Source organism: Triplophysa dalaica, chromosome 21 (genome assembly GCF_015846415.1).
Source record: "Triplophysa dalaica isolate WHDGS20190420 chromosome 21, ASM1584641v1, whole genome shotgun sequence".
Classification (NCBI taxonomy): Eukaryota; Metazoa; Chordata; class Actinopteri; order Cypriniformes; family Nemacheilidae; genus Triplophysa; species Triplophysa dalaica.
In genome coordinates, this window is record NC_079562.1 from 8596491 (window position 1) to 8718932 (window position 122442).

Below are 122442 nucleotides of genomic sequence, written 5' to 3' on the forward strand. Positions count from 1 at the left end.
CCATCTAGTATGACACTACAATGCCATGTCATGGCACAACCACACATACACACATGTGAAACACAATGAAAAAATGTCTTTTAATGTTCTTTTGTAACTTTTCTCCTAAAATTCGAAATATTCCATCGTCCTCCTCCATTCATGTATCCAATCAGCAGAGCCTTCCTTTCACATCTCCAGGCAAAGGGATAATTAGCATTTAGATAAGGAGTACTCCAGGATGGTCCAGACAGCGGCTGGCCTGCTCTCGAAATCTCCTCATACCCTTGGGAAACCGAATCAGTGGCAGCAGTCACAGTGTGGGCACTGCCACTCCTCACTGAAGGCTGGCACCTGGCCGTGGTCCTCTAGGGGCTGTCTGTCATCTCTGGTAAAGAGACAACGTGCCCCCAGCTGTATATGTACATATGCTTGGTGTGTATGCATGACTTGAGCAGAGACAGAGAGGCTTGATCGGAGCTCCTTGTGGGCTGCTTGTCAGACTGCAATATTCTATAAACACGTGGTCAGGACAGTAAAAATGTTCTGTTGAAAAATAAGGCTTATTAGTTCAGATTGAAACATACAGGATTGACATGAAAACACAAGGGTTTTAGTCGGTTTCCCGTTAAATCGTTTCCTCTTGAATCATCCAGCATGCTATATTTCATAACATCCCACAAAACACATCTGGGTGGTGCATGCAAGCTTGCCAAACTGAGAGCTGTTTATCGCTGCCGTCTGGGAACAACAGAGAGAAAACAAAAAGCTCAGACCAGTTTCAGCATCTTTATCTTCTGAATGTGTCAGGCCTGGGAATTGAGGATGTGCACTTTGGCAGTCCTTATGCCATCTGCCTGCTGGTCATATTGTGACGGTCCAGTCTGCAGTATGTGACGTGAAATAGAGTCAGCGCACACCTGCGACAAGACAACTGGGATATGCAGTGAAACTAAGATGATTATCACCAGTTGCAAATGTGTCATTTATATTTATCATAAGACTTTTATTCTACCAAGACACTATTGGCTCACAGTTCTTGAGCATGTTCACCGGTATTAACAAGGCACAGGGTTTTGATATTTTGAGGTGGGATATTGAATTGTGCTCTCAGATCTCAGTTTGGCAAGCTTGCGTGCAACACCCAGATGTGTATTGTGGGATGTTATAAAATATAGCATGCTGGATGATTCAAGAGCAAAAGATTTAAAAGCAAACCGACTACAACACTTGTGTATTCATGTCAAGAGTGTGTGTTTCAATCTGATCTAATAAGCCGTATTTTTCAACAGAACATTTTTACTGTCCTGGCCACATGTTTATAGACTATTGCAGTCTGACAAGCAGCCCACCAGGAGCTCCGATCAAGCCTCTCTGTCTCTGCTCACGTGAATTCAACATAAACTCACACTGAGATTTATGTATTACCATTCATATTAATCTAAAAAGTGCATAAAAATATTTTTGTGAATTTTGCTTGTTTTATAATTCAATTCAATTTTATTGACATAACACTTTTCACAATGTGCATTGTTCCAAAGCCGCTTTAAACCGCTTTGCATGTTGTTTACAGAACAAGCAAGATCATTCTAGTAAACATAATAAATTCAGTCTGCCGGTGGTTTATTTAGCATATTTTGCATTAAGTGAAAGCTTGTCTGAAAAGATGTGTCCTCAATCTAGAGTTAAATTTGGTGTGTCTGACCCTGGAATAGTATCGGGAAGGCTGATCCAGAGTTTAAGTGCCACATATGAGAAAGCTCGTCCCCCTTTGGTGGATTTAGTTATTCTAGGTGTTATCAAAAGTCCAGAGTTTTGAGATTTTAGAGAGCGTGATGGGTTGTAATGTGATAGAAGCTCTGTTGGGCTAAAGTGTTTAGGGCTTTATGAGTGATTAAAAGAACTTTAAAGTCAATACATTACTTAATGGGTAGTGAAGCCAGTGAAGGAATGATAACATTGCGGTTATGTGATCGTATTTTCTGGAACTGGTTAGAACTCTGGCAGCAGCATTCTGAACTAACTGTAGTTTGGTTATTGACGATGCAGGACAACCACTAAGTAGAGCATTTCAGAACTCAAGTCTTGAGGTCACAAATGCATGAATAAGATTCAACACATAGAATATTTCGTAATTTGACAACATTTCAAACGTGGAAGAATTAGGTTATTGTGACATTTGAGATGTGATTTCCAAATGACAGGTAGTTTTCCCATACAACGCCTAGCAAACATGCTACCTTTATTTAATAATAATTTATAAAAATGACTTACAATTTTTTTATAAACATGCAAATAATTTGTTAAAATGACCATCTAAATATTCAAATATATTCACAAAATTCAGAGTTAAGACCGTTGAAGCACAATATACTTCAATAACCAAATGCACACTTACATTTCTTTAAAATCCAGAAGATTAAGAAGATTTTTCTCATCCAAATCTTCTGTAGAGAGTTCTGGATGGATTGCATAATTAGCCATGCAAACTCAATGAATCTCTGTCATGTGAAGCAGCGTGTGCAGATGGTTGCATATGTAATTTGAATCTGATTAATTCTTATATCTTGACATGCGTATTGAAGATGTAATAATATTCTGACATGAAAACAGGGCGGATCAGTGATGGCCACAGGTGGAGTGAACCCACAACAGATGAGCCACCATAGATTCAGTAAGCCACACCCCTCAGCTCTTATCACAGTGGATGAATCCCATGTGGCATGACCCATTAAACCCCATTATCTAGATAGAGAGAATATGAGAGAGCAGAACCATTGATTTGTCAAAGGGGAGGGAGGAGAGATAGGTATCATCTCTAATCTGCTGGCAGATCTTCACGGGGAGGATGACATTTTTGGAGGTCCTCAGAAGCACAGAGGTGACATTGCTTTGTCGTATGACAGCCGCTTTGTGTCCAGCTGATGTCCATTTTCCAAGCAAACATCGACTTTGGCCGAGCCAGACTTACTTTTCAGGTCTCAACCACTGAAGAGAAGACTTATAAATGTAATGAGATGAGCGTCCCTTTAGCCACGAGCTCTCCAGATGAAATTAATGTGAAATATCTATGAACCGAGTATGCGGAGGAGATCTGACAGTGTCTGAATCAGAGAAAAATAATCTATCTGCATAATGATGAGCGAGATTGACAAAACTGCAGAATTCACTTGTTTTTTTACATGGCAGCCAAAAAGTTGACAAAAGTGAAGGAGGAATTTTTTAATCATACTTGTTTTTACTACTTTGGTCTCTTGCATCTCAGAAAGGAAAATTTTATCAAGCTGATGAAGCCGATGCTGAAACAGTTTTAGATTCATCAGGTAGTTCAACATTTCACCAGAAATACTTTCTATAGGTCACGGTGTGACAGTCCATCAAGTTTCCCGTTTATATTACTACATGTTACACACTGTATATTGGAGTTAAGACAGACAACTTTGAGAAATTTTCTGTAATATTTTTAGAGAGAGGGACATTTAGTGGGGGAGAGAAAACTGTAGAATTATAAAAATAACAATTACTAACCAATGATAATAAAAATAATCATAATCATTATTGTTTAGAGTCACTTCAAATTCCAGTGCCTGGTAGCTATAGCCTATATAAAATATATATATATTTAAAACAATATAATAAAAAATGATTTTGCTTCTTCATTAAAATCATGTTTTTCTTCAGATATGACAGCAGACAGTGAGGTATTTATTTTCTGCCTTTCCCGAGTTTTGCAAGGGGATTAATTTTTGTAACATTATCACCACATTTTGATCAAATCTGGAAAATGAATTTCAAATAATACTAATAATACTAATAAGGATTTAAAGTGAATTAAGACATAAAATACATACAACAAATATGGTTCAGATCAGATGACTCAATTATCTCTCCAGACATCAAATTTAATGAAATGCGTATGTGAAAGATTAATACCTCAGACTATCAGGACCCTTCATTCATTTTTAATCATATATGTATTTATTTTACACCCCTCCCTTCTGAATGGTGTGATTAGTTACTACTATACGCTCAGTGGTGATGGCACTACGGTTGGGGGGGTTGGGTTTAGGGTCGTTGACATGTAAGCTAATTGACTTCTACTGGCATTCACCCATTATGCCAGCTGGGGTACTTTACTCTGCGTTCATGTGGCCTCAGGGAACAGAAACCCCCTCCTTCAACTTCCTTCACAGAAGATTCATGGATGGATACATGGAAAGACAGACTGAAGAATAAAAAATTGGGCAAAAGAAGGGTTTGGATGTTTGCACGTTTTGTGCCAGGAGCATACTGGTATACTTCAGTCTGGTCAGTTGCCTTAAGTGACATGAATTATTGAGAGCTTGCTGAGTGATGGAAGCAATAGCTTTTAAGCACAAAAGGCAGCCTGACGTTATGCCCTGACCCATTTGATAAATGAACAGTAATAAGATTACTCACCGACGCTTTTTGTTTTTCCTCCCTGATTAATGTTCAATGGGTGACAAATGTCACGTGCCCTTGATTCATTGTCGAAAGGTAGAAAGATGCATTTATCTCAACTCAGTATTCCTGGCATGTCTGGCACTCAGCAAATTCTTCTTATTTTTTATCTTTTTAGTCAAACGTTTGGTTTATGTAAAAATAAAAACTATTATTATTTTTTGTGGTTTTGTGGTGTGCCACACAACATGGTCAATGAGAAAAAATATTCACAATGCAACTGCCACATTCTTAGAAATTTAATTTGTGTATTCATGTATTAAAAAAAGTTTGCAGCCCTTCAACCAAACAAAATTATAAGTAGAAAATAATACAACATATTCTTTATACTTAAATATACTTAAGTGTACATATCGCTGGAGTCCTTATAGTATTTCTTTTCCTTCTTTTATTTTTTATTCTTCTTTTATTTTTGGCCAAATATCATTATTATAAGTGTCATTAAGAGAAAAGCTTTTTTCCCATTTCATGAAAAACAGCATAATTGGACATCCATGTTTACAAAAGAACAGCAACGATATATGTTAATAATTAAGTTTTTATACAGTTTAAAAAAAATCGATGAATTTGTGAATCATACACGAAGCTGTAATATGTGATCTAAACTAATCTTGCATTGCGCATTCATGCCAGTATCAATCGTATTTTTGTATTTTTCCAAAATGTTTCTGTTATAAGGGTATCACATCATTGAGTTACTGTATATATAGTGGATATATTTGAAATGACATACATACAAAACAAACAAGCACACAAAAGGAGAGATTTAATTTAGTGGACAGGAAAATGAGCGATTGCTCACAGGGCTTTCAGAGAGATTGGACATGTGACAGGTCATGGAGACTGGAGCAGATGTTCTCTGACAACTGCATGTCCATCAGTGAGGATCAATATTGGCCATGTATTTGAGAGGAACAGAAGGAAAGGTTGGTGAGCAAGTCATGTTTTATACCCCTTTCTAATAATATAGATGACACACACCACCTCTTATGGGATTACTTTTCCCTCCTGTACTCCCTGGGTATCAGCTTTAGGTCTCTGTAGAAAAGTAGAGATAACTCCACAGTGCCTACATGACCCTTTCTTAATTTCTTTGATATAACATTCTTGTCAGAAAGGCTGAGATGACATTTCCTCATGCATTTGAGGAGTCAGCCGCCTGGACAGTTTAAAAGAAAACATCATTCGGTGACTGGAGTGTATATTGTGCTGTATGATGTCATTGGAGTTGTTAGAGGTTTTGACTGATTTCTGATGCTCACAGCTTGTTTGGAATGTACAGCACAAACATATAATCACAGTATAATCATCTATAGTCAGACTTGTTTCATTGATATGTATAGATTTACTATCAATTGCAATAGGCGTTTATTTTTAAAATGCAGTTTTTAATTACCAAAAATGTTATTACTTTTGGTTAAGTTCTTATTTTTTCAACCATATTAGTTCAACAACAATCATGGCACAAAAGTGAAATTGAAAGATTTAGTTATTTAAATCTTTGTGAAGACTTTGCAAGAAAGCAAAGATTTGGGGTTTATTATTAGCAAGTTAAAAAACAACCATTAAATAAAACATCATTTATTATTATTAAAACTTTTTGTATGTGTGAAGCTTTGACAATAAAATATAATTGTATGTACTTTTTGCGTTATTTAATAAATGTATTACAGTAGCCTATAAACAATTTAAAATATATTATATTGTAACGGTCAGATTGAAATCTTGTATCTGGGTAGCTTATATGACAGATTTATATGGCCATTTGTCCTATGGTGTGACGGCCATCCATCCATCCATTTTCTACCGCTTATCCGAACTACCTCGGGTCACGGGGAGCCTGCGCCTATCTCAGGAGTCTTTGGGCATCAAGGCAGGATACACCCTGGATGGAGTGCCAACCCATCGCAGGGCACACACATTCACTCATTCACTCACGCACTCACACCCTACGGACAATTTTTCCAGAGATGCCAATCAACCTACCATGCATGTCTTTGGACCAGGGGAGGAAACCGGAGTACCCGGAGGAAACCCCTGAGGCACGGGGAGAACATGCAAACTCCACACACACAAGTCGGAAGCGGGAATCGAACCTCCAACCCTGGAGGTGTGAGGCGAACGTGCTAACCACTAAGCCACCGTGCCCCCCGTGTGACGGCCAAATGAAGAAAAAATAATAATAATGAAGATACATATTTCTATATTTTTATGATAAATTTATTAACAATATAAAATAATTTAGTATGAACAGTTGTTTCCTAGATTTTGCTATAACACCATAGGACACATGCACTATTTATTCTTCATTTTTTATATATATTTTTTTTAAGTCATTACTATTGGTCACCCCTCATGTTTGTTTGTGGGTTTTGCAAATATTTAACAAAAAAAGTATTCAAACGAGCTTGTCAACTTTGACAACACTGTTTTTTATATATATAGTGGCAGTTTTTGACAAACTAGGTTTAAGTCCAACAGCAACAATATTTTAATTTATTTGGCAGATGCATCAAAGTGCCATGCATTATTGTAGCAACCAGTTTACAAGTGTGCCCCAGTATATATATATACCATATACAGCAGCTGAGCTATAGCCAGCCACAGTTTTATTCAGAGCTCAATAATTGTGTTATATTTTCCTCCATCACATCTGATGCACTGACATCATTATTTGCTACCTTGAGGGACGTGTGCTGGTTTAGCTGTCAGCAAAGCTTTGCAGGTGGTCTCAGTACCTCCTCTGGCTTTCCGCCAGTGAGCAAAGAGGTGAGAAATAAATGCCAGGCCTGCACATGGGACCAGACAGCATTGCTGCTCTCAGCTTTGAAGGTTGCCGTGAGACATAGTGGAACACTGGTGGCTAGCATTACAACTTCCTGTCCTAAATACTTTTTTTCAACGACAGAAGCTTAGACAAGCAGCTTATGAGTTAGAAAAACACAATTACTGACACTCTGAACCTAAAATCTGAAGTCCAACAAAAACCTACAACATGATATTCACTCATGCATTTACAGTAGGAGCAGATTTTCTTCACACAGTCTTCAAGATGGTCTACTGTGCAATATGTGATTTTATTGCTCTTATAAAGCAGAGAACTAATGTTTGCAGTTTATAAAGAGGACAGTCATGACTCATGTCCAATGTGAATTATGGTTCTCCGACAGATAATAATCAATATACACAAATGGGTTTAGCGACCATTAAAGTAGATAAGTGCAATGCTATGTAAGTAAGTGTTAAGCATAGTGTTGCACATCTTCTATATGGAGATCCCAATGACATGTCAAGTTCAATTCACATGATTCATAATATATTTGTATCTTTCATGCAGGGCTGTAAACTTCATTTAGTTGGATATGCGTGTTCAAACAATATTGCTTCTATTACATTTAATGTCCTGCACTGAATATCACATGGTTGCATTTATGCAACAATAGTCATGAATATTCATTCAGTCTGAAAACGAGGTTTCCATTCTGATTCAAGCATTTTAATTCAATTTCATTGTTTTGTATTTCAATTAAGGTCAGTTCCAAATCTCTCTAGAGCTTTGCACCCAATGCCACAGCAATACCATTTGTGCTTGGCAAAATGAGTAAAAATAGACACGGAGGACCATCAATCAGGTTTTTGGCTACGAAATTGCCTATGAAGTCCAGACCCATAATGGAGAGAAAAATAAATTAGGGAGTGGCTGCGTAGAAGCACTCTGAAAGATTAAATATGGTTGGAGGTTCGGGACAGGTTGCATTGTGACACCGGGCATTAGTTGATGTCACAGGAACATCTGTCTGTGTTTATCCTGATTTTCCCTTAATTGAGACGTGTACAATTCTTTGAAAACTTCCTTAGATTCTGTGATTTAAGATCCGATTATTTTGTTTGTTTACTGAAACTAGTAGTGGTGAGGTTGCAAATGGAGACCAATGGCTCACTCCACCCCTCCTATTCGAAGCACTATTGTGACTCACACAGGACAAAGATGTCGTCATGTTTTCGTTTCTTTCCCATGGATATAACGTATTTACTAAACACGCTCTGTAGAGCAGTTTGTTCGTTTAGGGCTACTGTAGAACAACATGGCGAATTCCATGTTAGGGGACCAGTGGTGTATGTAGATAGAAATAACTCATTTCAAGGTAATACAAACATAACGCTTCATTATGTAAGGTCTTTATACACCTCTGAAGACATAGTTATGTACAGTATCTCACAGAAGTGAGTACACCCCTCACATTTTTGTAAATATTTTATTATATCTTTTCACTGAAGAAATGAAACTTTGCTACAATGTACAGTAGTGAGTATACAGCTTGTGTAACAGTGTAAATATGCTGTCACCTCAAAATAACTAAACACACAGCCATTAATGTCTAAACGGCTGGCAACAAAAGTGATTACACCCTTCAGTGAAAATGTCCAAATTGGGCCCAATTAGCCATTTTCCCTCCGCGTTGTCATGGGATTCTTTAGAGTTACAAAGTCTCAGGTGTGAATGGGGAAAAGGTCTGTTAAATTTGGTGTTATCGCTCGACCTGGAAGTCCAACATGTCACCTCATGGCAAAGAACTCTCTGAGGATCTGAAAAAAAGAATTGTTGGTTTACATAAAGATGAGCTAAGCTATAAGAAGATTGCCAAAACCTTGAAACTGAGCTGCAGCATGCTGGCCAAGACCATACAGCAGTTTAACAGGTTCCACTCAGAACATGCCTCGCCATGGTCGACCAAAGAAGTTGAGTGCACATGCTCAGCTCATATCCAGAGGTTGTTTTTGGGAAATAGACCTATGAGTTCAGCCAGCATTGCTGCAGAGATTGAATGGTTGGGGGTCAGCCTTTCAGTGATCAGACCATTAATTCCAACATGATAACTACCCCAAAAGAAGCTGAGGGTAAAAGTGAATGACTGGCCAAGCATGTCTCCAGAGCTAAACCCTATTGAGCATCTGTGGGACATCCTCAAACGGAAGGTGGAGGACTGCAAGGTCTCTAACATCCACCAGCTGTGTGATGTCGTCATGGAGTGGAAGAGGACTCCAGTGGCAACCTGGGAAGCTCTGGTGACCTCCATGCCAATGAGGGTTAAGGGAGTGCTGGAAAATAATGGTGGCCACACAAAATATTGACACTTTGGGCCCAATTTGGACATTTTGATTTAGGGGTGTACTTACTTCTGTCTCCAGCGGTTTAAACATTAATGGCTGTATGTTGAGTTAATTTGAGAACATTATATTTACACTGTCATAGGAACTCTTTATATTGTAGTAAAGTGTCATTTCTTCAGTGTTATTTTAATATTTACAAAAATCTGAGGGGTGTACACTTCTGTGAGATACTATTTATTATATTGCATTTCTGTCCATAGGTCCACCAAAAAATGACACACTGTACCTTTAAATTAAAGCGCCTGTGATTGACACATGTGCCTACACTGCTGTCAGCTTAAACACTGCATTAACTAACAAAGCTGTTCCCGGTACCTAACAACAGACTTCATTAAACCCAATTTGGCTTTAATGTTGTACAACTCTTTCCCATTAATCATTGGAGAATGTAGTTTGTCAATGGCACCTACATTAAGAGACTACCCTAACTCCATTTATTTTTAAAAGTAATTACAGAATCCTATCTAGTACTGAAGACACCGGGTGGTTTTTAGCATAGGCTATGGATATTTTATCTAATGGTGTCTGTGGGAGATATATGTGACAGGTGTTGAAAAGGCCTCAGACGGCGGAAGGCAGAGTGCATTAATATTTACCAGTCCCAGAGGGGTCAAGGCAAAATGTATTCAATTCTACTAAATAAAATATGGATGTTGTGCACTTTTTCCCGGGTCCACAACAGATTTATCGTCAGAGGGTCGTTATTAATTTCACCTCAAGCTTTTTTGCACATCCTGCCATGCGAGTTAAGGAGTGAAGTCTTATCGGCCACATTAAGCTGTGCAGGTCATTATGAACACCCGGAAGTGGGAAAATCGATGGGAAGAACTACATTTGCATTGTGTTGATCCAACCTGTGCATCGAGGGTCAAGCACTTTACTTTCTGTCAGAGTGATAAACAGAGATCGAATTTGAAATGTATATATTGATGTCTTTTATAAAGTGTAAAGCCTGATCGATTATGAATAACAAATTTTACAAGTACTTTACTCATCCTCATGTTATTGCAAACCTGTATACTTACTTTCTTCTGCAGAACACAAATGAAGATCTTTTGAAGAATGTTAAGCAAGCAATATTGGCCCCCATTGACTGCCATTGAATGGACAGAAAACCACTGAGGAATTTCTCAAAATATCTTCTTTTGTATTTCACAGAAGATATGAGGTTGAATAAATGATAACACAATTTTCAATTTTTGGGCAAACATACATTTAGTGTTTCGCAAACACAAAATATAATTTGAAGACAGCAGGTAACCGAACAGCCCTGGACCCCATTCACTTATGTTGCATGGACACAAAACAAAAGCAAGTCAACGGGGGCCATTTAGAAACGTTTTTCAAAATATCTTATTTTGTGTTCTCTGGAAAAAAAGAAACATGTTTGAAATGAAAAGAGGGGATAGTACTTTTTGGGTGTACTATCCTTACAAGACATTAATGTTAAAGGTGTCATGATCTGTGCTTGTTTCTTGTTTTATACTGTATATGAGGTCTACTTATGACGTTCATGTGGTTTTTACATAAAAAAACATCAAAATCAATAGGTAAGAGGGTATTTTCTACACAGGTTTTGAGGCCAGTTCTACAAACGCTTGGTTTTATTGAAGACTTTATAAGTAAACGCTCACTGCTATGATTGGATAGCAGTTTGCATAGTTGGAGCTTTCAGTGAATATGGTTGGAGACGTAATGTTAGGTTACACATTAGCACCATTCACAGTTTTCGCACAGCATCAGTATTATCTGGAGACCTCCTGTGATTTATAAATGATCTCCCCACATCAGTATTTTTGATGTGACGCAATCGCACAGCATGATTTTACTCAAATTTACTCACTTATTTCCCGGATGTGATGGCAACGGTTTGCGTATAGTTTGTATATCCTATAGTTGTATTGCGTTTAATGATATATGACCATACCTGTCTGCATTTGAGACCCGTTATCGCCAACCGTAAAAAGATCACCGTGGGAGTCAAATGTTACAAGAGTTTCCATGATAGATAAATAAACGGGAGACTTCCGGTAACTTATGGATATCACCCAGCACCCGAAATAATACCAAAACACTTCAAACAGCCTCCAATATTCGCAAACGGTGGATAATACCTTGAAAAAATAAATCAAATCACAGAGATAGCCATTGCACAGGCTTAAGATCACAGAAAACCTCTGCAAGTATTACAAATGACTAGAGGTCCCCATGTAATAGTAATCTTGTGCGATAGTGCTCAGGGTGCATCAAGCGATCTCTAACAAAACATAGTGACGCATAGTACAAAAATGTTTTAATCACATAAGATTGGTGCACCATTTCTAACGGATCCAATATTCACGACACAGCACTGCTTTTCAATTTGAGTCATTCCGCAAATCCAGTGTCGATCTCTCTGCCTTGTTCGCGAGGGAATCCTATGAGAAATGAAACAAACAAACGTTTCATGTTTTTCCCACATGAGCTGGAACGTCTTTAAAAATAAACTTTAACCAGGCATGACTAATGTCTGAATCCGAAGGAAGGTTATGCAGCGACTGTATTCTTCCACAACCAGGGGTGGCACAATATTTAGCGACCTTTAACGGCATGTTTGTTTATTGCTTGCTCGCTCTATCTAGTTCTGCGTCACTTCGGAATTGTCATTTGCGAACCAGTGGGCGGGGCTAGAGAAGTAGTCGTTGATATTTTTCTATGGAGGCGGTGTTCAACCTATCAATTTCGTCATAGATAAGTGCATTCCAGAACCTGGCGGTCGCTTGGCCGGGTGTCAATAACAAATGTAATCTCAGTAACAAGATTTCTAACACTTAAATGATGTTCGCGTGAATACGATTCCCTCTTATATAACAAAAGCTTGGGTTAAAATTGTGATTTTAATTCATCAGTCCTTTAAGTTTGAAAGTTTGCAAACCAAATTCAACAATATTTGGCTGTTGAAATGGGAGAACTTGTATATTGAAGCACAAAAGGAATAATCAGAGGCAATGACAGATCATAAATTCATCTTGTCATAAATTCATACATTGTGAACCAAATGACTGGCCATTTCCTTCTAGCCAGATTTAAATAAGTATACTTTTAACCTGCATGATAAGCCATTTATAAACCTACCCTGGTGGACAGCTGGTTAAAAATGACTATATTATAATAATAACAACCATCATTCAAGTGTGTATTGTTCGGTAGTATTTGAAAAGTGAAATGTGACAGTTGTTGTATTGTCATTCGTGTTGTATTGTGACTACTGTTGATAATGCATGTTGCCATTTATTGAGCTCACAAATAATACAACATCAGAAGAAAAACAGAATATATAGTTGATACTTCAGCAGTTCGACAATTTGTGAAGATGTTAAAAGTAGTAGTTGTAGGCGTTTAAGCCTTTAGGTTCACACCATCTTCAAAATGGCCAAAGTCTGTTATCAGTGCATGTACAGTAAGTTACTACTTGAACTGCATAATTTGGTACCTATTGTGCAGAAAACAGAGCGTCAAAAGGCAAATAAGGAGAGTATTGCTTTGAGGTATTGGAAAAACAAAAATAACTGAAGGGGTCCACAGTGTGGTCCAAGGAATCTCATAAACACATTTGTTTTTAATCTGAAAGCATTGTACTTGACATCACACCTCTATCAGGATGTTAGGACCTGATGTTCAATCCTTTTCAAAGAGCAGTCCCATGATCTGCTGGGCCTAGATGTGTCAGAGGCGAAAGGCATTATGGGAGACTGGTGCAATAATACATGAACAGGAAAAGACAAACCATTTCTTCTGTGTAACACAGTTCAAAAGTACAAAAAGCTTGTTTTATCCTCGGTAGGTGGAATGCTACAATGGTACAATTCTACAGCATTTGCTATTTACATCATCACTATGTGCCTGCCAGGTGCTTGAAATCAGGAGGTTAGTGACAAACCTGGATCGTTTTAAAGAGGTTAATTATGTCACCTACATGACCCAACAAAAATGTCATGACACAAAAATCATTAAAATATCAATTAAAGACCCCAAATCCATTTGGCTAAACCCAAATTCAAACCCATGCATGGAGTCTCAATTTGGGATGCACCAAAAGCATTTTTTTATTATTAATCATTATTATAGAATCAGATACTTACTGTAGTACAGTAAAACCGTAAAAACCAAACCAAATGAATATTTACATAGATGATTACAATAATGAGGCCTTATGTGAGAAAAATAAATACACATTATCTTCGTTCTTGTTATGTAAATTACATTAAATAAATTCTAATATATGAACACAACAGCAGTGATACAACAATAGTAATACTAAAAAGAGCAGCACAAATGACAAATAAGACATAGCCCCTTTAATGATGACATTACATTTCATTATTTTACATGATCTCTGAAGTATTCCTACTTTACACAGAGACGCTTTTACAATGTTCTAAAATCATAGCTGGGTCATTCATTCACATTAGCTATTACAACTGAATGTACAGTCATCAATAAATTATTAATATATTAGTCCCTATTATTTCCATAAATAATATAAATATAAAGTGGGATCCAAAAGATTGGGACGGCTACGGAAAACACTTCCATTCTGATTCATTTCCAATTTAAATATAATTTAAATTATATTGATTTAAAATGGAATATGAGACAAAAGGTTAAATGAAAAATGTACACATTTTTTTAATCATATTGTATATTGTATTGTATGATAACACCGTGTCTACACTCGTCAAGAGACAATAGAATGCATCAGAACAAGCCGTGTGTGGCGTCGCATCGACCCACGTCCGGTGTAGACAAGGTGTAATGCATGTTATCCCAGAAATGATACCGAATGCATTTCACCAATTTGTATGTGATGCACAGGGCACAGTTTTAAACATTTCTTAACGTAATTTCTTTGCTTTATGCACTAAACTTTTCCTTGTATTTGTTTTCTCTGACTTTTGGATCCCATTGTGAAGGCCTCTGAAAGAAAGGGACTGAAAAATTCTGCAGCACGGCAGAAAACTTAATGATAGCACTTTGAGACCACAAAATAACTGAGAACAAACTGTGAGTGGCACAAAACGTCTCCTTCACGCTCTAAAAAAGGCAACGCAATACTGGACGAAGGACTTCTTTGTCCTTCATCTTTTCTCAGCGAAGATTCTGAGAAAGGAACTGATGGGCTATCACCTGTTATTTCAGGTCAAATGCTCAGTCCGGATGATGACTGTTCAGTCATTAATGTCTGCCTCAAACAGCCTCTCACCCCACTAATGTATTGATGCACCCCAAATGGTTTTCGACTCCTTGGACAATCTTATACTGTAACCAAGATCTTAACCAACATGGTGAAAAAAACAAATGTGACCATTTTTCATCATCATCCTAATTCTCCTTTGAAGACTATATAAAGCAAGTTTTATAAACAAAATGACTATATCATTGCGTGTTTATTAAGAGATTTGACTCTTATTAGAAACTTTCCATTGTCCTTTGCGCTAAAATACTACCATGCTTGAAAATAATGTATTTTTATCGTCATTTACAAGTGGTGCCATCTAAACCTCAGCCTATAAATATTGGTGGCCTTTTATAGTTGCAGCCAGTGAAAATATATAAACAACGCTTCAATGGCAATTGAAAGCATGATATCAGTCCAGTCGCATACGCAGGAATATAGCTTTTTTTGCAAAGTCAACATAAAAAAGGAAACATGAGACGTCCGATTTCAACCCAAAAGCAATGTGATAATACATAGTGCATAGCTTTGTATAGCACAGCAACCTGTGCCAGCACTGTATAGACAATTCATGTGTTTGGACGCATCTATCAGCTGTGAAAAAAACATTCACTGCGGAAATATCAATATGATAAACGTATTTGCTTCTGCAGTTGGGTCGAACCACACTTGATATGTGACAGAACCGGTGCTTGTGTTTCCATTTCTTTGATGCTAGCTACAGTAAATAGAAGGGAGGGGCAGATTTGAAACTTTGAAAAAAAGTTGAGCATAAGCCACACGAAATGCTTGTAAGTTCCACGTTTCAACCCCGTTGCCCTAAAGGCACACGTAAAGTTTGTGTGTGTGTGGGGGGGTGGGCACGGGGACACAGGTGATTCTCACAGATCCTCATATGGTTTCCAAAGACCACCTGTCTCACCTGTGTTTCTCTTCTTAACTTCCCCATACTTTGTTTAGGATCATGCACTCCAGTGCTTTGAATATGAATACTTTTTCATAACTCTCTCTGTATATATATTATTTTAGTGCGTAGTGGCACCCTCCGGCCTGCTGGTGGTGCCGTCTCCGGCTCAAGGTGCTATGCCAGAGAGTAGATGGCATTAACGGGTGACGTGGCCTCTGAGCTTTCGTTTCCCTCCGTTTCCTCTTTGTCCTTCTTAACTGTGTATTGGCCAATGAAGGAGCCGTCCTCATTGAACTGACCGTCCCCTCCTTCACCATAATCTACCAGACTGTCATCGCTCTCCTTCACGTTCCCATCCAGAGAGGTCTGGCTGCCCTGCAGAGGCTTGTTGTCCTCGTCACTGCTGTTGGACGGAAGAGAAAACGAGAGTTACACTTTGAACATTGTTGGAAAATAATAGGGGCCGTGAACTGAGAGGACTTCAAATTTGAAAGGTTGAAATTCTCTTGTCTCCTTCAAGGTCATCTGTGATTTTTGGGCGTCAGAATGAAGAAGAAACCCGGCTAAAAATACCAAGCGTCAAATTCAGACATTCTGCATCTAACTTTAATGAGAAGATTTCCAAAGTTGTAGTTGACAGTTTTGTGCAACCAAAATCCTATCTCAACCACACTGTGAAAAACATCACACACATACTTTTGAGAAAAGAAGTCGTAACAACTTTATGACAAAAACCCCCAACAAACTCTTCTAACACTCTTAATATTCTATACATCTTGCTGCGTCTACAAATAAACAGTAAGAAATAACAGGTACATATTTCAGTTCCTGTGCTTTGCATATCAAAAACATGCCTCTGGCTTTCAAACAGACCTCTGTTGGAGGGTAAAACAATCATGCATGAGGAATGTTGGGTCCTATAACAACTAAGGGGCACCAGGCAAAGCAGAAAACAAAAAAGCAATGCAACAGATCTTAAAAATCTTTATTACCCAATGGAGACCCATCTTTGTTTTATATTATATTGTAAATAATCTACTTAAGCCCCTCACAAAATATGGTTTAAATCCGGGCAACATGCTATTATCCATTTCTGGCATCATAAAAATGCTTTTATCAAGCTCATATATAAGCACTTCTGCGCAATAAAATCATGTCGGTGAAACATAAATAGTATTATAGCATCAGGTGGCACGGTCGTCTGCATGCACCATATGTTACGTCAGTTTATTTATCAGTAGGGTCAATAAGGAACATTCAATGAACCTCATTTCCTTATTGGCACGCACACGCCACTGTTTTCCAAGAAGGCCAAGAGAATCCTTTTTGATTTAATCGATCAATCAATCCTCACAATCAATATTACCATCTTTAAACATCTTTAATAAAGGATAAGCAAAGCTATATAGTACCTTCACATAACCCCTGTCGGTATATGTGATGATGTATTTTATTGTGTGGCTAGAATTCTTTATAGTTATGTTTAGTGTAAAATAATGAGTAAATAAATAAGTTATATTACGCAAAAATCTAATGGAATTATGAATCCATTTTAAATGAGAGGGAATGAAAATGAGACTAGGACTGTTTTATAATGTCAATCATTCATTAATACTGTACATATGAATCATTAAAAAAAGAGAAGGACGTTTATTAATCGATTAAGATCAAAAAGGAAAAGCAAATACTTTAGTTGATTGTTAAGATTTCCAAAGCCAGATGAAATGAGTGCCTCTCCTCCATACCTTTCCCTCTCCCTGTCAACAGACCTTCATTGGACCAACAGGAATGGAAAACACCCAAGAATAACAATGGTGAAAGGAGAAAAAGTAAGAAAAAAGATCAAAACATAACATTGTCTCATCAAAGTGGCACTTAAAACTAAAAACAGAAAAAACATTGCATTGAACATCATAACTGGTAAACAGCCCTGAGCGTGTAATCTGTCATTAGCATATTGTTTATTTTCAAGATGAAACATCCTACCGAAAATGATTGAATAAAGATTACTGACAAACCCAAGGGCTTTTATCTGCGGAAGAATCCTCTTGTCTCAGATTGTAAGAAATGCATTTTAGAATATCAAACCTCATGTTAGAATCACTGAACATCTGAACAAAAAATCTTCGACATTGCTAATCACGTTCTAACATGCAAACTTGTATTTCAACTGCGTTTCTCTCACCAAAGTCAAGTCATTTCCATGTTTCATGCAACATATTTGTGCATTTGAGAATGGTTCGCCATCTTTAAATATTGAGCACCGCGATCTTTATTAAACAGCATTTCAAGGGTGTTAAACCTTAACAGAAAGAACCTTCGCTCCTCTACAACTTTTCAACAGTAACACCACAATACTGTATGTTAAAAATGTTCACCATTTGAAACCCTGTTTTAAGCATACTTGACATCTTATTTCAGGTGAAAGCCTTTGTGGTTTCCAATTCACAGGGATGTCTTTTTTATTAACCTTATAAAAGTGTTTTGTCTATGGTGCGTCTTGGCATGACATCAGCACATTGTATACTAAACAGTGCCAATTTTCGAGCGGACGCACAAGTAATAGACAGTAAATGCTAAAATGCTGTGTTTAATGTTCAATCACTTCTTTTTATATATGCATCGTGTCTGGTCAGGACACGATTTGTTCAAGTTTGAGGGACCAAAATGTTTAACACCTTTGAAGAGCTCGATCACTCATCTTTACTTCCTGCCTTGTCATCCACAATGTAACCAATGACATGCTCAGGCTCAGACGATGTGCTAAAACCAAATACCTGTTCTCGTTCCTTATCAACCCAGCCGCCAATTTGAAAGAGGGGGGAACAGAAACGTACAGGAAGATGTTGATCACATCCTTCACATGTTAATGGAGATAGACATTAGTGCTAAAGCGGTGTAAGTGGACAGGGAGGGATAGCATAACTTAGACGTTAGCATTGCTAAGCCAAAGTATTTGATGAAATACTGTATAAGGACTCAAAACACACCATTAAATATAATCACACAGCTGTTATAAACGAATTTGCTGAGTGACACAACGTATGATGTATAGTTTTAAATTAACTGGTAGTTGTAAAATGTGTTAGTGCCATGTTAGATTTACACAGTATTAGGGTCAATCAAAAGCATGAGTTACAGACATGTCAAGTATTAGCTCGGGTACAATCTGAAAGAAACCAAGAAAGAATTGTTGAAACTGTAACTCGCTAAGCTACAAGCTAAAGTAGTAAAATACAGTCAGGCTACCAATTTAGCTCACTGTAAAATAAACTTGCTAAGTAGTTTACTACACTAGTAGCTGACTGCAATTTTTTTGTATTCTTCTTTTTTAACTTTGGTCAAATTAAATATTATTGATCTTGTTTTTTTGTGGTACACAGACACTTGTTAAAGAAAATTTAAAGTTTAGGCCTCATTAAAAATTGGTGTATTTTTCAGACATCGGAGTTGAAAAACATTTTGTTAGAAGTGTCACTATCTCTCTTCACACTTAAATGTAATTTAATGACTGTAGTCCACCCAGACACCTTCTTTGATTCTAAAATATTCAAGGAAAATGGGTTTATGCAACAAAACTTAAAAAGGCACCTAATGCGAACGAAAGATCTGTCACTTCTGTCACACGGTCACACTGCCCTATTAAACACCAACACCAAGAAAAAAGAACATCCAAAAAAAATGTTGTCCTCATTTATTCACCCTCCTGTCAAACCTGTATGACTTTTATCCTTCTGCAGAACAAGAAAGATGATGTTTTGAAGAATGTTGGTAACCGAACAACACCGGGCACCATTAACTTCCATTGTATGGACACAAAACCACTGAGGCATTTTTCAAAATATCTTCTTTTGTGTTCCACAGAAGTAGTTCCACATAGTCATATACAGTTTTTTTAATGACTTGGGTGATGTCTTGTTTTTTTGTTTAGAAACAGGGTGAGGTTTCTTTTTAGAAGACTTTGTGACTCTGGTTTGGGTAGTTGAGGTAGAATTGTAAAGAGAGGTCATATTTACAGGACAGTAGCTGGTGTTGGCAAGGACAGGTTAGTTTTACAAACGTGCACACTGGATAATTTGAACTCCATGGCGACCAAAATGACCTGAGACGTCATTCTGAGCTTAAGGAAACTAACAACATTAGGTAAGATGATAGACATTTTTGTTTTAAATTTCATTCAGGCACGTGGTTGTTTTAGATAGTTATTTAGCATTTGTTTGGTTAGTTGTTATGTTTCCTTAGAATGACAAAGACCCGTTCCCCTCTGCAGGGTAAGAGCTACTTTCGGGACCTGTAACAGGTAAACAAAATAAGCATCGGTACAGCATCATCTAGAGCAAAGACTTACTATCAAGACCTCTTAAAGAAACATTCAAATCATTTCCCCTGAATCCCTTTAGCTGTCTATCATAATTTTGGTAAAAAGAAATGAATACTGCAAACTTACTGATAGTCAAATGATCCATCTTGGTCTTTATGTTCAACAGCATCTAACGGGAGGTCTTTCTTTTCGCTCACTAAAGAAAAACAAACACCAACAGTCAATTGTATACCTGAGGTGCTACTCAGACGCAACACAAGAAATCTTTGCATACAGCAGACAGAATATATTGTACCGTCAACGACAGGATTTTACCTTTGTATTTTCCTCCACGACTCCTCTTGATGAAACAGACGATGAGCAAGATGAGAACCAACAGAGCGACGGCACACATGAGCCCAATAAACCAGCCCTGAGTAGCGATGTCTTCAGACTCCTTGTAGGCTATGAACCAGCAAACAAACACACGGAAGAGAGCGGGAGAAAAAGAAAGAGGTACAAAATAAATGTTTAATGACATTGATGATACACCCAAAAACAACCGTAGCAGAAATCCACTCCTATAGGTGATCTCATATGGATGTACATCAGACGTGTTGTCTACGGTACAATCTGATATCGATTCTCATAGCCAGCGATATGACTCGATTATTATATGACTTGATTCGATACAGGGGTAGCTTGATAGATTTCTTCATGTTAAGATAGTATGTGCCTATTTTGCGCAACCTGTTATACTCGAAATATGTGCATTTAATTAAACTCTGTAAAAATTCTGTATAACAATTTGAACATATTAAAATAATAGAAAAAAACAATGAGGTAAAAATCAAGTCACACATGAAATCAATAGTCTAATGACTGTTTATGTTGACCAAAGTCAATAAGGTCTTTCAGGTTTCGGGGCAAAAATGCGAAACAGGTTTTAATATTCTGAGTGTAAAATCGATACACCACACCATCAGACATTTGATCGATCTATCAATCCATATTGATGTATCATTACACCACTATTATCTCACACATTGAGAACATTTTCTCTTTCTGTTTGATCCATTGCATTAGAAGAACAATAGCTGAACAAATGTAACACCAAATGAGACCCCAATAAATCTCACTGACTTTCAGCAGACGGCACTGTGGAAGTAATCAGACAACCATCCTTCATCAAAAACACATTAGTGGTGAGAACATTGGATCTGGATTTGAATTACCCATCCACACTCTCTGATAACAGCATCAAAGCACAGGACAGTCTATGTTCAGAGTAATCTGATGAAAAAAAAGATCAAGTAAAGCTTTATAATAGATGTGTCTGGTAGCCATTTAAGAAGTTTAGACACTGTTGTCTAGTAACAGTAAGTGTATTTTCAGGTTTACTGAAAACCATAAACAGTAAATCTATCAGTGATGGGAGCAAACCATAAAGGTGGTGGTTTGGATTATTTGGAGCTCTTCCATGTGAGAAAACCCCAAAATGCCATTTATAAGTATGAAGGGTCCTTATCATGTTGAGGATTAATATCTTCTTGAGCATGTTCTTACAGAAAACGCTGTGAGATTTTATCTTGCTCACCACACCTGAGGCACACATTTTGTTAAGGAAAAATGCTGTCTGCTCACGGATCTACAATGAGCGATGACAATATATACAATAGGAGAGTCTTGAAAAATGATTTTACCAAGCATCAAATCTCCACAACACTTACACTTTTATTACACTGTGATTTACAACCCTGCTGAAAAGACCCGGTATTCTCTTAAAATTCTCTTTGTAAAAAATGCTGCTAGAGGACGCATGATCAAAACAACAACAATGCCGTAGCTTGATGAAGGAGAGTGGAATGATGGGATCTGTCTTCAACTCCATCGCCGTTGGCCATCAATCAGACAGGAAATCATGTAGATGAGGTAAAGTTTTATAAATGTTGCAAATAATTGTGGTCCATAAATAAGTATCTGCTGGAAAAAAGCTAGTGGCTTGCTAGACGCTAGACACTACTTCCACATTTGTTCACGACACTGTTGTCATGCGGTTTCTACGCCAGTAAAGGCAGTAAGAAAGGGTAACGCGGATATGATGCCATTGAACGGTGACTGCACAGCCCCGTGTCACTGTTTAGAAAGGCGATTTCTCACGATTCCCAAGTAGTTGGAAACATTTGAGTTATTGGAAGTACTCAGCTGAATAAAACATATAACACTAGCATAGTAGGTTTTGGATATTTTACTTCAAAATTGTTACAAATTGCACCTTTAACTAAGATAACCAGAAAGACTTATTTGGTTAATCAACATCGTTAACAAGACCATGCCATCCTACCGGGGTCACCAACCAGACCGGGACAAAAAAAGCAGAAATGATCCTGCAAATGTATAAGATCTGGTCTGAAAAAGCTGGTCTTTTCAGCAGGGAATGCATTCAGTGTATCTGCACATTCCCTTAATGAAATCCATGACCCTGGCATTGCTGGCACCAGTTACAGAAACCCATAAATCAATAAATAAAAACATGACAAAATGCAGTAGCATTCACGTTGTTGTCGTTTTTTCTAATTCAAATGCTGGAGGCCACGTTGAGCCCTTTTTCTTAGTCCTTCCTTGTGTCTTGGCCACCCCTCACCTGTCTCGAACGTGACATAGTCACTGCTGATGGAGTGGTGCTCGTGGGAATACACCCGCAACCGATACTTGACCCCGTCCAACAGCCCGGACAGCTTAATGGGAGGCCCGCGGTTTACTTGAAAGCTTTTCATTATAGCATTACCTTCTGGAGAGACACAAGAGAGGCGTCCATCAAAGAGAGAGACTGACCCACAGAACAGCTACAGGCCTCTTCCACAAGATAGCGGGTCATGTTTGTTAACCAAGTTCATTTGATGCATCCCTCCAACTCCAAATCTAGGTGAAATCTAGGTGATAGACATCCACAGGCAATGTCGAACAATTCTCAAGAGGCAATTTGTGGAAAGAATATTTCTGAGGAGAAAATGGTGCTGGGGCCAAAATATTAGAAAGTCTTTGCTCAGCACACATCAAAGTCTTGCAGCAGTGTATAAGGGGCATCAAATGCCTCATGACGCCTGTTAAAAGCTTTGATGTTAAGTTGCTCCCTAATGTTTCACACCATTTGCTATAATGAGGCCAAGATTAGAGTGGAGGGAGGTGCACCTTGTCTCAGTTATCCATAGACCTCATTTTATCTCGGAGGAAGCTCAAAAGCAGAGAGACGAACCCCAAGACGTGATGTTCCAATGAGGTTCCATGATGTTCCTAAGACATCATGCATCATGCAACTCATTGGTTGCCATGAGCTTAAGGAAAAGAAATGACTGAATACTCGACATATGCAAAACTTGACCATATGCAGCCTCAGCCATTCAACAATAAAATAAGCAGTAAAGAGTCAAAAGTGTCTGTTTGAAGGGGCAACTGCTTATGTGAACTGAAATTATGAACTGAAATCTACAGGTGAATATGGCATGTACTGTAATATAACCTGGTACTGTATCAGTGTCTCCCTACAAAATTCTAAAAACTGCTAAATCAAGATTCTTTCAGAAAAGTCAAAAAAATTAAGTAAGTTTATGCTTAAAACAACCAAAAATACTGTTTCTACCAATGGTGTAAGAAAAATAACCTTGAATTAAGTTTCATTACATAAAACATAATCAAAGCTTATTTCCATGCACCACCAGTATTTTTGCTTGTTTTAAGCAAAGACTTTCTTTTAATTTTTCTGTTGTGTTTTGATATCTTAGGTCACTGTGCTACTGATTTATGAATTAGTTTTATATTTGTACTAAAAACAAGAAAAAAATGCTAAGTTAGAAATTCATTTATAATTTTTTTTGCAGGGGATCCAATAGTGTGATTCCACAACTCTGTCTCACAATGGAAAAAAACCTAACTTAGTATTGTTTTCCAGTACAAATTAAAAAAATCATAAAAAATAGAAGGTTAAATGACCTAAGACAACAAGACTTGTTTCCCAATTAAATAAACTATAATTATTAATGAAAAAGACTGCAATTATTATCATAAATAAGTTTTTGTCCAAAACCAAAGATATCACCGAGGGGTAAAAACTGTAAGTGTATATTTCCTACCCCATTAGTTTTCCTTGATTTAAGCAAAAATGTAAATAATCTGGATTTTTCTTTTTTGTGCAGTGCAGGAGCTATTAGTATGTGCATTAAAACAACATTAATTCCCAGATTACAAATATGGAGTGAATTACTGCTAATTATAGATGTAGTTGATGACTCTTGAATGTTATTAAATTTTAATGTATCTAATAGATCACCCCCATCTCATTTAGGCTGAGATCACCATGCCACACACACACTGCATGCAACCGCCACAAATTTGACACAACATGATGAGAGAATAGGGAACAGTAAGAAGAGGGAGGAAATGATTCAAGCAATTCCATTTCCACATTTGGTGAGTTTGATTTAACCTTTCACCCAAAGCTACCCTCGATATCCAGCACAGTGCTTCTTAGTGTTAAACAAATGGGTTCACAGCCCATGTGCAAATCTTGAATTAAAACCAGATCCCTGCTGATACAGTTACACAGCTCTGGTGGGGTATTACATCAGCATATACAGTACTCCATGTTTCAAGGTTACTTTGACTCTCCCATGGAGGAGACCTTGAGCATGTAACATTAACCCTGCTATTATCCTCGCTCTCTCTAAAACATTTCCACCCCAGATAAAAAGCCCAAGGGGCGTCAATCAGATATGCCAGGGCTGCCAGCATATGGGATACAAAAATGGTGGCCAATATGAACTATGAGCCAAGCAGCAGTGGGCAGCCAGACAAAGTGTGTTGCTGGGAAGCCAATGGCAAGGGTTGAGGGGTGGAGTGAACAATCGCATCTGATATGCTAAACAGATAGCTCAAGGACAAAAGAGCAAGCAAGAGAGATCGAGCAAGATGGTATATGAGAGAGAGAGAGTTTTGAGTGGGTATGTACACTGTAGTAGAACGCCAGTTGTGTATTGACGACATAAATAGATTTCCATGCGGGTACTAGCTCATACAGTACATGTACATGCACAGGCATAACAAACTTTAGTTTGTACTGAAGGACAGTACCCGACAAATAAAGAAACGTATGATTAAAACCTACCGTCATTTTACGGCTAAACAGAGCACATTGTTTTCACGAAATTATTTCTTGATTATTATTTTTGTCTTGTTTACCAGTATCAATGTCTAACTATGTGAAAAACAAGGTTGACAAGAGAAGTTGAGAAACTGAATTTGAGCCTATTGTTTTTTTTGTTTTAAGGACACACATTTAAATTAAGGAAAATCCGTAATACTTTACATCAAGGTTGTATTTGTTCACATTATTGAATGCATTACCTAACATGAAGTTAAAGTTATCCATATAGTTTTTTCAGCATTTATTAATAACGTTAGTTAAAGCGAAAGTTCACCCAAAAATGAAAATTTGGCCATGATTTACTTACACTCATGTCATTTCAAACCTGTTTGACTTTCTTTCTTCCAAAGAACACAAAAGAAGAGATTTTGAAGAATGTTGCTGGCGCTGTTTGGTTACCAGTTTTATTCGAATTATCTTCTTTTGTGTTTGCAAGAAAGTCTTACAGGTTTGAAATGACATGAGGTTGAGTAAATGATGACAGAATTATCATTGTTGGGTGAACTCTCCCTTCAATGTCAATAGTTCATGGCGCATAAACTAACGTTAAAGGGATATTTCACCCCAAAAGTCAAATTCCACTATGTTTAACACAATGTTTGCCCTCAAAGCATCCTATGTCTATATAATTTTTTATCAGAATAATGAAGACGGAGTTGCTATACCACGTATGCTTGCTCATCCAGGCTTTACAACAGGAGTGGATGGGGATGAGATTTCAATGCTCCAAAAAGTACTCCAACGTTTAATTAAAAAAAGTGTAAGTAAATGCCGAAATGAACATAAGCTAAGATTAATAAATGCCGTAGAAGTATTTGCTATTGTTGGTTCATGTTAGTTAATGTATTATCTCATCTAAACAAGTACAACCTTATTCAAAAGTGCTACCGGAAAATGTTATTTTTTAATCTTTTAAAAAACGCCTTTAAAGGTCTTGCTTCTCAAGTAAATGTTCATTGTTTGAGGGGTTTTTACTGGAAAACGAAACAAAGGCACTGAGCTAAGGGTTTTTGTAGTGAGAACATCACTCTATGAACCAAACTGGATGCAGTTATTACTTTAAGCAAAATTCTCAGAGGCCCAATTAGAGTAAAATGTGCAGATCTTGGTTGTAGACTAATTCAGCCCGCGTCCTCTCTCCCCCTCATAGATTTAGCCGAACCTCTCCCTGTTCCAAGCCACCGGTGAAAAACAGAGCTTCCTAAAGGGAACATGCATGACCGCTGATGACACAAAGCAAACGTATCTCCACATTATGATCCATCAGTGAGTAACAGGCTTACCGCCTCGCTACTTAATGCTTCTAGAATATAAAAATGCTTCAAACATTACAGGGAATCAAAGCAGGGAAATATCATAAACGTAAACCAATTGAAAATAACATTTACGATATCTCCCATTCAAATAAACAGCTCCCTGTAATGTTTGTGAGACAAATGAAGGCCCAAAGAAACGCAGTAGGAGCGAATGATTTGGGTCTCCAGCAGGTGCAGTAAAATCGATGTTATCCCCTTTACCAGCTCTCGGTAGATGCGTCTGGCTCTTATTCTCCGGCGTGTACTCTATCACAAACACGCTGCTGTCAACGGAGAAGTTGTGCTTCCAGCTGACATTAGCATGGTCACTGTTAACCTCCACGGTCACATTCCAGATCTTTACATTCGGGGCTATGCAGAACAGGTGGGAGAGGAGTACACTTTAAAATTTTGCGATGCACAGATTGGTTAGGTTACATATGCTCTCTAAAGTATTGCTTCATGCAAGACATCAAGCTATTCGTAAAGTAAATGTCAGTACTAATTCTGTGTAATCTGACTGTTGTGTGTTTTCTGGGCACAATGTGAACATCAATCACGCCCTTGTCCTAACTGGACGGCTAACTGAGTGAAACATACATAATGCATGTCATGTGAACTATCTGATCTGAACGCTCCTCTGCTGATTTCATCTACTAAGCTGTTTCAGTGCACACTGTGTCGGTATAAGATACCCAGAAGTTTCCAGTCCACAGTTTTGGGAGAAACCGGCCGAACTGAAGCAACTGTAGTCGAAGCTGCAGTTGTAGTTGTGGTTGTTGTGGTAGTGGTAGTGGTTGTTGTAGGTTTAGGTGGAGCAGCAGTTGTAGGGGCAGGTGTGGCTGGTTCTGGGGTAAGTATTTCGGGGACTGGGACAGTGGATAGGGGAGGGGGAGGGGTTTCGAACATCAAGGCATCTGTAAAGTTAACCGCTGAGAGAGGAAGAGAACACACAGAGAAGTTTAGGGGGAGGGGTTCTGGGGTAAGACACCAGAGAGACAAACCATCTGAGAGAATGAGATTCAGATGTTTAATGGAAATCCCACAATTCCCTTTTCAGCAAAAAATGCAGTTCAGAATGGAATACTAGTATACTGCACAGTATACAGCATACTGCATACAATTGTATGTGAAATATGGCTGTCATGATACCAGATGTTCACAACAGTATTATCGATTTCTTAATAATTATATTGTCGCAAAACATACTGTAATATTTATTTTAATAAACAGATAATGCTATCAGGCAAATTCATCTTGTGATTTTGTGTTTTCTCTTCAAGTTAAATTTAAAATATGAGTGAAGAAAGATGTAACTACTGTCGCTCTTAATGAAAATGTATAATTGACAATATGATCATGTTAAGTATTAACTCAGTATTAGTTATCTTCGTTTTTAATATAACAGTTAATAATTGTTATTATATTGTGACATCCCTAATGTGAAACAAATAATTGTAATAGTTTTGTGACATTAACTCTTATTGTGTTGAATGTTTAAATAAATAACAGGATATTGCAAGCAACAATTGTACTCTTAAAACTGTTTTGTGTAAAAAAACAACACAATCTATCCTTAACTGACCACATCTCTGTGTCTAGGTAAAGATAAAGCATTATTTATTTCACACAACATCAACACAAAATGTGTTAAAATTCCATAACACATTTTTTTAACACATCCTTTCTGAAAGTGTGGTAAACACAGATGTCATGCAGTTCAAGGATCCTGAACAGGTTTCAAAATGATCAATTTAAAGTTGACTGTTGTGCGCCACCTTGAGGAAAAACAGTGCATCTACAGGACACTGTGCTACTGTGTTATATTTCTCATCTGCTTAAAAAAACTTAAATCCTAGAACTCTATAACATTTACATCTTATCCATCATGTCTTCATTAACAGAGAATGTGGGAAATCCATTAGAACACACAGTGGATTAAGTTAATAGAATGAGGAAGAGAAAGATTCAAGAACACATGCTGGTAATATTGCACATTTGTTTTATACCATTGAAACATTTCAGCAAACAGCAACCAACTCCACAAACATCCAGTTCACACAAACATCAGTGTATAACCAGTGTCCACAACATGTTTTTCCAAGACAGACACGCAAAAATGAAAGCAATTAAAACCGCAGCCAAAGTTAATCCAGCCAGCCCATATCAAACAGCCCCATAAGGCTTAGTGACAATACGGTTTGCCAGACCAAGACAGGGCCATGCCAAAAGATGTGAATCCTATGCGCGGGGTGTGGTTTCCTGTCAACAAAGCCAATGGCACGTTGCGATCTTACCTGTACTGTATGTGTCCGTTTGATTGACAACAATTGAAAATCCCCACCAAGCAGAATTGAAGGTGACACAGGCAGAAGCAGTGACATGCATTGCCAAAGCAATTATTTGTGATTTGTGGCAAGCTGATTTAACATTTACTCTTGTTCATTCTCAAAGAGTACAGAAGATTCTTTATGTAGCTGTGACTGATCTAGCTCATTTAGTTTTAGGACTCTTCACTTGATATTTGACCTCACATGCTACACAGAACATACATTTTAACCTGGATACTGCATAATTATTTAACTAACACAAAAGTTTCGTATCATACAATATCAATGTTCCACAGATCACACAATTTCTCCTTATTTTTTATAATGTCGAATCTATCAGTTTTTATCTTTGTATTTGCATATAATTTCACACTAATTTGCATTTATTCATTTACGCTCTAATACAGAAAGAATAGATGTCAACAATTTTTTACTTGCAGAAAAAAAACACTTTGATTCATCATATTGTTTCATCATAATATCTTTTCAAATCAATGATGCCAGGAGCATGCTGAGATATGCCAAGCAAGCCATATGACAGGAAGTGATGTCAAGGCCACTGCAGCCATCAGGGATTAGGGGTCAATTTGGTACATGTACATCATATTTTTCTTAAAGCAGAGTTAGACGTTACCTTAACCTTATTTGTGCGTCTCTAAAGGCACAACAGCAACATTTAACCAACATCACAAAACTATTTTCATCTACAATGAGAGCAGATTCAGTGACTTCCCAGAAGTGCAGAAGGTGAAGCCCATCCCTGAAAGCACACAGTGATTTATGAGGGAAGACCAACAAGCAGACAGACGGAGAAACACTTAGGGACAGGCATCAGTAGACAGTGCAGTTCAGCATATTTCAGTGTTTTGCATGTCTTGTAGTGTAGTTTAGCCTTTACACAATAAAACTAAATAAAAACATGATAACATAATAAAACCTGATTGTTTTGGGAACAAACTCTTCATTTAAAAATCTTCAAAATATACATTGCTAGTATGAGTGCTAGTGACTATTCAGAGTTATCAAGTACTTCAGCACTCAACTGCACTGTCGCAAATTGAAGGAAGACAGAGAAAGAAAGAATGTGAGGTAGACAGAGACTGAAGCAGAAACAGAGCAAGTGAGAGACGGTCAGGCAGGTCATCCATTCCCCCATTACCTACAACTGTTGAGTCAGTATCTGGGGTGCCTTCAGTCAACACCACAAGAAACACAGGTGAAGAAGAGAGGAGAGAAGGTCAGAGAAGAAACAGAAGAGATCGAGCCGTTAAGAGAGAAACAGAGTTAAAGACACCACAAAGCATCAGGAAACAACAGTGTCGAATGAGACAGGAGGTATTAGGAAGAGAACAACAGGGATAGCACAGACAACACAGAGAAGACCGACCAATGATTCTGCTCTCAGATTCACTAACAGAAACACAACACAGAACAGTGAAATTTCGGTTTGCTGACCTTCATTTGTGAAAAGTGGCGACTCCATGACATAGACCTCTCCAGCGCCCACCTGTGTACGAGCCGCTAGGTAGAACTTGTATCTTGTGAAACGGTGAGGCAGGTTCATGATGTACTCCGTCACGTTGGGGGGGAAACTCTGGACCATCCTCTCTCCCTCTTGTGTCCCATTTACTGAAGTCGAGCATGCAGAGAAAACAACATTTTGTAACTAATAATGTCATCAATAATTAAATTACATTATAACAACTTTAATAAGATTTATTTTTGCCGTTTGGCCTTTACTGGACAGACAGTGATTTTCGAGAGGACAGGAAGCAAAGTGGATGAGAGAGAGGGAGTGGGGTCGGGGAAAGGACCACGAGCAGGGACCGGCGCCACATGTCAGACCACGAACCACTCGACCATCGGCTCTGAACCGAACTCTTTTGTGCGATGTTCATACAGATGTCCATGTAAATTGACCACGTGTGTAGTTTATCACATTCAGTTTAGACATTATTTGCTTGTCAACTTTGAAACATGTCTGAATTTATTTATTTAATTTTAAAGAGCGACGTCTATATTTTCTGTCCATTGATCTTTATATTTTATAACTGTGGTTTAAAGGACCAGTGTGTTATTTACCACTGAGCTTTCCTGTAGCTCAGTGGTAAGAGCATTGCATTAACAACGCAAGGTTGTGGGTTTGATCCCAGGGGATTGCACATACCTATGTAAAAATGTATAGGATATTGAAATGTAAGATGCTTTGGATAAAAGCGTCGGCCAAAATGCATAAATGCATAATTTTTGGAGGATCTATTGATAGAAATGCAGTAAAATATACATAACCATGTCTTTAGAAGTGTATAAAGATCTTACATAATGAAGCGTTATGATTTTATAACCTTAGAGTGAGCGTTTTCTATCTACATACACCACGAGTCGCCTTAATAGGAATTCACCATGTTGTTTCTACAGTGGTCCTAAATGGACAAACTGCACTAAAGAGGGCGTTTTTTAAATACGTTATCTCCTTCGGCAAAAATGTGACGACATCTTTGTTCCGTGTCATCCACCATACTGCTTTGAGAGGAAGGGGTGAGCGGTGGAGTGAGCCGTTGGTTGCAATTCGCAACCTCACCGCTAACTTAAACAAACTGGACCTTTAAGTGCTTTTAGTGTTCATTGTATACTCTTTTACTATTTTGACGTGTAAGGTGTGCTCACCTGTGTGATACTGAAGCGTGTATCCAATCAGAACCCCATTTGGCTCCAGGGGCTTATCCCACTTCAGGTGGACCACATCTGTGTGCTTCTGAATCTTGAAATACTTTGGGGCGCCCGGCTCTATCAAAAGATTATTTAATGCTTTTAAATACGACATACAAACATCACATATTTGCTATCTGATATGATGAAATGTTGAGCAATGTGGAGAAAACAGATTACAGTGACTCATACCTCCCTCTTTTGTTTCAAACTCCACATGGTTGCTCTGTGGACCCTCAAACTCTCGGTTAGCCACGACCATGTAGGTCTTGTATTTGCTGTAAGGATAGAGTTCAGTGAGGATGCCAGAGGGATGTTCGGCCGTTGTGTAGAAACCTTTGTGCAGCTTTGTCCTGTTCACTTTCAGGCCCTTAATCAGACTGGCCTCCCTCCAGTAGTACAACTGCGGAAAAGAGGAAAGATGCTAGTTAGTTCGGTCATCGGATCAGAAACAAAACATATTAATGACAGTCTGCTCACTTTGTATTCCTTAAACTCTCCGTTCACATTGCTGGGGTCCACGGGGACCCAGTGAACATTTACTTTGGTGCTGTTGATCTTTGACACCCTGAGGTTTGTAGGTGCAGCTGATGGTTCTGAGGACACAAAAAGGATGAGTGCACCTCCAAACGGTACAGATACAATAACAGATGTGTCATTAGATATGAGAAGTTAGTACTTACTGTCTTCGCCAGAATAACCAATGACAACATTAGACGCCGGACTAAGCCCGAAGTCATTGGCGGCTTGTATTTTGATTTCATAAGGAACGTAGGTGTCTATATTATGGATAGTGTGCTTTGTTTTAGTGGTGCTAATGTTCTTCCATTCTTCATCTGTGTTTTCCATTCTCCACCAGAGAACATATCGCATGTTCGGACCGTTTCTCTCTGTGTTCAGCAGGGGCTGTGAAAAGTACAGATTCATAAGGAGTTGAATTCATACAGTATCTGATGTGACTTTGCTTGCGCGATGTAGCTGGATGAATAGCATGCGCCGTCTCTTTTTATTTACCTGCCAAGTGATCTCCATGTTGTTCTTCTTGCTTCCCCATCCTTTAAGACCACTTGGAACCACATCAGGAGCTTGAATAGAACGTTACAGGTCAGTAAATGCATCGACTTCCACTTCCCCCCAATTCCTAATTCCTGACTTAATACTGACCAACTTTAACTATTTAACTAATATGTATCCTATTTATTAAAACTATCTACATTTTTGCATTTGATGGATAATTTTTTCAAAATCAACTTAAGATCCCGTAAGGTATAAATTGTATGACTAAGCGTGTTCACTAGGAATCAAACCCATGGCATTTATAATGCTAATGTAATGCTCTACCAGTTGAAACACAGGAGCAATCATTACTGTCTTCACACCTGAAATTTGTGTGCAGTTATAAGGGCTAACTTACGAGCGCCGCTGGTCTGATAGCGTGAAGAGGGGAGGCTGGGTTGACTCTGACCCACTGCATTGGTGGCTATGACTCTGAACTGGTAGTTGACAAAGGGTGACAGCTGCAGGTTAACTGAGTTCAGGTTGCCATCGTGTAATGACAGGTTCTGCCACTTCCCCGGCTCCCATCTGTCCTCTTCAAACTGGACGAGGAAATCTGCAGATTCAATTCAATTCGATTTTATATAAAGCGCTTTTAACAATGTTGCATTGTTTTTAAGCAGCTTTTCAGGACAAAGAAAAACACAGAAAGAGGTAGAATACAATACAGTACATGGTATTATGGAAAGAGTATGACTATTCTAATAAAGCAATGTTAATGGAATTTACAGAACCGTAAAATAATCTAATATCAGCAGTCAAACGGTGAGCAAGCCAACACGGCACAGTCGTGAGAAACCAAAACTCCAATGATGAATAGATCGAGAAAATCTTGGATGATACCAGTCTCAGCCAGGAGGGCCAGTTCTCCTCTATCGCATCACAGCTGCATTCAGTAAAGTTTGAGTAATAGTAAGAAAATGTTGCAGAGCGTATTCGTTGTGATTTATTACATTTGCATTTGTTTGAAGCTGAATTTTTAGGCATGAATGTAACTGAGAGGTACTAAACTTCAATCTGCTGTCACAGAGAAAAGTGTTACTATGCATTGGAAATACAGTGCAATTCGTCTTTGCTCTTGGTTGGTGATAACATGGGTGAATTCGAATTAAACTAAATTATTTATCATTTTATTACACTGGTTGTGTTTTAATAGTTACATTCAGCTCGCTTCAGGCTTCAGAGCTACGACATCAGCTGCAGAGCTACAACCGATTAGAGATTTGTCAAAGAGGTTTTATTCAGCAGTCAGTCTTACGTGTAACAGGGCTGTTGTTTTCATTTCCAGGCACCCAGGTGAGTCTGACACTGCGAGCTAGAGGATCAGACAGTTCAAGATCCTGAGGGGGGTCGGGTCGACCTGCACAGAGAATGGCATGTTGATCAGTCATGCTTGCTCAAGCTTTAGCTTTTCTTCATTTTAGGGGTAAACAACATTTATAGAGCTTGTTAGATGTATTAATTCAATATTAGAAATAACTGTTCTGGATATGTTACCTGCAGAGGCACTACGATTTGAGGCAGACGAGTTGTCATCCACTATGAGGTAAAGGTCAGAGGTCAAGGGTTAGTGAAGGTATTAGTGAATAAATTAAATACCAGAAGAACGTTACAGCTAAAGGAATAGGTGAGCTTCTATGCAACAGTATAATCTATTTAGAAAACTAGCTTTACTTCAGTTTCGTAACGGCAAGTCAAGAGTAAGTTAAAAGAAAGTTGAAAGGGACAGATTTCTAAGATACAAAAAATATTAGAGCACTATGTTTATGTTTCATATACTGTACTCTGGATATGTGACATACTTCGGTGCCACACGTCTATATCCATTTCGTATTTATTCCTTTGTAAGTTACTAGATATAAGCAACATATAAAATAGCATAGGAGAGATTTATCTTCATTGTTAGTTTTATTAAAATCTTTGCCTTAACATCATGAGGACATATTTAAAATTGTATTTGTTAATTACCCATGTATACTTTTAAACAAATTTCCCCCATGAAGTTAGCTTAAGTTGTGTTTACTTTGTAGTCCTTTACAATTGTTGCTGTCGCGAACATGTCAAAGTAGTGATTACAGATTTTTGGGCATATTCTTTAAATCCACATTTGTGAATGATTGAAGGAAGAAAATGTTAAAAGTGTTTACTTGTAACAGTAAGGCGAGCAGAGGCAGAGTCTTCATCTATCTCAGTTTTGGAAGTGCATGTGTACGTCCCTGAATCCTCTGGATTGATATTGTGAATGGTCATGGATTCATCATTCTTTTTTAACCGGCCCCTAAAACAATAACATGTCAGATATGTTACTAACAGAATGTGCAATTATCTTGCAAAAAACGCTGCTGAATGTGAACATAGATGCTCGTAAGGTCTACAGAGGTAAAAAAGATTGATTTTAATAAATCGTAATGATTTTGTGTATTACAGCCAGCCGAAGCTCAAAGGCTTGTCATCTTTTAGCCATGTGATGGTAATGGGAAGTGACGGATCGTGTTTAACTCGACAGTCAAAGCGAGCTGTGCTTCCACTGGGTCCTGTCACATGCTCTGGGGCCCGAACTATTCTTGTGGGCTCTGAAATAAAGCACATCACACAACAATAATAAAATATAGAGAGATATTTAATAGTAAAGCGGCATTATTGCTATTATTGGTCTGTCTGACTCATACCTTTGACCTCCAGCATCACCTTATTCTCACTCTTGCCCAGAATGTTACCGGCGACGCAGGTGTACGTGCCCTGATCTTCAGGTCGCGCATGTGTGATCTCCAATGTACCATTGTGATACACCTTATACTGTCCACCATCGAGACCGCTGCCATGGCCATTCTTGAACCTAAATACACACACAAACAGTGTTTGTTTGCTTTGTAGCTTGTTTCTGTTAACCAGCATCCCTCTTTAAAATAAAATGATCTTAACCCAAGCTTACCAGCGCAGCACAGGGAACGGGGAGCCAAAGTAAGGGCAGTCAAGGAAAGTCCTGTTGTTCTCGATCACTTTGATAAGTTGGTTCTTCGGGCCTAGCATCCGCGGAACCATGTCTACAAAGACGACAGCGGTAACGTTTTACAAACTCTCTGTCATGTGACCAGTCCAAACTTTTTAATGGTTAACCTCATATCTTACCCAAGATGTTGACGAAGGCGTTGGCCAGTAGGTATCCATGCTCATTAGATGCATTGCATTGGTACACCGCACTGCCACCGATCTGCACCGAATGGAACATGATGGTATCACCCTCCACTTGCTGGTTTGGCAGTCCTAAAGTTGAAGAAGAAGTGAGATTACTGCTTTATGGACGATGAATACCACACAAGTACAAATATGTAAAGTGACTTACCATCTATCGGTCCCCCATTCATTTGCCATTGGATAGTGGGCTTTGGGTTTCCATTTGCACGACAAACCAATCGTCCATTCTCATCAGGGGCAAGCACAAGATTGGTGGGCTTATCCAGCCAAAATGGAGCGGCTAAACAGGGCAAAAGACAAAACATTGAAATAAGACCAAAAAATAGCAGAATTCTCAATAAAACATTTCTCATCGGCTTACCTTTGACCTGTACGTCAACAGAATGTCGAAGGCTGCCCATCTTGTTGCTGGCCATGCAGGTGTAGCTTCCGGAGTCTTCCTCAGACACGTTGAGGATATGTAACGTTTTATTATAGTTACCAAATTTGACCTTTTGTTTGGGAAGATCTCCCCCTCTTTTGAACCAGTTGATGGTAGGAGTTGGGCTGGAGGAAGAGAAAGCTGCACGTTTGAAACATCTCACAAACACATCTTCTCTATAAACTTTCTATGATGGTGTTTTCCAACCTTAACATCTAATATTTTGTGTTTATTTTAGTGAGTATTGCCGGCACTGTTTACTCACACTCCAGCAGCTATACACTCTAGCAGAAGCTCTTCCCCCCGCAGCACCATTTTGGAGCTGGACAAGCCCTTTGGAGACAGAAGTTTGGGTTGCGTTTCTGCCACATTACGTGCTGTAAAAAAGAAGAAGAGATTTAGATGCATCCAGATGGACGTTTTACAAACAAAAATAGAAAATTGCTTCTCTCTATAATTGGTTTAAAATGAATCCAAATGTTTCATTTCAGCAAAGCTAGGACACTGTACATTTTTGTTACTAGAGTTATTTCTGTATTATGAGTTAATAGAGTGTTAGGGTCAAACAAAGATCATTTGAAACCTTTATAAAGTACATAAGCACAAAAAGCAGGACCATATAAGTGTGATAACAGACAGATGGTTAGTTAAAACTCCTGTTATGTGAAGACACAGACGATCCCCTTCCCGAGGTCGACTTCATGAGCGTGGTGGTATTGGTTCTATTGTGATGTATATCTGACGGCGGGATTAGCACTGCCCGCAGCTATTAGCATTGCGAGCGATGCTCTCGGAGAAGGAGTGACAACTGGCTTTGTTGGTTACATGAAGCGGGAGGATTAAGCCCGTGAGCTTAGACTATGAGTCTGCCAGGAACATGTGTTTGATGCCAGGATCACGTGTGTCTGTGGTGACAGCCGTGCCAGGTTCCTGTCCGTGGGACTCCACAATGACCTGGCGAAGAACTTTCAGTCAGGAACCATTATAGCCCTGAACGACTGCCAGGCTGTGATATCAGGCTGTGAATCTATTTCTGATGATATTACATCATGAGGTTATTTGGAAAATTCACTTTATTTATGGTGCTCGTGAAAATATGGCACAAACCAATCCTTAAGGCACTAAAATAGGTTTTGTTTTCATGATCAAATTTAATGCAATTATATTATTTTTATATGAAATCAAATTATTTCACTGTATAATACGATCATGATGAAAACATTTTTTTTTTCTTAAATTTCTTCTTTCTGTACATTCACTGACCCTCAGGCAACAGTTCTGAATACATTTGCATATGGTTATCATTGGTTTAAAATTGCTTAAATATTTATGAACACCTAATCTTTTTTCTTTTCATCTCTCTAATGAGCAAGATGATTAGAATAATGAACTAAATTACTAGAATGTTAGAATCTGAATTATTAGTCCTTCAAAACAACCAGATGCCAAATGATTTTCGTGACTACAACTACAAATATATTAGATAAAAAACCGGCAGACATTTTAGCTGACCTGACTGAAAAACTGAAAAGTAGGAGTTCAATTTCAAAATAGAAATTCTTTCATCATTTACTCACCTTCTTGTCATTTCAAACATGTATGACTTTCTTCCGCAGAACACAAAAGAACATATTTTGAAGAATAATAAAAGCCCCCATTCACTTGCATTGGTTACAATAGAAGTGAATGGAGGACTGTGCTGTTCTGTAACCAACATTTCTCAAAATATCTACTTTTGTGTTCTGCAGAAGAAAGAAAGTCACACAGGTCTGAAATGACAAAAGGGTATGTAAATGATGAAAGAATTTATCTTCCGAAGGCAAACTACTCCTTTAAGCACAAACGTAAAATGTATTGATCATTTAATGATCTACTACTGTTTAATATTGTAAACATCTGTGTTTTGTATACAGTACAAGATGCTCTATCTATGGATTTCCTCTTGTGCATGTGTGTTAGAAACAGCAGCCAAAACTTGGTTATAGTGAGTTAAACTAAAGCATACAGATAACACACTAACTTTGTGTGTTACTCACCACCGTACACATCAGTGGAGTTGACTAAGGTGTCATTATAAGGCTCATCTGTAAACAAATCATCATCTTATCAACCAATAACAAATGTAAAATACTGTACATTAAATTGTAACTGCAAAAACAAATGTTGGGTTTAGCTCTGCAAACGATGTGAAAGAAGAACGTTTGTTACAACATATATTTTACAAGGATGGTCTTGGTCTGCTCCATGAGCACCCTGTGACAAAGACCTATAATGGCAGTCATTGGGGATGATCCATCAAATCATATTGGAAAAAAGCTGATTGAAAGTTTCATAAAACACTCTTAAGGTTAAAACAGTCTGTAAATAAAATATATAAAAGAAAAACGTCAAGAACCACTGAAACACTGTAACACTGCCTCCTACCCACTAGATGGCAACAGTCACATGCACCTTGGAGGACAGCACAGAAATCAGCCATAATTCATATGACATCCAAGTCTGCACTTACTGGTTTGGACTCTGAGGTTGTACGGGTTCTTCTGTTGAATGGTGAAACCGAAGCGAGCGTTACAGCTGTAATCTGTGGTGGCATCTATAGCCAGAACATTGGAGAAGAACAGGTCACCATTCAAGCCCATTGATACTCGCGTGCTCTTTTCTAAAGGCATCATGGCTGTGGAGAGAAAACATAAGATGATCTTAATGGATGTCCAATAGCTGAATGGCATCCCCGCAAAAATATGCTCAAAATGTGCTTACAGAATCGCACAAGTATGGTTAACTTTTGCTGGCCAGAAACAGCAGAAGAAGACAAGATTTTATGCACTTATCAATGTAAAACCTGACACAGCAACATTGGCTAAACATTGATGGATAGCAGAGTTTTCTGATGCGTTTTGGTGATGCTAATGTTGCAAAAATGACACATCAAAGTGTACAATCACATATGATACTGTATGTAGTGACTACACTAGCGTGAATGCCAATTCTGCAATTCTCAAATGACCCGTTTCTGCTCTCTCAGCTTTTTGTCAGGTAGTGCAGATTCGCATGCATGCACTAGCTCAGCACTACTGCAGTAACGGACACTGCCGTGCAGAGGACACCGAGCAAGGCAGGGAGAGATAGCAATGGAGGAAGATAAACGTGTGTGTGAAGGTGAAGTCTGACTGATAGTGTTGCTATGGAGGGTTAATGTCATCACACGAGACACAATCAATCACAGGAAGATAAGAGTAAAACTCACAACTGTCCGTCCAGAAGGTTAAAGGAGGGGGGAGTCCAGGAGGTGGGTTGCAGGGGAGGACGAGCGATGCCCCTTCACGCACAACCACTGGGTCCAGAACTTCCTTTGGCCACAGAGGAGACTCTGAACAATAGAGAAGATTGTTTGAGAATAACAATCACACTCACACATTTTGTCTATGAGAGATAATGCATTGTGTTTGGAAAATACTGTCTACTTCAGTGGTATGTTACAAACTAGGGCTTTCACGATATTCAACTTTCACTACTTGGTTATCGTGGGCAAAACAATTCTTGAAAATAATAGATATAGTGAATTTATAATGTCGTCGATGACCTTCTGAAACCTTGGATGTACAAATTCACTGTTTTTCAGGAAATGGAAAAAAACACTGTACTTAATAAATGATGAAATATAGTGTTTTACAAAGTTAGCAAGTTTTTTTTAATACTCTTTATTGGTAAGTTTTTACCAAAGCCCACTAACAAACATAAAAAGCGACTAGTAATAATGATGTATGGCCAAAAATGACAAAATATGGAGATATTTCATTGACGTTTCACAAGGACAGCAGCGATATGAATTCAACCGATCATTTTTAAATAATTCTAGAAATCAAATGAATCTTTTACTTTTGTTTATTTGATCTTTATTTTGTTTAGTTTGATTTTTTTTTTTTTGCCAAAGAAACGGACTCAAAATATGAGTGAAGGCAAGGAAACGAGAGCGTATAACCATTGGCTCTTAGAGGAAAATTTTTGACTGGTGCTGAATTATTTACGAAATGATCATGCCTCAAGATTTAAAACAAAATCATGTTTTTAATATCACAGTTATTGTCAATACAGGTATATTATGGACACCCCCATACCAAATATTTTGTCTATACAATCTTTTACTTTTGTTTTACACAGAAGACAAATTGAGTATGGATTTTGAGAAATACAGACAGGATGTGTGTTTAAGAACAGAGTAAACTGGCCCTCACTTGAGACTCGTAGCAGGATTTTGTTGGAAATTGCCGTGCCATAGTCGTTGGAAGCGAAACACTGGTACTCTCCCTCGTAATCTTCCGGTTTCCCGCTTTTTATGATCTCCAGCGTTCCCGACCGTGTCCGCATGGTAACCCACGGGTCCTTCCCCACGTTGAAGAACTTGCCATTTCGCCTCCACTGAAACCTGTAGACAGTAGGACCTGAGCCAACCTGATGCATTTTATGTTTGAAAAGTTTTAAGCCTTTTAAATCATGACAAGCTTAGCTTAGTTTACCTTCAAAATGAAAATTCTGTCATCATACTGTATACTCACCCTATTGTCATTTTAAACCGGTGTGATTTTCTTTCTTCTGCATAACACAAGAGAAGATATCTTGAAAATGTTGGTAACCAAAAACCATTGGTTCCCAAGACTTCCATTGTATGGACACAAAACAAATGCAAGTCAAGTGGGACCAACTGTTTTCTGTTACCAACATGTTTCCAAATATCTTTTTTGTGGGTCCTCTAGAAGAAGCAAAGTCATACAGGTTCGAAATGACAAGAAGGCGTGTAAATAAAGACAGTTTAACCTAAACTATTACTTTAACCCACAACCTTGCGTTGTTAACACAGTGCTCTTACCATTGAGCTACAGGAAAGCTTTGGAGCTGACTGAGTGCCATTAACTAACCTACTGAATATTCTGTGAGCGTGAACAGTAAACTGAGTGTATTATTAAAACACAATGGCTTAACTGGGCCAGTCTGAGTGGAAGGTTTTGTAAAGTCCAGCAGATCACCAAACAAAAAAAGGCTTTCTGAATGGCCACACTGTGTTGAGCTGGTCAGGCCTGCTTTACACAAACAAGCACAAGGGACCAGAGCCAAACAAAGTGCCCTGGCATATCTGATGGCATGGGAAGAGTGAAAAAGGGAGGGTGGACAAAGCTGGCAGTGCCACTGTCAGGTTGGGACATTGGGTGTCACTCTTAGAAAAATGCGCTGGTCTTTGTCATGCTTACGCTAATGGTCATCTGGTTTCATTAGAGAGCCACAGAGGGAAAAAAAAGAGAGGGAGATGGAGCGGCAGAGTGAGACAAAGGGCGTGATGGGGTGACAAGAGAGGAGAAAGGATGGAAGTTGACGTAAAAGTTTCAGATGCCTTTTCCCATAGGAAAGACAGTTCTCAAATGAGATCTTTATAATATTTTGGTAGTTTCTTGGATTGGATGGACAACACATTTTTAGATAAGATGTTGGCAATTTGCTTAGAAAGTCCAGAGATTTCAAAGTAAACTCAATGTTTATCCAATTCTTCCAAAATCATATTGTCTGATCAAATCTGGCAATTCTTGGTCCTCCCTAAATCCAAGTCAACACATATCGCTACAATATCTTAAAGGTTGAGACGTAATATGACGCTGACAAACAGGATATGGAAAAGTGGTGAGAGATGGAAACAAAGAAAGAGGAGCAGAAGAGAAAGCGAGAACAAATGCCTCAACAGCAAACAGAAAAAAGGTTTCGCTCATTCTCACGTTGGCACCGGGTTCCCCTTGGCCTCGCATTCAATGATGATGCTATCTCCGGGGGCCACAATGTAATTCTTTAGTGATTGCTTCACAATGGTGGGGGGTTGTTTCACTGGGGTAGAGAGAGAAAGAGAGAGAGACTTATCTAACCAGCACTGAGGCAGAACACTCACATCAGTGTCACATGTACTGTACATTTACAAGCCAAACATACACTTAATGACAGAATTGTAATAGATTGAAAACTTATAATCATCCCGACTATAACACCAATTTAAGCAAACATTTATTTTGCTATATTGTGAATACTGCTTTAATAATTATGTACCAGGGGTCTTCAACGTTTTTTGGGGCAAGGACCCCTTAGATGAGAGATGCAGGGACCCCTGATACTAAATATGTGTGGGAGCAGTGGTTGTGATATTTTTGTACCAATGTTTTAAACATCAGTGAGTAAACATTAATTAGCGGACCCCCTGCAGTCCCACCGAGGACCCCCGGTTGAAGACCCATGTTATATACAATTCATACACAAAAAACATTATTTTTGCTGAAGGAAACAGTGTTTAGGATTTTTATTTGTTCCTTTTAGTATGGTATGAACACAGTATTGACCAATCAGCATCCCTAACTGTATCTATCCATTTTATAATCGGAATTTGAATCATGTATTAATAGAAACCGACACAATTGTAACGTATGGCCTCGATGTAATAAATTCTGGCTGAGAACTGTGGGTATTCTGGCATGATTTACAAGTAATCCCCCCTCTCAAGACACGGCCTACAAAAATCTCTTTGGGTTTACGTTAGAATATTAATAAGCTTCAATAAATGATGGATGTTATCATTCTTTGGCACAGTGACCTTATGTGATATTTGTTGATGATAGAGTTTGACATTCTTTCAATGATTCTCCTAAAAATCTGGATTTTCCAACATCAGCGAGGTAGTGACTTCTTTCTGATCTGATACTTTTGGTTGTAAACTGCATTAAAACCAAGAAGTGTTTTAATGAACGAGTTAATCTGTGTTAATGAGGCACTTACACTCTTGTTGGATCTTTGCTGTTAGTTCCAGAGAGGAGTGGATGGAGAGAAGATTAAATGTGGAGAAGGGAACAGAAAGAGTTAGGAGCTCAATCATGATCGGTTAAACAACTAACTAATGACAATAAAACACTTATATTAATGTATTAAAATGGCTACTCAAGTGCCGATGTAAGACCAGACAATCTAATGTGTATTAGTGGATGTTGGAGTGCAAATTTGTCTACAGTTACAGTATTGGCAACAACAAAATAAACAAATAAACTTACCTGTTGATGGGTCATGGGCAAATGAAGCGTAGAGAAATTTGCAAATGAAAAAAAGAAAGAAGTGATTAATTTTATTTATTTTCCGAAAAAGCATAATGAGTTAAAAAAGGTATGACATCACTCCAAAGATAATTTATTTCATTGTTACATTAGCAAATCATATTCTGTCATTTATATTCCCACATGTGTTAATATAATTAATCTCCGACTGGGTTTCTTTGTCTCACTGTTAAAATGACAGATCCTGTGGGGAGTTTTCTCACAAGCGATAATAACCACGATTATTGTGATGTATGTTCCTTAAGACCAGAGACAGCTATTATGCTCTGCAAATTAAAGGAGTATGACCTTCATCCCCAGGTTATAGCACTATCTAACAAGAAGCATCCACAGGTGCATCTCTGGCTTTGTGTTATTCATCATCTGACATCAACCACTGCACATGAGCAAAGTCACGGGGGATGGGGCATCATCAGCAACATATGTGTTAGTGTGTGTGTGAGCGCGTGTGTGATGGGGTCACAGGTCGCCTGGGGACCGATGACAACCTTTGTCAATAGAAATTTGGGGGGATTGGGAATAAAAAAAGACATTTTAAAGGGGTTGAAAGACAAAACACAGACACAATGGCAACATAGAAACTAGATAAATGTAATAATCTATTAATCAAATAGAAGGTTAGTTTTAAAATCAAGTTCAAATCCACTTCTCAGTTTTAGACAGTGCTAATGTGGTGGGAAAAGAAGAGAAAATAAGTGTAGAAAATGAGACGGAACCAATAGTGCTAATAGTGCAATCAGATGGTTGTTACTTCCCAGCATCCCGTCCTGAAGAATACATTCAGAGAGGTCAAGAGGTCAGTGGGGTGTTATGAAGTGCTCCGAGGCAGGATAAACACTGAAGTCTTCTCTATCTACACAAATCAATAAGAGATTCACATGGCACCGGTATCAGTTGTAAAAGCCAGGGAATAAGGAAGAGAAAAAGACCAAGAGAGGAAGAAAGAGAAGAGAGAAACAAAGCCAGCGAGAAAAAAAAATAGGAAAGACAGAATGTGAGAAAAAGGGAATAGCGATTGATGGGGTTTTGGGAATAGAGCAGGAGCAGGGGAGGTGGGGAGGTGATGACAGCTCCTGGTCAGACTGAATCTCCCTCTATTGTTGAACAGAGCGCCTCTGGGTCTGTCTCTGTCTCCCTCTGCATGGGATCTCTCAAATCATTTTACATAAATGTTAGGACTGAACATGGACATCTAATATTAGAAGCAAAAAAAAACTATGGCTAAAACAGATGCAGACAACAGAAGGCAGAGCGGACTTATTGGTTTCTTTGTTTAGGGTGAAACTGATTTTCCAATAAAAAAAATATATTAACAACTATTCAAGTATGAACTGATATATAGACAAATGTTTCACTGATCAGCATGAAAGTAACAATGATAAAATGCAAACAATAAAATGCAACTAACTAATTTATTGTACATAATTAAAGCCCCCAAATGGAGTTGTGTGGCTTTGAGTTTGTCTATTTGCTTCGAAGCAATCCTGAATATACGTTTCGTTTACTCAGATAATCTAAACAATGTTGGTACCACTACAACTGTGTCCAATATACAGACTAGATCCTAAGGCAACACCAGCTAAATAATATATTTTAATTAATGGTGGTGCTCTATTAAAGTGATAGTTGACCCAAAAGTTCTGTCATCATTTATTAGCCCTCTTGTCATTTCAACCATTATGACTTTTTTCATCCGCAGTACACAAAAGTAGATATTTCGAAAAATGTTGTTAACTGGACCTTATTCACTTGCATTGGTTTTGTCTCATACAAGAGAAGTGAATGGGCGCCAGTGCTGTTTAACCTTCCTTAAAATATCTTCTATTGTGTTATGCGAAAGAAAGTCATAAAGGTATGAAATGACAAGAGATGACGACAGATTTTTTTTATTTTTGGGTGAGCTATCTCTTTAAGACCTCTATAAAGATCTCAAATAATATTGGTTTAGTCTGGTATAAAAGCTTATTTGACATGTTGACTCATACGAAAATATAGGAACGCTGTAAATGGATTGCATAATTGCAAAACAAGAACACCATTAGTGCATGAGTGGCTTAAAAACCTCATCACATACATGCAGAGTATGTCATTAATGTTGCATGGTGAAGTGACCAGCTCTCTTTCTAAAGGGTTGTGTGTTGATATGAGTGGGGATGGTGTTGTATGCGATTCTCTGTCCCCTGAGCATCTTTGTTTTATTTCACTACATAAGTTATATTCATACACTATTATTCTGTATGAAAAGCAGTGTGTATAATACAGATACTAACAAGAAGCTTGAGTTACTTGTCAATATTTTTCAAATCAGTTATGGTTATTCATGTTGTAATGATGACTTACGGTCTAGTGGGACTTCAATTGGATCCGCCTCCTTTGACAGAAGCAAGATTATTGACAACACTGCCAGTGCCGCCCACTGCCCCTGCGTCCACATCTCTCACCTCCGATTGGCTGACCCCTCCCGTCCCAACTCCCTACTGATTTAGCAGCACGCTTTGAGTCACCCTGTATGACCTGTAAAAAGAAAAATAATTGGTTATTAAATACCATTATAGCATAATCCTGTTTTCTTTCACGTTTAGAATCTGATTATTTTGTTAGATACAAGCTTACAAGAACAAAACATTTAGTCAATGGGACAAGAAAAATACATTACATTTAAATTGATCTAACTGTATCTAATTCATATTTACAATTTTACGACTATTTCAAAGACCATTTTTTTCTGAATTTACTATTTATAGTTATGTGTTTAGGTAAAATTATCATTTTTGTTTCATTCTGTGAACTGCTAACAATATTTCTACCAAATTTGATTTTTTGCATTTATTTGCCGAAACCGGAGAAACATGCCAAAATAACATAGAAATGATCCTCTGCATTTTATCAGACCTCAGATACTGTAAAGATAGAATCTCTCTTAATCAATACAACAGTAATATTTGAAGAGTTTGGTTTCAGAATGAGATAAATCGGTTTTTAAAAGATTTAAATGTTATCATGTTTTCTTGTGTCATCTGCATTGTATTTCTTCCTATTATGGTGGTCAATTTCTGTCTGGTTATAAGAATTCTTCTGAAATTCTTTCTCTGTATTCATCAGAACAAAGAAATTTATACAGATTTGGAACAACACGAGGTGAGTAAATGATGACAGAATTGAAATTTTTGGGTGAATTATCCCTTCAAATTTCTTTTGCAGCGTCTCACAAGTACTAAAATCACACTTTTTTCGTGCATGAAATGGCATGCACTGTCTTCAGATTTGTGAGTGTTTGTGTCCATGTGGCAGCTGTATTCACTTCTGCAGGCGTGGGCTGTGTGTGGAGGTTTTGAGCTGCCCTACATTTACAGTTGACACTAGCGTTCCCTGGAGCCATTGGCCCTCTCACAGATTCTGAATATGGCATCACTGCTGCACAGCATGAAACTACAAACCAACACATGAAGACGACAAAACCTCCAATCCAGCACGATAAAAACACACAGGTCAGGTTGTGTTTTAGTTTCTTCTCTTGACATGGGCACTCAACACCAAAGTCATGGATGCAGTCCCATTGAAATGAACAAACTGCAAAAAATGTAAATGCAACAGAATGCATAAATATGAAATTCACATGCTTCACCAGTTCTCTTGTCAGATCCTGCCTTTAAAGAACTGACAGTGTATCAGACCTTCCACTGTGCTTTCTCTGCCTTCAATAACATCACACACACTCTGGCGGTGAGTAACACACCCTTCCTTGCTGATGCTATTCAACCGGAATAGTTGTTCATACCTCCATTATGCAAATAGAGTCGTGCCCCAAAAATGACACGCCTCGGGTGGTCCCGATAAGCAAGAGCCTATATTACTTAGAAAAAAAGGCAATTTCATGGATGTGATTGGAGCGTGGTGAATACCTCAACCAATTACGCCTCCTTTCTCTCCGCACTGTACCAAACACAATAGTAATGTCTGGAATAATGTGAGCAAATATTAAACACTCCTGTGCTCTTCTGGTATGTAGTTTGATTAAATATACAGTTCATCCAAAATGACAATATCATTTATTTACTCTCATGTGGTTTAAAACCTCTATGACTCTGCTGTGGCACATAAAAGAAGATATTTTGAGAAATGGTCGTTTGTATCCATACAACGGAAGTCAATGGGGGTCAACGTTGTTTGGTTACCAGCATTCTTCAAAATATCTTTGTTTGTGTTCTACAAAAGAATGTCATACAGGTTTTGAACCACGCAAGGATGAGAAAATGATGACAGATTTGCTTTATTTTGAGGTGAAATGTATGTTGTCACTTTTGTATAAATAAAAAAGAATTAGCATGTGAAATACAATGGAAACAGATGGAAAAATGAGAGCTGGACCATGGACAGAATCGTTCATCAAACCAATATGATAATTATCAAATATGTACACACAGACACACACACACACACACACCATCTGCTGCATGAGTACAAAGTAACTAATCCGCCCCACAGGAGGTGAACACTTTCCTCCTCTGCATGTCACTCATTCCAGAAGGGCTGAAAACAGACTGTAAGGTGCAGGACTATATGAGTATGTGTAGCAATTTTGGAGAAGCCACTTCAACAACAGTCAAGCTACCCTTCTGAAAATGTAGTTTCCTACACCACACTGAAGCTACTTGGATGGATATGTTTTTAAAAGATTGATAGAGAATCAAGGTGCACTAAAACCGCTTCAAAAGCACCCTTCATTCCCGTCATAACAGAGTCCAGGTGGTTAGAGAGCGAGACCGTCTGAAGCCTAGAGAGAAGATGAGAATGATGCCAGTACTATACTGCCAGAGAGGTCACGGTCAGCCTAGGGATCCCAGCATCCTTTTATTTCACATTCACTCTCTATCAAAGAGCCAAAATTACTTATGCTTCCATGATTCCAAGCACAATACAGGAAGCTGCTGAATGTTATACTGTCAACATTTAGGCACCTTGATGTCAAGGTATAAAGCCTGATACACATACATACGCACACAAATACACATTTATATAGCGTTCACGCCCCGAGCATGGATCTGGCAGGAATTTGTTGGCAGGCTGATCTGTCTTCGAAACTCACAATATGCTGAACCTCAGTACAGCAATAATCGAACCCACATACATCAAAAAGCCCAGAGGAAACCTGCTCGCGTTTTCTGGCTCACTTCGATGTTTTTATCTGTGACCTCACTGTTAAGAAGACCAGCTTTCTGCCAATGGTTAGCACTTATAAGTAGTGTTTAATTCATTGTAAATTGAGTATATCCCAGTCAACATTTTTCATGATTCATAAGCAACTACACAATAAGTAAACGAAATGTTAATTATGTACTCAGAAAAGCATCTTCAAAGAATAGCTTCAAATAGAAAATTCGGTCATCATTTACTCACCCTGTTGTCATTTTAAACGGTGTGATTTTCTTCTGCAAAACACAAAAGAGGATATTTTGAAAAATGTTGGTCCCCAAAAACCGTTTTTTCCTATTCGCTTCTATTGTATGGACACAAACCCAATGAGATTCAATGGGGACCAAGGGTTTTCTGTTACCAAGATTTTTCAAAATATCCCCTTTTGTGATCTGCAGATAAAAGGAAGGTCATACAGGTTTGAAATGACAAGAGGGTGGTAAATAATGACATTTTAATTATGAAGGTGAACCATCCCTTGAAACACCATAATCCTTGTTACCTAGAGTCCATGGTTACTGTACATTTCTTCAAATAAAAAGCTCACAATTAATTATGTCAACAGTAGCTGATGAGATGCATTTTGGGACTCATTAATTCAATATAATTAAACTGCCTTTCTGCTCTCTTTTGTCTAGACGCATTCATGTTTCAAGTTGGCTTCCTTTTGTCAACAGTCACATCACAGAAACAATTATAATTTTTGTTCCACAGAAAGATCCGTTTGACTTTAGATGCAGCACTTTAACACCAAAATGTCTGCAAGAAGCAGGATAAAGAGAGTAAGGCTTGAACGTGGGACCAAAATATGATTAACAATATAATAGTCCTGAAACCCACTTCAGCTCTATCAGAGCGGGTGGGCGAGCGTGATGTCAAATACTTCACTCTGTAGTCTGTAATGTTCATGGTTATCACAGCTTATTAATGCATGATGGTGACAGCATTCATTAAAAACCCTAATTCCGTGTCAAACGTAACAGACTTGGTCACCATGTTCGCCAAAATTGTAAACTGTTTACATTTAAACATCACATATTTGATTGAATGTGCAGCTGCTTCAGTTTCTTCAAATAAAAGATGTTGGTTTGTGGCGAAGCAAAGAACTGTGGGTTGGTTTATATTCCATCACCTGGCACCCAGGTAAAATGATAATTCCAATAAATAAACCAAATTATTTTTCACCAAATTTAATCTCATCTTGTAATGTTTGTTAACATTTTCTATTTCTAATTTCATTTAACACTTATACTCAAAACTTTAACCACACTTTATTGTGTTCTAGTATACAGTATATACATCTTGGCAGTCACAACTATAAATACAGTAATCTTAATTGATTTAAGATTGACATGAGCTAGTCATCAACATGCATCAAATATGCATCAAAAGATCTATACTGTCCAATAAATGCCGCATCAAAGAGTGTTAAAGCAACTTAATGATGCATATCTCTAAAAAACTAAAAGGCACAGTAAGGTCAAATGTACTTGATGTCACTGGAGGCTGAAGGTCTAGCAGACTGGGTCTCATCGCTCTTGCCGTGTCCCTAGTGTGCTAAGGGTACTAGTGCCCCAGGCAATCTTCTCATCCAAAAACCTCACGCACACACATTACCCATACACCCGCTCTATAAATACTCGCATGCCCATCAAAGCCAATTACTCTCAGTGGAGCAGTGCCCCAGACGCTCCTCTCTTCCTCTAGTACCCCTTTGATACTGAGACACACTCTGAGGATGCTGGACGAGATGGCCCTACAGCTGTCACTTACACACACCATATGCATGTTTTAACACTCCGTTTTCAATAGATTGGAAAAGCGTTACAATCGTCTAACCCGGGGGCATGCTTTGAGAAACCGCCCCATCTTCAAGCTTCTGTGACATTTGTTTTTCGAACAGCTAGTAAATGATCAAGATAATAAACGAAACTTACACAAAATTGTCGGATAATGTGGCCACTTTTATGACGGAGGTTGGCAGAGACTTCTAATACCTGGAGAAAAAAAAAGAATTTATTATTACAGTGTCATTTCCAAACATGCCATTTATTTATTGATTCTTCATTTATTATTATACCTTCATATCACTCCCTATTAGCAAAGAGTATAGGTACCAAGAGGCGAGACTCTGGTGCTTTTTGGGAAACAGCTCGGCCGCCATTTTGGGTTGAAAATGCTTTATAACTGACATAGTTTATTGCAAGCCAAGGCTTTTGTCATCATGTATAATCATCATTCATAGCGCTGGTGTAGCAACGGAACGTTCTATTGAGTTTCGCCTCTTGGTATCTATACTCTTTTCTATTAGTAAGCAAACACTTTATTGACCTTGTTATATAGCTTTCTGAGATGTTTTACTGTACAGGAAGGCATTAGGTTTCACTAAGGTACCACCATTAGCATTCAGCTCAACATCTGTGGTCCAGTGAAATTACAGCATAGTGGACATGAGACTGTGTAATCTTGAACTCTGTAACCCAGGGTCTTGACCTCTGCCAAACAGAGGTACTTAAAGCCTTTCCCGACTTGACACAAAGTCAAGAGAGGGAGCGGGAAAGAAAAATATATGCATAGAGAAAAAATTAACTTGAGCAGAAACGAGTTAAGGGAAGTGAGCGAGATATGTGGATAATACATAGCGATGGAGGAAATGTTGTGCACTCGTCTTGCTGACGTCTTCTTTTTATGGTATCCTGCACAGACTGATCTCTTTGGACACAGATGCTGAGTCATTCTCAAATGTATTTTTTCTTTAAATGTGTTTTAATATCACACTGTAAATAAATTGCCCAATAAATTACTGTTGACTGTCATGACTGTCATTATAACCCACACCCCAAAATAAACCTTTTTTTGCATTTTTACAATTATGAAAAGCTTCATTTATTATATTTTTAGTATTTTTAATAATGTGGACTTCCCCAACGGGGGTTTTTACTCACACCCTTTTGCTTTCACTTTGTTACACCTCTCACGAGAGTTCACAGAAGATTTTCCAGCCTCTCAATCTGCTGGATCATTTACATCTACTGCTTGTTTGTCTCACTGTCCAGTTGCACCTGCTCCCAAAGGAAAGCACTTCCTGTCTGACCTCTGACTCTGTCCATTACGAGATCTTATTAGGCTTGACAGGTCAAAAGGCCCCGCTAATAACTTCCCCGGCAGGACGGTCATTGGGTTTTCAGATGTAAATACGGACCCTGATCCATTTATATCTCTATAATATGAATGAAATATAGTCCACCTATTAAAAAATGGATAATCAAATTAAATTAGCCTGATTAAATCAGACCTACAGGTGAAAAACATCTATGAAGAATAATCTGCACAAAGCAGACCCCAGGGAAAGTAAGATGGAGAAGCAGACGAGTGTGCAGAGTCGTGTGGATCTCATGGTTGGCAGGAGCGATGGCTCAACATTGCAGAATGACCTAGTTATACCAGAAGAGAGGATGCAGAGAACCGATGTGAGGAGGGGGCGGCACAGCGAGAGAAAGGGGGGAGAGAGAAAAAAACAGAACACAGAAGAGGAGAATGAAAAGTAGTGTGGAGGAAAGCGAGAGGAAGGAGAAATGAAGATGCTGAAAAGGGAGTGGAGGTATATGTGCAGCCCTGAGGGAAACAACAGGAAGCGATAAATCAATCACACCTTTTCCTGATTTACTGCAAAAGTCTTTCTCCTCTTCTCACTTACTGCTGTCAATTATTAGCTGACGGATATCCAAGAATAATTTACACCGGCCAAAATTTTGTTTTTTTCTCACTTACAACACACAGTTCAGTGCAGGCACTAAAATAGCAACACAATGATATGGAATTATCAATCGTTTAATTGCAAATATACAAATTAGATTCACAGGTGTTTGTGTTTATTTTCTATGGATTGAAGCATTAGGTAATCAAATGATAATTAATGTTCAAAATCTAGATTTGCTTTGTGTTTAAATAGCCAATCACGTGCCTGGATCACAGTATGTATTGGAGTGACACTACAGACCCCCAAAGTACGATAATGGTGGCCTGCTGCATCCCTCACGAACTAGCACTCAAATCCCCTCACGAAAGTTTGGGAATTGCTGCTGTGTAAATTGCGTGCAGATCAGATTTTCTGACCGCATTAGCATTGTCCCTATTTGCATACGTCCTTTAGGGAACTCAACACTGAAACAACGCAGACAGGGGCACGCAACATATTTGTTTTACAACCTCTTGTGTAGGAGAGGCGAGCACTGTCTGGATTTTTCACTGGAAGCTGCCAGACCATGACCTACTCGACTAAGGTAGAGCCAGAGGAATCCATACGGCAAGGAGAAGATCTGGGTCATGATACTCTGATGAGCTTGTGGAGACAAATATACAGATGTAAACTAATTATTGACAATGCAGACAAGGTCTTCAGAAGATGTAACTGCATGAAAGTCAATTACTTACTTCCTGTATCGTTACATGAAACAGACATCTAAAGAAAGATGCTCATTAGCTCATCACAACCTAGTTTTTTGATGCAGGATTTCCTCCGTGGACACAAATGAGATACAAGAGAGCTTATGTCCAAAACACGCTGTGCCACGACTGAAATATTTAAGACCCCCTTCCTCTCCTTTAGCCTTAAAGAAGACCACCTGCATAACCACTCATAAAATCAAGTCTCTTTGCTTCCACAATGAAACTGGATTGTGTCTAATCTCCACCAACACATTCTATTCCCACTTATTTCCTCGACCTCAACTCTTTAACGTATTATTTCTCCAATCCGGTAAGATAGAGCATGTGAAAATAATTTTTGATTTTCTTTGTATTGATTGGACTTAATCATTCTCTCTTAGTGGATTATAAAAATCTGTTTTGCCGTGTGTGGCTGTCCTGTAACTCGATAAGACGAGATGAATTTGTGCTTGTAAACTGTGATAGGTGGGCAAGAAACACAGCCCCGAGCACACACCAAAGCCCAGCCCTCTAACAAAACAAGCTAAATAACCAGCTAACCAATTTATACAACCAAGTACTTAAATTTTCTTAAATAAATAAATAAACCTTGCCTTAGTTTGAATATCCAAAATCAACCCAATGGCTTATTATCCAAACTGCATCTCAATTCCTGTGATTTCCACTTGCCTGAGTCCCAGCCACGACCAATGGTAGACAACCTGGTCGCTAGGGCTCCTTAGCAACAGCATCGGGCGAGGTGTATGTGTTTTTCAGTGGTAAGCTTGTCCCAGAGGGGGTGTGTAGTACGCCCATTATCAAGCCTTTGTGTGTGTCTGTGATGGGTTTGATACTGTAAAGTCAAATAAAAAAGGAAATAACACAATTTGCAACACTTTATCTGTATTATAAGGCGCTGTGGTGTTAAAACAAACTGTATGACGGGCTTTAAGGTGTAGAGAATGTGAAATAAAAATCAAAACGTCAAAAAAGCATGTTAGTCACACCTGTGTGGTGTGCTGTTGCCGGGATACTAAGTAATAAGGGATCATTAGAGGTGAACAGCTGTGTGTTACAGAAAAGAACTGCTCAGAATATACTGGTTATTCCACAAAATACTCCGTTATAAAACCCAGACAGTTCCATTTATAAATCATTTCCCTTTTTGTAAGTGAATTAAAAAGCAAATAGACTACATGTGGATCAAGAGGTCAAAAATAGGCCAAACATTAATATTTAATGCCCAATATATTCCAGTTTAAACTGTCATACTGATAATAAAGTTGCTGATTTGACAAGGTTACAAAGGGTTTCCTAAAGATTGAGTGAATAGAAAATCATTCTATTTCAGTAATGACTGTAGAGGTTGGGAAACCCTTCCAAACCCTTTGGTGATTCTGGTGCCCCAGATAAAATATGTCAGTGGTGTGATTCTTTGTCCCAGTTCAAAACATATCCACATTTACAGCTTTTATCCCTTGTAAAGTGTTCATCTATTTATTACCCAGCTGATGTTTGCAGGTTTAGTGCATCCACATACTGTAAAAATGTATTTAAAGACCACCAAATTGTATGAAAAAAGCTACATGTTTCCTTTACCTCAATTAAAAGCAACAAAGACAGCATATATGGTTAATATTTGCCATGTACAGCTTTAAATTACATGAATTATACTGTGAATGATAATTCAACAGATCCAAACACTACACAAGGGTTAAATAACCGAGCAATTTCACCATCTCCCAAGAATCGCTCATTTCCTTTCCCTTAAAAAAAAGGTAAGATGCAGAGCAGTTAACTGCAATGACGGTTAACAAAAATAGCTGCTGAGACTCATTTCCTGGATGGGTCCATCTGCCTGGGGTTACCGTGGTGATTAAATACATTCTGGATCTCTTAATGGTCCTGGCTGTGCCATCCCACATCCAGGGACACGTGACCCCTCCCTATCTCTGCCTTTTTTGGGGGTCCTATTCCTTCACACTTATCATAAGGAGGGATTGGTGGGAAGGGTGTGAAGGGTGTGAATTCAGTCTCCGGGGACCCCCCCTCTCTGACAAATGATAAGAACCGGGGTGTTAGTATGTGTGTGTGTATGCATTTGTGTGTTTGATTGAATTTGCATGTGTGTGTGTGTGTGACAGAGAGGGGGTTCTGGGAGATGAGCTGCTGACAAATCCATTAATTAAAGCTCAGAAATCCATCCAGTGCACAATAACAAGTACAAAAAACGCCCCTGAAGCTAATTCTGGAGGGTACGATATTCTTCCTTTGGTGATTATTCTGGACACACGCTGCCATTAAAGCTCTCGTAGTAGAGAAAACCAGCCAATGAATGAGTTGGATATGTAGAACAAGTCCCTTCATATGAAGACAAAGAAGTGATGGTATAACCTCTGTGATTCATAATAAAAGTGATAATATAAATAATCAATAAAATATCAAGTAAATTAACTTTACGAATATTGATCTTTTTTTTACAAGAAATCTAGATTATGATTATAAAAAGTAATGGTGTGCTTGATGGATAAAATACCCATAATCACACTTGATCACGTGTTTCACAAAAACACGTTTTGTATCTCCAGCCCAAACAAAGAGACAATGCCTAAGAAACGCTGCTAATTACTCCGATTTTCACCGCAGAGGAGCCAATAGGTTCACAAGCTATTTTCCAGCCCCCTGAAGCACGGATGATGCCGAGGGAATAGGATCTTGGTAGGAGACCATCCCTGTCCTAACCATTCTGATTGAACCGGTTCCAAATGCCACCGGGTCAATGCAGTATAATATATGCGCATAATAATCGCTATGCTTTCTTAATAATATAGTTTAGGCAAAAATATAAAGCCGCAAGATTTTCCCAGTATGGTGCTTTGGCTAATCTAAAATCATAGTGGATGATGAATCAGACTCATGTATATTCCATGCCAGCCTCTGTTGAACTTCATGTGTGTTTATATTCTTACCACTGCCCTTCGGCATTGTGCCTGAGCATGTGAGGAACCAAGAGGTCATAGTTCAGGTCAGCGCTTTTTGAAACACATAAATTGGAGCTATGAATATATTTGAGATGTGTCTTTATAGGCATCAGATTGAAATTTAAAGCAGTCTAACCCATTAAGTTCCAAGAGATATGTGTGGATTCTTTCTTCATTTTAGCAATGTGTTTCTGCAGCAGTTTTATCCGCCTGTGTCAGCCAACAGCCGTATAACACACTTTGACAGTATTAAGCCTATAATAACGATTAAGAGCGGATCAAAAACTGAGGAAATGAAAAATATACTCAAGCCTTTGATGGGGGTTATTGTTTTCATTACAACCCCCAAACCAAGCCGAGGAGCGCAGATAATACTTGTCTTCTGGTGATATTCGTTGTCTGTATTTATACATGTATTTCTGAATGACTGGTAAGAAATCAGGATAAAATACATGCATAACATTAAAAAACATCACATTTTGTTAGTCATCTGCCCCACACTTACAGCTGCAATGTCACGCAGTTTAAATGCAATGCTCAAGGGTCCAACACCTGCCAGGCCATCTGTGATCCAAAAATCTGGCTCATGGTTTAGAGGTAATATTCTTCCTGTAACTTAACTGTAGGTAACATTTCACAACAGAAGCACAAGTCTGCTGACGTACAGATAAACAATGTAGTGTGCATATGTTTAATGATGTAAACTGTACGATGAGAATTCCACAATGGACTATGGTGGATAGGGATTCTCACGGGTGGTTTCATTGAGCACCACATGAGCGGCAAAAGCGCTTCGGCACTGTTGGAACAAACACAGGGGAAATTATTAATACTCCAGATACGCATCGCCCAGTGTCACAAGTGCTAAATCTCTCATTATAGAAAGCATGAAGTTGTTAAAGGAGACAGACCTGCACTAATCGAAGACAGCCTATAGACCTCGAAAGATGTAAACTCTGGTCCACAATAAGCACGTCCGGTTTCACTTCTAATTTTTAATTTTATCTTGAATCTCATGATGTAAATGAGCTATACCAAACTACTTTTTATAACAGGGCACACTTAAAAGGAAGTGGAAATATTATAGAAATAGAAATCCTTTGTGCAATCCAAACATTTGGTAAGGGCTATGTTCAAACAGCAATTTGCAATAAACATACTAAAATATGCACACAAATTGCACAGATTACACAAATTATGTATAATATTTGACCTACTGTACTACACAAATCCCCACTGTGTGTGATATTGTAATTCATAAAGCAATGTGCTTGCCTTGACATACCTATTCCAAATTAACAAATAAACCGAAAGTGAACACAACCACAAAATGTTTATTCTAAATATGTCTTGTTTCACATGATATTTAAAAATAAATATCAAAAACTCCTCAGTGTATACTCTGTAGTAAGAAGTACACTAGTATTCCATTGTATACATGCGTAGTGCAGGTGTGCGTTTGGGTAAGAATGGGTCTGAATGTAGCATTGTGAGAAAATTTCCAAAGGGGCGGATTTGAGAGGCCTTTGGTTATCAGTCTAAATATTTACAGTGAAAGACGGTTTCTGTGCATTATCTGCGAGTACGTTAACCTCGTCCTGTTCAGCCCGCACAAAAGAATGGACTTTCATGCCCCTCATACACAGACATGCATACATATATACAACGATTTTTACACAATCAGCCCCTTGTATTCCACGTCCGGCTGTACGGCTTATTCAACAACACTGATGATATTACTGAATGCTGTCAGATGTCAAGAAGATTTTGCCCCTTTCAGGTGCATTCATTTAGAGTTCACTCATCCGTGTATCGGGTGGTTTTGAAAGATTGTTTAAACCACAAAGCAATATTTACAAAAAGGCGCGACAGAAGCGCTTTGGTAAAATGACACTGGTTCATTTACTCCCATGTGTGCAACAGAATCACACGCGGCAGAACAAATCCCGACATGTCTCCGTAAACCACATGTGAATACTGCGCATCAGCTCAGTGAAAGCCGGGTTTCCTGAAAAACATCAAAGTCCAGACAGCCGAGAGTCCCTTTCACATTGATAGAACATGACTGCTATTATTCCTTTTAAAGAATGGCATTCACCACATCAATGGTACAACACTTTCTACTATTCCAGATTAGCGTGCAAAGAAAACTGTCAATAAGTCGTCTGTAGAGAGAGATTTTGAAATATGCAAATACTGTTCCTCATTGGTGCTTTAAAAAAGCTTTGGTTTTATATCTCAATACAAACAATATTATTGTCATGTATAATGCTGCATTGAATTGAACAAAAAATGTTTACAAGAGGAGAGAATTTCTATAATTTATCAGTAAATGTAACAACAAATAATGCTATTTTAGTTATCCAAGTTAATCATAAAACAGTGTGGCCGTAAGAATAACACAAGAAGCGACTAATAAAAGTAAAAAATTATACTTCATCTTAAAGTGATTACAATTACACACTAAGTACCCAAATATCTACAGTACAACAGGACCCTGTGGTAGTCTCTCTCTGGGAGTTTGTGCGAGCTTTGGAGTGCTTCACACTTTACTTGTCCTGGGTTTGTGTCTGCTTGTACACCCCCAGCTAAAACATCTGACTGACATCTCTGCCCTTGTTCTAGTGTTCAGGATGACACAAAGACTCCTCTAGAATCTGACATGAGCTGAAATGATGTTCAGTGTAAACACGGATGTTGACGGTAGCCGGGAGACACACACAGACAGAGGACTTGTAAGATAGAGTGAAAGGGCAAAGGTCAACGTAAGAAATCAGACACAGTAGTTTACGAGACGCAGAACATGCAACATGTAGTTCAGCGCCAGATCGATCAATACGTCCTGATGTGGGAACTTATCAATAAATGTCCGACTGTAATGGTTTAGACACATAAAATCAAATGTAACTGTTTTCAAATTCTGGCAAATAATACATTAATCAACTTATTGTCTACGACTGGACAACCTAAAGTCTGAAGAAGCGCTATTATTAATGTGCACCGAGAACACAACATGGCAATCCAAAACCAAACTACTAAGGCACAAAACTGCGCAATCCCAATTTACTAAATTTTGACATATGGTTAGATCAGATTGCTGGACAATTTGCCAATAATTTCTTTGTAGATTTATTTAAATCAAGGGTCAATTCACATTCTGACCATCTGTTATTGATATTTTCTTATATCATCCAAATGTCAACATCATCTATCATTCTACAGAAGTTTAAGGTGAAACTAACACTGTTTTTTAATAATATACTTATAATGATGGATGATTGATTCATTTAAATGTGTCATTTTACCCATTTATACTAACAGCGTTACATAGCTGATAGAATAAATGCATCTTAACATGGCAGAGCAACAAAGCCCAGCATAAACGGTTAAGCATGTGGGATAAAACATCACTCATATGACAATGAGGAAAGATCCATGCTCTCTTTCCAGAAACAAAAAAGACAATTGATATCCAGCAGTAGTCTGTTGGCCTGAAAACAAGCAGTGACAGGAAAGACCCCTTTAGAACCCACCAAAAAGCATAAGAAACCAAATCCAAATTACCTCTCAGGCAAGGTCTCCGGTTCTGATAAGAGTGAGCTGGCCTGTCATTCCTATTAGAGTTGACTCCTCTCTCTTATATGTGCCACCTGGTATAAAATCCTTAGACTCTCTGTGTCATCAAGATGTAAAGCATGTGTAGCTCCTTAATGATGTGCCTTCTGGGGTCAGTTATCTCTTGGTGCATCCACACGCTCTTACTATCTCAGACATTCCCTCTCTCTCTCTCTGTCTCTATGCCTTCCTCACACACCACAAACACTGAATCCCTCCGTCTGCCGCCTCCCACTCCCCCTTTTCTCCGCCCACTGCATGAATAATAAATAGTCCTGTGGGCAAACCCCTCCCCCCTTTGCAAAAATCCACACACACATGTGCTCTCACACTACTTCATGATAAAACAAGTTCACACACAGAGGACGATACAAATATGCGCACATGATATATATATATATGTAACCGGGGCGACCGGGCCTCCCCCACTCTCGCCGGCTGGAAGGGATTAAGTATTTCTCAGGCAGAGCTAGAAGATTCTCTCCTCCTCTTAGCTTTCTCTCTGAGCTTGACCCTCCAATCTGACCCGCGTCTCACCCTCGTGTATGTCTGGACACGCTTCTCACCCCACGTCCGCCCTCCTGCCACTGACATATCAATATAATGTCAACAACATGAAATTGGTAGCCGTATGTGCTTAGGGAAGCCTAATGTAGACAGAGATCAATAAATGCCAGTGCCAACCGGGCAACGAGAGTGTGGGAAAAAGTTAATCGATAAAGACTTTAAAAGTGATAGTCCATGTAAAAAATGGAAATTCTGTTATAATGTTGGTCACCGAACAACGCCAGTACCCATTCACTTCTATTGTATGGATACAAAACCAATGCAAGTCAATAGGTACCGACGTTGTTCGGTTAGCAACATTTTTCAAAATATCTTCTTTTGTGTTCTGCAGAAGAAAGAAATGAAAGCTGATGTTAGTTAATCTTATCACAAACGTAAAAGCCAAAAACAACAAAAAAACTGTCAATGACAGGCCAGCTTAATTCAAATCAGCACCATTGACCTTGTTAGTCCAATGTTGGTTTGCAAATTGCAGGTATCTATATCTCTATAGCAACTAGTCGTGTTAAATTATGATAATAGGTCTCATCTGTGACTGCCTGTCTTTCAGCGGGACGTCAAGAACAAAGATAACAGTTAACCGCTAATTTCTATGCAAAGCTCGATTAAACACCGTGTCAGCTTCTCTTGTCTGCTACACAAATAAAAGAATTTGAAAAATTAAACTGTGTGTGTTGCTGAACTGTTTTTGTCTGTGTCCTCAAAGCATGTTTAGAGCAGAATGAGTTTCTCTTATTGTAAGGAATGTTTCGCATTTTTTCCCTTTCTAGTGACGTCTGTTGTGGGGGCTCCCGTGTTGGCAGATGCAAAACAGAGCAAGACTAAATAAAAGGTTTATTTCATCCGTGATTGGCACAGAAATTAGATTTTAATCGTTCCGTGGAAACAGTGAGACAAACAAAAGAAACAGAACCAAAAGTAAACAAGCTCTGCTAGATATATGCATGTGATCAGTCAGACAGATGCATTATAGGATTTAATAAGAGTGGCTTGGATGGAAAAAAATAATTTTCACAGCAAAGAATGCAAAACTCTTATTTGAATTTATTTAAAGGGGTCATATGGAGCGAGCACATGTTTTTCTGTGTCTTTGGTGTGTAATAAGTTGCCCATGCTTGTATTAGACACGTAAAATTGCAAAAATGTAAGAAGCGAATGCTCACCCAGACCTGCCTGAATCGCCTCGTGTAACCACACCCCCACAAATCTACATCAGTTCATGGTATGATTTGACTAAGACCGCCCAAATGTTTACCCAAGTAAGGTGGGCATCTTATCACCCCTTTAAAGAAGTAAATTAAAACTAAAATTAAATTCTAAGAAATTTCATCTAAAAACCAAAAGGATATATTATAAGAATTTTCCAAATCTCTCATAAACATGCCATGATCTATTACGCTAGACAGGCTAACCTGGCTTTAAACGTACAAACATATAACTTTGGTGAGAAGAAGATTTATCTAGTTCTTCTCCTGTTTTATACACTACAACCCCCAAAGAGAATAAAAGGGTTAAAGTCAATGGAGGCAAATGTAGTTTGGTTGCCAACGTTCTTCAAAATATCTTCTTTTGTGTTCTGCAGAAGAAAGAAGTCATACAGGTTTGAAAAATTAAGAGGTTGAATAAATAATGTCAGAATTTTCCATTTTAGGTGAACAATCCCTTTAACAGAGCTCTTTGAATAAACCCTTTCATAAAGCTCAAAAGAATATTTTTCCTGTAAAAGAATGTATACAAAGATTTTTTATATTGTACAAATACATATTGTCTATGTACGATTAATGTGATTAAGGTTAGTGAGTGCAGCTTAATTCAGTAACTGGTTTTGAGGTTAAGAAACCTGTATTCATTTGATGTCAACATGAAAGGCCCTGAGCAAAGGCATTCCTGCCCCGTCACCGTTCCCTTGGCGTGCGGTCACAAAGGCCCGTCTTTCAATTGCATCAGGTGTAACACTAATTGCATTGTTTAAATATTTAAGCCAGCGCTCGACCAAACAGAGGCACAAAGGCAGAGAGACTGGGAGGGGTTTGAGTTAAAAAGAGTGAGAGGGGGTGGAAGACAGAGAGAGAAATGACAAGAAAAGAAAGGGCAGCTGAATATGGCTGTATTTGAGAGAGACAGAAAGGTTGTTGTTTGTGCATCTCCAGAACAGGACGTGAGCTTGACAAAGACAACCGATAGTGGGGCATCATGGTCATTGGTATGTGAGCAAAGTGAGGCATCCTTTTGTTGTTGGGAAAGATGCAACGGGACTAACTTCTTTTTTGTTTCTCTTTCCCAGCAATCAACGGGGCGGCTCATTAGAGGCTAACAAGGGGTCTGAAGAGCACATTTGGAGAGGCAGGCGCCTGCCAAGATTTCGAGAGAGGGCACATAGAAAAGCTGTCAGTAATGAGCTGAAACTGGTCCATGATAGTCCCACTGGAGTGAATCCCACTCTGAAATGTTCAGTACTGTTTGGCATGGGGTAAACCACCGACAAGATCTTGTTTATCCATCAACAATAAAACCGTTTGTATAGCCTAAGCAACATAATGGACATAGTATAGATTTACTGTTAGTTATTCTTTAGCAATTTTTACACTATAGTGAGCATGCTTGATGTTCACTAAGGGAAACTTGGCTGTAATCACTAATCATTTATGTTGAACTGTTTCTTTAAACCCTACCAAGTGCAGAGAAAACATTAAAACCAATTCAATGATGCCAAACAGACCTCTGATATAAATGTGATGTAAAGTATGTCCCAACCACTCCTTGATCCTGTAAATGAGGAGCTCTTAGGAACAGCTGGTCCTTCGTTTACCAGGTCTGTGCCTTTCTAAACACATTCTGTCTTATTCTGTCAAACCATCCATTGATCTGAAGACCACTCTCCACTTATCCTGCTGTGTACAGAGCTGGTCAGGGGGTCAGATTAATAGTGGTCCTTCAGAGCAGCTGCTGCCAAAGCAGATACATCCACATTTGTCTCGCCACTCTTGAGACAACCGTGTCTTTCTTCTCTGACTCAATTCTCTCTCTTACTTAACAGGCACATAAAGCTGGAAAATCAAAGCAAGAATAAAGAGAATTTCTATGACCCGAAACACCATAAATTTGGTCCGGATCAATTCTATTGATTTGCTTCAACATTTATTGAAGCTCCTCAGGGCAGAGAATCACTTCCCAATAAAACTACGTACTAGGATTTGTTGTGTGTAAAACCAAAATATTTGTATAACACAATACTGTAAAGTTTAGAGTTTACATTAAAAAATCAGCTAAAAAACTCAATTCATAGTCTTTATTAGTTGCAAGTGTTTCATGAACAGGGTCATGACATCATCACTTATGTAAACCATTAAATAGTTGAAGGGTCAAAGGTTAGGCTTATGTGCCCAGTCCAACCACAGAACAGATGTCAGGTAGGCCACAGCCTTGGACATAAACACAATCACTCCAACAGCAGGGTACCTGGCTCTGTGACTTTCCTCAATAAGCCGCCGGCACATCCCTCGAACAGGAACATAGACAGAATCTGTAATTCAATGAAGGCCAAGAACAGCAGGGCTGTTAGAGGTGTAAAATGTCAACGTGTTTGGATCTAAATGTTCTGGGTGAATTAGGCCGTTTCTCAGAAGTGTTATTTGAAAAACCTGCAAAGAGCATATATAAGAGATGACTTATAGAGACTGAAAGAGGAATGGACTAGGGAGGAACAAATGACCTAAACTGAAATGATAATACTAATGTACAGATGATACATTAGATATTCCAGCCAAAGCAGTAAGCACCACAGAGAGGGACACATTATGAATAATATCCAGACAGTTTATATGTCAAGGATGGCATCTTCTAGCGCAAGGAGGTTGGTCTTAAGTTTTTTTTATATTTAGTACCCATTATATAAATGCAAACCCATTAAAGGCAATAAATAATGTACTATATTGCAACTTTACTGTAATCGTGATGTGCCGGTATTCACAATACGTCACAATAATGGTTTGAGTATAAATGAAACAAGACATTACATGAAAGTTACTATATATACTAAAATAATCATAATGAAAGGTGTTATAACAAAAACAGAGATTATAAGACTTGAATATGGACAACATCATGTCAGCCCCAAAAATATTGGTTGAAAATGTCTTAAATTAAATCAGTCTGAAAGTTTTTTTATTTTTACCATTTCGCTATATTTATATTCATTTAACATTTTTATCTTTAAATGTTCTAGGGTTCTTTGTTTTTTTAAACATTGTTAAACGTATTATTAAAGGGGATGTGCAACTGTTTCTCATGCATTTTGACTTCTTTACAATGTTAAACTTGCTGTCTTCTCATGCTTGACATGGTCAACTTGTCAAAAAATGAGTTGGACGTAAGACGTAGTATATCTGTGCTTGATACACTCCCAATGTCAATTGTATAGGTTTGAGAAAGTTTGTTTCAAACATGAAAATCAGTTTTGTAACAGCTTTTCTTAGTCGCTTATTGTACAATTCTCCCGGAAAGCACGCCCATGCGTCAACCCGCAAGTGCCAGATGAAAGAGTATGTGCACACGTCAACCAGGGAGAGCGGGAGAAGGAGTGCACATGTCAACCAGCTGGAGCTATAGAGAGAGAGCACTGCGTTTGCGAATTTCAGCTGTGTTTGTTTGTTCACTGCATTTCGGTGAGGAATGTTAGATAAACGGTGGATGTACCACTGGATTTGGAGATTGTTTGAAACTGATAGATGGAGCCAGTGTTTCCCCTACCATTACTTTAAGCGGCACCCACCCCTTAAAGGTCAAGTTAATTTTAGTTTCTATTTAGTGCCAGATCACAAGAGAATGTTTCCTATAGAACATTTCTATACCTTATTCCTTTATTAAACAAACTAAATAGCATTATGTTATTAACTTATTTACATCGGCGGCATGACATTTCTGTGTGTATATGGTTGTACGTTTACAATACTCCTCTGCTCTCCCTATCGAGTTCTGCACCGATGCCCCGTGCACACAACCAGAGACTTGCGCGCACATACTCAGGTTAGCACACTTGTACCAGCCGACAGATAACATATGTCGGGACATATGGCACGTCAACCACCTGAAAAGCAGATACAAATATTTGCGTTTTTAAACGCTCCCAGGGTGGTGAAAATGGCCACATTCGCCCTCCTGCTCCAATTCTGAGTACAGAAAAGACAAACGCCCTTCCACTGACAAGCAACAGTCCAGATACAACCGGATGACAGGTTTTGACCCAGCTTGAATTTGTTCCATCCGGACTGCAAGATATAATTAACCATCCAAATCATCAGACTATTCCTGTAGTTTAAATTGAGCAGCGCTTCTAGCTAACTGCGCTGATCACATCACGCGCACTCATGGACATTTTAGTGATTATATTTTGACGCTATAGCTTCTAATATCTTCATTTAGTGTCAAACGCGCTTCATTTTAACCCTTTACGCTCCTGTTTCTCATGCCAGAGACTCGTCGCATACCTGCAGACACCAAGAGGAGGTAAAAATATGCACACTTTTACTGTAAAGGTCTTTCCACATACAGTCCGATTTTACGGTGTCTCTGGATTTTAAAAAGCCTCTCAAAATGCTTGCTATAACACACCTCCTTCAAAACACATGAGCACGCGCACAGACCAGAAGCTGTTCCAGTCCTGTCTTCCACTGTCGGTTCCAATGAAGTCATGTCACATTCACCGGTGAGAAAACATTACAGTACAGAGTGAATTACATTACTGCAATAACGAAAATCTCCATTTACCTGCTCTCTGTCCGCTCAACGTCCCACTGCCAGCACATAGCACATGAGCGCGCTGATGACTGCGTGAACAGGGTGCGCACTGGGATGCAAAATACGCTGACTGACAATGTATACATGACGTATCGTTGCCTTCAGAGAAATGTTTTTTGACCCTACGCCTTTCACAGAAGATATATATTTGTAAAAATAACAATGTTTCGTTTTACTTATTAATTGCTTTCAGGATGTCAATAAACTTCCAACCAGCATGTCAAAAAGTTTCTGGACAGGATTGCCTACTCAGCCTTTAAGTAAATGAAAATGCAGAAGTGGCCTCAAAGTATTTTTAACTGTCAGTCAGTTGACTGTTTGCTATATAGGTTTGTGACAGATTATACAACATGATGTCTTCTTTCTACATTTTGCATTATTGATATTAATAATATTAATAGCATTACTAATCAGCATGTTAAGAGCACTTCATAATGAATCATGTTATAATCAGAAATAATATTTAGAATCAGTTTTAGTTTAAATGGCATGGAAAGAACACTTGTTAGTAATTTTGTAAGTAGTTCTGCTCATGATAAAGTACTTTCAGTTGTTACATTTTGTTGTTAGTAGTTTTTAGGACTTCGCTTTAGCACCAGAGCCTTCAACACATTTTCTCATGGCCTTCTACGTTTCATAGATTCTGCAGCTTTCAGAATTAAAATAAATGGCCTGATAAATAATTAGATGTTAACTTTTTATATACATATTCGACTGGGCACAATTGATTAAATATTATATATTAAAACAAGTATTATCCGGACCTATATATAGAGACCGCTTCTCTTTAAGAGAAGCCAACAATATAAGTTTTAACACATTTGTTTTGTGTCAAAATTTGATACTGCAATAAAACGGTATGCTGTGATAATAATCGTTCCGGCAATGATCGTGATATTCAAACATTTATACCGCTACATGCCTGACCATGTCTAAAGGGACTGTTAGGCAAAACTTCCTTTTATAAATATACTATGCCTTAGTAGATTGTATAAACTTTTTTTTAGGTTATTTTAGGTCTGTAACAATGATTGAAGAATTTGAAAAAGTAACACAAACAACTCTCCAATTTAAACTAAGCCAAAGATCAGAGTCCTGAGCACACAGTGCTGGCTGAAGAATCAATTCTGGATTTGACATCCAGTGTGTTAAGTCCTAGGGTCGTCCTTCATTTTAGCCCCCATACCTACTTACATCTGCACTAACAAAGGGCTGAATCAGAGTGTGTGTTAACAAAAGCCCTTCCATGCTTGTCGGTCAAACGGCGGCTGTCACGCGCAGGCCCGTTTCACGCCCCTTGACCCCCACCCCACCACACAACATGAGCTGCTTTCAACAGTAGGATGATTTCGTTTCTTCAGTTAATTGCTGGCGGGGCCCTGATCTGCCCTCAAGAAGTCTGTATGAGGAAGCTTTGGTCTTCCGCCAGCGCGCAAACACATATCCCCCAAACACACACACATACACAACCAACGTCTATGAATACAATGGGGAAAAGCAGCTGGACTGCAGAACCACAAGGCAGTCCTGCATACGTAATAACACAACTAAGACAAGCCATCTGTGCCATAAGGATCATAACATCTGCTTTAGATCAATAATATGCAAAAATAAGGACAGTTTTATTTTCAGAAAATGTTCGATATCCATTAAAAGCTTCCGTTCTACAGTATAACTTAATGTGGGTTTAGGCCTAAAACAGATCTGTTGTGTGAGGTCATTGTTAATGATGTAAGTTCCCAAGGGGCTCAATGGACACCTGTTATGGAGTAAAGCATTGAAACCTTTTCAAAGCTACAAGTCGTTATTAGGGTATAATAAAAGATGTTCTATGCAAAAAATATAAATGGGTCTAATCTATCATGTACTCACGCTCATGTCACCACAATGCTGTATGACTTTCTATTCTATGCAGAACACGAAAGTGGATATTAAGAAAAATGCTGGTAGCCAATCAACATTGGACTCAATGGACTTCGCTTGTATTGAGACAAAACCACTGAGACATTTCTCAAAATATCTTATTTTGCTTCCACAGAAGAAATAATCATAAACATGACATGGCGATGAATAAAAGATGACATCATTTTTATTTTTGATGTCGACATCTATGAAGCATGGAAAGATTTCACATTACAATTTGTACTGTATGTCTCTGGACAGTGTTGTCTCTCTCCATACACTAATTAGGATAAATTAACTTATTACCGTTCTGGGATGGAAAAACAGAACTGACACAGCACAAATAATTTGGAGTACATTAACTGACTACATATACATAAACATTAATACTGAAAAATCAAATCGCATCAAAAAACTATTTTGTGAAATCAGATACCTTGCACTCAAACAATAGAAAATAAACAAAACACATTTGAAGCACAAGACAAACAACAGACGACAATGTCTTCACAATTGCAGTGTCATTCGGGTCAGAGCCATGGGAAAACACAGGGTTAGAGATGCCACTGTTTGCCATAAGGTTATTAGATGTGTCAAATTACAGACAACCCCCTCTGCGAAACACCTGCAGGCGTGGTTATTATTTCTAGGAACAAAACACTTATGCCAAACCAAGGTTATCACATCTCTGCTAATCAGATATAACGAACAGGCTGAGATGTCCATAAATCCACAAAATACAAAACAACACCTTCAAACGTACATTTAATGCTCATTTAAAGAAGCAGGTAACTAGTTAATTAATAGATTAAATGTGATTACAGGAAAGGGTTACTCCATCTCTACTGCAATATACAGGTTACTGGGTTTCTGTGGATTTGAGGTCAGACACTGAATCTGACCTACATGTAACATGCAGAGAGAAACTTGGGTGTGAGGAGTATTCCTAGAAATTTATCCATTCTGTCGTTTTGTTTTAAACTTCCCCCCAAATTTTAATTCGGTCATCATTTACTTGTCTGTTATACTTGTGTTTTTCTCAAGTTGTTCCAAATCTGTAAATATGTATTTGTTCTGAAAACACAGAGAAAGATATTTGGAATAACGCTTGTAACCAAACAGTTCTTGGCCACCATTGACTATCATAGTAGGAAAAATGTCTTTGTTCTGTTGAAAACTTTTTTTTTTAAGTGAAAAATTAAATATTTTGAAGAATAAAAGCAAACAGTTCTGTGGCACTTTTGACTACCATCGTCATTTGTCCTACTATGGTAGTCAATGCTTGCTCTCCTGTTTTTGCCAAGTGGTTGATATCCTTAGAACAAAATCATGTTGACCCTGGGAGAAAATTTAAATCAACCAATCAGATTTCAGAAATAAGTTTACAGTTTATTTTAAATGTAATCATCCAACCAGGATTAGGTGCTTCTATGTTTTTCACGTATCGCTTCCCTCTGATTTAAGGTGTAAGTTATGGTTGTGGTTTGGTGTGGGTTTAGGTTTTATTTATTAAAAATATGTCCTTAGGTTAATAAAATATGTTGTCCTGAGGAAATGTTCCACTTGGCTGTTCCACACGTTCCACACTTCATGTTCCAGAACCACTTGGCATGTTCAGGTCGAGCAGTCAATGGTGGCCGAGAACTGTTGTTTCAAGCATTCTTCCAAACATTGTGCAACAACAAGATTATACGGATTTGGAAAAACAAGGGTGGGTGTAATGATGACAGAATTTTCTTTTTTAAGTTTACTCTTAGATTAATACATTCAACGTTGGTGTTAAATGTGCTTTTCCTCTGGAGACTTTTCCATTTTCTCATACAGAGCCACATTAAACTTGAGCATGATGGAGGGTGACATTCAGGAAACAGATATTGAATCCAGCCCTGTAAAAACCCCATCAATGGAGTAATCACGCTCCATTCGAAACGCATAGAAACATACAGTGCCATATATATCATGTATTGATGGTGACATAAATCTGTTATGGGTTCCCCTCCCCCAGGTAAGCTCAGCCGTTCTTCATCTTTGTGCATCGTATGTCCCGGCGAGAAAAGTGCTGAGCCATTTTTCATTTAATGTTTCATGCACTCCTCCAATCTGAATCGATGGTGCATTAGGTCATGAGCACCGGAACTACAGTCACCCACATAAAAACTGAAAGGCACTGGCTGTTATGACCTTCGGAACAGCTGTGGTGACACTGACCTTTAGGTTATGGCACCGGAGAAGGACAAATAAACTGTGTGTGTCGTAACCTCGCAAACAGAAAGAGCAATCTTTGTCATCTACCGGCAATCACATTGACAAACGGATCTACTAACATGCCTTAAAAGGAGACACTAGGCTAATTAAAAGCAATGCCAGGACAGGGGATATGAGAAATACAATGAATAAGAAAATGAGATGTTTTGATGGACACCCCGACATTATCAAAGCCTCCTTTCTTGACCTTTGCAAAGATAAGCCATTTAGCAATGCTCAGGATATAGGACTGTCTAAACACATTAGCCGCTAGCCCATGGTGACCCAATTAAAACATCATAAAAGCGGAGCTGCACCGCTAAACAATGTAACCGACGTGATTGAACTGGCCTTTTTTGGCCTAAGGTCAATATTAGCTTGGAGGATGATTTCGTTTTTTTATTGTTGCTTATTTGCTATATGAAAGCAAAACATCTTAGCTTTTTGTAGAGATTTTTACAATTTGTGGTGCTTTATGTCCTTATGACGTATAGCACAATATGTGGCCTCTGGGTAATGTATGGTATTATAGCATAAAAATGACAACAAAATCAGTGAGCTACTCTTTTTTGTAGACTAATGAGTCCATGATTTCATTCAACAAATGTCTGAATGAATAATTAAAGTCTCTTTGTTTTCATTGAGCTCACTACAGGTCACGGATATTCATAAATATATAAATAATTGAAATCGTCCTTAGCCGCTCACATACATAAATTCTAAAAATATTTCCCAACTGATTATTCATTATACTGTAACCATAAGATTTTCCATTTATCATAAGTTGTACTGATTCATAAAAAAGTGACTTGATGGTTTCTTTAACCAAATTAGTGGGAACTGTCATCTCAGAGGCTGGACACTTTCCAGTTCACACCACTGAATGTGCTTTGTGTTGCCAGTGTGCTCACTCTCTAACCACTTTCTGTGCAACGTGATGTACAGATGGGACCTTGTGAAATTTGGCTGGTTTTCCCCCAAAAAACTCACGGCAAACATCTGGCACACGAAATCTGGGCTGCCTGATCATTGAGCAGTAATCGCTGAGGTGAATTGAGACATGAAATGATTTGCGCATAAACTGACTGGAACCTAGAGACGGTATTAGCAGCAGACAATATTCCAAAAGAAATCAGTCTGAATGCTGAGTGGCTAATACAAAAAACATTATTTACTTATTGTCTAGCAGTTGAAGATTGTCTAGTCAATCATTATTTCATGACCTCTCCTGATAACCCACACATATAGTACACATTTGTTATTTTAATTTTTACGATAATAAATGCGTCTCTAACCATGACCTCTATGTCCTAATCATGCCTATCACATCACTATATTTAGCACATTACCCAAAACACTTTACTGTTCCAATCTGGCCTAACCAAAAAGAAATATCAGATCGTTTTCTTCATTTTTTATCTTACCAATCATTCCCTCCCTTAAATGTCAATCTGATCCCCCACTCTTTATTTCTCTCTTTCTTGGCCCACTTTTTTCTTAACAATAGACACAATCGGGCGTCCCCTGAGGGCCCAGGAGGCTGAGTTTAAATATCAAAAGCCCACAATGGACTCCAAGAAGCTGCTCACCCCTGTCCCCCACTGTCCATCTGCTAGTAACGGGAGAAATTAGGGGAGATGGAGAGAGCGCGAGAGAGAAATGACATGTTTGCATCAACGCAGCGACAGACTTTCGTCTCTTGTCCCTTTGCTGCCTATTTCTTATTGTTTTAAACAGCTCAGCCGAGCTCCTCGCCGTCAGCTGTCTAATGATAGTCGTCCAGCGTGACTCCAACCCCCCGAAACACCACCAATCCTCCCTCCCCAGATACACATGATACAAACACACGACACATGAGGACAAAGTATTTTCTTTTTTTCCGACACCTCCCTCCCCTCAAGCCCTCAGGCTCGGGTTTCCCAAAAGGAATGAGTCTTCATTTTTTCACATCATTTTGTTCTGTGGATGACTGAATGACACAGATACAGAAAGCACAATCTCCTGGTAATTGCAGAGCGGCTGTACAATACCGTTGACATAAATAAAGAATCATAAGTCTAATATCTTATGTCCCAAGCGACTTAACGTCATTCCATCTGAAACCGCACTAATAAGAACACAGTGGCCAATTTCAGCTGTCAGACAGTTCTATAGCAGGTCAAATGAGTGTTTTTTTGTTCCTAACCATATCACGCGCTCCTGGAAGTAAGTTATGACAAAACCTCTTCTCATACCCTGACCCCATGGCTTGTTATTTATAATTGAGTTCAACAAACAAATATCAAATTATTGGAGGTTAATTCTGTCATCACTTTTTAAACAAATTTTTAAACAGTGCATGTTATAATTTAGGAAAAAAGCACTACTATTTGTTACTCACCCAACAACCCAAATGCACTTTTTTCTGCACTTTTTATAGACTTTGCCTAAGTTTCAAAACCCAACTATGAATGAGACTGTAACTATGCCTGATTTTTTTCCCATTCCTCGCGTAATCCGACATAGTTTCACATGACCACACCTAACTAACACACATGGGAAATGACATAGCTCACCATATCCATCCCTGTGGCAAAATCTTAGCTTGTTTGTCATTTTCTTCATTGTTTGGGACGACAGGTGTTTTCACCTAGCCAGTTTTTGAAGGGAGATTCCAGGGCTTGCTGGCTGTCTGTGATCCCACGGGATACAAGTATCTAATGATGACCCCACCGCCACCCTTGAACAAGCTGCGATGTGAAAATGTGTCATATAAGATGACTCCATTACTAATTTGAACAGAGCATTATTGATCTTCTATTACGCTAACTTATGTCATCTATAATCTGTTAAAGAACGATTTTACCATATGGTTTTGGATATAGATATTTGATGCGGAACAAATATATTAATTCTGTCGATTTTCTCACTCATGAAAAAAAAAGACCCATTTCAAAGTTCAATTGTCTATTCTCATTCAAACCTCCCAGGATTCAACATGTCCCATCCAATCAGATAAATTTGGAATCTGTGAACCGCAACGAAGGTTCACAAATTCTAGTTAATGGTTACCAATCTCATCTAATGTGCACCGTACAGTCGCCACCTTTTTGTGACTTTTAATGGCTTTCAGCCTACAGAGCAGCTCCCACAAGACTTCAATAGAGCCATGGGGAACTGTAGCTTTAAAGAAAATAAATCTTTATATAAAGATTTCCTGCATTCAGCCATTAACAATACTGTGAATGAAACACTAAAACAAGATCAAAGAGATCTTCTAACCTTTTTCAAATAATGTTTGCTATGTACAATGTTACTCTTGTGTCAACATGTGTGATTAAAGAACTTCTCTGAATGATCTTTTGTTGGTTGGCAAACAATGATATCGCAGACTACTCTGGGGAAAAAACGCATCCACAGTGTGAAAAATCCATCTACCTAAAAAAATTGACAATCAAAGGATAACCAGGGAGTGCTTAATGCATTGACCAGTTTAAAGGAACTCTATATCATAAAAGCATCAATTGCTTTCAGTTTAAATGCATTGATTGAATGCAAAATGTAACTTGCACACGATTCTGATTATGTCACAAAAGTTGATTATTAGTCTCATCGCTGTGCTCACAATTCATGTCACAGACAATATTTGTAGTGCTATCCACGCTTAATTTATGCGATTAATCTATTACAGCAGTTCCTTAGGGGGAACTTTGCCCCTGATGCATACGAATGACCCAGCGCTTCAGAAGCCTCTGCAGGTGCAGATGAGACACATGGGTTCACAGGACCAGTGGGCTGCCTGTGGGGTGGAGGGCAGGCACCATGTACACCGTCACCGTCAGAGACAGCGCAGCTATATAAGGAAGCCGATGACTAATGGATTATGAATGCACCCAAAATTGACCTTGAATGCATTTTATTACATTTTATGCACATGTAACTTAAAACGCATCATTCGGATGACCATCCCAACAACAGATTAAAGGGCACCAAACTAAAAATGAGGAGCAAAATACTTAATGCACTACTACCTGCAAAGCTTTGATGTTATACATCAAAAAAACAGAGACATAAAAAGTCATTGTTGGAACGGCAGAGGTGAGCACTTCCACAGATCAAACAGAACATGATAGGATGTCTGATATTGCACTTTGGGTGAGGCTGTGACGCTTGCAAATACAATTATAGAAAATGTTGTACATTTAAGGATGTCTTCGGATAGTTACCTACTGAGCTATGATTAAATATACTGTATGTGCATCAGACTGGAAGATCTTAATAAGGATTTAACATTGAGCCAGGAATCGAGATGCATGGGTTGCTTCATGATATAATGGAATTAATGAACAATTTCTGCTGTCTCATGACAGTGACATAACGCAGACCATGAAAATGAATCCATCAGTTACAATTCTGTGCACTCCCTAATCTAACTATCAAAGTCCACATTTATAAGACCTCTAATGTATCCAGCAAGTTGTTTATGTACCGAGAAAAAATCAATTGAGTTGCAGCTAGTCATCTGCCCTTCGTGTTCTTCTACTGCCTGAAATCTGTAACTATCAATTGGCTTGACTCAGCTGAACTCAGACGAGGAGCACTTCAGGGGCTATAACAATCTTCTATACGGATCCATCGAAGCACAGACGTACAGCCCTGGAGCCGTCTCCAAAAACACACGGCTCCCAAATAAACCCAAATGTTTTGCACAATTAGAGACACAAATATGACAGTGCCTGATAAAGCCCTGCATCATATTTGGTTAGTCAAATATCAGAGGTTGTCATTCCACTATGCAACAGCAAAAATGGGCACTGGGCCAGACTCTTATGGTCCGCTCTTCCAGACGCACCTCTCTCACCCCCCTTACAGAAAGATGCTGTTTCATAGTTATAAATAGTGATCTGGAAGCAATAGCCAGGGAAGTAAAAGGTGAACCTATCGCTGTAGTGTGGGAAACCTGAGAGATGGTGAATTTGAGCTATGGAGGTGGGGAAAAGTGGGAATGTTATTGTAGGACCGGAATGAAATATGTGAGACTGATCTGTGTCACGTCTTGGCCTTATTTCAACGCAAATACGTCCTTAGAACATCTATTATGTAGAATGTGAATCTGTCTTTTTAAATAACTAAAAGAAACCAGATGAATCTTCCAGGTATGCAACCAAAGCAGAGGTATTTAGATTCATTTGACTAAAATGAGGGTTTGTTCGCATTTAAAGTTTCCTTTAGTGGCAGAAGGGTCCAGAAGAGAATAGCAGGTTTCACTAATGCGATTTTAATTGCACGCTCAATGTGAGCATCCACAGGGTTGCTTCATCAACATGTTGCCAAATAAAAGGATTTCTTCAAAATTTGCCATATGGCAGAAATACCTCTGTAGGTAAATGGGGTGAGGTGTTTATGACCAAACCTCTTGTTTAGTTTCTCTAAAACACTTGCTTATTACTTTTCATAATATAACGTGCTTTGCTAACAATATTTGTGCATTATTACCTTACAACAATATAACAAGAATATAATCTTATCCAGCCTAGCAATGGAAAGTGAGAAAGTGGGAAATGTAAAGTGAGTAGAATATCAGCATCTAGTGGTGACTTTAAGTAACTGCATTTTAGGAAAGATCTTGAACTGGATTTGATCTTAGGTTGGATCCAAAAGGTACAATCTACCTTATTAAAATAGCATTAGAGATGGAATAATACATGCACTGATATTACATCATCATACTTTGATTTTGATTCAATCTCTACTTCACTTTGTGAAGTAACACACTTGTTTTACTCAGTAAAAATGCTACGTTTTATATACAACAGTGAGAAATCTAACATTTATATCATTCCGATTAAAATTCATTTATGTGCTCTCTGCATTCCATCAAAATAGCCAAATGTATGGTTGCCTGGTTGCCAAAAGACTGGACAAAACAGATCACATTTCACAAACAGCTGCGTTGAATACTTGCATGAATGATGGGATCATTCAGACCATGGTCCAGCTCGGTGGGAACATGGGGACAGGCCAGGTCACATGGCCACAGATATTATCTGATGTGGGAAGCTTTTGCATCTTTAATTCATGATGGAAAGAAATTAGTTTGGTAGGTGGGTTATTCAGCTGCTTTGAGTTTGCTGCAGTCAACAATAATAAATAGAACCTAACCTCTGCAGACCCACACATGCACATACATGTAGAGTTAAAGTCAAGAGGAAATTTCTTAAAAAGCCAAATTAGAGTGTCAGAATATTACTCATCAATATTAAACGGAGCTGTACTTCCCTTTCTCCACAAGGGCATATGGGTAAAGGATAGACGGATGGCCATAAGGATGGGCAGAGTTCTGACTGGATGAGATTAAGGCCTACAACATTTCACCCTGTCTGTTACATGTCCAATATAAAATACATAAAATAATAATGCATACTGTTTATTTGTGAATAATAGAATGCCAGAATTATATTAAACATCATCATGATAAAACTTAGCAGTTTACACAGGCCAAACCCATCCTCATCATGCACTAAAAAGCAACATTTACCCACCAAATTTGTATTCCCCTAATCTAATTTCTTGATCATAAACAATGTGCATTGAAAAGGAGACCTAAATTGGTGAAACGATGATAGTTTCACTCCTTGGACAACATCTTGGACCAACATGCAGCTGCGTCGGCCTCGAAACCAAATAACTTAACCTGATCGCCGTAATAACAAGAAATCAACATTTAACAGCTTGTGCCTCTAAGTGAATATGGGTTTACATAAATATCTGCCATTTTATCAGATGCTGGCAGTATCTTCCGTTTAAAAAGGCTGTCGTCATTTGCGCAGAGCAGGAGAAACAAGACCGCATCGCTCGGAGATGCGCAGAGAGGCTGAAACACACGGGGATTACACGACTCGTGTTTACTGAGACAGCACCAGCATTAAAGACAGCTCAAATCTAGTCCTTTCTATCGGCCGCAGGTCTGGTTTTATCTCCTGTGCTTCTGAATCGCATCAAGCAGTGATAACATTTTCTCGCTTACCTGTGTTGATGCTGGTTCAGCCACATATGATGCGGTCGGGTTCTCCCACACGCGCAGTGCATTCAGCGGCTCTCGGGTAATGCGGTAGAAGGCTGGTGATATCCTCCCCTTGCTTCGCGCTGTCCGTGAGTCCGTTTCAGCAGAGCGCGCACACGTTTCCCACGCTCGCTCCTGTCTGTAGGAAAGTGTGATTCGGGATAGGGAGCGCCTCCGAATACAGCTGGACAGGTGTTCTGGAAGCGCACGATCATCTGCATTCATGCTGCACTTGAACAACGTCACAGAAAGTAAATCACGCGATTAATGCATTTATGACCAACAAAAACACAATAAGAACAAGTGCATTATCTTAGTGTATATTAGGGATTATGTAAACATTACGGGAAGGCTACATAGTGTAAAGGCAAAGACAAACAGATAACCTATTTTACAACTAGTTTTGTTTAGTAGTGTGAAGTATTGGAGTTAATGTACTTAGTTACTATACTTAAGAATATTTTTGGCTACTTTGTACTTCTACTGAGTATTAAAGATATTAGCAGCTTTTACTCTCTACTTGACTACATTTTTGAACAAGAATATGTACTTTTTACTCCACTACATTTGTAATGAATAATGCAATTACACATTACATTTTGCTTGGCACATATCATTCTTTTGCGGCAGTTTATTTTTGATACAGAAGAATTATTATTGCCATATACGGGGCATTGAAGGTACTATATTTTGTGGGTTTTACTCTTACTTACTAAAATCTTGTCAAACTAGTTTTTTTTGAATACCGGTGCATTATCAATTATCAATGGGTTAGGGTTATCAATGTCAATCACTGGCGGTTTATATGTGAAAGAAGGACATGACTGCAGCTGATGATGAGGCCAAAACCAGCATATCCAGTTCTTTGACTTTTTAATTTGATTTACGTTATTTTATTTATCCGTTGTGTTGAAGAAACCTTTATAAGAGTTTGGTTTATTATGAGCACTTATGCTTAAATGAGACTTGATTGTTTGTAATTGATGTAGGTTATGGTGTCGACCATAACAGTCGACCGTTCAGTCTTATTTTGATTTAAGAAAATAAATGTGATTGCTCTTCTCACAAATCAACTGTTTCTTGTCTTTCACTGACATGTCTCTTAAGTGTTGAGGACTAGTGCTGCTTTGAGCCTACATTCAGTACAAGTGAAATACTCAAGTACTGTTCAATTCAGATACTCTAAGGCTGTTACGGAAGTAATTTTTCAATTGGTGACTTGTAACTTGTAATGGAGTAGTTTCCGCTGCAAGGTATCTGAAAACAAAAACTTTGATGGGACAAGGCCTCATCTGCTTGACAATGAAACATGTTAATAGTGTTGAAGTATTTTTATTTTTGGGAGTTTATAAATTAGGAAAACAATATCCAAATCTATTCAGAAGATAATTTAAGGGACCTGTAGTTTTCTTTGTTAAAACTCTATTAAGATCTCAAGCGTGAGCGGTTGGATGTGCTTTTCTTCCTATATCAATACGAGCATATTTAGAATATTTACTAAATACTTTAAAGCAGTGGTCACCAACCCTGCTCCTGGAGATCGACCGTCCTGCTGACTGTAGCTCCAACCCTGCTTCAGCACACCTGTCTGTAATTATCAAGCAAACCTGAACACCTTGATTAGATAGTTCAGGTGTGTTTGATTGGGGTTAGAGCTGAAATCTTCAGGACGGTCGATCTCAAAGAGTAGGGTTGGTGACCACTGCTTTAAAGTAACCATTAGACCTTGGGAAACATTCGGCAGTGTCTTTCACTTAGAATACAGAATAGAAAGAAAAGGATAGAAAGGAAAACTGAAATAAAAGAAACACTGACTTCACAATGTTTTTATATACGGTCAATAATCCTGGTACCACATATGCACAGCGTACATGTATATTACAAGTATAGACCAATACGAATCGAAAAAATGTGCATACAGAAGTTTCATGTTCACTTAATGACAGTCCACCGGGGACTGGCAAATCTAATCTTGTATTCAGGGTGCAGTTTTGGTTTCAGGCTCCTCAGCCTAGCAAAAGTCAATCCTGCATACTAAACCTTGAAGACAAAGGATTGCACTACTATTTCAACATTACACACACAAATGCCAGACAGTTACAAACTTTGCTGTGACGGATTGAATACGAAGTTAACTTCTCAGTACTTTGCTGTCAATATTTGCACATCTTTTGAACAAAGATCATACACTCTTGGTCAAACTTGAGTTAGCTGTTGAGTAAGTGTGCGCATGACACTTTGGTGTGTCAAACCGTGTGGGGATATAACGCCTCATGTGGCCATAAAGGGCATCACATCTATAGTACATTTCATCTTTGCTTAACTAAACAAAAATGCACTAAAAATGACGATAGTATTAGTATGCCATTGTAAAAAACTACACAAGCTGTTGTACACAGTGCAGTGCTGTACTAATGGAAGATGTTTCCACCACATATCTGTACCTTCATATGTGTGAGACAATTATATCGAGTACATTAACATTTATTAATTTGGCAGACGCTTTGTATAAAAGCGAGTTACAAGTTTGAGATCATAGAAACATTTTGACAACATGCCAAACAGTACCGTAAATTTAAAAGGTCATGCTAGATGCTACTAGGAGGATTAAAGCTGGGGTATAATTTCAGATACACTGTAGCATCAGACACTTCAACAAGTTAATATGCGCAATAACTAATTTGTCCCTCTAGATAATTAGATGTGCGCTTTATAAATAGAAAACCTGTTAATCAGTCTGATAAATGGTTTCAGCGGTGTAGGAGATTGACAGATGGCTGTTACCAAGAGATGGCGCTGTTGTCTCATTTAAAATACGTGGGAACATTTTTACCAATGCTTGCGTCGCTCAACGTATAAAATTAAAGTTGTTTTGAACCAGGTGTGATGTGATAATGAAACGCATTGGAATTTGCTGAACAATGCTAACGAGATAAATATGGGAGCGCCAGACCTAAGGAGTGTTTTCACTCAGAAAGTAACGTTAACAGGTAAAATGCTTCATGGCCTGTGCCTGTTGTAATTTACACAACTTTTACTCCAGAATGTGGAGATTCTTTGACCCAAATATGAACCCACTTGCAATGGGATTTGAGCGAAAGGCACGCACTTTTAAAAGGATTATTAACTCGTTTAACCTCTGGGGGATTCTTGTTTGGCTTCATATTTTTCCAGAAATGTTTTATCGTGTATGTCTAGCTTTAGCTGACAACTGCTTTTATAATTGTAATTGTCAGGGTTTCTACAAAATGTATGTATTTTGTGATCCTGTGGCGGGTTTTAAAACTCTTTAGCTGGATAGTGGGTCGGAGACTAGTTCACCTCGACCAGCAGCCCTTAACAAAGATGATTAAATTGTAATCTTTTCAGATGTATTTAGCAGACAGGAAACATTGTAGCACTCCACTGCAGTCTGTCAGGCGTAATGGGATGCTGTCGCATGAACGGTCCAACAGAGACCGCCATTGTTCCTCTATAACTGCGTATCTTCTCTCCACACGTCCTCCAATGAGAGCGACGTGTCGTGAGCTTTGACTGAGAAGAAGCGAAAACCACAGCAAGCGAGTCGCCGATCACACAACCCGGTCAATCGACCGCGAGAGTGAGATGAAGGAGCGTGACTCTCGTACGGATTAAAAGCGACGCGTTTGTGATCTTCACACGATCATTTGCACGGGGCACCGGAAACCGTCGTCTGATTGGAATTGATAAAGAGTAATTCAGCGCACCGATCACCCCGATAATATACGAGGACTATGATACAGACGCTGGAGAGGCCGTCCACACGGTATGTGATGAGCGCTCCCATTTACTATCACTCAGACCGCTCTTACAAGGGCATATTCAACACAATTAGCTGTTTGACTGCATTTACTGTCCGTTTTAAATCATTCACCTTGATCTCGGTTTCCTAACATGACATGGAACATTGTAGCATTGCTCTGAATGTGACATTTAATAGCAGCGTTACTCGTTTTAAGACCTTCACCGCCGCGATTTTTGCTGTCGAGTGTATCGTTTCCAGAACAACGTGCTTTTGTATATAAACTTGACAAGTTTGAGCTTCAGACTTCTAGTAACGCTGTATTCAGAGAGAATTGTTTAGTTTGACGGTCTGTATCATTGATGGATCTTGGATGTATCAAAATAAGATTTGGAAATGTTATGTAGATCTCATGTTTCTTATTTTCATATAAAATATGTGTGAAGTCAAGGATATGTGATGTAAACATAATGGTTCGTGATGGCGTCTGTTGCTACGCAATGATTCGATGTATTGCGTATGTTAAACTCGTGGCGTACACTCTGCACGGGTCAAAACTCAAAACATGTCTCGCAGTATTCACAAAACAGCTTTCACAGCTCAAGAATTGCTTGACTTGTGGTTTAAAATGATTCACCAAATTGCTAAACAACGTTTTTTTAACTAATTTAGATGAGTGGAGGTTTATGCATCTGAAATGCGTAACAAATCACAGTATCATGCAGTGTTTATGTATACCACAACTTAACGCTATCCAACAGTAACATAACCTTAGATATTAGGTGTTTTACAAATATAATCTCTTAGAATCAGTCCCTTGTTTTAGTGTGCACGCTTCATTTCAACGGGACTAGTTTTACTTCAAAACATTGACCTGTTTCAAGTCTTCTTGTGTGCAAAATATCACACGTTGTATCTCTGAAACCACCCACACATGTACGCTAGAAGCAGTATGTGGGGAAGCAAGACCTGCATGGCTGGAGAAACAAAAGCAACAATTAAGGTTTTCATCGAATCCAACATCACTATTGAAACAGGAACTGGAAAATCCATTTCAACTGTGCAGAACTCCAAAAGGACTCTGTCTTCAAAGACATTCTTGTCCCGGGTTCTTGGTTACTTGCAACAGGTCAGAGGTGCCACGCGTTTGGTTGAGTCACCTTCCTGTGGGATTTGTGGTTTGTGTGGTCTGCCGTACATAACTCCTTATTTTGGGATGTTAGCACGAGGTCTGGGTTTTACAGTTACTTGGTCCATTCAAAGTATGTTTTGCATACTTAATAATCCAAAACCCACAAATTTGACTATCAACATTGTTATACTTCAGACGCCCACTGTCAAACTTTTGCTGAATTTAGACCGAATGTGGGCAACCATCTGCCTGTCAGATTAGTGTAAGTTGATCTTGTGGTCTTTGTACCAATGGTAAGGGTGGGAAACCCACATAAGTAGAGATGTATGATGATGGAAGACCTCCCCACACGGTACAAGCCGCAACGCAAGTCTTGATCAGCTGGTAGTAGCATATGCAAGAACCTTGGGCTTGGAAGGAGCCGTGTGATATTTGTTGGTGGGTGGGTATGTTGGGGGAGGGGTGTAACTAAGGGACATGGATGACAGCGGCCTCTTTGTCTTGGACTCTCAGAGCCGTGTGAACGTGTCTGAGTTGGCCCTGCCTCACGTGACGTGGCTGCCCTCACTCCTCCCTGTCCTTTGTTCGGCCAATCTGGGAGCCACCCCTGGTTGAATGGGATTATATCCCAGTAGGGGATTGATTCCGGGGGCCTGTATCTGGCTGGCCCGGGGTCCCTGTAGAACAATGCAGATCCAGCCTCCTTGCCATCCCTAATGTCTTACTGCTCCCCTCCGGCCAAACTCTGCATATGAAGCCCACGGGAGGCCGGTGTTCTTGGGAATGTAGGAGCACCTCAAAAAGGCTCAAAAAGGCTGTCTAGATGAAGATGCATAGATGTTTTGTCTGCAGCCGTCTGAGAAAGGTGGTAACAAACATCTGGTTTGTTTTTGACCAAGTCTTTAGATTGTTCAAGTCCTTAACTTCTAAATCTGATGGTAAAATCAAAGGTTAACATTGGGCACCAGGGAAGCTTTGCCTGCAATGGAATCCATTTTGCGCTACTTAACTGCATTTTTAAAACAATATGTAGAAATTGAAAGTGACCTAATAAACAGTGTCTTTACCTTTTTTTATAGGAAACTCTTCAGTGATATTCAGAGGCATACCGTTTTTTGGGATGCTTGCAAGAAGTCAAAATGTGGAACGTAAGGGAATGTATATTAAACAGATGCTTCTCCCCATGTGTCCCCTCTCTCTTTTGTTCTAGTGCCATTCTTTTGGCAGAGGGTGTGAGAGTTTCCTACAGTTGTGTTTGTGGGCGGAGTTTCAAGACCTTCGCTACGTTTGCCGGATTACAAAGGAAAGAGGTCACAAGGAGTCAAACTGTAGTGTAAAACCACTGTTAAACTTCTGTCACATTTGATTTGTTTAAATTGAAGCCTATTAGGTGAGATTGAGCCATAGCCCATAAAGTTTTATACACTGGGTAAATTGGTCTAACAATGAACACACTGGTGTGTAGGATCACTACAGTTATACAGTATTCACATTACAAAAACAACTGCTTGGCTTTAGACCTCCTCCACCTGTAGCCGTTGTCCATTATGTAAGTCTAAATGACCACCAAGTCCATAGATTTTTTGCCTGTATTGGGAGGCTTCTGTCACACAACATGTGGCGTTAGTTTGATCGAATGCTGGTTTAAACTCAGTTGAGCAGCATTTTTCAGCAGGTTGCCAGGTCGATTTTGGTTTTTAAACTAAATCTCAGTCCAGCTGTGGCTACACAGGGACAGCCTTTTTCGACTTCTGATGTATGAGAACTGATGCTGTATTGATGAGTCTGATAAAAGAGCGATGGGGAAGATCAGCCTGGCTCTGTGTTTTGCAGAGTAAGCAAAGACAATAAGAACTAGATGATCAGAGCCAAAGACTAATCAAATTCAGATCTACACATGTGGAATTCTCTAAATGCGGATCTTTGGTGCAAATGCATAAAATCCATTGTATAAATAAACCCAAAGGTTTTCATCTACGTTTTTGGTTGCTGCCCATATACGCAGGGATTTGCATAGATAATTCACATTCTGAAAGTCTAGTGTGACCGCATAATTAGCTGTAAACCAAAAAAAGGGGGTTTTATACAGACTCCAGATGATACAATCTCTATTTAGCAATAACATGTGTTTCTTGTTCCTGTTCTTCATCTCTTTGTTTTATCTCCTAACAGAGCCTAATGAGTCGGGTGTGGAACCCCTAGTGCGGTCCGGCTCCTTTCTGCGTTCATCTAGTGCACCGTGGCGTCCCCTAAAGGAATATGTCCGCAGCACAGACGCAAAATGATCAGGAGCAGCGATGGGGCTGTCTGGAATCTCTGGGTCTCAGCCAGAGGGAACTGGTCCTAGCAGAAGCACTCCAGATGGAGTATGATGCCCTCGCCCTCCACCGGCAGGACAAGGGCCCGGCGAGTACACTACCCCCAGACACCAGAAAATCATCTCCATCGAGGAGCGAGCCCTCTTTGCCCAGACGTGTTCCAAGCCCTCCTTGGAATAACTGTCAGCAGGGCGTGTCAGGATCGGATCCTGCGCTCAGCCAAGTTCAACCCGAGGTGTCAAACTTATCGAGATCGGGAGAAGAGTTTAGTAAGGAACCTCGATACATCTTAGATGAATGGGAGAACGATTTTGAGGGAACCTCACAGTTGCTATCGAAAGGGCTTCCACCACCCGATGAGCCTCCACCTGTACCACCCAGAAATCCCATCCCGCAGAATGATTCCTTCATTGTCCGTCGAAGCCCAGCTCCACGGGATGTGAACTTGTATACTCCTGAGGTGGATAAGCCCAAGCTTTCCTTCGGAGATGCTCTGAATTATGATAATTTAAATGACTCTCTAAGCAAGCTGAATGGGGATTGGCCTTCACCTCAAGGAAGAAGAGCAAATGGGGAGAAATCGGGAAAGGCGGTGGCTCGAAGCAACACCCTTCCTCCTCAGGTTCCCCCTCGCACTTATGTTCCAGGGCAGAAGAGCACTAGAGGCCAGCGCAGAGTATCCGTTAATCCGGTGAGTGTTCTCAGGGCCAAGCTCCTGTCAACTCAATTGTTTTTTACAAAGACAAGGTTTAAATGTTTAATTTACATTCAAATGCATGTCCTGTAGGTATCTTTGGGGTCCAGGTCAAGTGGTTTTGGCTATGAACTCTTTCAGGTGTCTGAAGAAAGAGATGAGGAAGTGGCTGCTTTCTGTCACGTACTTGACTTGTGAGTTACTGCTCTTTAAGAGTTTCTTACCAATATTTTTAGTAATGTGTTATTAATTTGACAATAAATGAGTATGAACCGAGACCGGGGACCACAAAACCAGTCTTAAGTGTTATACAACGCCTGAAAGCTGAATATATAATGTTTGGTTTGTTGGGATAGGACTATATTTGAACGAGATGCAACTATTTGAAAATCTGGAATCTCAGGGTGCAAAAAATCTAAGTATTAATTGAACATGATCTTAATATCCTAATGATTTTTTACAAAAGAAAAATCATTTTGACCATACAATTTATCATAATGGCTATCACTTCAAATATACCTGCGCTACTTTTTTGTGGTTCAAGGTCACAAATGTTTACAGTGAGTAAGCTCTGAAACCTTTTCTTATAGATGAATGCATTGTTTACTGTTTTGACAGGCTGCGATCGGCATACCCGTGTAGCGACAGCTCTAAAAATGCAGGCTTTGTTTGGAGCCCATGCGTCACGCAGGACGAACTACAGCAGGGACTGGGGGTCAGCATTAAGGTCACGGTTAACAGTGATCACTTCAGAGAACCACTCACCTTCTCTTGTGATGGTAAGAACCAAACAATTACATTTGTTATAGCCTAACAATACAGTTAGTCCAATACAAAACTATTAGTTTCAGATATTTAAAAATTCAATATCCGTTGTGTCGACAATGTGGACTTTTTTTTTTCATCGGATCCTAAATCTTTGTAGAAGGCATCATAGAATCTCATCTGAAAAACTGGAGAGGCTTTGGCCCCTGAATTCTCTTAATAGCATTACACTGAATAGGCGTTCTGCCAGCCATCTGTTTTGTGTACTCTATTAAAAGAGGCAGCTTTTCATTCACTTGCTTGCAGGAACACTCACAGTCCACCCACAAACACGCACGGACAGATATGGCCTCATGTGGAGAGATTCGAGAGTACTGAACATGTTTTCCCAATCACTTATTCACTGCACTTGATTTTCTTTTGTTTTGTGTCATTTGGAATGATTTCCCTCTCGTATTGTGGCAGCGTGCCACCGTATGATGAGCCATTTTAACTTGAACTGCTCAATCTTCAAATGTGTATAACAGCTTTAAGTATATACACTAATGGGAATCTCTCCAAAATGTTTGATAACTGGATCAGAAGTGGAGTGCACCGACACAGACTTGGTTACGCTTCAGTCAGGCAGTATCAAAATTGGTCTACAAATGGCTTGCTTTACCTGTATATTTCCTTCATACTGGCATAGATGGAGGTATTTTAACAATATGTAGCCAAAATGGCTTATTTTGTCAGTGATACACATTTAGGCATTTCCTCATAATTTACATTTCTCTTTCCTGCACACTCCATTTTACCCTCTCTGAACTTGGCCATCATTTTATGTGACTCCATTATCACATCAGACCTAACCTAAAAAATGAAATAAGTCTGTCCTCGTGTTCTGAGAGAGATGTACAGTTCATTACTATGAGAGTAGATGAGATATGAGGTGAGAGATAGAGGGGCGTTTGCTCAGACACAACCTCCTACTGTGGCTGCACTGCAGTGCATTTGCCCTGTTAGGGTGTTAAAGGAAGGGTGGAGGGAAGGGTAACGTTTTTTTCTGGTTCATCTCTACCTCTGCTGTGTGTAGTGACAAACATTTCTGTTTTCTTTGTGTTATTCACTGTTTTCGTTCAGATCAGTAGGTGCTTATGAGCTGTTTCTGGGTCATATGGTGACGTGTGTGTTTCCAGTAAAGTCAGCACAGTTATGTCACTAATTTATGACCTCTTATTGATCTAACTGTAGATGAACCAATACTTAAGAGACGCTCTGCACTCCCTTTTTTTTGTTGCCCTGCCTAAATCTGTTGCTTTTGGTCACCATGTGATTAAAAAGTCTTCTTTTGGGAAGTGAAATGACGAAGTAGAATTTATATAGATATTTATATATAAAAAGGATGTCTATGATTACAAAAAGTAATTTTGGATCAGTTAATTTACAGACCAATACTCTTAAAGGGATAGTTCACCTAAAAATGAAAATTCTGTCATTTATACGCACTCTTGTCATTTCAAACCTCTAAGACTTTCTTTCTTGCACGGAACATAAAAGATATTTTGAATAAAGTTGAACTGAACAGCCGGCACCCATTCATTTCTGTTGCATGGACACAAAACCAATGTAAGTGAATGGGTGCTGGATAACAACACTTTTCAAAATATCTTCTTTTGTGTTCTGCGGAGGGAAGTCATACAGGTTTGAAATGACGAGGGTGACTAAATGACAGATTCTTTTTTTTTTGGGTGAACTATCACATTAAATGAATCAGGTTCCAATGCTGCATATGTGAGTGCTTAAATGCTGTGTGGTGTTCTACATCATTGCTATTGTTTGTAAAAACTGTACAAATGTACACTGCTTTGAATGCTACTGTCATGCTACAAAAAAAAAACGTTTTCGCTTCAAACCGTGTCTGGAAGAATATGTTGTGCACATAGGTTTGTTTTTACTAGTGGGTTTAGCCAAGTGAAACATTTCTTTCGTTCCTTAGGATCCTCAACCATCGACCTGCTGATCTATCAGACTCTCTGCTATACCCACGAGGATCTGGATCTGATTAATGTCGAAGACTACCTGATGAAAATCTGCGGCCAGGCTGAGTTCTTCAAAAAGTAAGAAATTAGCAATCCATCTTTCAATGGGTTTTAATGTGGATGCATTTCAATGATGGTTTGACGCCGCACTGGCTGGTGAACCAGCATAGCTATGCGAGTCCAGCATGATCTTTCTAATAAAGCTTGTTGAATAAGCCTCTGTCTACTTGTATCCAATGCTGGTGACTATTATGCAACATACGCTTGTGCTTTCTGTGGGGTGGACACAGTAGTTCATAATCTAGGTTTCTTCTCATAAATGCTTGTTGACCGTGGACTGGCTTTTGGATGTCTGTTTCGTAGGGGCATATGGCCACCTAGCATTGTCTCAAGTACGAGCGAGCGGATCGAAGATCTTTCAAAGCAACACAGACAAAAAACGGTCCGCCAATGTGCAATGTGTTGCTAAAAAGTTCACGGCCAATAGCATAATGAACTACATTTATACAAGCTCTTCCATTGTTAGGCCATTCGCGAGGAAATAGGCTGATTCCAGAAAGGGGTGAAGATTTGCAGTTTGTGGTCTAAATCCTTCCTTGTCATATAACTGCGAACCATCAATTGTGGTTGCATTAAAACAAGCTCTGCTTATGTTTGTGGTCTGCTTTAACCACATTGGGTTTCCCCATTACACGACCACCATTCTGAGGCGTCCTTAGCTACAAATCCCCTGTAAATTGTTTTTTTCCTCTTTTTCTGTTCTTATTCAAAGGCCACTCGTCTTTTTTTGAGGATATGATTTGTAGGATTTATGTTAAAGGACAAAACTGTGTTTTCAGCTGAAAGCAGGTGTTATTCAGTTGGGTGTGTGTATGTGTGCGTTTTAGTTGGTTGGTTTTGCAGCTGTGTGGTAGGAAGTGTGTGCCTTCCTGGTAACCGGGTTGTGAAAAATGTGGTGTATGATTGTACTTTGAAAGTAAAATGTGCTTCAGTTTCAGAACAACAGACTGTTTGTCATAAAGGGCTTTTCTGGGTCTGACAATAAAAACAATACTCAAAATTGCAGCGGCCATATTTCACTTTAATCATCCCAATGGTTAACCCATTGGTTTATATTGTGTATTAATAAAGGCAAATATGAGGTATTTGATCTACTGCCTTAAAAATTTAACATCCAACAATGAAGGCAAATATAATGTAACATTTGTATGCCTGTAACTTGATTTTCAACACATAGTTAGAATCAAAGTCTTTACATATACACGCATTCATAACATTTTGCAATTGATAAGCATTGTTAATTCTAGGATTGGTTGTGTTGCTGAAAAACGTATTGTAATCTTTTAGCATTGCTTTCTTTCGGAGATTCGGACCATATTGTCTTAATTGTCCCAAATGTAAAAGGTTAGGTGTTGTGTGAAAAGCCTATTGATGTACTAAATATTGAACTTGTATGAATAAAATTCAAGACTTGGATTTTCTTAACCCAGAAATCTTAACTTGAGCTGACTTCTCTTCTAACTGATACTCACATTTAAATGTAGTTAAGGGTATTTAGCTCTCAAGAAGATCAATATATAAAGTTGTTAAGAATAATATATATATGTGTATGTTTGGTAATCTTTTTGTTTGAAGAAAACTTATTGTCATTTAATAATTCAGTTAAAATGATGTCCTGAATTGCTTTAAGTTCACTTCTAAAGCAAGAAATTGACTCAAGGCTGCTGTATAAAGGTCTTTTGTCCTTTTTTCTTTCTGCTTAGCAATGAGACTCTGGTGAGCTTCGAGTACATCCAACAGTGTCTGAAGTTCGACTGGGACATTCGACTTATTCTGACCAAAAGAAGTTCCATCAACATGGAGCTCGCTCGAACGGTAAGGATCAGAGTTGACAGCAGATAGAACAGTGACCCGGAAACATGTTTTTTCTTTTGTTCAAACAGTTGGAACCGCAGGAAACACCTGTAGGAAACATTTTAGACCTCTAAACCCAACAAATCTTCCTGTTATGTACTTGTGACTTAAGACCTACCAGAATCAAGTTTGTGTGTAATTGATATCCCGCTTAACTTGTAACATTGAAGAAATGTAGTTCACTTTAATAGTCTTCACTCTAAAGTTTTTTTCCTTGGCTGAGATCATGAGGTTTCTAAGAGTGCAATAAATGTAGTATGTCTGTAATGATTGTGATCGATGAAATGTAAAAGTGTAGCACTTAGCTGTTAATGTTGAGTGATGCATGTTTTCATTGTGTTGTGTCAATGGCATTTTCTATAATAGACCGAAGATGATGAGACTCAATCCACGATGAACCATAACCTCATGCTCCAAGAAAGGTCATTGAAACAGACTGTGACCAGGTGAGAGGAGATTAAGTAAGGTTTAGATTGATGTATCTTTGAGTTTTATCATCTACTATTTAATGCATAATAATACTTCTTTGTTTGTGTGCCACAGGGAGGCCCTGATGTTACTTCTGGATACCTTTTATAATGAAGCCGAGTCTTTCGTTTTATCAGAGGTAAACTAAATCTAACCGAAACTGTTCATAAAAAGGGTTAAGTGAGTCGTTTTTGTCCTACCAAATAAATTGCAAAAATCACGCTTTTCAAAGACGTTTCTTTCAACCTCCCACGTATTCAATTGATTGGACAAGCAGATAGCCACACCCCAAAATTTACATGATTGGTCAAGTCAATATTGTTGTCCTTGTTATTGTAAGAAGTATATAAAGCTAAAAAAGGTTATTAATTTCAAGTTTTGTATTTGGACTCATCCTCCTTTATGCTTTTCTGTCTCTCACAGTCCGAGTTGCCATTGCATGTGGAGCGGTTAGTTCAGTCAGTAAAGGCCCTGTGCAGCACACTAGCAGCTGTCGAGACACCTGACATCACTGCCGCCCTAAACCAGCTGCCGGCTTGCCCCTGTAGACTACAGCCTAAAGTGCAGAAGGTGGTGCCTTTGAATACTTTCTCCTACACAGTTACACGCAACATGAGAAGAGTTTCAGACATCCGATAAGCACATATTAACAGGCTGTTCCTCAGAACAGCTTTTTCTCAATGTGTTGCTGTTGCGGTTTTCAGTTCCTTAAATGACGACACAGAACATTTTCATCTTTTCTTAAACCATTACCACTTAAAACTTATGTTGCTAAAAATATGTTTCACCCATGCATGCTTTTTTGGTCTGTAGAGGTTTTGTTTCTATTAGAGAAATTACAGTTTGTGTGTAGCACTTTCTAGTATGCCTGCTTATGTGTGTGTGTCTGTTTGCTTTCATAGGATGTTAGTGTCTTGGCGAAGAAAGAAAACAGAGGTACGGCACTGCTTGTTATACTGTTCATTTTGACCTTTCCGTCACAGTTAATATATAGTTTAAATATCATCCAATCTACTATGTAATTACCACAAAAGTGCATCACTTCCCGGAGGGCATGAAAACAGACTCTTTAAGCACTAGAGTTCTGCTGATACTCACCTCCTACAGTAAACATGTTGTGGTGGTCAGAACAGGCCAACTTCTACAAGTTTTTGTGGCCTACAACCACCATACACACTAAAACAATTTAAAAGGTTTAAAAAAATAAAATATACAATCATATGTGTGTAAACACATATGTATTGAAATTCTCAGATGGTACGGCATTGTTATCTTTATAGAGCTTGTTAATCGACGTCAATTGACTGCTGCGCCATCTCTGGAGCATGGCAGCTAGTGTGTTCAATGCAGTGTTTCGTTTAACTTGTTTTATTAGGAAATATAACTGTGGTAGGTCGGTCTTGCCGTGTTAAAAAACTGCAATAGCATCAAGCAGAGTCGTTCAGGAAAAGCCAATGGTAATTTTACTTTCGATTTCTCATATCAAACAAAGCAAGTAACCTTAAATATCAAAACAATAAAAGCAGTGGAGTATATTCCACCCAGGATGGCGGCGCCACAGCAACATAGGGCGTGACGTCAGCTTCACATTCTCTATTGTGGATTGAAGAGGACTCCACTAAGCATCAGTGTTGCATAAACTGTCTAGTAGATTAGTGTGACCATGATTTCTCTTGTTATAAATGAAAAGAAATCCGAGGCAATTGTCCTTGTGTTTCCCAGAATATACACATCAAACACAAGTGACTATACATAAAACACAGATTTGAGATTGTGTTTTTTCAATTGGTGCTACAAAGTGTCATAAAGCATGGAATATTATTTTTGGAATAAGTTTTATTAAGCTGTGTGAAAAAATGTTTTCTCTGACAGATAAAATTATGGTTGGTCCTTTCCATATTCTGTATGAGGAATACCAACTTCTGCCTTCAAATAGAAGATTGAGAGTACCATACGTTAGGCTGAATAGGCTACGTAAATCCTTTGTATATCAGTTGGGGATCAAAGTAGATCTTTGGATTCTAAATATATGGAGGTCTATGGGTATTGTCAATATTATTGTGTCGTAATCTGTATAAATGTATGGACATTAATTTATGAGAAGGCAGCAAGTGCTGTGGGACGTAAGACAAAATTTTCTAGTTATATACTCCTTGCATTCTGTAGATTAGAGTTCTGCACATGCAGAGTTGAGGCTGTATTGATGCTACTCTCTCATGTTGGTTGGAGAAATGTGTGTACATATGTAGCAATGAGGAAGTCTGGGATCGCAGATAGGAATAAACAGGAAGGATCTTGCAGCTTTGGATGTGTGCAAGTTTTAAAGCGCCTATAATAGTTTAATATTAAATCTACATTCAGGGCTTTGTAGCCATAGCAACAGAATTTGAGGAGTTTTAAAAGCTATATTTATATTTATAAGTGGAAACATGGATAGTGGTGGTGTAATAGCTTTACGTGACCAAAGAACAAATTATTTAATACCTTTTAGTAATAATGGTGTAAGTGAGGGATCTTGTCTCATCCTGAGGGGCATGGTTTTGCGATAATGATTAGCCAACTGTACATTATCCTGGTTATTACATGGCTATTTCCCAAATAAATGGACCTGAAATATTGATTCAGTTTGGGATTATGTGAGACGAAAGAGGCTGTATAGTGTTACAAGAGTCGACCGCTAGCACAATTGATATCTGACAATGGCCAAATGTAAAGATTGATTGGTGCTCTGTGGTCAAAGTATTGTGAGCCCTAATATGTTTTTATTTTCCCATTACAGAAATAATAGTAGAAAAATTGACCGCAGCTATCTTGGATCTTGTCGAGCTGTACTGTAGCACTTTCAATGCAAACTTCCACACCATGCCACAGAGCAGCAGAACAATGGCCCCCATACAGGAAGCTGGCATGGTCAGCAACGTCCTGTCCTTCAGCGTGTACGCTGCTCATCGCGTTCCCATCACATGGGCTGCCAGGTAACGCTTCCTTCCTCTGGTTCCATCATTCTGTGATATAAAGATTTTGGTGTCATCTGTAACGCTTTAAACATTGTGTTATTTATGTCAATGTAGACTATGAATATGAGAGTTGGTTGTTAGGGTCATGGGAGTTCGAATTGGCGAAACGATGTCTTGTTTGTTTTGCACATGCAAACAGAGATCTGGAATTACAGGTTTTTTTGAGAAGGCTTATCGTCATATCATCTTTCTTGCTTGCCTTTGCCTCTTTTATTTTTTATGCACTGGAGTGGCAAGCCAAGTACTAAAATGTGTGTAATAATTAATTTTACTGTAATAAATCAAAACAATACCTCAATATGTATGAAACAGCTTGCCAGTTGTTGACAAAAACAGCATATTGCAGCAAACAAACAATCTGAGTCCGAGATTACAGACTCCTCCCTGCCCAGTACTATTACGTTGCAAACTTAGAATTACTTTATTATTTTACAACTTACAAGGTTATTTAAACGAGACTGCGATATGGCTGTAAATGCGACCAGAAGACTCAACCTCAGAAAGAGCTGCTGATTGACTTATAATTGCAAAAAACAACAAAACCACTTCAAACATATAAACTATCAAACAACAAAACCACTGCAAACGTATAAACTATCAAACGTATAAACTTGCAGTGTAAGCATTGATGTCTGGCAATTCCGGTGAGGAGGGACGGGGAAAACCCTTGCCAATATTTTGAATTTGGACTGCGATGGCAAGCTCAACCGCTAGGCTTCAAAGTTACATACGTCTCCTTTAAGGTGGCACACAAACGTAACTAAATGTTGCATTCTTCGTTTCAATTGTCGGGGCTGTGGAAATTATTAGACTGTAGGAAAAGTTGACCCTAGTAGAGACAGAAGTAAAGGAATGTGAAACAAACGCAGCTGTTCACTGCTGATCCCCTTCAGTAACCCAGCAGGATTATTCAGCATTATAGTGCGGATAGCATGAGATCTCTTTGAGAATGCCATACCTTCTTTTTTCCCTTTCCAACCCCTTTACCAACCCAAAACGGTGCAAAATAACCAAACTCTGGCAACTGCTCCCACCAGCTTGGCGACAGATGCAAACCAAACCCTACATTTCACCACGGCCGGTCAGTAATAAAATAAAAAAAGCTTTCCCTCCCCCGCACATCATGGGAATGGTCTCTCCCGCCCAGTGACCTGGGCTGGTGCTCTTTGTCTCGCTCTGAAACTGATGCTGACTGGGAAACGAGCCATTACAAAGGCGTGTGTATGGGAACTTAGTGTGACCTTTGACATGTGGGGTCCAGGCAGAGGACAGGCTTGGTACCAGGCACCTGTGTGATGGTGATGGAGGGCTGAGACTCTTGCGTGCCATCTGGTTCAAGCAATTAGAGTCCATCGAATGACCACTGAGCATAGCCTTAAAGGGTCTTGTAGAGCCGTGAGCATTTCGCTAGTTGTGTTTTCCTCGCATTTGTATTCCAAACTAGTAATGTTAGCATTTCACTGTCTTGTTGTTCGTTCCTCTCTGGGATTTTATTTAGCTTGGGAATGTTTTTTTTTTTTTGTTCTATTTGCGTCAGACTCTAGAGAGTTGATCCCATTTTGGAGTCTCTACGAGCTTCGTTTGAGGATGAATGATATAACGTTGGATCATTTTGGGATTAGTAGTACAAAGGTGGCCACAGCTATGAACTAACCCAAATACAACGGGTTTGAGTTTAGTTAGGGCTTGATAGCTAAATCTTAAGGCAAACAGTCCTGCAGATCACAAGGGGATTGTGGGTTTTCACATGATCAAAGTATTAATGATCGGGGGTTTTCTTATGAGTCATGATATACGATTTACCTTGGAAGTAATGAGCATATATTGTTTACTCCCTTCTCAGGTTACCTCATATTTTATAGGAAAGACCTCACTTTCATTTATAATTTAAAGGAACAGTTCACCAAAATAAATCACATTTCCTCATCTTCATACCATTCTAAACTTGTACAACTAACTTGTTTCTATGGAAAACTTGTGGTGACATTGTGAAGAATGTGCAGAACTGGTTCCTCATACGTGCATTGACAATGAATTACTGGAGCCTTAAAGTTTCAAAATGGACACAAAAACAACCTAAGAGATGATTAAAGTGATCTGTATGAATTATGCATTGCATTTTAAGTGGAGAGCATGAAAACAGACTCTTTAAGCACAAGAGTTCTGTTGATACTTACCTCCTACAGTAAACATGTTGCGGTGGTCAGAACAGGCCAATTTCTGAAAAACACTACACGCAGCAAAAATAAGTGCTGTTTTAGTGTGCATATCAGTCCTTCTGGAGAAATGGTAAATGAAGGAATTTTGGGGTGAACTGTTCATTTAAAGAGTAAATAACTAGGGATTTTATGGTCCTACTTTGGTTTACGACTCGTTTGCGTGATTCCGAGTCGCTACCTTTTTTTCATAGCCAATAACTTTATTCATTCACCTTCTGATTTACAACTTGTCAGACTGCTTACTGTCAAACACGGCAATATTAAACACTGAACGAAATGTAATTTTCATGATCTCATGTTATGTTCTCTTTAAGTCCTCTTTCAGATGAATTTACTGATCTCTGTCTCTTCCTCTTCCAAATGCATCGACAGCTATGAAAATTTCTTCCTGTCGTGTTCGCTCACCCATGGTAGTGTGGAGCTCTGTGCCCCCCAGCACACCAGTAAACAGTCGGTCAGCAAATATCTTTTCCACCTGGTGGTGTGGGACCAGAGGTGAGCTTACACCAATTGAGCACAATCTTTTGTTGTTTGTCAAGTACAACGCATTTATTTTAACAATTAACGGGTCAATCGCTCACGTTTGAATTCATGTTGGATCTTGGTTTGTTTGCCTATTACTTCAGGCGACAATTTTAAAATAGCTCTTCCAATTCAGCTTCCTGTTGCTATTTTTTTAGTCAGACGGCGTATTGTAGAGAACTGGTATTGTCATAACATTTTTGGAAGACAATTGAAATTTATTTTCTACATCCTTGTAAATGTATGTAGGTGTATATGTACTTTTTATATCTCAACGTGTAGGTGTCTTAAAATAAACCATGACTTACTGTTTGTATTGCATGTATTTATTTTGTACACAAAGGGTTTTAAAAAATATTTTGTGTTTGCATATCAAACGTTGTTCTGACTGGAATTGCATATCAGACATTGTTCCGACTGGAATTGGATATCTAATTGTTGTTTATATTTTTCCTTTAAATACAGAGTTTGCTTCCCCGTCCAAATTAACCAGTTGCCCAGAGAGTCGCTGCTGACCGTGACTCTATACGCCACCCCGCTACCACCTCCTGGAGGGGTGGAGGACAAGAGCAAGCAGAAACGCAATATGGAAGCTCTGGGATGGGTCACCATGCCCTTATTTAACTTTAGACAGTAAGCACGGATCTGTCTTTTTCATTATACTAAAAAGTTTTCGCTGTACTACGTTTAAGGAAAGTGTATCACTTCCTGGAGGGCATGAAAGCAGACTCTTTAAGCACTAAAGTTCTGTTGATACTCACCTCCTACAGTAAACATGTTGTGGTGGTCAGAACAGGCCAACTTTTGCAATCGTTCGTTGGCCTACAACTAGCACACACACTAAAAACATCTATGTCAGTTCCAAAAACCATTTATCTGTTTGATCCATATCACGTTTTGCAAATATTTATCTTTGCTTGTAAGAAAAATGTTATAAATGAACCGGTTGAGCCAAGTATGTATTTATACTTCTTCCTTGTCGGTATCCTGTTGCAGCTTGTTTTCACGCATCCATGAGCGGATGTTAGGTGTTGTTTAAGCGAGGCTGTTGTCTGACCTGTTCTTTCTCAGTGTCCTGACGTGTGGGAGGAAGCTGCTCGGTCTTTGGCCTTCAACCCCAGGCAGTGGAAACGCTCGATCCAGCACGCCCAACTTCAGCCAACCAGATAGCGTCATCCTCCAGGTTAGCTTCTTTTCTCTTGCACATCATACAGTAAACTGTCTTCTGCTTATCATGCTTAATCCTTTACAGTTAGCTCTGACTCAGCCACGGTGAACTTAAACAAACACACACCCTTTTTTCCACACACAGTCATTTGTCTCAATGCTCTTATTTTGCAAGATTAGTGTTTTATCAAGGAGGCTGCGCCATGCTATTATCAGATAAGCCTTCCTGTTTAAAATACCAATTTTCGTAGTACCACGCAGATATGTGCATATGTACATTCAAACCAGATGGATTTTGTGCAAAAAAACATGGTTTAACAACTCAAAAATCTGTGTGTATTCTTAACTAACTTAACTATGCGGTTTGTTTTTTATCGGTTGTGTTAATGTGTACATTTATATGTTTAGTGCTTATGTGTCTGATTATATTGAAGGTATATTGTACGGTTAACTCATAACTTTGATGGTAATAAGGTTGGGCTGGTGTGTTAGTGGAAAAGTAGGAAGGGATTGTCCCTCTGCCTGCAGAAGGTCTTAAAAGTAGGTCAGATAGATCTGCAGAGAGAGTGAGCGAGAGAGAGAGATCGAAAATCTCACAACTTGAAACCCATCTAAACAGCCTTGAGCAAAACTAAGTGCAAAGAATACAAGCCAGAAACAGCTAGACCAGTTTTATGATGTCATGTGAGCAACCAGTAGTTACACGCAATTAGGTTTGTTAAACCTTTGCTTTACAACACAACGATTTCAACCATCGCAGAGAAATATCACAGGTCACAGTTTATTTCCAATCAGACTATGACTAAATCGCTGTAGTTGCAGAAGCAGTGCATGAAACCGTGCATGAGTCTAACGCTCCGCAAGAACCTGAGCTCTATGCCTAAAGTCCTAGGTGTGCACCATGAGTCACCACTTCCTCTACACAGTGTCTTCATACGTTCAGTCGTGACATTTAACCAGTTCTTTGTAAACAGCACCCCACGACTATTGTTGTGAAACTGCACGGTAAAACACATAGTTTTCACTAAAACCGGTCTGGCCGCCTGAAAATTCCCACCCCCCTGCTCTGGCCTCACCCATACAGACCCTCTTTCTGCTATCTCGGTGTGCCAAGCCAGCCCATGGCAGTGCCAACAGGCCTCTTTTGTACCCGAATGGCACGGCTTTGTCTGAGGGCAGTGGGCTGTGCAGTATAAACTGGGAGCTAAGCCTGGTCCTGTTCCTATTCAGTAGTCTCTTCAGGTTATTCTGTGAGAGTGTGTGTGGATTTCCCTTCAGTCACGACCTGCAATCTGCCCGTTCAGCTGCCCCACTGCCAAGATGCATTCGGGTCTAACGGCACATCTGGGGCTCATTAAGACTCATGAGTAACGTACTTGCTCTTAAGCTTCTCTTCCTGTCCTAACCGTTACGGCGTTCCTCTCGCTCTGTTTCTCTCACATAATTCGCATAATTTTTTGCTCTTCAGTTTTCATTCAATTCTTTGGGATTGTTTAAGGTTTTTTACACCTAGCCAAGAAGCAAAATCACTAGGGTAATAAAGTAGTTCATTATCTGCTGCTGATGGAGTTTAAAACGCCAATTCCAATAAAAACTGAAGCTGGTAACACTCGTGTGCTAATGTTAAATTTGAATACTGCTGTATTTAAGAGTTGCTTCAGTTAAAAGTGTCTAAATGAATCAATGTAACTGTAAACGCGTATTGGCAACTGTATGAAGTCCCGCCTTTGAGGTAAAGGAACCAATGGTGTGGTGCAGACATGACGTATTTTTATAGGCAAACCCGGATGTTATTGCCACACTGGTTCCCTTGACCGAAAGCCCATGCATTTTTCCCATACTATAGACTTTTGGAAAATCATCATAAACCTTTGTTAATCACGGATTTTTTCACGTTTACATGTTTTGTTTTTAAGATAGTCTTTAGAAATGAACACAACGTTTGTTACTTTTGAAGCCTTAATACAATCGCCAAAAAGAAACATGAGCCGATCAACAGACTACACTACGGTCGTTCAACGGCACCACCACCACCACCAAACCTCTTGATAACTTTTAAAACTTCATTAAAAAGGTGTTCCTTGATAGGTAACTAAGCTGTGAATGAATCCCCATCCATGCCTATATTGCATTATTTGTTTGGCGACGTCTAACGTCACAGCCAAAGGATGTGCCCGCTTTTAGCAACTTGTTAGCAACAAAGACACAAAGCTTTTAAAAACCACGAGCGGGTTATAACTGTTGTGTCATAGATTAAAAACCACAGATCTTTTTTCTGTCGATTTAACTTTTTAAATTTAACTGTCGATTTGCATACAAAAATACACATCTCTATTCACCATCTCTATTTACAAATTTATGCTGCAGTTCCATTGAAACTTAAACCACATGAAGTGATCTTTTGAACCACATGATCTTTTCTTGTCGTTGTATTGCTTCTACATAAAGTCATACAATTAATCAATGTCTTAGACATTTTGTAGATTTGCCATTTTTACAGTTTTTCTGCTTTTGTCACTTTGTTTTTACTGTAAAACACCGTTACAACAATGCAATACTACGAAAGCCCTATAAAATATATTTAAATTAAAATCTGTTGCTTTAAAATGTTTAAAAACATCCTATTTTGAAGATGTATTAAAAACATCCTGTTTTGAAGATTTGAGTTCATATTGAAGTAGGAAGGAGCTGTACCTCTTCGCCAAGCAAAAAGTTAAAGCTGACTGAACCATAAACAAGAACGCTACGTGAACGAACTTTCCCTTATGGGTCTTTGTATTCAGCGCAGTGCGTAATAACAGTTCCAGATGGTCCATTTGGTGTGAAGCTCATGAAACTGATGAGGGACTTTAGTGTTGATCAGCTGTGGTGTGTACTGCTCTGGTAATGGCTGAAATGTGATGCTGAGAGGCCTTTGGCAATAGAGATTGGATGCATTTCTAACTGGACTGACAGATGCACAAGTGTGAAAACGCACCCAGATGTCTGATCATTGAAAACCTTTTTCATTGCAATAATATGGTTTCTTGGGTCCATTGGCTGCAGTTTCGGGTCTGTGTGTGTTTGATCTCTGGCATTAGTGTTTAGTGGTGTTTCATTTGGTATGTTTAAAGTGAAAGCCTAAGCTGTACTCCACAGCTGACACAATATAGCACCTACGGTAACCGCTGCCAGCCGTAACGGTGAAATTCAATTGCTTTCGCGTCATAAATCTTCAAATTTAAAACCTGTGAGGTTGAGGCGATGTACCTGTAATAGCTGTTGGTTTTCTTTTATCTTCTCATCCCTTCAAAGGACGTTTGATGTTCTTGTTAGAGCTCAATGTCTTTAACAACTCTTGTGTTTTCAGGTGGACTTTCCCACTTCCTCATTCGAAGTACGCTTCAGCACCCCCCCTCCTGCCGAGTTTAGTCCACAATACGACATCTCGCGTCTAGACCAAGTCAGCCAACGCCACCTACACGATGTCTTGCACAAGAAGTCCCTTTTCTGGTGAGCTTTGTTACCTTGTGCAATCCTGTCTTCTTAATGTATCCTAGATGAGGTCCATTGGGTATTTGCTAAACTTTTGTAACTTTTGAAAGCTATTTTCATGTCATCCGATCATTCTAGCTCGGCCATGGAACAGTGGTATTTGAGGTAGATCTTGTCTGACTGTGAACAGGTTTGGGTGGTTTACACTGATAAAGGCTCGGTGAGCTTTATCTACAGCTGATGACAGTTTCTCCATTACGGAGTTTAGTTTGGTGGTCATGTTTATCTGGTGATCATGTTTATCAGGGATTGATAAAATCAAATTGTGCATGGATCACTGATCCTGATAGAAATCCAAAGAAACCCAAATCTTCAATATTTTAGAAACTGTTTACTAAAGTACAATTTCATTTTCAAGTCATGTTAAACTAGAGGGTGGTCAATGTAGATCTGGAGGTCTTCAATGACAGCGGTTTTTACTCATTCAGATTTGGGCTTTGCTCTGCATAAAATCTCTATTCTGCTTTCACACGGGCGTGTCTGTGTGGGAGGAGAGGATGGATTTACGGTGATGTTGAAAAGCAGATCTCAGATATGCATTAGAAAATGTTCAATCTGTAAATGAACGAACATGGAAATCTTCTTAAAGGAATCAAACCTTTGTAAATGAACACATGATATATCTATGTATGATTCTCTTTGAACTGCTGCCGTCTGGACGGCGCTACAGAGCACTAAGCACCAAAACAGCCAGAAATGGGAAAAGTTATTTCCCTTAGGGCATCTACCTCATGAACAGTTAAATGTTCTACTGTGCAATAAAAACATGTGCAATACACAACTATATATTCATATTTATTATACATATGTTATTGATATAATATTCAGCTATTCCCCTCCAGAACTTGTTTATAGCACATGTGTACATACAATATACTGCCTATTGTTGTTTTTTCTAATATTGTCTTTTGTCAAATGTGTATTGTCCCTCACATATTTCTTTTATAAGGTTTTGTGACCTGTGCCTTGTCGCTTTTTTAACCTGCATGTGCGCTTGAAGCTTCTGTCACGAAGACAAATTCCGTGGTGTCCGAGCACACTTGCAAATAAAGCTCTTTCTGATTCTGACATGTAGAGATGCACCGATGTATCGGGCAAATAATCTGTATCACTCGATAACGCCTTTACGATAGTTTAAAAATAGATTTTCACTGACAGGATATATAGGCAGTGGATTTGTGCTCTATATATGGAATATGCTAAGAAACGTCACCAATTTTCATATTTATTGTAATTTAATATATAAATTAATCATATTTAGAAAGGTAGGAGGATTAATTTGATCTTCAGAATCTGTATTTGGCAATATCGCTCTGAATGTTTTACATAATTTGGAATTCCCCGTGTTTGCAATATAAATAAGTTGTTGGTGTTCAGCAGGGCATGGTGCTTTACAATAATCACATTGTTACTGTAGGCAGCTGATGTGGATATCTCCAGCTGCTCCCTGTTCCTCCTCTCATTTTTTTCATCTCTCTGCTGCTAGTGCTCAGACTCAGCAGAACTCTTAAACATTTGCTGAAGTGTAAATCTGGATCCACACAAGCCTGAAATATTCTGTCATAAATTGTCTCCAGCTCCCGGATCAAAGGTTGAGTGTATGACACGCGTGAACTCTAGAATCAGGGTTGTGTCAGCAGAAAGTTAATGTTTCATCGCTTCTTAGTTGTGAATATATGAACAACGTTGGGTGTTGACATATTTGTTTTAGTTTAAAAAAAAACATTTGCTTGTATTATACTGGCTTGTGAAGGATTTAGAAAAAACGCCAAATTTATTATTTAGGCACACTTCAAATATAAATGACATCTCAAACTGTGCAACTTATTGCTGGTACGTTTACTACTTTTCAAAGCAGACATGCATGCTTTTTTGTCTGCTACCAGGCGATCAAATGAAACTCCATTAAGCGTCTAATTTGTCTTTGTGTTGTAAACTGCTTTTTTTCCAGCAAGAATAATGAATGTGAAATGTGTTATTACCAAGATGCTAAAGCCCATTAAACTGCGCTTTCATTTTATACATTGATTAACAGATGGGCCGCAGGGTTGCCTCGGGCAACTGCAGTCTGGAATCAATACTACTCCATTCCCCTGTGAATTGTGGGATATGTAGTCCCCCAATGACAGTCATGCTTGTTGCCGTGATGAACATGGGTGTGACCATATTAAGCTTTCTGAACCCTTCCCCAATATATGGAGCTGTCTAATGACTGTATGGTTGTGGCCCAGCATGCACGGCGGTAATGTGAACTGAGGGTCCTGCATCCTCTGAAGGAGAACCACTCCCCAAATATGAGTGCATAAGCCGGCAGAGAAAACGCAAAGTAGAAGAGCGTGGATGTTTGGTTCCGATGACTTGGCTAATGACGTGACGTGTCATTCAAATGAACTGGTGTCCACTGATGAGAATGACCATATGTGGTAACGCCAAAAAACTAGATAAACTGTTTTTGCATAATTTTAAGCAAGGGATAATGTGACAGTTTAGCTTATAGCCTCAGGTACAGGCTAGTTAGTTTTGGTTAGTCCTTCATGTTTTTGTGGTTATTCGTGAAAAAAAATACGTCTTTTTGTGTTCTTCTCCACCGGTGTACAAGACCCTGAGGTCTGACTCTGGAGGTAAACACTGCAGAATAAATCAGCCAGAGATACAGTTTGGTTATTTTCCATCCTATACTGCAGTGAGAGCACACTCCATGACCTTCCTCCACACGGTTTACTCTCCGTATCTTGTTTTTAATTGTGTTAAAATGGAAAAATTGCTCTCCTTTGCATTATCAGATTAGATAATCTTCTTTTTAGACTAGTTTAGCGTGCTCGACAAGGTTGTAAAGTATGACCACAAACAAACACAACAGAGGGTTTAATGTGTCTTGGTGAGCTCTTGTGTGCGATGTCTGTTTATGTCTTCATTTCCAACAGTCCCACATGACAAAAAAAAACATCCTTTTGGATGTCTTCATCACAATTCATCAACTGACTTCCTGTATCCAGGTTGTCTCCAGAGGACCGGCGTCTGCTGTGGGAGAAGCGTTATTTCTGCCACGCGGAAGCCAGCCGGCTGCCGCTGGTTCTGGCCAGCGCACCCAGCTGGGAGTGGGCGTGTCTCCCCGACATCTACGCCCTGCTTCGACAGTGGGGGTGCATGAACCACCTGGATGCCCTGGGCCTGCTGAATGCCACGTGAGTGTTCCGGTAACCATGGCAACCGCTCTGTTGTTGAGCTGGAGGCTAAGTGGAGCTTGACCGTCGAGTTGGCGACAGGGTTGATTTGGGTAGACCATGAAGAACTGACCTTTGCTTTTGTCCAATAGAACACATGTGCAGAAACCAGGACAGATAATCGCATCCAGCACACTGTGAATACTGACATGATTTTATAAGATTTAATGGTATTACAAATATTAACGTAAGAAGAAATAAATGGTAGAAAAACAGGTCATACCAGCTTAAAATAGTTACACTGATCAAGTGGCTTAAGCTGTGGGTTGTTTTATAAGGTTAACCAGGTCACACGGGGATAGCCAAAGGGGTCCATTAGCAGTATCCATGTTTACTAAAGTGGTCCTGCTCATCATCATGTTTACTAAAGTGGCCCAAGTGGTCCAGCTAATCATCAATGATATAAACTAACTTGGACTGACTTGAATTCCTGTAAAACTATCTACTGTCAGCAGCTGGTTTTTATTTCGGCACCTAACATATACCCTCAGCACAGCTCAAGAGCTGGGATTTTTAACTATAGACTTGTTATGGGTCAATGTAAATATATGATACTACCAACACTTACATGGATGTTGCATTGTGAATCTGCCTTTTGAGTTTCAATGTTTTTAAACCAGGTTTCCAGATCAGGAGTGTCGGCACACGGCCGTGCAGTGGATGGACTCCATCTCTGATCCTGAGCTTTTAGACTTTCTACCTCAGTTAGTACAGGTAACTGCCCATTTCCCTTTTTCTTGCTCTCTTCCTATTCTTGTATTGCTTGTATCCAAGCGTCATGTCCTTTCATTTACTTTTAGCCGTTTAATCTATCTGTCTGTGTTTTACCTTCCTTACTTTTTGTGTTTTCCCCTGTTCTTTGTTCCCACCACCCATTTAATAACCAGCTCTTTAATGCTTTCGCTATCTTTTCTTTCTGTCTTTTTTTGTTAAACAGGCGCTGAAGTATGAGTGTTATTTGGACAGTCACCTGGTGCGGTTTCTGCTGAGGAGGGCCATAGGGGATATGCGAGTGGCTCACTACCTCTTCTGGTGTGTCATCTCTCCCTGATTTATGCTGGACAGAAAAACACAGTTCACATGTATTAGGCATATGAGAAAGCTAAGAACCAGGTTATGCTGCCTCGTGCTCTTAAAGGAACAGTTCACCTAAAATATAAATTCTGTCATTTATTCACCCTCATGCTGTTCCAAATCTGATGAACACGGAGAAAGATATTTGGAAAAATGCTTGTTACCAAACAGTTCTTGGCCACCATTGACTTCCAATAGTAGGAAATGATTCATTTCTTTGTTCTGTTGAACACAAAATATATTGAAAAATGTAGGAAAGCAAACAGTTCTGGGGCACTTTGGAATACCATTGTTATTTTTCCTACTATGGTGGTCAATGGTGGCCAAGAACTGTTGGTACAAGCATTCTTCCAAATATCTCTTTCTGTGTTCATCAGAAAAAACCCATTTGTTCTGACTTGCAAGTCTTAAACTGCTACCTACACTGTGATTGAATTTTGACCATAGCTGATGTAATTGACCTTCATTACAATGAATATATGAAGACTTGAGATGCAAAAGTCATTTGTCCAATGTTTAAGTTCAGTGATTTCACTATGATGGAAATGTTCCATCACCATTAAAGTGAAACAAATTTTTATGTAAGGATCAGAGTCTGATCAAATAATTTTAAGTGGAAAACGTCAGACACTTAAAATATATAAAGACTTCAGATGCAAAAGCCTCTAGGCATGTATGGAAGAGTGTTCATGATGTGTGTGAAATGGGGTCACAGCGCCATCTGCTGTACAGCTGGAGTAATTTTCGCCTGGGTCAGTCAGTACACCTACAATCTTTGTTTGTCCTGTCCTCAAAAACTAGTGGATGTTTATTTTCATTAACTGGTAAAATAGGGGATGTTGATGTAATAATAATATTTTTTATCATTTCATATAAAAACAGCTTCTATTCATTGTGTCTCCGTGTGTCTAGGCTACTGAAAGATACTCTTCAGGACTCTCAGTTCAGCGTGAGGTATCAGTATCTGCTGGCGGCGTTGCTGTGCTGCTCCGGTCGTGGATTAAGGGAGGACTTTGATAGACAAGGCTGGCTGGTTAACATACTGGCTAAAGTGGCCCAGCGGGTGAGAGATGCATCGCCTTCATCCAGACAGGTCAGGCTTAACCTTTCTCACTTTACCTTATGTCTGTTAGTCTCTTTTACAGCTGTCACTAACAAATGAATTACCTATGATCAAACCACGTGTTTTCTATATATTTTGTCTCCAACTACACAAAAATCTGCTCCTCCCCATCAATCATGCGTGGCAATTCAAGCAATGATTATTCTTATATTAGAGATATTTGTATTTCATTGAAACGTTAAAATGTTTTAACACCTTTTTTGTACTATGCTTTCCTGTCTTTTTAATATCCCATCACACATATTTATGTACAAGGTGTAAACAAGTCTCCATATTTTTTCATATCAGTGATCAATTTGTAAATCAAAAGTCATTTTGGCACTTCCGTGAAAATGTCAACCTTACCACACATTTTAACATTTTGAGGTTCAAATACCCACGTAAGATCTCTTAATTTAGAAAGCATTATTTATAGTGCATGATTTTTCATAAAGTGCCATTTTCAGGATTGTCACATCCATAACGCCACATATTTCTCATAAATGGACACATGAAAATTAATATAAAGTAACTATTTTATGTTCTATAAAGAGGCATCCCTTCTCCATTCATGGGGTATTATTGCGTCAGGTTTGTGCATTTTATTTAACAGAAATCCTACAAAGTTTATCGTCTCCCAAAAACACTGTCCTTTTTTTGTCACATCCATAATGCATGTTTATTTCCCTTTTTTAGATAAAAAAATGTCAGTCTATGAAAAAATTGTATGTTTAGACAAATTCAGTAAAATATAAACAGATGGTTTAATATAATCGTAACAAATTCATTCTCTGAACATTTTTACGTCACCTCCCTAACGCACTGCGTCACGTCCATAATGCTGGAATTGCTCATTTGTCAAATACAACATTCTTCTACAGTTCTGATTTTGTTACAAAGCTCATGCTTTTTTTATTTAAAAGAACAAAGTCTGTGCCAAAACCTAAGGGGGATTATATTCTTGACACCATCTGGTCACCACATTTATTTTCATTCGTCTCTCCTCTGATGTTCAGGCTATTCTCCGTGAGGGTCTTGAGGATGTCAAACACTTCTTCACTCTGAACAGCAACTGCCGACTTCCCCTCAGCCCGGGCCTCCTTGTCAAGGGCATCAACATACAGGTACATGCTACGTCCTCATAGCATGTAGACATCTCTGTGAAGCTTTTCAGGATCACAACAGGTCTCTCACATTTCCTCTCTCTGTAGTCTTGCTCCTACTTCAACTCGAATGCGGTTCCCCTGAAGCTCTCATTTCAGAACCAGGATTCTCTGGGGGACAACATCAATGTCATCTTTAAGGTACCTGCTGTGTTCGTTGAAAATCGGTTTTTCTGATGCTTTTAGATGTTCCTCTTTGTCACCTGTGGTCGTGTTCTCGCTCTCAGTCGGGCGATGACCTCCGGCAGGACATGCTGACCCTGCAGATCATACGGATCATGAATAAGATCTGGATCCAGGAGGGGCTGGACATGAGGGTGGTCATCTTCCGTTGCTTCTCTACTGGAAGGGGCAGAGGTAACGACTCAGAAGTGCTGACTTTGGTTTATAATCCTTTAAGACCTGTTATAAGTTAGGGCCTCGATTTCAATAAAGCACATCATTACAAAGTAAATATTATTCAAAACATGAAATATGACCACAAAACCAGTTGTTCCTATTTGACAGACAATTGCTGATCTGGCATTTAATGATGTGAATTGCTTTAGGTTCCTTTTTCATTTTTCTGTACTTTTTTCTTTTTAGGCATTGTAGAGATGATTCCCAATGCAGAAACCCTCAGAAAGATCCAGGTTGAGCATGGAGTAACTGGCTCCTTTAAAGACCGTCCGTTGGCAGATTGGTTACAGAAACACAACCCCACTGAGGAGGAGTATGATAAGGTAGAACGGTGTTCTTTGTGGTATCTTCACACTTCAAACCCTTGTTTGACTAACTGAACTAGCATGCAGCGGTTTTGTGAAACATTTCAAAAGATCCACCGCCGCTTCAGTTGCATCAGGTTGCATCATGTTACTATATCTAGTGTGCTAAAAACATTAACGTGCTCCGAGACTTGGGTGAAGCCAAAGTGTGTAATTTCTGCCCCTCCGCTATCACAAAGTAGAATTTAATAAGTATTGATTGTATCACAAACGCCTTATTCTCCCATCGGTCATTTGTTTTGCGTCTTCACAGGCTGTTGAAAACTTTATCTACTCTTGTGCTGGTTGTTGCGTGGCTACATACATTCTGGGCATCTGCGACCGACACAACGATAACATCATGCTGAAAACTAGCGGACACATGTTCCACATTGACTTTGGCAAGTTCCTGGGGCACGCGCAGATGTTTGGCAGCATCAAACGGTAGGAAAACAAAATGAAGATGAAAAAGTTCTTTTTGACCCTGATTTGGATTTGTTGTGACAGAAAAATGCACCACTAGGAATATTTTTGAACTAAAGCAGATCTGAGTGTTGATGGTAAGTGTCATTATTGTTCTCTTCAGGGACCGGGCACCTTTCGTATTTACCTCTGATATGGCCTATGTCATCAATGGAGGTGACAAGCCATCCAGCCGTTTCCATGAATTTGTGGATTTGTGTTGCGAGGCCTATAATCTCATCAGGAAACATGCACATCTGTTTCTTAACCTTCTCGGTCTGGTGAGTCCACAACAGTTATTAAACAGTTTTTTGGTGGTGGTGAATCTTTTTGGAATTGTATTGCATCTTAAGTACTTTAAAAGAAAATACTACATGTTACCTCTCGTTTGACTGCAGATGTTGTCCAGCGGGATACCGGAGTTATCTGATGTGGATGATTTGAAATATGTGTATGATGCCCTGCGACCACATGAGTCCGAAGCCGATGCTACCATGCATTTCACCAGGTGAGGACATCTTCCAGCACCTTTAACATTTTTATGAAAAATGTGACTTTAATATTGATTTAATGTGTATATATTTATAGTTTGTTCTCAGAGGCGTGTGGGAAGAGATTTTCAAGATTGTTTTTCTGTAATAGATTGCGCTGTTGTCCGTTTATCTACGGTCTTATCTCGATCATCTCTCTTGTCATAGGCTGATCGAGTCCAGTCTTGGCAGTGTCGCCACAAAGCTGAACTTCTTCATCCATAACCTGGCACAGATGAAGTTTGCGTCCTCCGAGGAACGCCCTGTTCTCTCATTTGCTCCACGCGTCTACACCATGAAAACGGATGGCATGATCCGCAGTCTGTTTGTTTGCAGACACATTAAAATCTGTACCCCAAGCAAGGGTTATGTAAGTAGACTGCCTTTACGCTGCCTTGAATCCCAAATGCATTTCATGCCAATCATGACATTTTTCCTCTCTTTGCAGTCTTATGTTGTGAAAGTGGAACGGGAAGGTCAACAGGGATCAACTTTAGTCCAGAGGACCTTTGAAGAGTTCCATGAGCTTCACAGTAAACTTCAGCTCATCTTCCCATCCTCAAAACTCCCCAGGTATTATAATCCGTCTTTTGGTAATGTGAATTACATCACAAGACCTTAATGCCTTGAGCTTCAGAAAAAAATTCTTACCATAGTGGAAAATAATGCAGGTTTCTGCTATCAATGGATATGTTTAGTCTGGAAGAGATAAGTTATCAAACTAAATGAAAGCTGCCACATTTAAACAACTTCTCAGTGCTGTCAGCATTGCCAAACTTCTCACAGTCAAGCACAACAGAGTATAATGTATAAAAATTACACTGTGTAGTAGCTATAATATGTATTGTGATACCCCCTTAGCTTTCCCAGCCGCTTTGGGATTGGTCGATCTCGAGGGGAGGCCCTGGCAGAAAGGAGGAAGGAGTCACTCAATGGATATGTTTATCATCTGATCCATGCTGCTCAAGAAGTGGCCCAGGTAACCATTGACCTTGCTTTCAGCACCGGGTTTTTAGCACTGGACCCTCTGTTATTCAGGTGAACATATGTAAGATATGTGAATTATAATCGTAATATAATTAATAACTACACCAAGTTTGACTGTTTTTTTTTTAAAAAGTCATACAGTATCGGTCAAAATGAAGATACTACCGTCAGGAATTGGTTTCAGTTTGACTGGCATGTTTCTTGGAATTCAGCCACAAGTTCTGTGAAAACAGACACGTGTTGTCTGTAAACACCCTCCCCACTCAGTCTCGTGAACCACGTCTGTCATAACCAGCTGCCAAACTTTGTACACTTTCAGTTTTCTTATTCCTGTGCAACCAGATCGCATAGTGTCCGTATTGCAGTGCTTGTAAATTAAGGCTGCTGTCTTGGTATTTGTTTGCTTGTTTATTTTGGTACCTGCTTAGGAATAAGTTGTGGTTGGCCATCAGCAAGTAACCTTCTTCTCTTACCTTCAGTGTGATCTGATCTACACATTCTTCCACCCTCTTCCAAGAGATGAGCGGGCGGGAAGCGTGGGAACTATTGTCAATACTCTCCACAATAAGCCAGCAGGTTCATTTCCTTATTTGTCTCTTAACCACACTCTCGTACACACCCATGTGACTATTAAATGTGGATGCTCTCACATATGAGGAATTCAAAGTTCTTGGATTTTAGTCCACCATCACATCAAATTGTTATGAGTTAGTGTAATAGTCATGGAATTGTCATTTTAATCCAATCAGATGCACCGAAATGCTGTGACGATGAGTGTGAGTAAGTGTCACACCCTGTTACTGGCCAGAGTTTTATCTTTAACCACTAGTGCAATGTGCTTGCAATCTCACGGCATGTACTCTGAATACAGGGTCAACCCGACACGAGTGAGTAAGCGCTTCAGCACTTCACTCCCTATTTATTTATTACACCTAGTTAAAAATTACCTTGGAATAACTTATAAGAAAGCGTCAAAATTTTAAAGCTTATTCAAAATATCAATGTAGTAGGACATTGTTCTTGAACAGATAATACGATTTTAAGTTATTTGTGACCCTGGATCACAAGACCAGTCATAAGTAGCACGGGAATATTTGAAGTAAAAGACAAAAATACATTGTACGGGTCAAAATTATCAATTTTTCTTTTATGCCAAAAATCATGAGGATATTAAGTAAAGATCATGTTCCATGAAGATATTTTGTAAATTTCCTACCTTTAATATATAAAAACTTTATTTGTGGATGGCCTGCTACAGTGCCCCTGATTAACAACTTAAAAGGCGATTTTCTCATTATTTAGATTTTTTTGCACTCTCAGATTCCAGAGATTTAAACAGTGGCATTTCAACCAAATATTGTCCTATTCTAACAACTCATACATCAATATAAATCGTATTTATTCAGCTTTCATGTCATGTAAAATCTCAATTTCTAAAAATGTACCCATAAGACTGGTTTTGTTGTCCCGGGTCACATTTAAGGATCAATGTCAAAACCTGTCTTGGCCAGATCTGATCTGTGAAGGTTAATGTTCTTGTTAGCGCCTTGTTAGTCTGGTCTGTAAAACCGTTCTCAGAAAATCCAATCACTTTATTTACTTAATCCACTTTCATGAAACTGTTCAACACTAAAAATGGTTTCTTTTTTGCAGATGTGTCTTGGGCTACTGTACCTGGTAAAGTGGCAGGTGAAGTGAAGCTCTCGATTTTGTACAAGAGCGAAAAGCTTTTTATTATGGTGATGCACATTAGAGGCTTGGTGAGTAATAGATGAGTGAAGTTTTCCTATTTAAATTAGGCAGGTGGACAGGTTGCATAACATGACTTCATCCTCAAAACAGTATACCTTGGTTTACTTTTCATAAAACAAAAGTTTTGGTACTGTGTGGGGCTGCCCCTAATGTAAAAACTTAGCCATGCAAATCAGAGAACCCCTGCTGTATTATAATCTAACTAATGGGTTATGCACCTTTTTTCAGCAAACTCTACAGGACGGAACTGATCCAGATCCATACGTCAAATTGTACCTCCTCCCTGACCCTCAGAAAACTAGCAAGAGGAAGACCAAGGCAGCCCGCCGTACATGCAACCCCACTTATAATGAGATGGTAAATCAACACAAGAGATTGTTCTGCCTTCATGAATCTTCAGATTAGCAATGATATAATCTCCTCTGTCCTTTCTTGGTAGCTGGTGTACGATAAAATACCACACGGGGACTTGCAGCAGAGAACCATTCACCTGCGAGTACTGAGTGAGGGAGCATTCTGGGAAAATACCTTGCTGGGCGAAACCATCATTCCCTTAAAAGACATCATACCAGGTCATCGCTGGGTGGATTGGCACCAGCTGAGCTCTACGGGCTCTGACATAAACCGCTAACAGAGAATACTCAAAACTGGCATGCACTTGTGTCGACAACTATTGGAAGTGAAGAGTTTCACTGATGTCCATCGCGTGCATGTGTTTGTGTCCATCTTTGCCGATGGGTCGGGAAGTTGAAGATACCCAGTAGCTCAGAAGGCTGTTTCCCCCAGTGGGGGTGTTTGAGAGTTTTTTTGATTCTCCTACCCAGGAGACGTGTAGACTCTGTGATGAAGCAGCATCACCTTATACTGTTCTAGTGGGGTTTTGTGCACCATGTTTATCTGACCTTGGATTACAGAAAGAGGTTCTTGCTAACAAGATGAGACAAAAACCAAGGGGTGGGGGATCTGTTTGAGGTCTGCTGTCCATATCCTTTGCTGTCCGGAAACGTTAAAATTTAAGTTATTTTCTTTTTAAGATGTTTCTTTATTGCTGCTCAAATTTGAGCTATTCTGTGTCTTGTGACATTGGTTATGTCTTTTTGTATCAGATTTACATTGTAATTAATAATGAGTGACTGCTTTCATATTGTAAAATGACAGGTAAGTGTTCATTGCTTGTAACTCTTACCTGATAAAATGGAAAAACACTCAGATGGTGGTTTGAAAACCAAATGTCTGATTTGGGCAACTTGCTTTAACCAGTTGCAGTGGTCATTTCAAAACAAAACCGAGTGAATGCAGATTTTTGGCTTGGTGTAAAATGGGTGATAACATGAAAACAAACCCAATGATGAAGTGCATGTACACTGTAGGCTAACGAACAAAAGAAACGAACCCTGAAGAATCAGGATTGTTATTTTCTTTTTATAGGTCTTTCATTTCTTGAAGATATGATGTCACAAAAGGTTTTGAAGGACTTGACCTTGGGGTCATTGATTTATGTCTGACTGGTATATAAGCATAATCGACAAGAAACTTTCTATTTGAAAATGGTTGATTTGCATGCTGTGAAATACTACTGGATAAATATTGCTTTTTTTGCATTTGTTTGTCAAGTACATTGACTTCACATTTTTCCAAGTTTTATTGGTTGATTTAAATTTTTTCTTGGTTGCATTAAAAGGGAGTAAAATGAAAGCTTCGACTAGTAAGTCTGTCAGTATTTCCATTCCTCCTTTTAATGTCAAATGGCATGTAAATTTTATGCTAAATGTACAACAATAGTTTCTCTTTCCCTGGGAACCCAGTGTGAAGATTTTAAATTCTGAATTGCTTTACTTTGCACTAAGTTTTATTTTTTTAGAAGAAATTGCTAAATTCGAGAAATAAAAAGCTAATGGTATATTTAATGGAATAATGGAGAGATTGGAAAATGTCTCCAATACACATAAGTGTCCAGTTTAACCAAGTGGCATCGTTTTGTGCAGCTTTTGCCTTTGAAAAGTACATCAGGGCAGGATCCTATTAAACTCTTTGATTAAATTCTTTAAGTGACCTACAAAGTGAAACCCTTTATGCCAATGTGCTCTAACAATCCATTAGCCTTAAGCAAGGTGTAGTATCATCCAGATCAAAGGAGTGTTCTAAACCTTTTTCTAACAAGACAAACCAGCTCCATTCAGTGATGCTTAAATAGAGATTTGAATGACTTGTTACATGACGGTTTCCTTTCAGTTTCAGTCATGCATGTACCATTCCATGCAGTCCAATAATAGAAAATTATTTTTGGAAAGGTATGTTTGTCAATGTGCAGAAGAGTGTGGGTTTGGAAGTATGGAACTTTTAGAACATCTGTGTCCCTAATTTGAATATTGAAAGAGAATGTAAGTGTAAACCCAATATGCTAAGAATATAATTTTGATGCGAGTTATGGATATAAAGGAGCTTTATCCCACTTCTTTCATTTTAAGAAAAAAATGTAAAGTGTTCTGTCTAGTTTTAAAATGTGTTTTTTTTTACTTTATTTGCACTTAATAAATGCACAGGAAAACTTATTTGACTACATTTGAATGTTTTGGCTTTAGCTTCATGTAGTCCTTTTCCCTTTATTTTTCAACTACATCGCTAAATAAACGTTGGCAAAGGTGGTGCAATTAACACTGTTGAATGATGAAAGTAATACGAAATGTCTGGTGTATTCGCACAAGTTCCCCTCTTTCAAACATGTGCCATTGACCACAACAATCTGCTTTATCCCATATGCTGTTTTGGTTAACCCTGAGGTAAGAATTACATCAGACTTGAGCTCATCAAGCCTTAATTGCCAAAATCTCTAGAGAATCATGACTCATCCATCCGTGTTAATATATATTAATACGTCCCACTGAGAGTACCGTAAATTAAGACAACCTGGGAATAAAATTCAATTTAACGCTTTCATCTGTAATCTAGCCTGTATATAAAAAGCAGAATTTCCATAAAATGCACTGAAATATTTCCAAGCGCATTAATGCAGACCTCTGTTCATAACTGTGTATCTGATGTCTGTCTGTTCTGCATAACCAAAAGAGGACATTATGCTGTTTTTAGTATGCGTGGTAAGAAGCAAAACATTAACCCAGTTCCAGAGACCGTATGCATTTATGTTCTCTAAAATTGTCTTTTCCAAATCAATGCACAAATAGATCTGTCAGACGCATGCTGGGTCTCGCTTCACTGCATTAGTAAAAATACTTTCTGTTCTCACATAATGTAAAGTAATAAAATGTGACCGGACAAACAGTGTCGCATTAAAAAAAAAAACATTGCAAATCACGCACTAAATATCTCCTATAATACGTCAAGCGCTGCATAAGATTCACATTTTACCACGGTCCCTAACCGTTCAGGACTTCCTGTACTTTACAGACGCTCCCTTAAGTCCTTTTCTGATGAAATCTCTCCACTTTAGCTCTGCGGCTAGCTCCGACGAGCGAACGAAGCGGGAATACCAACGCGCCTGAACGCCAAAGTATTTCTATTTAACGCTAATTTAAGGTGAAACCGTTTTTCCCGTCGTGTGGGGATCACCTAGACTAGTTTTTGGTCTTAGAAACGTTTTTTAGTATTTCTGAAAAGCGCGGCGGTCGGGCTCGAATGAGACGACACAAGACTGACAGTTGAGGAACATACACTTCTTCTCTCGGACGACAAAATGGCTTTTGCTTTGAACTTTACCCTGGAATATACTGGTCTACATTGCTCTCATACGGCTTCGAAACACCTTTCCTGCACTTCTGTCGTCTCTACAATTCCCTCAAGCCGAAATAAGTTGTGTTATTTTCCTCAGAACGACACAGTTGGCGTTAATACTGCGCTCAATATGGACGCTGACGGTACTCGCTGGCGCCGGGTCGGACTCACCGCGCAATAATCGGCATGTACCGTTTCATGTATCCAGAAGAGTATTAAATAGTAACTCATGGAGGCTGCCAAGGGCTGAACTCAATGAAAAATGAACCGTTTTGCTTTTCTCGTAGCTAACATTTAGCCTAACACAAATTTGTGTTTAATATTAGCCTAGTTTACAACTAGCTGCGTTAGCCAGCTCAGTCTTATTACGCGGTCACTAATTTGTGTTTGACAGTTGCTAAAAGGAGTAGATCGCTTGTTAATATTATATTTCTATTAAGTTCATCTAGTCGTAGTCATTTTAAGGAAATCACATGTTCGGAAGTATGAGCACACATGGGCACTTTTCTAAAGAGGACACGCGGTCCGTGCGTGACAGGAGTCATGACAGCTCGTGGATCAGCGTGTTTTCTCTGGTCTCCAGGCCCGCGTGGTCTTTCCTGCAGAAATACTTACCGGGAAGATCCCAGCCTGCCTTTGATATGAAGTCGAATTTGGATATGGGAAGCTCGCTAGTTGGGGTTTTGGGCGACCCCTCTCTGAAAGTTGCATACCTCAACTGCCAGCATGAAAACGCGGTGTGCGCGTCTCCCGGAGACCCGGGGTCTCTGGCCTGGTTGACTCATGGTTCACTGAGCCAACTCGGAATCCAGGACGCGGTACAGAAGGATTTCAACGTGCAAAGGCAGGTATCAGTCGGATACCTCGGAACGGCGAGAAATTTTCTCAGCCAGTTGTTGATGAACGCGTCCACCACGCAAGAAAAACGACTGAAGGGGGCCGAGCGACGCAAACCGGAAGTCGTTTGTTGCGCCGACACGGCGACCGCGCGCTCTGCCAACAGCCGGCGGTGGGGTGGATCTTTGGGAGCTGACGATAGCCCGCAGAACGGGCTGCTTATTGTATCGCAAACCACAAACGAGACTGGTGCAAACTTGCAGCATTGTGGAGAACACCACAGTGTTGCCTATTGTCAGAGTCGCTCTCATGCTGCCATCGCCATGACGACTGTACTTTGTGTGTGTAGGGATGATAGAGCATCAATGAACAACGAAAGCGCTGGACCCTCGTGCTCCAAAGAGCTGGTCCACAATGCAGGCCTACACACGGAATCCCTTAAAAATTCATACCAGCTTCCCTTAGGAGATGATGAGCAGCAAAGTGTATTTCAACCTCTAGTTTGTAATAGAACCTACAGTGAGGTGGCAGTTCTGACCCCAGATCAGGATAATGGCTACTCAAGCTTGGAAGAAGAACAGTCAAATAGTAAGCTTCGTAATATGAGGCTGCTTTCTGAGGAGCAAGAGGTGTCAGAAACAGATGGACATGTTGCCTCCGGGGATAGCTCTTCACACAGTAACACTACAGGGAATGAATCTGTGGAACACTCTCATACTGAGTCTGGCGACTGCCAGGACGAAATTCAGCAACAGGATAAAGATTCTGAGTCTGAGACTGACAAGACGTCCGAGGGATCATCTCATGTGTCTCCAACACCTGAAGACCAACTCGTTTTGCCCAATCCTCGCTGTCAAAACAAGAGCATCGCCTATATCATGGGCAGCCCTTGCAGTGATGAATCTGAATCTGAGGATGATAGCGATTGGGACAGTAATGATGATGATGGGTTTGACAGTGAAGGTTCATCCCACCCTTCAGAGTCTGAAGACAGCAGTGACTGTGAATCAAATACGGATGAAGAGGATGCCAATTCTGAGACGGAGAGACTGTGGAATTCTCTGTGCCAAAATGAGGACCCTTACAACCCTAGGAATTTTACAGCTCCGATGAGGTCGGCCTCCAAGCCAAACCCTGCTACAGAATCCCCGGTCTCGGAATCCACACCGGCGCATATGTCCTCCCATCTTTCACCTTCTACTTTGTCACCCTCGCTTTCTGAGAATGACTCGAGCGAAGATGCTTGTGAGGTGGATGAGGAAGAGAATCTAAAACTGTGGAACTCCTTTAGTTGCTCAGCAGACCCCTACAGTCCCCTCAACTTTCAGGCCCCAATAAAGACTCAGAAGCTTCGTAAATCTTGTCAAAAGAAGACAACGCCTGGAACACCAAACTACAAAAGAGAGGAGGCAGAAGAGAGGCTGGACAGTGGATTTTCAGAGATTTCCTCTGGGCCATGCTCGAGGGGTGTCATGGGTGTTCAGCTGAAAAAGGTTTGTTCTTTTTATCAGTTTACACTTATTACATGCATGTTCTGAACTGAAAATGCTTGTGTAATGTAGTGATGTAATGTTGTGTTTGCTTAAAAGGTGTAAAGTATTTAAGGGTGGTGTTTGAGCTTAAGAGCACTTTACTAATGTGTTTGGAATGGACGAATGAATCATATATATAAAATTACGCCTTTCTTGACCTTGAATCATATACATGTTTTAGTGTTTAGTTGATACAGAGATAACAAAGTGCCACCACTTTGTCATTTCGAATTTCCAAAAGGTTTAAAATAATGAGGTGTTAGGTAAGCTTTGGAAATAAAGGCAGAGTTCGAGTTGGTAAAGTATTTTTCTGAGGCAAGTTCATTTGAAATTGTCAACAGGCACAAGCTGTTCGATATTATTAAAGATGGATATGATATGAAGACTTTATTGCCCCTCTTGAGGAAATTGACGCATTAAACACAGGGACAAGGGGCTAATAAATGTAGATTAGTAAAAAGAAATCAACGACAACGGAGCAAGATGCAAAACAATGTAATAAAGAATAAAGTGAGCCTTGGATATGGTGAATAACATTTTATTCAGACTTGGTCTTCTTAAAGACTATTTATAAACTCCATTAATCCTCTCTTCTGTAAGTTAAATGCTTTCAACACATTGTTTTCTTTCATACTGTCATTTGGTTTTATATCTTGGCTATATTCCATTGCAACATGGCTGTAAAAGCTAGTCTGTGAAAATGATGTAAAGCCATGCAATATCATTTTTATTTTTTCCCTCTGCCTGTTCTAATATGATGCAATGGTTCCATTTTACCTTCTCCAAGGAGGCAGGAGTTAGTACTCTGCCCATTACTCATTATCACTTGATGGTGTGGTGGATTTCATGACTCTGGCATCACACTAGTCAAAGTCATTAGCTTTGGTCTGGGGATAGCACTCCCAACCACTTAGAGCGAGGGAGTTATCCATCATGTACCTGCTCATTATTTTACCAATTAAGTGCAATTACAAGTTACTTAGCAACAGTGAGACTGTGAGTCTGGAAAGAGCATAAAAAAATAACTTGTGCAGCTGTCTGTTTTTCTTTAACCTTAACCCATGTTCTGCCAAGAGAATCCAATTTAAAGCAAAGAAGAGATAAGCTTTCATGTATATTTCCTGTGTTGGCAGGTTTAATGATTTTCATAACCTGTTGTTTATCAGTCACTGTCATAAAGTGGTGGCTCAAAGAAAGCTTTTTAAGGAGAAAATAGCAGCATATGGGTCGCAGAGTTTTAATGACACAGTATGCAGTGTTATATAACTCTAATAACTTGGTGCAAAGGAACAGAATGCTAAATGAGTTGCAGTTCTTTGTAATGTCTTTTAAAAGTCTTTCTCTGACAGCAATATAAAGAACTTTTGTTCTTTCACAGGTGCAATTTGTGGAAGAGGTGGAGGAATTCTATGCCAGCAGTGATGAGGACCGCCATGGCCCCTGGGAGGAAATTGCCCGGGACCGTTGTCGTTTTCAGCGCCGTGTGCAGGAAGTTGAAGAGACTATCAGCTATTGCCTTTCTCCAACGTTTCGCTTGGTCGTTTTTCAGAGACTATTCGATGCCTGTTAATTAAAAGCCTTCTTTGTTGTTTGACAATAAATGTTAACAATGGATAAGGAAGAATATATCAATAGCTTAATTCAGGGCATCAGGGAAGCCCTTAAATGTTTCAAGGGCTCACACGTCACAAATTCAAGGAACTCGGAGGTTCTTTACTTCACTTAAATGGCTTAAGGTCCATGTGTTTTGTGCTGAACTGTTGAGTGGATTTTGGAATTATGCATTTTGTTTTATTTTTTTTAATTCCTCACGAGTCACACTGTCCTTTCAACCCCTAAATACATTAATTTCATTTTAAGGTAAAAAGAAACTAAAGGATTCCCATTAAGTGCAAAAGAAAACCAAGTTTTAATTAACTGTTTGACTTATTAGATAATTATTTTATGATGTACAGAAAAATGCACTCACCTGCACTCAACATCACCTGTATGTGGGAAGCTACATTTCTGTTAATATAATTTTAGAATGGTGTTATTGGAAAAAAATTGGGGGAAAAGTTAAAGTAACCCTTTATAAGTGTGAGCTTGCATTTTCTGTTGTTTTCATCTAGCAGGTCTCTTTACAAACCCCTTGTGTTGTAACCTCAAAGCCAAAGATAACATATGTCTGCTCTGGAGAAGATGATTAAGCCAGGCCTCAGTATTTGAACTACAGGGGCGTGTCGATCCCCCAGTGAGACAACACTCTTTACCCACATTGAATCTAGTGGTATTTTGCCAGAGCTGAGCAATGCTTCAGTATCTGTTCTTGTGTTAGAGTGAAGATATATGGATGTGGACCTTAGTGCAATGTGTTCGCATGATCCTATATGGAAAGACTGTCTTTTCTCTATGACTAGATATTGGACAACCATTTTATTTAATATGTGGGATTCACTGTTGCGTAACGGGGTATTTTCTCCGTGCTTTGAACTGTTGCAGCTGTGACATACAGTAAAATCTTGACTCTAAGGGTGAAATGCAGGGACAAAATGCATGTTTTTGATCTGAACTACATAACATGCTTGATGTTGAAGCATAAAGGTTATTTGTTAAGTACTATAATTAACAAAGGCATTTTATTTTTGTAATACATTTTAGCAGTTAAGCATCTTGGGTTTGTGACAGAAATACTAGTCCTGATTAACGTTAATTAAAAAGTAATGCAAGAAATTTGACTGTTGTTTACTCTTGTCATATTTATTACAATTGTACACTAGACTGGATCAGATCATATTTCCCAAACTGTTTGTTAAAGCTTAGCACGTGACTTAACAGCTTAGTTGGTTTAGAGCAACATATCTGTGCACAATATGAGAAACTATTCTTTCATTTTTATTCTACAAAAAAAGAAATGTAACATTTGTAGGGTCCCATATTTTAATCACCAATTCCACACTTAATTCCACCCCTGTGTTATAAATTCACAATAACTAGCTACAACACTCCATGTAAACGTATACATTACACACGAAGGTCTACAGGCCTAACAGAAATTATACAAAATAAGATGAACAATCTATAACGTTAAACATAGTTTGTTAGTTTTTGTACATATAAATCATATGTGGAAGTTTGAAGAAGAATAACGATTTTTAGACATCAGACAGAGCTAAGGTTCTGCATTGTCGATGTTCGTAATAAGTTTGACGTCGAACGCGCTGTTTAATATCTTTGAGTTGTAGGAGGAATCCAGCGAATCAGCAAATTTGTTCCCGCCTCTCAAACATTCCCATTGGTCAATGGATTAGCCCAGGAAGCGCGTTGAGATCATTCACCGAATCGCAGTGGCTATGTAGCACACAGCTTTCTTTTTTGCAAGATGGGGCAAAAACTCAGATATAAATATTTGAACCGCACAATGTAGCACTTAATCCTTTATAATAAGTTCTGCTTTTATCAATTTTCCTATCTATCTTCTATGAAACGCATAACAGACTTCCCGGAAGCAGACCTTCAAATTTGACTGCGGGCTGTCAGTGGGCGTGCCCGTCTAGCCGAGCACAGTGCCAGCTGAGCAAGCGACTCGACAAAAATGGAGATCAAATGAAATAATGACGTAAATTTAGGTGTAGAGTTTGTTCTTTATTTGTTTTTAGAACTGTCGTACTGCCACTTTGGATGATGGGATGTGTAATTTGGTCTCACATTGTTTAAATGAACCACGCGTGTAATGCTGCCTTCACGTGCTTTCAGAAATTCGATAATTCCCACTTTAACCCGGAAGTAACGTATTGGATTTAGCAAAATTATTAAGTAACGTGAATGAATTAGTAGCATTAAAACATTACAAGGATCTGCTGACAATAAAAGAGCACAGTTGCATAAATTATTTGCGGGTTGAAGTGGGAATTACAAGTTTTCCGTCGTTTTATGTTAACGAAACACTACACAAAATATGTCCAAACTTAAGTTGTGTTGTCAAAATGTATTCCACAGTCACTCGGATCATCTTTAGGTACATTAGGTATCGTTACATTATGATTTTAAAAAGACGTGTGCTTACGTTCCATAAATTGTGTTCAGGCACTAGAGGGAGCTGTATGCCATCTGATGATGAAAACGTCTTTAAAAGAATAGATGCTTTTGTATTTCGGTAGACTGTTCTGGAAATGACCTGCTTTCATGAGAGAGACAGAAAAAAAAGTTTTTGGCTTGAATTCTTTATTGAATGAGACAAATGATGACAGCCCAGAATCCCTCTGTGTTTAACTGTTTTAGAATCAGTGGTCCCTCTAGAAACAAAACACAATGTAATTGCAGTAATCTTTTGTATTCATAGTGAAATGTCAGGCATGTCGACATTGTGAATGTGAAGTGATGTGTGTCTATCAGGGGCCTCGGCTCTGGCCGAGTGTGCTACAGTTGTGAGCGTGTGGAATGTGAGGTATTAGAGCAGATGAAATCCAGCTGTACATTCAGCAGCTGAAATAGGAGCGTGATCATCTGACTCCGCGCTTACTGTATTGGGGGCAATCTTTCTCTCCTGTGTCCTCCCTATTTCTTAGGTCAATATTTTTTATACTATATCTTTTTATTTAAGCACTTTAACACTTCATGACAAATTGTAAC

The 122442-nt window shown here is 39.0% G+C and overlaps 3 protein-coding genes across 17 annotated transcripts; 2 read left to right on the plus strand and 1 right to left on the minus strand.

The window, feature by feature from the left end:
- Nucleotides 1-12883: 12883 nt before the first annotated feature.
- On the minus strand, nucleotides 12884-77290 carry nfasca (neurofascin homolog (chicken) a). Of its 15 annotated transcripts, XR_008904988.1 has the most exons (35): nucleotides 59561-59795; nucleotides 50525-50584; nucleotides 45735-45908; nucleotides 43066-43083; nucleotides 42024-42129; nucleotides 40497-40687; nucleotides 39509-39631; nucleotides 38771-38935; nucleotides 38298-38345; nucleotides 36527-36638; nucleotides 36202-36386; nucleotides 35989-36120; nucleotides 35775-35909; nucleotides 35578-35689; nucleotides 35315-35481; nucleotides 35071-35218; nucleotides 34793-34923; nucleotides 34143-34184; nucleotides 33904-34005; nucleotides 33004-33201; nucleotides 32604-32674; nucleotides 32273-32495; nucleotides 32070-32185; nucleotides 31782-31992; nucleotides 31548-31667; nucleotides 30336-30509; nucleotides 30040-30069; nucleotides 27246-27482; nucleotides 26773-26922; nucleotides 22700-22846; nucleotides 20392-20520; nucleotides 20203-20272; nucleotides 18533-20046; nucleotides 17501-17524; nucleotides 16020-16158 (listed from the first exon to the last, which is right to left on the minus strand). XR_008904988.1 is itself a non-coding variant. In XM_056734748.1 (33 exons), the coding sequence occupies exons 3-33, from the start codon at nucleotides 45826-45828 to the stop codon at nucleotides 15930-15932; spliced, it is 4116 nt and encodes a 1371-aa protein (XP_056590726.1). In that variant the 5' UTR covers nucleotides 45829-45908; nucleotides 50525-50584; nucleotides 77127-77290; the 3' UTR covers nucleotides 12884-15929. The 15 variants fall into 15 exon arrangements, 14 of the variants coding, with proteins under 14 accessions (XP_056590726.1, XP_056590725.1, XP_056590727.1 ...); XM_056734748.1 differs by lacking the exons at nucleotides 17501-17524; nucleotides 18533-20046; nucleotides 59561-59795 and adding an exon at nucleotides 77127-77290 and having other exon boundaries at nucleotides 12884-16158; XM_056734747.1 differs by lacking the exons at nucleotides 17501-17524; nucleotides 18533-20046 and having other exon boundaries at nucleotides 12884-16158.
- A 2785-nt stretch (nucleotides 77291-80075) lies between these two features.
- On the plus strand, nucleotides 80076-114285 carry pik3c2b (phosphatidylinositol-4-phosphate 3-kinase, catalytic subunit type 2 beta). Its single transcript, XM_056734659.1, has 33 exons — nucleotides 80076-80949; nucleotides 84230-85066; nucleotides 85163-85263; nucleotides 85688-85848; nucleotides 87813-87933; nucleotides 89619-89730; nucleotides 90136-90215; nucleotides 90313-90376; nucleotides 90661-90807; nucleotides 91140-91173; nucleotides 93017-93212; nucleotides 95846-95968; nucleotides 96461-96628; nucleotides 97067-97178; nucleotides 100512-100654; nucleotides 103693-103881; nucleotides 104541-104634; nucleotides 104858-104952; nucleotides 105907-106087; nucleotides 107113-107220; nucleotides 107308-107400; nucleotides 107487-107616; nucleotides 107845-107981; nucleotides 108277-108446; nucleotides 108589-108745; nucleotides 108863-108972; nucleotides 109163-109364; nucleotides 109443-109567; nucleotides 109856-109973; nucleotides 110461-110557; nucleotides 111635-111741; nucleotides 111962-112090; nucleotides 112173-114285. The coding sequence occupies exons 2-33, from the start codon at nucleotides 84317-84319 to the stop codon at nucleotides 112362-112364; spliced, it is 4746 nt and encodes a 1581-aa protein (XP_056590637.1). The 5' UTR covers nucleotides 80076-80949; nucleotides 84230-84316; the 3' UTR covers nucleotides 112365-114285.
- Nucleotides 114286-115151: 866 nt separating this feature from the next.
- Nucleotides 115152-120548, plus strand: LOC130410590 (protein phosphatase 1 regulatory subunit 15B). Its single transcript, XM_056735349.1, has 2 exons — nucleotides 115152-117792; nucleotides 119210-120548. Exons 1-2 carry the CDS (start codon nucleotides 115936-115938, stop codon nucleotides 119399-119401), a joined length of 2049 nt encoding a protein of 682 aa, XP_056591327.1. The 5' UTR covers nucleotides 115152-115935; the 3' UTR covers nucleotides 119402-120548.
- Nucleotides 120549-122442: the final 1894 nt, after the last annotated feature.

Bases quoted from the DNA above. Each gene is read 5' to 3' on its own strand.
- nfasca (XM_056734748.1), bottom strand. From the start codon at position 45,828: ATGTGGACGCAGGGGCAGTGGGCGGCACTGGCAGTGTTGTCAATAATC. The intron at 36,121-36,201 runs GTAAGCCGATGA...TGCCCTGTTTAG, and splicing joins TGTTGACGTACAGGTCAAAG to CCGCTCCATTTTGGCTGGAT. The intron at 31,668-31,781 runs GTATGAGTCACT...ATCTTTTGATAG, and splicing joins GTTTGAAACAAAAGAGGGAG to AGCCGGGCGCCCCAAAGTAT.
- pik3c2b (XM_056734659.1), top strand. From the start codon at position 84,317: ATGTCCGCAGCACAGACGCAAAATGATCAGGAGCAGCGATGGGGCTGT. The intron at 85,849-87,812 runs GTAAGAACCAAA...TTCGTTCCTTAG, and splicing joins ACTCACCTTCTCTTGTGATG to GATCCTCAACCATCGACCTG. The intron at 93,213-95,845 runs GTAACGCTTCCT...ATGCATCGACAG, and splicing joins CCCATCACATGGGCTGCCAG to CTATGAAAATTTCTTCCTGT.
- LOC130410590 (XM_056735349.1), top strand. From the start codon at position 115,936: ATGTTCGGAAGTATGAGCACACATGGGCACTTTTCTAAAGAGGACACG. The intron at 117,793-119,209 runs GTTTGTTCTTTT...GTTCTTTCACAG, and splicing joins TGGGTGTTCAGCTGAAAAAG to GTGCAATTTGTGGAAGAGGT.